Consider the following 105,000-nt stretch of genomic DNA (forward strand, 5'->3'; position numbering starts at 1 on the left):
CCTTAGAGCTTGCTAACTCTGTACAGGGGCCATACTCGCCCATGTATGGAGTGTGCCTCACGTGCATGCCTCCCCTCTCCAGCGGCCTCGCTACACAACACCTTCTTTCTCTCACCACTGATCTGTCCACCTCTCTATTGCAAGAGTTAACCAGTATTGTCAGTCATTCACCCCTTTCTCTGGTAAACTCTGGAACTCCCTGCCAGCTTCTGTACTTCCACCTTCCTGTGACTTTAACTCCTTCACAAGGGAAGCTTCAACACACTTACCCTTCAGTTTTTGACCACCGCCTCGGACCCTATTGGGGGACTGGTATTTTTTTTTTCTTATTATTTGTTTGTTTCCCTTGGCCGGTGTTCCTCCTACAGAAAAAAAATAAAAATAAATAAAACTCCACGTGGCTGGCCAGTCAGCAGTGTGGTGGTCTTGAAGAGGCAGTCTGTCTCAATGTAACTTGCCAGAAATTGTGCTGAAAAATTGTGCTACAGGGAGGGAGGGAGGGAGGGAGGGAGCGGAAAGGAGATGGTCATTTGTTTGTCTGCCTCTCTCTCTCTCTCTCTCTCTCTCTCTCTCTCTCTCTCTCTCTCTCTCTCTCTCTCTCTCTCTCTCTCTCTCTCTCTCTCTCTCTCTCTCTCTCTCTCTCTCTCTCTCTCTCTCTCTCTCTCTCTCTCTCTCTCTCTCTCTCTCTCTCTCTCTCTCTCTCTCTCTCTGTCTGTCTCCTCTTCCTAACCTAACTACTACTACTACTACTACTACTACTACTACTATCTACTACTGCTACAACAACAACTACTACTACTACTACTAGTGCTACTACTACTACTACCACTACCACTACTACTACTACTACTACTACTACCACTACTACTACTACTACTACAACTTTTAACCTAACCCTTTACTCTCCATCAGATTTGCATCAACCAGCAGCAGCAGCAGCAGCAGCATGTCAGTAGTAGCAGGAGTAGTGAATGGTCACTCGTATGTGGTGACTACTTGGACTATTAGGCCGCCCTTGTAGTGTGCTGGACTATTGGTCAACAAGGAGCCCTGAAAGTTACGTGGTACAACTATTTCGGCGATAGTAATGGCTGTAAGTAGTAGTAGTAGTTGTAGTAATAGTAGTAGTAATAGTAGTTATGCGTGTAATGTCAATATGGTCCATTTTGTAACTGTAATTGGAAAAATTCTCGACTTTGTGTTTCTTAAAGGCGTGACGTAATTAGAGAAAACGTATGTATTTTAAGGGACACTAGCCTGTACTTCATTATTTCTGTTTATTGCTATTATAGGAGTTTCTTGATAGTTTTACTTGTATATACTATTTAAATCTACTATTCTATTTATTATGTGTAAGTGGGAGATGTCAGAGAAAGAGCCATATTTATAATTTGCATTTGTAAGGTCAATAAGGTCTATTTTATTAAGTAAATTTATAAGATGCTCGACCTTATGTTTCTTAAATGAGTGACGTAATATAGAGAAAACGTGTCTTTTAAGGAACACTAACCTATACTTCATTAATGTGGTTATTGTTGTTATACGAGTTTTCCGGTGTATATACTATTTAAATCTACTATTTTGTGTTGTATAATACTATGTTTGAATGGTAGAACTAAGAGAAAGAGTCATATTTGTAATGTTTACATGTAAGGTCAATATGGTCTAGTCTGTAACTGTAATTTGAAGGATTTTCAACCTTTTGTTTCTTAGTAAATGACGTAACTAGAAAAAACGAATCTTCTTTAAGGGGGAAACTAAACAACAATGAATTATTCCTCTTTATTCTTAATACTGCAGATATCTGGGTAGTTTTAGGCGAATATTCTATTTAGACGTAGTGTTTTTGTAATGTGCGGCAGTACTAGATGCCACACTGAAGTGGTAGAAGTGAGAGAAGAAGCCTTATTTATGAAATGTGACAGAAAACCTAACAATGAATGGAGGGTGAACAAGGAGGAGCGACAGAGGGAAGAAAGGGGCAAACAACAGGAACAAAAGGAAACAACACGAATAGGAGAGAGAGAACAGGAGGAGGAGGAGGAGGAAGAGAAACTGAAAGATACGGAAGAGAAGGAGGAGCAGGAGGAAGAGGAGGAGGAAGAAGAGGAAAACAAAGAAAAACTTCGATAACAAAACTCTCTTTCTCTCTCTCTCTCTCTCTCTCTCTCTCTCTCTCTCTCTCTCTCTCTTCTCTCTCTCTCTCTCTCTCTCTCTCTCTCTCTCTCTCTCTCAGCCGCTGCAGTAATTTATCACACCAACATTCAAACACCTCGCTCATACCGAGATGAAAATATGAAAAATGGACAAATATAAAATAATGATCATGTCATAGTAAAATGAGAATTAAGAAAAGAATGATAAATAAATCATACAATAAATAAAACAAGTGGCAAGTGTCTTATGTTTACACATCCTGTGATCACGCCACTGCACTGCATCATACTGTAAGTCACGGATTACATTTCGCGCGGTGATCGTGTGCGATAGAGACCAGTCACCCCATACACCCCCATCTGAACCCTCTCAACCTCACCAGCCTTCCGTACCACCTCCCTCTCTATATCATCAACCTTTCTCACCTTTCCACCACTCCCACCCCCGCTCATCTTCACCTGTTCCTGCTATTTTTTCTTGCCAGCTTCCTTCTCTCCCATCATCACCCAGCGTTCCTTCCCCTCACCAGTCACCCTCACCACCCCCACCATCTTCTCCTTCACAGTCACCCCCTCCTCCATCTCACCCGCTCCCTCATCCCTCACCATCACCCTCACCACCACCCGCACCACCTTCTCCTTCACAATCACCTCCTCCTCCATCTCCCCCGCTCCCTCATCCTTCACCACCACCACCACCACCAGCACCATCACCGCCACCAGCTGCAGAAGACACATTTGACTCAGTCTTTCAACACTCGTATATTATATCAGTCTGAGGAAGAGGAGCACGTTTACACCACTCCACCATCACCATCCTCTCACGAAAACTAGTAGGTAAAATATAAACTGCAGTTTGTTTTAGACTGAATATTGGTGTGTAAGGCACAATGGAACCATTCCAGATATGCCCATACTTAGTATGTTATGATTATATTTAGTTTTGATGAATGTTGGTGGTAGAGTTCAAAGTTTGCCGCAGGCACGGAAATCCCGGATATGGCGCCGGCGCGCGTTTTGACTGGCCATGCCGAAGAGGTTAAGGGGCTTGTAGTAGTGGTGGTGGTGGTGGTTGTGGCTGTGGTTGTGGTGGTGGTTATAAGAACATAAGACTGCAAGAGGTCAAGTGATGGCCTACACAAGGCAGCTCCTCTATCCACACCATTGGAGCAATCCAACGCCTACCCATCCCATCTATCCTCCCTATCCATGCTCTCATCTAGCCCTTTTTTTAAACTATCTAATGTTTCACCACTAACCACATGTCTACTTAACCTGTTCCAGTTATTAACCACCCTATATATACATAACAACCTCTACCAGTTATATTAAACCTTCTGACACTATAACTAAAGACAGAGACAGAGACATTTAAGACAGACAGACAGACAGACAAAAAAGACAATTTTAAGAACAACCTCTACGAGTTATATTATTAATCACTACAACACTATAACAACAACGACAACATAGCGGTTGTACATATCTGATTAATTAATACCAGAACAAGAGGCAGTGGTATTGTATTTAGTGGTGTGTGTGTGTGTGTGTGTGTGTGTGTGTGTGTGTGTGTGTGTGTGTGAAGTCATGAGGAGATTTGAGACAATAATAAGAATGTCATATATATATATATATATATATATATATATATATATATATATATATATATATATATATATATATATATATATATATATATATATATATATATATATATATATATATATATATATATAAGAATAATATAATAATAGGAATAATAAGGATAATAATATTTTTTCACGGTCAACCGTTGGAAGCTCAAACCACCCCTACCCCATCCTCCCTTATCTCTCCCCAACCTCCTCCCCTCCCCTATCTCTCCCCTACCTCCTCCTCTCCCCTTTCCTCCCCTCACCCCCTCCTACCCTCCTTGCCTTCCCTTCGTTTTCACTGTCAAGGTCAAATCTGACAGTTTTACCCCCACCACCAAACCCCCCCTCCGTCCCTGTCTCACTCAATTCAAAACACACACACACACACACACTCACGTATCATTACGTAGATACCGTAGGAAAGATCGATACCATATTAGCTCTGAGCTAGGGACGTAGGGGAAAAGCTGGCTGTGTCGAGAGACCAGCAGGCGACCAGAAGGTGAATTACACACACACACACACACACACACACACACACACACACACACACACACACACACACACACGTAATTATGATTTTGAAAGTTTGATTAAATGTCCATTGACCAAATGTCCTTCGTTGAAATGTGCTTTAGCCATCGTTCCGGCCACGAATGAAACCAGGTATATAATTTATTTACAAAGACAGACCATTATGAGGAAGGCAGAATTGATGGTGCAATGCAAAAATGTGTAGGACTATACCAAAGTAAACTATTGAAATGTATTTATTTTCCAGTTGCAGAAAGGGATCTGATGATGTCCTCCAAAGCAATATAATACCACCATTGCTAGTCCTGTTTGGTTATCCCATTAACAAAAAAAAAAAAAAACTTATAAGAATAAAAAGTTTGCAAGGTCCTGTATTGCAGTAAGTGGTGGTGGACAACAGTGTGAAAGTTTGTGTTTTATCTCTTCATAATTTACTTATGCATACATTTTGTATTTAGCATTATGAAAGTTGATAGCAAGTTTTTTGCATGCAGGTCGTGGTGCTTTAAAACCAGAACATTTTTTTAATTTGTCAAATCATTACACAAATGTACACTCCTCAGAACCAAGATATAGAATTGGATGTGAAATTGATGGCTGTTCTAGATCATACAAATCTGTAAAGTATCTACTAAGACACATTCGTTCACATCACGCATTATTTTATAATTGCCATCTTAATAGAGTGAGGGGGAAATTTAAAGTTTGTGATGATTCCTTACCTGATCCAGAGATTAGGATTTGTATGCAGAGTGAAGCTGGTGTGGAAATGATAACTGACGAAGGAAACGAATGTGCTTCATCACATTTAAATATCAACTGGACCCATGAGATTGTTACAAGGCTTTTAGCACTGAGAGAGGAGAAGTTGCTTCCTTCTCTAGTTATTAAAGATTTCACTGAACATTTGCAAGACCTTTTGGCTTTGCAGCACACTCAAACTATGAATAAGGTAATAAGTAAACTTAAAGAGGATGAAATTGATCCCAAAACGTTAAATGATCTCATGAATTCCTCATCACCTGCAGGCTTTATGTGTTTAATATTGAACACCCCAAAATTGTGAACATTTCCTCCGTTTCACAACATCCCATCTCTTACGTATCAAGTATGAAAAAGGTAACGCTTTCAAAAACAACATCTCTACTTGTAAAACTCAATGAAGTAAACACAGAATTGAGCTATAAAAATGCACAAATCTGCTTTCAAATATATTCAACTCCACACATAATGCCTCTCTCTCTCTCTCTCTCTCTCTCTCTCTCTCTCTCTCTCTCTCTCTCTCTCTCTCTCTCTCTCTCTCTCTCTCAAATACATGCATAAACACAACAGCTATAATGAGAGAGAGAGAGAGAGAGAGAGAGAGAGAGAGAGAGAGAGAGAGTAGTATCCTCGCCTGACCTGGTAACACTGCAAGAAAAATACACATCTGGCAATGCAGACCTGCCAGACGCCAGCCAGCCGGGGATCCCACGTCGATACTAGTGCTCTAACCTGTCTTAAGTTAACCTAACATAACTAGACTGCATAGACTCAGCTTGCTGTTACACTTGCTGTTGTGCTGTTGTGTGTGAACGGTGACAGATTAACAACATTTCTGCATTATTGACAGGAGAAACACGCTTTTAAAAGACTCTAGTTGAAGTGACGCAGGTTTTCAAGGGTGTATTTACAGTTGTAGTGACATATTAACAACATTTCTGCATTACTGACAGGAGAAACACGCTTTTAAAAAGCTCTAGTTGAAGTGATGCAGGCTTTCAAGGGTGTTTTTACAGTTGCAGTGATAGATTAACAACATTTCTGCATTACTGACAGGAGAAACACACTTTTAAAAGGCTCTAGTTGAACTGACGCAGGTTTTCAAGGGTGTTTTTACAGTTCCAGTGACAGATTAACAATAAGTTAAGTTAAGTGATGTCAGGTGTGGTTAGGTGTGGTTAGGAGAGGTTTGGTGTGGTTAGGTGAGACTAGAAGTTATTAGGTGATGCTTGGTGTGGTTTTGTTATGATTGGTGAAATTTCGTGAGGTTAGGTGAGTTTAGTTGTGGTTAGGTGAGGTCAGGTGAGCTTAACTTTGGTAACTTCAGGATGGGTGAGGTTATGTGAGGTTACATAAGGTTTCATGAGTTAAGATGATTTTAGGTAATGTTCAGTGGGATAATGTGAGGTTAGGTCATGTTAGCTGAGGTTAAGTGAGTTAAGATGAGGTTAGCTAATGTTGAATGGGGGAATATGAGGTTAGGTAATATTAGCTAAGGTTAGGTAAGGTTAAGAATGGTTAGGAGGGGTTACATTAGGTATGTCTGGTAAGTTGTAGCTAGGTAAGGTTAGGTTAGTTTAGGTGAGGTTAGATATTGCCAGGTATGATTAAGTGAGGTTAGGTGACTTAGGTGAGGTTATGTGAGTTTAAATGACATTAAGAGAGGTTAGGTGAGGTTATGTGTGGTTAAGTGAGGTTAATTGTTAGGTGATGTTTTGTTAGGTTAGGTGAGGTTAGTTGAGATTAGGTTAGGTTAGATTATGGGTGGTTAAGTGAGGATAGGTGAGATTAGGTGTGGTTACATAAGGTTAGGTGAGGTTAGGTGTGATTAATAGAAGTAATGTAAATTAGGTGATGTTAGGTGAGGCTAGGTGAGATTAGAAAAGGTAAGGTTAGATGAGGTTAGGTGTGGTTAGTGGTTGTTAAGAGAGGTTAGGTGAGGATAGGTGAGGTTAGTTGAGGTTAGGTTTTGTTAGGTATAGTTAGATGGTGTTAGGTGTGATTAGGTGTGGTTAGGAGAGGTTATGTGATGTTAGATGAGGTGTGGTTAGATGAGGTTAGGTGAGGTTAACTTAGGTTAGGTGTGGATAGGTTAGTTTACATGATGTTAGTTATGGTTAGGTAAGGTTAGGTGAGGTTAAGTGAGTTTAGGTGAGGCTAGGAGACATTAGGAGAGGTTAGGTGAGGTTAGATAAGGTTATGTGAGGTTAGGTGTTAATAGGTGTTATTCGGTCAAGCTATGTGTAGATAGGTTAGGTTAGGGTAGGTTAGGTTCGGTAAGGTTCGGTAAGATAAGTGAAGTTAGGTGAGGTTAGCTAAGATTAGGTGAAGGTAGGTGAGGTTAGGTGACATTACATAAGGTTAGCTGAGGTTAGGTGTGGTTAGGTATGGTTAGGTGTCATTAGGTGAGGTTAGATAAATTTATGATTTGTTAGATAAGATTAGGTGAGGTTAGCTGAGGTTAGGTGAGGTTAAGAGAGATTAGGTGTTTTTAAGTGAGGTTAGGTGAGATTAGATAAGTGTTAGTGTCATTAGGAGAGGTTAAGTGTGATTATGTGAGATTAGGTGATTTAGGTGAGGATATTTTACGTTAGGTGAGGTTAGACGTGGTTATGTAAGATTAGATTAGGTTAGGTGAGGTTAGGCATGGTTAGGTGAGGTTAGGTGAGGTTATGAGAGGTTATGTAATGTTTGGTCATATTATATGTTGTTAAGTGTGGTTAGAAGAGGTTACGTGAGGTTAGTTGTGTTTGATGTTGTTGGTTGGTGTTAAGTGTGATTAGGTATGGTTAGGAGAGTTCAGTTGAGGTTAGTTGATGTTAGGTGAGGTTAAGTGTAGTTAGGTGAAGCTATATGGGATTCGGTGAGGTTAGGTGAGGCTAGGTAAGGTTAGGAGATGTATAATAAAGCTAGTTGAGGTTTGATGATGATAGATGAGGTTAGATTTGGATAGATGTAGAAAGGTGAGGTTAGGTGAGGTTTGCTAAGGCTAGGTGAAGTTATGTGAGTTTAGGTGAGGTTAGCTGTGCTTAGGGGAGGTTTTATGAGGTTAGGTGTGTATTAGTGATGTTATGTAAGGGTAAGTGATGTTATGTGAAGTAAAGTGTGTTTAGGTGAGGTTAGGTGAGGTTATTTATGGTTAGCTTTACTTAGGTGATGTTAGGTGAGGTTAAGTGTGCTTAGATAAGGTTAGGTGAGGTTAAGTGAAGTTAGGTGTGGTTAGGTGAAATTATGGGAGGTTAGGTAACGTTAGTGAGGTAATGTAGGTGGGGTTAGGTGAGGTTAGGTATAGTTAAGTGAGGTTAGGTAATGTTTGGTGTGGTTATATGAGGTTGGGTGAGATTATTTAAGGTTAGGTGATGATAAATAAGGTTATGTGTGGTTATGTGAGTTTACATGTGGTTATGTGTGGCTAGTTGTGATTAGTTCAGGTTAGGTGAGATAAGATACATAATATTTTGTGAGGTTAGGTGACTTAGGATAGGTTAGTTAAGGTTACTTAATGTTAGGTGAAATTAGAAGAGGTTAGGTAATGTTATGTATGGTACAATGAATTTAAGTGAGGTTATGTTAAGATGAGGTTAGGTGAGGTTAAGAAGCGTTAGATGAATCTAGGTGAGATTATGTGAGCTTATTCGAGGTTGGGTGAGGTTAGGAGAGGTTAGGTGAGAATAGGTGATCAGGTGTGTTTATGAGAGGATATGTGAGATTAGGTGGGTATGTAAATTCAGCTGAGGTTATGAAAGTTTATGGGAGTTTATGGGAAGTATGGTGAAGATAGGTGAGGTTAGGTGAAATTTAGTGTGGTTAAGTGAGATTTGATTTGGTTAATATGGTTATATGGTTATGTGAGGTTAGGTGAGGTTTGGTGTGGTTAGGTAAGTTAGGTGAGGTTAGATGTGGTTAGGTTAGGTGATGTGAGGTTATATTGTTAAGTGTGGATAGGAGAGGATAGGTGAAATTAAATGAGGTTAAATTAGATTATATGAGGTTATATAAGGTTAGGTGTTGTTAGGTGAGGTTTGGTCAGGTTAGATATGGTTAGGTGAGGATAAATGAGGTTAAGTTAGGATAAGTAAGGTTAGGTTAGGTTAGGTGGGATTATGTGACCTTAGGTAAGGTTCAGTGAGGTTAGATGAGTTTAGTAGATGTTTGGTGAGGGTAAGTGAGGTTAGGTGATATTAGGTATGGTTAGGTGAGGTTAGGAATAATTAACTAAGAAGTTACTTGAAGTTAAGGGATATTAGGTGAAATTTGTTAAGGTTATGTGAGGTTATGTGAAGTTAGGTTAGGTTAGGTGAGGTTAGGAGATGCTGCATGATGTTAAGTGAGGTTTGGCATACTTATGTGAGATTAAGTGAGTTTACAGAGGTTAGGTGAGATCAGGTGATGTTAGATGCAGTTATATGAGGTTATATATGGTTAGGTGAAGTTAGGTGAGGTTAGGTGTGCTTTTTTTTTAATTAGTTGATGTTAGAAGAGTTTATGTTAGGATAGGTGAAGTTAGGTGTATTTAGCTTAGGTTATGTTAGGTTAGTTTAATTTAGGTGAGGTTACAAGAGATTAGGAAAGGTTTGATATTGTTAAATGAGGTTAATTGAGGTTATGTGTTTTTATGTGAGGGTAGGTGATGTTAGGTGAGGTTAGGTGTGCTTATTCGAATTTTGGTGAGTTTAGGAGAGGTTATGTTGGGATAGGTGAGGTTAGGTATGTTTAGAAGATGATTGGTGAGGTTAGTTGAGGTCAGTTGTGTTTAGGTGTGGGTAGGTGAAGTTAGATGAGGTTGTTTATGATTAGGTGTTGCTAAAAGAGGTTAGTTGGGGTAAATTGAGGTTAAGTGTGGTTAGATGAAGTGAAGTGAGGTAATGTGAGGATAGGCGAGGTTAGGTGTGCTTAGGTGAAGTTAAAGTAGGTTAGTCGAGGTAAATTGAGGTTAGGTGTGGTTAGATGAAGTGAAGTGAGGTAATATGAGGATAGATGAGGTTAGGTGTGATTAGGTAAGGTTATGTTAGGTTAGGTGTGCTTAGGTGTTGTTAGGTGAGGTTAGGTGAAGTTAGGTGCGATTATGAGAGGTTAGGTAAAGTTAGGTTAGAATAGGTGTTATTTGTTGAGGTTAGGTGTGTTTATGTGAGGTTAGGTGAGGTTATGTATGGTTAGGTGAGGTTAGGTGGTGTTAGGTGTGGTTAGGTGTGCTGAGGTGAGGTTAATTGAGGTTAGGTGATATAAGTTATGCTTAGAAGGATTAAGTGAGGTTAGGTGAGGTTATGTTTTCTTAGCTAAGGTTAGGTGATGTTAGGACAGGTTAGATTTTAATAAGTTTGGTTATGTGAAATTAGATGTCGTGAAGTATGGTTAGGTGAGGTTAGATGAGGTTAGGTGTAGTTAGGAAATTTTGTGAGGTTAGGAATGGTTAGTTAAGGTTAAATGAGGTTAGGTATAGTTAGATGAGATTAAGTGTAGTTAGTTACGTTAGGATACTTGAGGATAGATTACGGTAGGATACATGAGGTTAGATAAGGTTAAGTGAGGTTACATGAGGTTAGATGAAATTAGGTTTGTTAGGTGAGGTATGGTGAGGTTAGTTGAGGTTAGGTAAAATTAGGTGAGGTTTGGTGAGGTTAAATGACGTTAGGTAAGGTTCGGTGAGGTTTTGTAATATTAGTAGAGGTTAGTTGAGGATAAGTGAGTTAGTGACGTTATGTATGGCTAAATGAGGCTAGGTATGGTTAGGTGTGGTTAGGTGAGGTTAGAAACAGGTGTTTTGGTGAGTTTAGCTGAGTTTAGGTTAGGTTAAGTGAGATGATGTTTGTTTATGTGAGGTTAGGTAACATTAGGTATATATAGGTGTTATTATATGAGATTAGGTGAGATTAGAGTAAGTTAGGTGATTTAGGTAAGTTTAGGTTAGGTTTAGTTATGTTAAGAGAGGTTATGTGAGGTAAGGTGAGGTTAGGCATACTTTGTTAAACGTTAAAATCTACCAGGTTAAATGAGGTCAGCTGTGGTTAAATGAGGTCAGGTGATGTTAGGTGTGTTTATGTGAGATTAGGTAGGAATAGGTACTGTTAGGTGAGGTTAGGTGTGCTTAGGTAAGGTTAGGTGAGGATAGGAGAGGTTAAGTGAGGATAGGTGAGGTTAAGAGCGTTTAGATGATAGGTGAGGTTAGGTAAGTTTAGTTATATTTTAGATGTGGTTAGGTGAGGTTAGACGAAGTTAGGTGTGATTAAGAGAGTTTAAGAGAGGTTAAGTGAGGTTAGATGAGGTTAGGTGTTAAGTGAGGTTAGTTGAGGTTAGGTGAGGTTATGTAAGGTTAGATGTGGTTAGGTGTGATTAGTTAATGTTAGGTTTGATTGGGTTATGTTACATGAGGTTAGGTGACTTAGGTAAATTTAGGTTAAGTTAGGTAAGGTTAGTAGAGGTTAGTAGAGGTAAGTAAGGTTATGTTAGGTTAGGTGATTCTAGGTATGGCTATGTGAGGTTAGGTATGGTTATGTGTGGTTAAGTGAGGTTAGGTGAGATTAGGTGCGGTTAGGTGACTTAGGTAAATTTAGGTTAGGTTAGGTAAGGTTAGGAGAAGTTAGGTGAGGTTAGGTGTCGTTAGGTGTGGTTATGTGAGTTTAGGTGTGGTTATATGTGGTTAGATGTGGTTAAGAAAGGTTAGATGAGGTTAGGCGTGGTTAAGTGAGGTTAAGTGAGGTTACTTTAGTTTTTGTTTGGATAGGTGGAGTTAAGTGTGCTTAGAAGAGATTAGGGGAGTTAAGGTGTGGTTAGGTGAAGTTATGTGAGGTTTGGTGGTTAGGTAAGGGTGTGTGAGGTTAAGTGTCAGTTGGTATGGTAAGGTGATGTTAAGTGACGTTCGATGTAGTGAGTTGAAGTTTTGTGAGGTTAGGTGAGGTTAAGTGTGCTTAGGTGAAGTTGTATGAGTTTAGGTGTGCTTAAGTGATATTGGGAAAGGAGGTGATGTTCGGTGATGATAGGTAAAATTAGGTGAGATTAGGTAACGTTAGGTATAATTAGGTGAGGTTAAGTGAGGTTAGGTGTGGTTAGTTGAGAATAGGTGATCTTATGTGATTTTAGGTAAGATCAAGTGAGATAAGATGAGGTTAGGTAATGTTAAGGTGGGGTTAGGTAAGGTTAGAAGAGGTTGAGCAAGGTTAGGTAAGATTAGGTGAGGTTAGATGATATTTGCTGAGGTTAGGTGAGGTTAAGTTGTTTTATGCATATTCAGGTGATGTTAGATGGTGTGGTTACCTGTGATTATGTGACTTTAGGTAAGGGTAGCTAAGATTAGGTAAGTTTAGGTGAGGTAGGTGAGTTTAGGTGAGGTTGGGTGTAACTTGGTGTGGTTATTTGAGATATGTGATGTTAGATTTGATTAGGTGAGATTAGGTGACTTAGGGTAGTTTAGGTGAGGTTTGTTGTATTTAGGTGATGTTTGGTGAGAATATGTGTTGTTAGTGAGGATAGGTGAAGTTTAATGAGGTTAGGTGTGGTTATGTAAGGTTAGGTAATGTTATGTATAGTTAGGTGAGGTTAAGTGAGATTTGTTAAAGTTAGGTGAGGTTAGGTAAGGTTAAGTGAGGTTATTTTATGATAGATGAGGTTAGGTGACTTTAGGTATGGTTAGGTGAGGTTAGGTGAAGTTAGGAAAGGTTAAGTCACATTATGTGTGGTGAGGTGAAGTTACATTAGGTTGGGTAAGGTTAGGTAAGATTAGGTGAGGTTAGATGTTATTAGGTAAAGTTATGTGAGGTTAGATGTGGTTAGATGTGGTTAGTGAAGGATAGGTGAAGTTATGTGATTTTAGCTAAGATTATGTGAGCTTGTGATGTTTGTGAAATAATGTTAGGTGATGTTAAGTGATGTTAAGTGATAATAGCTGAAGTTAGGTTCAGTGAGGTTAGGCGAGGTTAATTGAGGTTAGGTGAGATTAGGTGCGGTTAGGTGTGATCAGGTGACTCTGAGTGAGGTTTGGTGATGTTAGGTGTGGTTAGGTGAGGTTATATGAGGTTAAGTTTGGTTGGGAGTGGTTATGTTACGTTAGCTGCGATTAGGTAAATTAGGTTTGGTTAGAAGTTATGTAAGGTTAGGAGAGTTTAGGTGAGGTTAGGTGCTGTTAGATGAGATTAGGTGTGGTAATATGAGGTTAGGTGGGGTCAGGTGAGGTTAGGGTAGGTTAGCTGAGGATAGGAGACGTTAGGAAAGGTTAGGTGAGGCTAGTGAGTTTTTTTAGAGGATAGGTGTGATTAGGTGAGGTTAGTTGAAGTTAGGTTAGGTTAGTTAGATTCGGTAAGGTTAACTGAGGTTAGGTGAGCTTATTTTAAGATTAGGTGAGGTTAGGCGAGGTTAGGTGACATTATATGTGGTTATATAAAGTTTAAGTGTGTTTAGGTATGGTTAGGTGAGGTTAGGGAAAGATAGGTGATGTTAGGTTAGGCTAGATGTGATTAGATGTGATTTGGTGATGTCAGTTGTGATTAGGAATGGTTAGGTGACTTAGGTGACGTTATGTTTGGTTATGTGAGGTTAGGAGAGGTTAAATGATGCTAGGTAAGGTAAGTTATATGAGGTTAGGCATGCTTAGGTAAGGTTATGTGAGGTTAGGAGAGGATAGGTAAGTTTAGGTGAAGTTAGATATGTATAGGTCTGGTTATTAGCTGTTTGTTGAGGTTAAGTGAGGTTAATTGTTGTTTGGTGTGGTTAGGTGAGGTTAGTTGTTGTAACTTGTGGTTAGTAGGGTTTATGTTATGTTAAATGAGGTCAGGTTTGGTTAAGAGAGGTTAAGAGAGGTTGTTAGCAGTGGATATGTGTGATTATGTGTGGTTAGGAGAGGTTTAGTTAGGTTAAGTGGGGGTAGGTCTGGTTAGGTGAAGTTTCATGAGATTAGGTGAGCTTAGGTCAGGCTAGGTAAAACTAGGTGAGGTTAGGTGTGGAATGCTGTTGTAATATGAGATTAGGTCAGGTTAGTTTAGGTTATGTGAGGTTAGGTGTGTTTAGGTGTGCTTAGGTAAGGCTAGTTTTCCTGCTAGGTGAGGTTTAGGTTTAATGAGGTTAGGCAAGTGTAGGTGATGTAAGGTAAGGTTAAGTGTTCATAGGTGAGTTTAGGCAAGTTTACTTTAAGTTATGTGTGCTTAGGTGAGGTTAGATGTACTTAGGTAAGGTTAGTTGTGGTTAGGTGAGATTAGGTATGTTTAGGTGAGGTTAGGTATGGTTAGGTGATATTAGGTATGTTTAGGTGAAGTTAGGTGAAGTTAGATGAATTTAGGTATGGTAAGGTGAGGTTAGAAAGGTTAGGTGTGCTTATGAGAGGTTCGGTGAGGTTAAGGAAGGTTAGGGTTGCTTAGGTGAGGTTAGGTGAGGTAAGGTGTGCTTAGGTAAGATTAGGTTAGGTGAAATTAGGACAGGTTAGGTGATGTTATGTGATGTTGGGTAATACTAGGTATGGTTAGGTGTGTTTAGGTAAGGTTAAGTAAAGTTAGGTTTGTTTAGTAGTGGTTAGGAGAGGTGAGGCGAGGTTAGGCGAGGCTAAATGTGGTTACATAAGGTTAAGTGAGGTTAGGTGAAGTTAGGTTAGGTGAGGTTAAGTAAGGTGAAGTTAGGTTAGGTGAGGTTAAGTAAGGTTAAGTGAGATTAGTTAAGGTTAGGTGAGCATAAGTTAGGTGTGCTTACGGTGATTAGGTAAGGTTAAGATTTTTTAGGGTTATTAGGTGAGTTTATGTATCCTTACATGAGGATAGATGAGGTTAGGACAGGTTAGGAGAGGTTAGGTGAAGTTAGGTAATTCTGGGTGTGATTACGTGTGGTATGGGATGAGGGTTATGAGAGGTTAGGTGATGTTAGGTGAAGTTAAATGAGGTTAGGTGAAGTTAAATGAGGTTAGATGTAGTTAGGTTAGTTTAATTAAGGTTAGGTGAGGTTAGCTGAAATTAGGTGAGGTTAGGTGAAGTTATGTTAAGTTACGTTATATTTGGTTAGGTTGAGGTAAGGTGAGGTTAGGTAAGATGAGCTGAGATTATGTGAGCTTGCATGAGGTTAGGTAACGCTACATATGGTTAGGTGAGGTTGTGTTATAATTATGATAAGGTGTGGTTAGGTGAGGTTAGATAATATTAGGTCAGGTTATGTGAGGCTAGATGAGGTTATGTAAGGTGAGCTGAGGCAAGATGAGTTTAACTGAGGATAGGTATGGTTACTTGAGGTGAGATTAGGTGTGGTTAGGTGTAATTAGTTGAGGTTAGGTGTGATTAGGTGAAGTTAGGTGAGGTTAAATCAGGTAAGGAATGCTTATATTAGGTTTTGCTAGGTTATGAGAGGTTTGGTGATGTCTAGTGAGGTTAGTTGTGGTTAGGTGTGGCTAGGAGAAGTTAGGTGAGGTTAGCTGAGGTTAGATGAGGTTAGGTACTGATGGGTGTGGTTAGGTGTGGTTAGGAGAGGTTATGTGAGGTTAAGAGGTTTAAATGAGGTGAGGTGAGGTTAAGTGAAGTTACTTGTGGTTATGTGAGGTTAGTTCATGTCTAGGTGAGGTTAGCAGAGGTTATGTAAGGTTAGGTGAGGCTAGGTGAGGTTATGCGTGGATAAGTGTTGTAAAGAGAGATAATGTGAGGTTCGGTAAGGTTTGTTTGGGTTATGTGAGATTAGGTAAGGATAGGTGTGATTAGGTGAGGTTTCTTGAGGGTGTGATTGCTTAAGTGAGGTTAGGTTTGGTAAGTTTAGATGAGGTTAGATGTTGTTAGGTGAGGTTAGGTGTGTTTAGCTGAGGTAAGTTGAGGTTAGGTAAGTTTTTAGGTGTGGTTAGGTGAGGTTAGGAGAGTTTAAGTTTGCTTAGGGAAGTTTACATGAGGTTATAACAGGTTATGTGACGTTAGTTGAGATTAAGTGTAATTATGTGTGGTTAGTAGATGTTAGGTCATATTAGGTGAGGATAGTTCTGGTTTGGTGTGATTATTTAAGGTTAGGTTTGGTTAAGTGTGGTTAGGAGAGCTTAGGTGAGTTTCATTAAGGTCAGCTTTGGTTAGAAGTTAGATTGTGTTATTTGTGGGTAGGGATGGTTAGGTGATATTAGGAGACCTTAGGTGAGGTTAAGTGAGGTTAGGTAAGGTTATGTGAGATTAGGTAATGTTAGCTGTGCTTAGATGAGGTTACAGGAGGTTATGTGTCCTTAAGTAAGATTATGTATCGGTATGTGAGGTTAGAGAGAATGGGTGTGTTTGGGTGAGGTTAGGTAAGGTTAGTTGAGGTTATGTGTGCTTAGGTGACATTAACTTGAGGTTAGGTGTGCTTAGGTGGGGATAGGTGAAGTTAGGTGAGGTTAGTCAGTGCTAGGAGTGGTTAGGTTTGGTTAGCTGAGGTTAGATGAGGTTAAGTGTGTTTTGGAGTGGTAATGAGAGGATAAGAGATGTTAGGTGAGGCTACAGGCTAGAAGAGGTTAGGTATGGTTAAGTGAAGTTGGGTGAGATTACTTGAAATTAGGTGAGATTAGGTGAAGCTAGGTTAATTTAGGTTAGGTTAGGTTCGGTTAGGTTAAGTGAGGTTAGGTGAGGTTAGCTGAGATAAGGTGAGGTTACATGAGGCTAGCTAGTTGATGTTACATATTGTTAGGTGAGGTTAGGTGAAATTAGTTGTAGTTTTCTGTGATTAGGTGAGGTTAGGTGTGACTAGGTGAGGTTAGGTAACTTAGGTGTGGCTAGGTTAGGTTATGTGAGATTTGGAGAGAGTAAGTGATGATAGGTGAGGGTAGGTGAGGTTAGGCATGCTTATATGACGTTACATGATGTTAGGAGAGATTTGGTGAGTTTTGGTGAGGTTAGGTGTGGTTTGGAGAGATTAGGAGATGTTTGGTGAGGATAGTTGCGGTTTGGTTTGGCTAGGTAAGGTTAGGTGTGGTTAGATATGGATAGGAGAGTTCAAGTGAGGTTAGGTGAGGTCAGGTTTGGTTAAGTGAGGTTAGGTGAAGATAGGTATGAATATATGTGGTTAGGTGTAGTTAGGAGAGGTTCGGTGAGGTTAGGTAGTTTAGGTGAGGTTAGTTGTAGTTAGGTAAAGTTACTTGAGATTTAGTGAGGTAAAGTTTTGAGATTTTAGGTGAGGGCTTGTAAGTTGAAGTGAGTCTAGGTGAGGTTATGAGTGGATATGTATGGTAACATGAGGTTAGGTAAGGTTTGGTGAGGTCAGGTGAGGTTATTTGAGGTTAGGTGAGGTTAGGTGTGCTTAAGAGTGAGGTTAAATTATGTTAGGTGTGCCTAGGTAAGGTTACGTTATGTGTACTTAGGTGAAGTTAGGTGAGTTTAGGACACCTTAGATGTGGTTAGGTGAGGTTAGGTAATTCTAGGTGTGGTTAGGTATGGTTATGTGAGGTTAGGTGAGGTTAAGTGTCGTTAGGTGAGGTTATATGTCGTTAGGAGAAGTTATCTGAGTACAGGAGAGGTTCGGTGTTGTTAATTGAGATTAGGTGAGCTTCGCTAAGTTTTAGGTAATGTTAGGTAAAGTTAGGTGAGGTTAAGTGAGGTTAAGTGAAGTTAGATAAGATTATGTTTTGTTAGGAGAGGTTAGGTGAGGTTAGGTGTGATTAGGTGTGGTTAAGTGTGGTAAAGTGAGGTTATGTGAGCTTAGGTGTGGTTAGGTGATTAGATGTTAGGTAAGGTAAGGTGTAGATTGAGGTTAAGTGAGTTTATGTGTGCTTAGGGGATGTTGGGTGAGGTTAGGTGAGGTCAGGTGTGATTAGGTAAGGTTAGTTGAGTTTAGCATAGGTTAGGTTATGTTAGGTGAGGATAAGGATGAGGTTAAGTGAGGTTAGGTGTGGTTAGGAGAAGTTAGGTGAGGTTCTGTGAGGTTTAGTAAGGTTAAGTTTTGTTACATAAAATCAGGTATAGCTAGGTGAGGTTAGGTGTGGTAAGGTGAGGTTAGTTGAGGTTAGCTAAGTTTAGGTGAGGTTAGGTGATGTTACTTAAGTTTAGATGAAGTTAGCTGATATTAGGTATGGCTAGGTAAGATTAGTTTTTATTAAGTGCGGTTAGGTGAAGTTAGATAAGGTTTGGTGAAGCTATATAAGGTTAGGTGCAGTTAAGTAAGGTTATATGAGGTTTGTTTAGGTTAAGTGAGATTACGTGTGTTAGGTGAGGTTATGTGACGTAAGGTGTGACTAGGTGTTGTTAGGAGAGGTTAGGTAAATTTTAGGTGCGATTAAGTGAGGTGAGATTAGGTGAGTTGAAGAGAGGTAAGATGAGGTTAGGTATGTTATATAAGGTTAGGTCCTGTTAGGTGATGTTAGGTGAGGTTATATGTGGTAAGGTGATATTAGGTTACATTATTTGTGCTCACATTAGGTTATGTAACGTGACGTAGGAAGAGGTTAGTTTAGGTTAAGTGAGGTTAAATGTGGTTATATGTTGTTAGGAGAGGTTAGGTGAGGATAGATGATACTATTGATGGTTAGGTGCGGTTAGTTGATTTAAGTTAAGGTTAGGTGTGGTTAGTTGAGGTTAAGTGAGGTTTGGTGAAATTAAGTGTGTTAGGTGTGGTTAAGTTATGTTTGATGAGGTTAGGAGTGGTTAGGTGAGGTTAGGTGAGGTTACCTATGGGTAGGTATGAATAAGTAATGTTAAATGAGGTTAGTTGAGTTTACCTTTGGTTAGTCGAGGTTACATGCGGTTGGGAGTGGTTATATGGTGAGGTTTGGTGAGGTAAGCTGTGTCTAGGTGAAGTCAAGAGAAGTTATGTAAGGTTACTTATAATTATGTAAGGTTAGGTGCTGTTAGCTAATGTTATGTGAGGTTAGGTGTGCTGAAGTTAGTTTACTAAAGGCTACCTGAGGTTAAGAGAAGGTAGGTGAGGTTAATGATTAGATGTGGTTAGGTGTGGTTAGGAGAGTTTAGGTGAGGTTAGGAGAGATTAAGTGTAGTTTGGTATCTTTAGGTGAGGTTAGGTCAGATTAGCTGTGGTTAGCTGAGATTAAGTGAGGTTGTGTGTTGTTTGGTGGGAATAGATGAGGTTAGGAAAGGTAATATGAGGTTAAGTAAGGTTAGATGAGGTTACCTGTGGTTAGGTGAGGTTATATGGTGTTAGGTGTGTTGTTAGATGAGGTTAGATGAGGTAAGGTGAGGTTAAGTGTAATTAATTGAGGTTATATGACTTAGGTGAGGTTAGATGAAATTAGGAGAGGTTAGGTGATATTTGGTGTGGTTAGGTGAGGTTATGTAAGGTTAAGTGAGGTTAGCTATGATTAGATGTGGTTAGGTGAGGATCAGTTAGGTTACGTGAGGTTAGGTGAGGCTATGTGTGATTACGTAAAGTTAGGTGAGATTAGCTAAGGTTACTAAAAGTTAGGTAGGATTTAGTGAGGTGTGTTAGAAGAGGTTAGGTAATATTAGGTGTTTTAGGAGAAGTTAGCTGAGGTTAGGTAAGGTTAGAAGATTAGGTGAGGGTTGGTGAGGTTTGATAAGGTCATGTGCGATTAAGTGAGATTAGTAGAAATTAAGGTAAGTTAGGTGAGGCTAAGTGGGAGAAATTAAGGTTAGGTGAAGTTTGGTCAGGTTACGAGATGGTAGGTGAGTTTATCTGAGGTTACATGAGCTTATGTGACGTTAGATGACATAAAGTGTGCTTAGGTGAGGCTAAGTGAGACTATATTTGCCTAGGTGAGGTTATTTGAGGTTAGGTGAGGTCAGGTGAACTTAGGTTAGGTGAGGTAAGGTTAGGTAAGATTATGTGTGGTTAGGTGAGGTTAGGTGAGGTTAGGTTAGGTTAGATTAGTTAGGTTAGGTGAATTTAGGTGTAATTAGATGATAATAGGTGTGCTTAAGTGAAATTAGGTGAGGTTAGGGCAAGTTTTGCTTGGTGAAGTTAGATGAGGTTAGGTATGGTTAATTATAGTTAGGTGAGGTTAGGTGTGGTTAGTTGTCGTTATGAGAGGTTACGTGAGGTTAGTTGAGATAATGTGAGGTTATGTGAGGTTAAGTACTGTTATGTAAAGATATGTGAGATTAGGTGAGGTTAGGTAATGTTAGGTGTGGTTCTGATTGATTAGTTAAGGATAGTTGAGTGTTAAGTGAGGTTACATAAGGTTAAGTGATGTTAGGTAAGGTTAGGTAAACTTACATGAGGTTAAGTATTTGATTGTAAGGTTAGGTGAAGTTAGATGATATTAGCTGAGATTAGAGGATGTTATATGATGTTATATGAGGTTACGTTATGAGTGATTAGTATGAGTGATTAGGATATTTGAAGTTAGGTGAAGTTAGTTAAAGTTAGGTGAGGTTAGGTGAGGTTAAGTGAGGTTAGGTGATATTAAGTGCGGTTAGTTGTCAGCAGGTGAGGTTAGGTGAGGTTAAATGTGGTTAGGAGATGTTAGGTATTAATAGGTGAGGTTATGTTAAGTTAGGTATTGTTAGGTGAGATTAGGTGAGGTTAGGTAAGATTGGGTGATGTTTGGTTACTTGGGTGAGGTTACATGAGGTTAGGTAAAGTTAAGAGAGGCTAGGTATGGTTAGGTGTGGTTAGATTATGTTACTTATTTAGGTGAGGTTAGTTGAGGTTAGATGTGCTTGGGTGAGGTTTGGTGAGGTTAGATGAGGATAACTGATGATAAGAGAGTTAAGGTAAGGTAAGTTTAGGTGAGGTTATGTAAGGTTAAGTGTGGTAAGGTGAGTTTAATTGAAGTTAGGTGAGATTATGCGAGTTTTAGTGAGGTTAGATATGGTTGTATGAGGTTAGGTTATGTTAGGTGTAGTTAGGTGTTGTTAGGTGAGGTTAGGTGAGGTTGAACATGAGGTGAGGTTAGGTGAGGATAATTGCTGATGATGGGTTGAATTAAGTTAAGGTTAGGTGAGAGTAAAAATAATAATAAGAAGAAGAAGTAGAAGAAAAAAAAAGAAGAAGAATTATAATAATAATAATAATATTAATAATAATAATAATAATAATAATAATAATAATAATAATAATAATAATAATAATAATAATAATAAAAATAATAATAATAATAAATGGTTTATTATTCAGGCAGTTTACAAACTAAAAATGTACACAGAGGGGTGGAGAAATACTTAACATTAATCCTAAAGCTAGGTCTAATCTAGAAGCGAATTACTATTGATTGATGGCTCGTACCATGGTGGGAATCGCACTGAGTCTGTACCGCTCCATGCGGGGCACCTATAGGGGCGTTATCTTATTGTGGTGTCTGGTGGCACGGACTAAGTATGGCGCGTCAAGCGGCACTATGTGTCTGAAACTTGGATGATGCAAAGCTCCCCTTCCAACTTTCACCAAAGCCTCTCGGTGCCTGGTGTATAATCTGAACAGACTCAGGGTGGTCAGGGCTTCATCATAGGTTGTGTACCATTGTATAATGAACTATAAAAAAACATTGTATAATGAAACTTTCTGTTGTGGAAGATCGGGAGTAAAGCTGATGAAAACTGCGTCATCATCATCATCATCATCATCATCATAAAATAAGAAAAGCTTCTAATATATATATATATATATATATATATATATATATATATATATATATATATATATATATATATATATATATATATATATATATATATATATATATATATATATATATATATATATATATATATATATATATATATTCTGTTCTGACCAAAACTCCTTTCTTATTATTTCAGTACATCACCAAATTTAGCAGGCGACTCAACAACAAGTAATTATAACATCCATTGCGACAAATCATTATAACTCTCGTGTCGCATTTGCCACATCCTATACTTGCAAAATTCTAAATTTTGCAATAACCGTATGATAATATCTCTCTCTGCAGTGTCAATCTATACAATGCTATCTTTGCAACATTATCCTTTGCAATATAAAATCCCAATGCTGCCACCAGTGTCGTGCTTATACATTGCACGATCTTGCTGCATCCCTGATCTATGAGACTGGCTTTTGTGTTTTCTCGGAAACGCTTTTTTTTTTTTTTTTTACTTAATTTGTATTATATACATATATTTTCACTCAGGTAATCACATACGATTTCTGACAACAACGATAAACTACAAAAAATTGTTTTGTCTCTCTTAAAAATAAAATTCCATTAAATATTTCAAACACTTCACATTACAGTTCCGATTCAAATCACTTCACATATTTAATTATCAATGACAAATCACACCCTACACAAACCTCGCAACTAACATTCAATGAGGAACACATCCTACACCTACTCAATCCGTCTTTGTCAATATATAACACAACCATTTTATTCTGACTGCATAACGACTGTCTGGCTCTCCTTATAGGTACTGTGACTGGAGGAGGCAGGAGGCACCTGCCGAAACGATAATTACTCCCAATATGGTCTAAAGTGCTGAATCAAGGGGTGCTGTGAACTTATCATTAAACCCCAGCTGTGACCTCACTGAACGTTTTCCTTTGTGTCTCACAACGCAAGGGGGCAGTCACAGTCTGCCCTCTAAAGACAACTATCTTCCTCCACATAAAACTACAAGCACCTAATAACACACACCCTTTACTCAAAATTTCAAAATTATCATGGCGACTCCTACACCAGCCTCAGAGTCCTCATCTAGGGAGGGAAACATAAATGTCTTCAGCTCAGACTGCCCTTCTGAGAACGACCCTAAGAGATTTGACAAACCCCCTCAACTTTTTTTTTCATTAACTTCTGCAACATTGGCGGTCTAAGATCTAATTGTCAATTTGTAGAGCATCACGTCTCCTCTTCTAGACCTCTTCTTGATTTACTCACTGAAACTCAGGTGTCTGAGGCAATGGACAATAGCCCCTCTTCTGTTCCTTCGTACATTCTCTATCTTCATTTTTAATCCATAGCTGAATATTGCGCTTATGTGCGCAACGACTTAACCTGCTCTCGTGCCCACGCTCCTGAATCTTCCGAGTTTTCCACCATCTGGCTATAACTACAGAGTCACTCTCAAACTAAATTTATCTGTACTGTACACCTCTCACCTAACTCCTTTGACTATAAGAGATTCTTTGACTACTTAACTTCCAAAGTGGAGAAAATTCTGACTCTCTTCCCTTTTGTAGAGATGTCCATTCTTTGAGACTTCAATGTTCACCACCAGCTTTGGCTTTCATCTCCCTTCACTGACCATCCTGGTGAACTAGCCTTGACTTTGCTATCCTCAACTACCTAGAGCAATTGGTGCTACAACCTACTCATATTCCTAACTGTCTTGGAGATAAGCCCAACATTCTTGACCTTTTCCTGACCTCTAATCCTTTTGTTTATGCTGTCATCCTCTCTTTTCCGTTAGGCTCCTCCTATCACAATCTCATTTATGTATCTTGTCCTACCTATCCAGTTACTCCTCAGGATCCCCTTAAACGAAGGACCTGAGGATGTATTTTGCTAATTTTCCTTGGAATGACTACTGCTTCCATGTCAGACACCGTTCTTTGTATGCCGAGAGCATAACAGAGGTGATAGTGTCTGGCATGGAGTCGTACATTCTACAGTCATTTTCTTGACCTAAACCTTCAAAACCTTGATTTAATACAGATTGTTCTCGTGCTATACATGATAGAGAGGTGGCTCACAAAAGGTACTTAAGCCTTCCATCACCAGAATCTCATGCACTTTATGTTTCTGGCCGTAGCCATACCAAGTCTGTTCTGCAACTAGCCAAAAACTCCTTCACTAACAGAAAGTGTCAAAATCTTTCAAGATCTAACTTCTCTCGTGACTTTTGGCATCTAGCCAAAAATATCTCCAATAACTTTACTTTTTCTTATTTTTCCTCCTTTATTTCAATCAGATGCCACCACTGCTATCACATCTATCTCTAAAGCTGAACTCTTCGCTCAAACCTTTCCTAAAAACTCTACCTTGGACGATTAAGTGGTTGTTCCTCCCTCTTCTCCACTCTTTGACGACTTCACGATACCTATTAAAATTCTTCACAATGATGTTCTCCATGTGAGGGTCCGAGGGTTTAGGCCGCTGGCCTAAATCCTCGGAAGGCTTATGGACCAGATGGGGTCCTCCCCTATTGTTCTCCGAAAATGTGCCTCTGTTCTTGCGCCTTGCCTAGTCAAACTCAACTCTGTCAACATATACCTTTCCTTCTTGCTGGAAGTTTGCCTATATTTAGCCTGTTCCTGAAAACCTTTCTAATTCCTGAAATTTCCTGCCTATGTTATTTTTTCTTTAATCTAACCCCAATGGGAAGATTCTTAAACATCTATCACTTCACAATCTTCTATCTGATCGCCAGTATGGGTTCCGTCATGGCCATTCTACTAGACGAGGTTGAAGCTGTTAAATTTACATTCTTTAGAGAGACGTAGGTTAAGAGGGGACCTGATAGAAGTCTTCAAGTGGTATAAGGGTTATAACAAGGAAGATGTAAGCAAAATTCTTAGGATCAGCAACCAGGGTAGAACAAGAAATAACAGGTTCAAGCTTGAAAAATTTAGGTTTAGGAAGGAGATAGGAAAAAATTGGTTCTCAAATAGAGTGGTAGATGAATGGAACGGACTCAGTAATCATGTAGTTAGTGCTAGGACACTAGAGAGCCTTAAGAGAAGATTAGACAAGTTTATGGATGGGGATACACTTTAAACACTTTAAACACTTTATTATGTTTGTCATTTTACAGTTGAGTTAAGAACTTAATATAATTTTATAAGAAACAAACAGCCCTTAGCAAGCAACTGCTTTATGGGCAGACAAAAAAAAAAAAAAATTTATATATATTTATATATTAGGACTAATTATAAAAGTAACTTAAAAAAAAAAAAAAGAAAGAAGAAGAAGAACATTTAATCCTATATATTAGAGTAATAAAACACTTGTCCATATAATGAAGAATTATCCTTGAGTTTTTACATTGTGCAATAACAGGAAATCTAAATTTGTACCTATAATAATAATAATATGGGTATATGAAAATATAAATAAGTTGCTAAGTCTAAAGGAACTCCTCATATGAAGCACAAATTACCTTTGTTAATACCTAATAATACTGATTTTGGAAGAAATTGCACAGAACAGAAGATAAAAATAATAAATACATAATAATAATAATAATAATAATAATAATAATAATAATAATAATAATAATAATAATAATAATAATAATAATAACAATAATAATAATAATGATAATAATAATAATAATAATAATAATAATAAAAAGAAGAAGAAGAAGAAGAAGAATAAAGATACTGACGCTAATAATACATTGTAAATGCATGAAGAAATTATCAATACTAGGAGAAAGTTGAATAAATAAGATACAAGAAAATATAGTATATTATTAGATATACTTTTCACTATTGCCATTTCACATGAATTATTGACTACTAGGATGATACTAGTACATGACGGTAATGTCTGATGAGCTAGCATATAACATATAACATATAACAAGCATATAACATGTGTATAACTAATAAGCGTATAACAAAAGACTCTATAATTTTGTTTTGAAGCAAGATAGACTCTTTGATTGTTTTATATCACCTGGTAAATAATTCCAAATCTTAGGTCCTATATACATGGTGGAGTGTTTGAACAGTGTTAAATTAGGTCTGGGAATGTAGAGTGAATACTGGTTTCGAGTTTGGTAATTGTGTAAAGGTTGTGTATTGTAGTTACTTAAATTTAATGTTTTGTACATGAATGATGCAATGGAGAGTTGATATAAATCAGCAAGGTTTAGGATATTGAGACTTTTAAATAATGGTTGAGTATGTTCATTAAAATCACTGTTTGTTAATATTCTAATAATTTTCTTATGAAGTATATTAACCTGGGATAGATGACAAGGGTAAGTTTGGGACCAGATAGGATTACAATAGGTAAGGTGTGGGTATATATGAGCATAGTACATTTATTCTGCCCACCTCTCTAACGCAAGAGTTAACCAGTATCCTCAATCATTCATCCCTTTCTCTGGTAAACTCTGGAACTCCCTGCCTGTTTCTGTATTTCCACCTTCCTATGACTTGAATTCCTTCAAGAGGGAGGTTTCAAGACACTTATTCATCAATTTTTGATTACTGCTTTGACCCTTTTATGGGACTGGCATTTCAGTGGGCATCTTTTTTTTTTATTAAATTTTCGTTGCCCTTGGCCAGTGTCCTTCTTGCATTAAAAAAAAAAAAAAAAAAATATATATATATATATATATATATATATATATATATATATATATATATATATATATATATATATATATATATATATATATATATATATATATATATACATATATATATATATAAAAGATGATTGCGGTAATAATTTTGACATTCTAAAAAAAAAAATGAAAATAACTAAAAATAAAGGAGGTTATGGATGAAAAATAGCATTACACAAGAAAGAAGCAGACGAAAACAACACAAAATATGAAAAATTATCAATGAAAACAACACAAGAAGAGGAGTAATGTGGAAAGAAATAGCAATAACAGGAGAGTTATCAATGAGAAGTGCACAAAATATGAAAGTTACTGATTAAATTAGTGCAAAAGGAGAAAATTTTTGAACGGAAATAACCCGCACAGTAAAGATATATAAAACAATATCACCAACCAACTATGGGAAAAAAAAAAAAAACGTCCAGAATACTTGGTCTTTGGAAGGAAAGTAGCCCAAAACAGTAAAATTATAGAAAAAAAAAATCGTCTAAAGCATTAACATCATGGATTAAACCCTGACAAAATGTTTAGTCTATTGAGAAATAATTGCGAAATCATGAAAAGAAACAGTCTAGAATAATGAGGTTCTGGAAAGTAACCCAAACCTGCTTCGTTAAAAGATACCTGTTAAATAATCTCAAAAAAAAAAAAAAACATGAAAATAAACTAAAAAAAATATTTTCTTTTCTTTTCATTTCGTGTACGTAGTACTGTAATATTTTCTTTCTTTTTTTTCATATTTCTCACTTTTTTTTCTTTTTTTTATTAACATTATTGGTTTCATGCATTTTTATGACGTGTGTGTGTGTGTGTGTGTGTGTGTGTGTGTGTGTGTGTGTGTGTATGTGTGTGTGTGTGTGTGTGTATGTGTGTGTGTGTGTGTGTGTGTGTGTGTGTGTGTGTGTGTGTGTGTGTGTGCATACAGAATAGCGTGTCCATTTCTTTTTTTTTTTTTCCTCATCCACACATTTTGCTACATACTCGTATTTCTACATACTTTTATTTATTTATTTATTTATTTATTTATTTATTTATTTTTTACAGCTGCTGGAAACATCTACGTACAATTATTTTATTGTTTAACACTACGAACATTAAATCTTTGCATTACCTTCCTTTGGATTCCTCTTAATACCAACAAACTATTTTTTTAAGCCTGAGAAACACCTGTTTCTACAGGTACTCTTCTCTTAACACATTTCAAAACACCTGCATACTTTTCGGCTTTCTTTTTCTTAGCTTTAACATCACTTCATTCACTCATAGCACGAACCAAACTCCTTTTCCACCTCAAACACGTTTATACCTATTATGTTTCGCTGATGTATTCACAACAGGCACTTTAAGCTTACTTGAAAGTACCTTCGAGACCTTTGGGAATATAGCTATTTCCATTTCCATTTACAGCGCTCAATATTACAAGGCATCTTTTTATTTTTTTCAGTATTTTTCTCTAATGTGTGCTTTCCCTTTCGGCCAGGGCAGTCTTGAGCCACTAATGATCTGTAAACTGTCACCAATCGTCCCTTGTGTGCTCTGCTGAGGCTCAAAGTACAAAGGGAGGCAAAGAAAGGGAAGGGAACGGTATCTTCATGCACTCACGATTCATCTCCTCTTGCCTTCTAGGAAGCATGCAGCTTTCATTTATTTTATTTGAGTCTGCGCGAATATATGACCGTTTTCTTACACACTCGTTTTTCTTTTATCGCTTTGGTTCTTTGCAAGAGCTCTGTTTGCTCGCTTTTATGAACTCCTACGTCAATATTCCTCAACTTTCCTCCATAATTCTGACTCCAAGAAGCAGTCTGGGGATGAATTAACTGATACTATACAGTAAATGAGTAATTTTAAAAGACATATCTGATCACGTTCCCCGAGAGAAAACGAGAACAGAGGAAGCATTGCGTCACGGAGTGGGGAAGAGAGCGGGAGCGCGCAACAAGTCTCCGTTTAAACCTTTTTCGTCACTCTTGTTGCCTTAAGGATACAGGAGAGGGATAACCAATACTTCATTACATAGACTCTTAATTAACACTGTCACCGTAACATGCCGTGAGGTATAAAGGGTTTTCCTCAGTAACACTTAGTAAAGCTGGTATCCTTCAATGACATTTTACGTGGGAAGAATTAATTACTTGAATATAATATTTTTGTAGTACTTTAATTAACTTCTCAAGGTACGAGAAGGTTGTCTGAAGGGTTAATTAACTACTGCTAATCATGTAGTTAATGATCTCACTGCCATCAACTACTTCTTTAGCTTTCACAAAACGACCATCAACTGCTTCGCTAGAGAGAGAGAGAGAGAGAGGGAGAGAGAGAGAGAGAGAGAGAGAGAGAGAGAGAGAGAGAGAGAGAGAGAGAGAGAGAGAGAGAGAGAGAGAGAGAGAGAGAGAGAGAGAGAGAATTATAAGAAGTAAAAAGGATTGTTTTGACGGAAAGTGAAGAAAAGTGAGGTGAGGAAGAAGACTTGATGAAGAAGATAATTGCTTTCTGCTACCTAGTGAAGAAGAGGAGGAGGAGGAGGAGGTAGAGGAGTAATAAAAGAGAGGAAAGATGAGGAATAAAGAGGAAGAGATGGGCGATGAAGTATAAATGAAGACGGGAAGAAATGAAGGCAGGAAGAGAACAGAAAAGAGGGAAAAGGGAAGGGAAGAAGAATTTTCAGGAAGAGGTGAAAAAAAAAAAAAAAATAAAATAGTGGCCGAAGGAAAAATGAAGATAGAGGAAATGAGGGGAGAAAGTATGGAAAGATGAGGAATAGAGATTAAAAGATGAAATAAAGAAATAGTAGGAAAAATATGGATGGAGGGAGAGGTGGAAAGAGTGTAGAGAATATAAGAAGAATGTGATGGGAGAGAATAAAAGAGAAATATGTGGGAGAGAAGAAGCAGGTCATTCCCTCACTTCTTACTTGTAGGATTAGTAATTGATAAAGGTAAACCACAAGTATAAAGTCATCAACGGGTGTACTGTAGCTGAGTTACCTCCCTCTTACCGGTAGAGGTGTTGGGATTAATCAACATGTCATGCATATAAGATAAGATAAGATAAGATAATTTATTCGTCAAGTTGTAATACAAAATGTAATACAAATGAAATTAATTTTGGCTTAAGAGCTCCCTAGTAGTTGCTTATACATAACATTAAAAAGTAAATAAAATCAGTAAAACAATAAAACAATAAAACATTAAGAAAGGAGTCATTACATGGGCTATCGTATACATGCAATATCGGGCTATTTCTGCCCTCATCATGAACCATCACATACAGTAACCATGAATACTTAAATCTAAAAATTATAGTGATGATAGATGATTGAAAAGGAGAATGCTTTTAGGGACAAATGACTTCCTATATCTGTCAGTACGCTGCATGGGCAGAGCCAACCTTCTACCAGATTTTAGATATGTGTAACAGTTATGTAGCGGATGAGTGATATCTCTCATTATCCTGTCCACTTGTTTCATTGTACCTGTCTGATAGAGCTTATCTAATGATATGGTCTGTGCACCTAATTTTCCTGCCTTCTTAACAATCCTTCCCAGCTTATTTTTTATCTTTACAGGTAAGCTTTCCATAACAGGCAGTGACCGAAAAGTTTAGGACTTGTTCCAACAATGATTTGTAGAATAGACTAATGATCACTTTATCTACATGTAAGTTGCGCAAAATACGTACAAAGTGTAGTCTTTGGTTACATTTCCTTGACACCATATCTGTACGAGTATTGACACTGCCCTTCAACTGGTCATCGATCATAAAGCCCAGATACTTATACTGGTTTACTCTTTCTACGTTTTCTTCTCTAATTGTTAATAGGTCTGGTACATGTTTATTTTTAGTTCTGAAATCAAATATCATCTGCTTAGTTTTCTTTACATTGAGCTCCAAAAAATTTTGTTTACTCCAATCAACAATTTTTTTTTTTTAACCTGAGTTAAATAGCCTTCATAATTATCATTTACAATTTTTCCTAAGATAACTGTATCATCAGCATATTTCAAAATAGTACAGTCATCAATTCCACTTCTTACAAGGTAAAAAGAACAGGGGACAACACACAACCTTGTGGGGCTCCTGTGTTAGTTAATATCACATCAGACTTAACATTGTTTATATTGGTATACTGGGTTCTCTGGGATAAAAAGCTAAAAATCCATTTTAAGATATTTCTATTTACACCCATTTCTAGCATTTTATTGAGCAGAATATGAGGTTTCATTGTATTAGGAGGAGGCAGTAGACACCTGCCGAAACGATAATTACTCCCAGTGAGGTGTGCAGCACTGTTCAGGGGGTGCTGTGAACTTATCATTAAACCCAGCTGTGACCTCACTGAACGTTTCCCTTTGTGTCTCACAACACAAGGGGGTAGTCACAGCCTGCCCTCTAAAGACAACTCTCTTCCTCCACACAAAACTACAAGCACCTAATAACACACACACCCTTCACTCAAAAAAATTTAAAATCATGGCGACTCCTACACCAGCCTCGGAGTCCCCATCTGGGGAGGGGACCATAAATGTCCCCAGGTCGGACTGCCTTTCCGTCGACGACCCTAAGTGTCTTGACACCCCCCTCAACTTTTTCTTCATTAACTTCTGCAACATTCGCGGTCTAAGATCTAATTTTCAATCTGTAGAACACCACCTCTCCTCTTCTAAACCTCATTTTCTTTTCCTCACTGAAACTCAGGTGTCTGAGACAACTGACAGTAGCCCCTTTTCTGTTCCTTCCTACTTTCTCTATCCTCATTTTCGATCCAAAGCTGGATGCTGCGTTTATGTGCGCAATGACTTAACCTGCTCTCGTGCCCACGCTCTTGAATCTTCCGAGTTTTCCACCATCTGGCTACGACTACAGAGTCATTCTCATACTAAATTTATCTGTGCTGTATACCTCTCTCCTAACTCCTCTGACTATAAGAAATTCTTTGACTACTTAACTTCCAAAGTGGAGCACATTCTGACCCTCTTCCCTTTTGCAGAGATCTCCATTCTTGAAGACTTCAATGTTCACCACCAGCTTTGGCTTTCCTCTCCCTTCACTGACCATCCTGGTGAACTAGCCTACAACTTTGCTATCCTCCATGACCTAGAGCAATTGGTGCAACACCCTACTCGTATTCCTGACCGTCTTGGAGATACGCCCAACATTCTTGACCTTTTCCTGACCTCTAATCCTTCTGCTTATGCTGTCACCCTTTCTTCTCCGTTGGGCTCCTCCGATCACAATCTCATATCTTTATCTTGTCCTATCACTCCAATCCCTCCTCAGGATCCCCCTAAGCGAAGGTGCCTCTGGCGTTTTGCCTCTGCTAGTTGGGGGGACCTGAGGCGGTATTTTGCTGATTTTCCTTGGAATGACTACTGCTTCCGTGTCAGAGACCCGTCTTTGTGTGCTGAGCGCATAACAGAGGTGATAGTGTCTGGCATGGAGGCGTACATTCTTCACTCTTTTTCTCGTCCTAAACCTTCTAAACCTTGGTTTAACACAGCTTGTTCTCGTGCTATACATGATAGAGAGGTGGCCCACAAAAGGTACTTAAGCCTTCCTTCACCAGAATCTCATGCACTTTATATTTCTGTCCGGAACCATGCCAAGTCTGTTCTCCAACTAGCCAAAAACTCCTTCATTAACAGAAAATGTCAAAACCTTTCAAGATCTAACTCCCCTCGTGATTTCTGGCATCTAGCCAAAAATATCTCCAATAACTTTGCTTCTTCTTCTTTCCCTCCTCTACTTCAACCAGATGGCACCACTGCTATCACATCTATTTCTAAAGCTGAACTCTTTGCTCAAACCTTTGCTAAAAACTCTACCTTGGACGATTCTGGGCTTGTTCCTCCCTCTCCTCCACCCTCTGACTACTTCATGCCTCGTATTAAAATTCTTCGTAATGATGTTTTCCATGCCCTCGCTGGCCTAAACCCTCAGAAGGCTTATGGACCTGATGGGGTTTCTCCTATTGTTCTCCGAAACTGTGCCTCCGTGCTTGCACCTTGCCTAGTCAAACTCTTTCAGCTCTGTCTGTCAACATCTACCTTTCCTTCTTGCTGGAAGTTTGCCTACATTCAACCTGTTCCTAAAAAGGGTGACCGCTCTAATCCCTCAAACTACCGTCCTATTGCTTTAATTTCCTGCTTATCTAAAGTTCTTGAATCTATCCTCAACAGGAAGATTCTTAAACATCTATCACTTCACAACCTTCTATCTGATCGCCAGTATGGGTTCCGTCAAGGCCGCTCTACTGGTGATCTTCTGGCTTTCCTTACTGAGTCTTGGTCATCCTCTTTTAGAGACTTTGGTGAAACTTTTGCTGTTGCCTTGGACATATCAAAAGCCTTTGATAGAGTCTGGCACAAAGCTTTGATTTCCAAACTACCCTCCTACGGTTTCTATCCTTATCTCTGTAACTTCATCTCAAGTTTCCTTTCTGACCGTTCTATTGCTGCTGTGGTAGACGGTCACTGTTCTTCTCCTAAATCTATTAACAGTGGTGTTCCTCAGGGTTCTGTCCTGTCACCCACTCTCTTCTTATTATTCATTAATGATCTTCTAAACCAAACTTCTTGTCCTATCCACTCCTATGCTGATGATACCACCCTACACTTTTCCACGTCTTTTCATAGACGTCCAACCCTTCAGGAAGTAAACATATCACGCAGGGAAGCCACAGAACGCCTGACTTCTGATCTTTCTAAAATTTCTGATTGGGGCAGAGCAAACTTGGTATTGTTCAATGCCTCAAAAACTCAATTCCTCCATCTATCAACTCGACACAATCTTCCAGACAACTATCCCCTCTTCTTCAATGACACTCAACTGTCCCCCTCTTCTACACTGAACATCCTCGGTCTGTCCTTTACTTATAATCTGAACTGGAAACTTCACATCTCATCTCTAGCTAAAACAGCTTCTATGAAGTTAGGTGTTCTGAGACGTCTCCGCCAGTTTTTCTCACCCCCCCAGCTGTTAACTCTGTACAAGGGCCTTATCCGTCCATGTATGGAGTATGCTTCACATGTCTGGGGGGGTTCCACTCATACTGCTGTTCTAGACAGGGTGGAATCAAAAGCTTTTCGTCTCATCAACTCCTCTCCTCTAACTGACTGTCTTCAGCCTCTCTCTCACAGCCGCGATGTTGCATCTCTAGCTGTCTTCTACCGCTATTTTCATGCTAACTGCTCTTCTGATCTTGCTAACTGCATGCCTCCCCTCCTTCCGCGGCCTCGCTGCACAAGACTTTCTTCTTTCTCTCACTCCTATTCTGTCCACCTCTCTAACGCAAGAGTTAACCAGTATTCTCAATCATTCATCCCTTTCTCTGGTAAACTCTGGAACTCCTTGCCTGCTTCTGTATTTCCACCTTCCTATGACTTGAATTCCTTCAAGAGGGAGGTTTCAAGACACTTATCCACCAATTTTTGACCACTGCTTTGACCCTTTTAGGGACTGGCATTTCAGTGGGCATTTTTTTTTATTAGATTTTTGTTGCCCTTGGCCAGTATCCTTCCTACATAAAAAAAAAAAAAAAATTAAATGCTGAACTAAAATCAATAAACAGTGCTCTAATTTGTGATTTGGGCTTATCTAAATGTTTGTTAACATCATTCAATAATGTAAGTGTCGCATCCTGTACACTCTTATTATTACAATAAGCAAACTGCATAGGGTCTTTTATATTATTAGTTTTTTTTTTTTTTTTCACAGATGTAATTTTTCAATACACTTTCTAAACATTTCATATTAGATGTTAATACTACAGGTCTAAAATCTTTTGGATCTTTTGGACAGTTAATTTTTGCAATAGGTTTTACTTCAGATTCCTTACATTTATAAGGTACCACTCCCTGATCTACTGAATCCTGAAATAATGTTGTCAGTACGGGTGTCAGTTGTTTTGCACAATGTTTAAGTACCATAGCAGGCATTCCATCTGGCCCTGTAGCTTTACCTGCCCGTATATTCTGCAGGGACTTCTGCACGTCTTCTTGCCTAATTATTATTCTTTCATCATTATGAGATTGAATTTCTGTCATTACCTCATTACACGCATCACTGAAATCATGGCTTTCAAATCTCGCAAAGAACGCGTTCATTTCGTTTACATATGTGTTGATATTTTCTGGTTGAGGCACACTCTGTTTCTTCTTGTGCCCACACAGGGTTTTAAGTCCCTTCCAAGCGTCTTTTACTCTATTTGTCTTAAACAAGCCTTCAACTTTTTTTTTGTATATTCTTTTAGAATCAGATGTTTTCTTATCTATGTTTCTTTGCAATATTCTTCTTTCAGCATCACTTCTATTACGCTCGAGTCTGTGTTTTTCATTTAGCATAGATTTTAGCTCTGTATTAATTCATGGTTTATTGTTTGGGTATATCTTTATTTTCTTGGTAGGTACGATCATATCAAAGCAGAAGTGGAAATAACCATCGAAAATATCTAAGTTGGTGTTGATGTCAATTCCGTTTTCTATCAGGGCAGACCAGTCTGTACACTCAAAACAAGCTTGTAGTTGTTGCCTGTTATTATCATCCCATTTTCTAATTTCTATTTTTTCTTTCGGTTTAACTCTTTTCAGTAGCTGTTTATATGTAGGAACACAATATAGCATGTTATGGTTTCCATTTCCAATGTTAGGTCGTTTAAAAACTTTGTATCCATCCTTAATGTTACAATACATCTTATCTAGTGTAACGTTGCCTCTTGTGAAACAATGCACTGTTTGGTAGTATGTAGGGACTTTTCCTTGAAAATCGCAATGATTAAAATCACCTAAAACAATTATTGCGCTGTTCGAGTTTTCGTTTTCACAGTTTGTAACACAGTTTTCTAGTGTATCAGCTGCTATAGATTCATCCGCATCCGGGGGTATATACACAAATACTACATTTATCTTGCTAAGTTCACGTGGTAGGTAAAAGGGTCGACAGGTAAACGCTAAATACTCGATGTTGTTGTCACAATAGCTTTCCTTAACTTTAATTTGTGAACACCATCTGTCATTTACATAAGCAGCAACGCCACCCCCTCGGTTCTTATCAACACCTCTCCTGTCAGACCGCACCAACACAAACCCATCAATAGTCACTGTGCTGTCCGCATCCCGATCTTGTAACCAGGTTTCCGTGAGGGCGATTACTGCACTGTCTCTATATTCTCGGATAAACTTACAGTTGGTGCACAACTCATCCATTTTATTTCTAATTGAGCGTATATTACCAAAGGTGATGGCTGGCAGTGGGGTTCTCATGCCACGTCTCCTCATTCTCACTCATACACCGCTGCGCCGCCCTCTTCTCCCCTTGCGGTGCTTTCTTGTCGTTGCATTTTCAGAGTATTTCTTCTCATTGTGACTTGCCTGTAGTTCTTGTAGTCTTCTTACGTCATTAATGAACTCAGCAGGTAGAGGTGAGTCCAGGGAGGGTCGCAAATCGAGCAGGGAAGCACTGTCCTACTGCATGTTTACATGCAGTAGGACAGTGAGGCTGCAGTCACCATCATAACACACAGAATTACACCACACAGCACGTGTATTTTCCGGTTTCACGGTTTCAGAGTTGCTCTAGAGGCATTCATGGTTACCGCAGAACAGTAGGACAGTGAGGCTGCAGTCACCATCATAACACACAGAATTACACCACACAGCACGTGTATTTTCCGGTTTCACGGTTTCAGAGTTGCTCTAGAGGCATTCATGGTTACCGCAGAACAGCCCCAAGAGTGCAGACTTGCCAAAAATGTTGAAAAAAAAAGAGGTAAAAAGTCGGGAGCTCCAGCGCCGGGGCAGCCATCGAGCAGCGACACCACACATAAAATTGCTTAAGTGTGGAATAATTCATTGATATACCTGAGGAACAGACACGTGTCAAATCATAGGAACAAAACACTCAAAAAAAAAAAAAAAACGAAAAAAAAGGAAAATTATGAAAACTCTTGCCAAAAAAAATAAATAAATAAAATAAATAAATAAATAAATAAATAAAATCCTTACCAGTAAAATAAGACAGCTTATTAAATACTAGTTATCATAAATGTAAATACAGGTAATCTCTCTGACCTGTAACCTTAGTGAGGTCATCTGTCACGTTGAGGTTCACCACCAGTATGAGGAGGTCACCTCAGGTCACCTGATCACCGCTTACTGTCATTATCATTATTATTATTATTATTATGGATCATCGTCATCGTTGTCGTTATCATGAAAGGTTTACACTATTGTTATTATTATAAATAGTAGTAGTAGTAGTAGTAGTAGTCGTAGTAGTAGTAGTAGTAGTAGTAGTAGTAGTAGTAGTAGTAGTAGTAGTAGTAGTAGTAGCATCAGTATTAGTAGTAGTAAAAGTATTAGTAACTTTGTTATCATTGTTATTAGTAATCATTGTCATCATTGTCAATATGATAAAAAAATACGTTATTATTATTATTATTATTATTATTATTATTATTATTATTATTATTATTATTATTATTATTATTATTATTATTATTATTATCATTATTATTATTATTATTATTATTATTATTATTTTTATTATTATTATTATTATTACCACCACTACTATTACTACCATCGCGAGAGGTGGCACGAGTAAATCCCTGATTGGCGACAGATCAAAGTGTCGGTGGTGGTGGCTGGGCGCGTGAGGAGCCACCATTAGCACCGATCGTCATTAAGCACCGAGTTGTTTGGTGGTGGAAATAAGCACAGTGGGTCCTTCTTCTCTTACCTCTTCCATGTCACCACTCAGAACAAGTTAATTTTAAACGAGGACGCCGAGAAGAAAAGAAAAAAAAACTTGATTCCAGCTTGTCGCACGCACCATTCTGGGGTATTTATCACTATTTTATCAGTGACCTGTCTGTCTGTCTGTCTGTCTGTATGTATGTATGTGTGTATGTATATATATATGTATGTATATACCGTATGTCTCTGTCTCTCTGTCTCAGCTTTATTGTTTGGTCGTACGTGTGTGTGTGTGTGTGTGTGTGTGTGTGTGTGTGTGTGTGTGTGTGTGTGTCTTACCCTCCCCCCTTCTCTCTCTCTCTCTCTCTCTCTCTCTCTCTCTCTCTCTCTCTCTCTCTCTCTCTCTCTCTCTCTCTCTCTCCCCATCATGGACCAAGCTGCCACGTGTGCTGCCTTGCAAAATATATCGGGAAGGAAGAAATTGGGACTAATACAGACGCGACGTAGGGAGAGAGAGAATTTAATCACGAATAGCAGGAATAACACAAGTTGGCTGAGCAGAGGAAAGTAATGGTTGGGTTGGTGGGGATCGTGAAGTCAGAGAAAGAAAATGAACTGAATGGAAATCTCTTAAAAGTGTTACGTGTATGAGGAATGATGGAATGGTGAAGGTTGTGAGTAATAGTGTAATGATGACATGATTTAGTTGGTGTGTAGGTAAAAAAAAATATTATCGAGGTAGTGATGGAATGATGGAGATGTTTATGATTGTGATGGCAGAGGAATAGTAGACTGATTGATGTTTGCAGGTTGTGAAAGGAACTGTGAAATGTTCATGTAATTTGCAGGATATGCAAGTAAAAGAATAGATGAGGTAGTGATGGAGTGATCGTGTTGATGATGATGATGATGAGGAGGAACATAAGCAAGAATTATTACTGTATTCTTCCACAGTGATGGTGGTGGTGGTTGTGGTGAGGAAGAGAGGTGAGAATTATTATTAATCTCCCTCTGTGACGGTGGTGGTGGTGGTGGTGGTGGTGGTGGTAGTGTTCGTGGGGAATATAGGCAAGAATCACTGCTATTTTTCCCTATGATGGTGATGATTGTGATGATCATGAGGAAGATCAATGAGTCACTATCATCCTCCCATACAACTCCACTAGGAGTCAAAGAAATATAAGAACATTTTCCGCTCTCCTCAGGCTACCTTTGTGTTTCAGTCTGGATAGATGATGGTAAGGAAGATCTTTTGTTACGTAAGAAGTACACTGGCCAAGGACAACAAAAACTGCGAGGGAAAAAAATAAATAAGTAAAAATCAGGAATCACTATTATTATCTTCTATTATTTCAGTAGAGGACGAAGGCATCTAAGAAAGTTCTCTACCTCCCTTCTTTGGTTTCCTATCTACTTCAGTCCACCGCAAGATGGACCGATGATAATAGGGAAGATAATTAAGAAACACTATCATTATCTTCTGTGATGCCACTAAAGGATAAACTGAATCGAAGGACATTTTCCTCTCCTGTTCATTGGTTATCGTCTACTTCAGTGCACACCGCCATTGAGAGATAACAGGAACATAAATAATAAGTGAAAAAAAAAAATAAAGATATCTAAGAACATCTATTATCTACTCATTTTTTTTTTATTTTTCTTATATTTATTTATTTTTGTTATTTACTTTAGTCCATACCAAACAACATCATAGATAACAAGAACATTAGTATTTAGTAAAAACAATGACTTCTTCTCCGGTGCACACTAAGCTACACTGCACATAACAAGAACACAAGAAACAATTAGAGAAAGAAAAACAACATTCTTGACAGAGAACAAGGACGAAAACAATGATTCACTAAGCCACAAAATTCATCGGATTTGAGCTTCAAAAACACGCTGATTAGAGGCAGAAGAAAACAAAATATATATATAACTTGAAGTGACTTATGATATCTCACTGAGCAAATTAAAGTGAATTGGAGTGAATAGAGAGAGAGAGAGAGAGGAAGAGTCAGAGAGAGAGAGAGAGAGAGAGAGAGAGAGAGAGAGAGAGAGAGAGAGAGAGAGAGAGAGAGAGAGAGAGAGAGAGAGAGAGAGAGAGAGAGAGAGAGAGAGAGAGAGAGAGAGAGAGAGAGAGAGAGAGAGAGAGAGAGAGAGAGAGAGAGAGAGAGAGAATGTCAGCGTGTAATTAATCTTTTGTCCATCTCTGTCACTTCCTTTGTCATTATGGTTTGTATCACTGTCACTTGCTGTTGATTTATGTGAGTGGCGATCGTTCTCAGAGCTCCGTGTCTTCCAGTGGCTCCCTATTATTCATAAGTCTTCATCTGGGAGGAGATGTGGAGTGTCGGTTTGATTGCTTGCTTGTCTCAGTGGTTGTTGGGGCTGGTGATGGTTGTGGTGGTGGTGGTAGCGGTAGTGGTCGTGCAGCCTCTGGTGTTTAGGGAGGTGCATCAGACCTGTGTCATCTTTGGGGCACAAGGGGAACAGACTGTTAAGCTCGTGCTCCGATAAGCGTCTCTTCAGGTGTTTGTGCTTCTGCTGGAGTAACTTACGCGTCAAGCTTTGATAAGTTTCATTCGCGACAGACGAGTATTTTCTCAACATGTTTTTGCACAAACAGGGCCGTGGCAGGGAAAGGGCGACTCCTGTCTTTGCATTGTAGCCACAGTCTGTAAAAACTGCAACACGGGAGTCATGTCTGAGTGACTTTGCCGCTCCCCTTTATTTTCCCGCTGTGCCTTTGCGAGGACGTGTTCATTCAGGTACTGGAGGCGGCGGATGGGGAGCTGGTCCAAGAACCTGACAATCTTGACTAAGAGTCGCCGTTTCTTACGTCGCCTGAGCTTGAAAGATTTCTTCACACGACACTTTGTGGTTCCGCGACAAACTGTAAAGAAGGGTGTCTTTCTCTGCCATGAGGAAGTCGTTAAGGGAGGTCTTCTGCCACGTGAAAGACTGCCACGCTGCAGTGTCCTGTGTTCCAAGGCGCAGGCCTGGGAACCGCTTGATGGCCTGGGCACGCCGCCACACCTTGAATATCGCGAAATTCCTTCGGCAAGCTGTTTTCATGAAATAGCGGCGAATGTTTCTGCTGACATTCTTTTCCATAAACTGTTCAAGAATTTCTTCCTTCTCTTGAATGGAATGTGTTGAAAGATTGACTTTGGGGAACAAAGGAGCTCATCAGCAGTGGAATTCTTGACTGTAAATTCTTTCTTTGAGTGGGCAGACAGAGACCATTTCTGCATCTACAGAGTGCGGCTCACATCCTGACATCGGCTCCACGCCGCCTTCTCGTCCCCCTCCTCTTCGCTACCGTCACTGAATTCGCCGGCCAGTCTGTTAAGCAGCCTGAAGTCCACCTCCTTCTCTGGTGATGTCTGGCTTTTCTTTGCTATATTCTCATCACTGGCACCACCGCACTCACCGTCTTCACTCTGACTGTACTCCTCGCCATCTGAGGGATACTCAGTGGGACTCAAGCGGGCCTCACTCTCAGCGTCACTGTCGTCCTTCTCATCCCAGGAAGCGCCATCCGTTTCACACTCATCATCCTCCACGTCTGAGAGGTGGCAGTGCATTCTCTCGTTGTCGGGAACTCAAGGCTGGCGAGTGATTTGTCGCCAGGGATGTAATACTCGTCATCGTCGTTTTCTTTTCTGCTTGAGTTACCGTCTTGACCCTCCACCCCAGGCACGCTTCCTTCCAAGCGGTCATTCTGGTGGTGAGAGTTTGTGGGAGTCTGAGCGCGTGCTCCACCGTCACCTTGCCGCTTTAAATCGCTTCCTTGGTGTTCAGCAGAGTCTGTGGGGCCTGTGCGTGAAGCGTGACAGCGCTGCTGAAAAACCTCTCCACCATCTTTATCTCTTGAATTGCCATCTTCCTTTTACTGTTTTCATGTTCATTATCTGACCGTTTCTCTTCGTTTTTATGAACTTCGTCAGATTCTTCGCCTTTGCTTTCATTAACGCTTCCTGCTTCCATCTTTTTTGTTGGTATTTCCCTTTCTATGTTTTTTTTTTTTTTTTTTTTTGTGTGTGGTAATTTGCTGTCTCAACCTGTCGTGTATTTTTTTTTTCGTTCGAGTTACTTAAGTTACTCTCTCTCCCTCTCTCTCTCTCTCTCTCTCTCTCTCTCTCTCTCTCTCTCTCTCTCTCTCTCTCTCTCTCTCTCTCAAACACTCTTTCCTGAATAATCTGTACTTTAACTTTCCTCTTTGTTATGAATAATATTGGCTTTTCTTTCCTCTCCTGAATAAACAGACAGAGATAGATAGATAGATAGATAGATAAATAGATAGATACATTAAGCTGACCTGACTTAACCAATGTCTAGGACGACCAAGATTCAAATTATGATAGTTTAGAAATAAAAAAAAATTAAGTAGACGTTGGAGAGAGAGAGAGAGAGAGAGAGAGAGAGAGAGAGAGAGAGAGAGAGAGAGAGAGAGAGAGAGAGAGAGAGAGCCCATAATTCATACCCTCTTTTTCTCCTTCACCACTTCTTCATCGCCTCCGCATCCTCCTTATTAACTCCACCTTTTCCCTCCTTTACCTCCTGCTCCTCCTTTCTCACATCCACATCTCAACCCTCCTTTTTCTTCTCCTCCCCCTCTCCTTCTCTCCTGCTCTCACTCTGTTCCTCTCCTAAGCTATTCCGTTTCACGTTCCCCTTTCACCACTCGCCAACATTCTCTTCCCTTTTGCTTCCGTACCTTCTCCATCCCATTGTTTCTCTCCAGATTTCCTTCCATTACTCCCATATCTCTTCCCTCTTTATTACTCTTCTCCTCCGCTGCTTCATATATATATATATATATATATATATATATATATATATATATATATATATATATATATATATATATATATATATATATATATATATATATATATATATATATATATATATATATATATATATTAACTCCACCTTCTCCCTCCTTTACCTCCTGCTCCTCCTTTCTCACATCCACATCTCATTCCTCCTTTTTCTTCTCAATGTGGATAATTCCCTAACGTGAACATTAGGCAACCAATTTGCACAATGTTTACAAATTGTCAACGTTAGGCAAAAAATGCCTGATGTTCACATTATGCAGTTCAATTTTCTCGATAAGGTTAGCTTAGATTACTTAAATGTAACTCGTGCAGATCATGCATAATTTTCTAGCTTTGTTTAGGCATGTTATATTCACATCGGGCAAAATTGAGCTGCATAATGTGAACATCAGGCATTTTTTTGTCTAATGTTGACAATTTGCAGGTTCCAGTTTGTTACACCAATATTTTCCTGTGTGGAAACCTGCCACCATGCATCTCAGCAGGGTTTAAGGGGTCTCTGAATACCCTTTCCTTTCTGTGGCCACTGTCATGTGCTAATGCCACTTATATTTCCTTATCTCAATCTCCTTCACTCCTCAGGTCACTGTCATATGGTAATGTCACTTGTATTTCCATATCTCACTCTCCTTCTTCCCTTCTCAAGCCACGGTCAAGTTTTAATACCACGTGTATTTCCATATATAGACCCCTTCTTACCTTCTCAGGCCACAATCATGTGCTAATGTTACCATTACTTTCACATTTCAGTGTACTACTTCTTGTGACCTCTGGCTTCGTTGGTGTTTATGTTGCAGGTTGTGTACTGGAGAAAAGGCGCTCATAGGTCCGGGTTGCGAAACATTATGGGGCTTAAAAAAGTTGTTAACATCTCAGCGACCTAAGAAGTTCATAAGTATTCAGTGAATCACTCTTATAATAGATACGAATTTCTTAGGGACTTAAGAAATTGGTAACTCTTTCTTGAATCCAGCCCCAGATGGAGTGGCTCAGTGTCGGCGCCATTCTGCATGCACAGTGGAATTAGCGAGGGATCCGTGCTGACCCCGCACCTGTTCAGCCTATGCGAGGACCAACTCAACGTAATGCTGAACGCTCTCGTGTGGGCTGTCATATTGCAAATGAGGCACCAAATAATTTTTCATGTGCGGATGACCTAACCTTGGTGTGCCCGAGTGCAGCGGCGCTAAATGGCTTGCTGCGAATCTGCGAGGAATTTGCTAGTAAGCACTACATTAAATTTAGCATGGCTAAATCCGCGTATATGTGTATTCCACTCAAGCGCGCGCCGCCGCTGGCACCTCCGGTCATGTGTCTGGGCGCACCAAGCTGGAATACGTGCGAGCGTTGTCATGCCTGGGCCACATCATCACTGCTGATTGCATGGTGATGAGGACATTAGGAAGGAAACAAGGAATCTTGGTGCACGTAGGAATGTCTTCGTGAGAAATTTCAAATTTCGAAATAACGATGTTAAACGCCAGTTGTTCAGCAGTTATTGTTATTATATTTTTTGTAATTCATTGTGGCAACATTTCAAAATGGCGACGATGCAACACTTGCGCATAACATGTAATAACACTCTACGAAGACTCACGGACCACCTGCCATTTATTTATTATTATTATTATTATTATTATTATTATTATTATCATCATCATCAATATTATTGAATCAAAAGACATTTAAAGGACAACAATTTTTCAACACCACCATCCACCTTCTGGTTAAAATCACGGTGAGGGAACACATCACCTTAAACCGCTATTACTTCACACCAGGGAACAATTATACAATATATATATATATATATATATATATATATATATATATATATATATATATATATATATATATATATATATATATATATATATATATATATATATATATATATATATATATATATATATATATATATATATATATAACGTTACAAAGGGAAGCGATTACATCACAAAAATTATTACATAATTCCAAAAACCTTTTACAGAACAGCTCAATTCCGTTTCCATTAACATTTTTCGTCTCTCTCTCTCTCTCTCTCTCTCTCTCTCTCTCTCTCCTCTCTCTCTCTCTCTCTCTCTCTCTCTCTCTCTCTCTCTCTCTCTCTCTCTCTCTCTCTCTCTTAACACTCCTAAAAATTAATCATAAAACCCTATTTGCCCTGTTTGTTGCCTCTATGCATTGTTTTCTTAGACGGAGTTCAGAGCTAACTACAACTCCTAAATCCTTTTCGTACTCTGAACCTACCAGAGTTTCGTTGCTTATAGTGTACCTACTGTGTGGGTTTCCTCTACCTACGCTAAGTACTTTGTATTTGTTAATATTGAACTGCATTTGCCATCTGCCCGTCCATTCGTTCATCCTATCTAAATCTGTCTGCAGGGCGATGGCATCCGATTCTGGCCTAATTAATCTCTCTATCTTTGTGTCATCCGTAAATTTACTAACATCACTACTAATTCCACTATCCGAGTCATTGATACATATTAAAAACAACAATGTCACTAATACTGATCCCTGTGGCACCCCACACGGATTTCGAGCCGTTTATTACCACTCTCTGTCGCCTGTCGCTAAGCCATGACCTTATCCAGCCCAACACCTTCCCATCCATCCCGTGTGCCCTAACCTTTCTCAGGAATTTTTGATGGGGTACCTTGTCAAATGCTTTACTAAAGTCCAGATATAAGATACGAGTATCATAGCTATCACCATTATTTACTGCCTCGTACACTTTACTGTAAAATCTTAACAAGTTTGTCAGGCAAGACTTCCCCTTCGTGAAGCCATGCTGTGACTGATTTATCTTAGTACTCTTTGTGGGTTCTCTTTGTGCGCCAAAGCAGGACGGTGCTGTGTCCTTGTCAGACTACCTCTGGATACTATTGTGATAACACCCTTGGCACCTTAGGAACTTCCACAAAACGTTGCCAAATGCCATCATAGCCTCGCACTGAATCCCGAGAAGCAAAGTGACGGTAGTTTAAAAAGTTACGCATGTAGAAAAAACAAATTTGATGATAGAAGGAATAAGGTGGCAGGTTCGTGAAGCGTGGCATACTGTTAGAGAGAGAGAGAGAGAGAGAGAGAGAGAGAGAGAGAGAGAGAGAGAGAGAGAGAGAGAGAGAGAGAGAGAGAGAGAGAGAGAGAGAGGAGTACAGCGTGGTATTTCAGATTGTTTTTAAGTCATAACCACCAGAAAAACGCCACCATAAATAATCAATGTATTATAGAAGCTCAAGTAATGATAACGAATTTGATGCTTTAAATAAATAAACAAATTAATAAATAAATAACGAAGATTACGATGCGGGTAACGAAGATAACGATGCGATTCCACGATTATGATACGAGTTTCCACGATAACGGTGCGATTCCACGAAATTTATATGAGTTTCCACAGTGACGATGTGATTCCACGATAGCGATACGATTCCAAGATAATGATACGATTCCACGATAATGATACGATTCCACGATAACGAAAAGATTCCACGATAATGAATCGATTCCACGATAATGATACGATTTCACGATAATGATACGATTCCACGATAACGAAAAGATTCCACGATAATGATACGAGTTTCCACGATAACGATGCGATTCCACGATAATGACACGAGTTTCCACGATACGATGCAAGTTTCCACGATAATGATGCGATTCCACGAAGACGATGCGAGTTTCCACGATAACAATGCGAGTTTCCACGATAACGATGCGATTCCACGATAACGATGCGACCCCACGATAACGATGCGATTCCACGATAACGATGCGATTCCACGATAACGATACGATTCCACGATAACGATGCGAGTTTCCACGATAACGATGCGATTCCACGATAACGATGCGATTCCACGATAACGATACGATTCCACGATAACGATGCGAGTTTCCACGATAACGATGCGGGCGCGGCGAAAGCTATAGGAAATTGTCTACCTACCTACATAGGTACCAGGACGAACCCTTCCTCCCCAAGGGTCCACTCCAGTCCCTGGGTGTGAGGGCAGTGACGATGCAACCTTGCCGCGCCTCACACAGGTCGCCATGAGCAATGACCCGCCACACACCACTCCCCAACCACTGTCATGACGTGAGCCTTTTCTCCCCTAAAGAACCCCTCGTGCTGCCAGTGTCTGGTGCATGGTGCACGGCGTGTCCTCGTTCATGGCGAGTTGTTCAGCTCGGCGTCATCATAATCAAAGGACCCGTACACACCCTCCACCAGACTATGGAAAGAGCCCTTACTCCCCATAAGGACTCCCCCCTCCGGGAAACATCTGGTGAATGGCAGACATTGATCTCTTGCTTATGGCGACCCCTTGCCTAGTGCGAGGCGTTGCAAGTGGACGACTACTATTGAAACTTGAGGCCGCAAAGGAAAAGAAGGACCTGCTGCTAGTTCTCTGCCTTGGGCTCCAGGCCGGACCCGACAGCCACCTTCTACCCCCCCCCCCCGTGCGGCGCTTAAGGCCGTCACATCCTTCAATGAATATTGGCCGAAAGTTCTCAAACGTCATTTAAATTTTGATCTGAATATAAAATCGTCGATGGTAAATGAAAAATAGTTTTGGCTTGACAGTGTGCAAGAGTGGGCTGATCAATGAAACAAGATGAGGCAGCTTTGCTCCAGAGTATTTGAGTGTACCTTGCATGTTTGCTGCCCGTGAATATGCGCATGTTCGTGTGTGACTAGACAGTAATCCAATGGTGTGCCTGCTTAATGGAGAACTTTACAAGATTAAATACATTTCTGGATGAGTGAACGTTTTGCATGCTTTGTACACGAACTGTCATCTGTAGACCTACTTTTTTTTTTTTGATAGCTGCTATTTATACTCTTTAAAAAATAAGGAATAGATCCTCAGAGTTTTTTTTTTCTTTCACTCATTTTTTTGTTTTTTTCGAAATGCAAACTTTTGAGTGTAGCCAGCTTGTTTCAGTTGTGTGAGTGTTTGGTGTAGTGTTTGGACCAACATAATGTCGCTGATGGTTAACAGTTAAATCATGGTGATTTAAACGCTTTAAATTATAATATGCCGGTCCTTCGTGACAATGAATTACATAATTTTCCGTAACTTCTCTTTGAATGATGAGTTGCAGTGTTCCAGTGTTTCACGATTTCTTGTGTGTGCGTCACAATAACGCCAATCTCCACTTTTCTTCACTCCCAATATCCAGGAACCATCAACTCGTCGTCCATGGTTTGGGTTGTTTTCCACCACAGCCTCGCTGTCGTTTGATTCTGGTACATGATTTTGCCGTATTTTACCTCTCTTGTATTTTCGGTTTCCTGCGAACCGCGCTTCGTCAATTTGCACAGACTCCTTTTTAATGCTTACCATTTTTCCACGATTGTTAACAAACAGCTTGTGAGCAAACCACACGACACTCGTCGAACCAATCACAGGTTGCTGCGTCACCTCTGTCTGTCAATTCATGCACCGAAACATGAGATAGCTTGAATAAAAAAATAAATAAATAAATAAATAAATAGATAAATAAGTAAAAAAAAATAAATTGCCACAGAAAGCTTGGAAACTACTGTTAAATGTAACCGCCTTCGTCTCGTCTGTGATCTCGTTGTAAAACTGTTTAGCTAACATCTGAAGGGTTCTTTATATATTCACATGTCACTAAGCAGGTAAAATCACGGCAGGGAGCGCAGGTCGGCTATGGAGACTGATGTCTGTGTCTGTGCCGGAATGAAGTGTGCTGTTGCTACATGTAGCACCTTGTTGAGTCGGGACCGGAGCTTCGACACTCAAACAGACATTCCACTCGTGCTTCAGGCTTCCTAACCAAACATTCCCTCCAAACCAAGACAAGTGTTTTCCTCGTCTCTTGATAATAAAAGGAAAAGTATATCTTTTCTTGTATATACATCACAATACAAAGTGTAGGTCGCATTCCAAAATAGCTTCATGACACGTATATCGCATACCAAAGTAGCACCGGTTTAGGTTGGGTTAGGTTTAGGTCATAACACGATTATAACTTTGCATGGGAGTCACACTGAGAGTAGGTGCACATCACTCTTAAACATGCTGTGGATCAGGCCAGGTGAGGTAAACTCAGATGAGGCCTAGGAGAGGTCAGTAACTGCATGGGAATCACAATGAGAGTTTTACCGAGAATATCCCGCGGCTAGTTTCGGAGCTACAGCCTGCCGTCATCACAGACGCACACACACACACACACACACACACACACACACACAGACACACACTCACACTAAACACACACACACACACACACAGACACACACTCAGACTAAACACACACACACACACACACACACACACACACACACACACACACACACTAAACACAAAGACACACACACACACACACACACACACACACACACACACACACACACACACACACACAGACACACACAACACACACACACACACAACAAACACACAGACACACACACACACACACACACACACACACACACACACACACACACACACACACACACACACACTGTAAGAATCCTAATTATCCGTGGCTGATAAAAATATAAATAAATATATTAATACTCGCAATCATCTATACTTCATCAAGTCGTTCCCTTATCAGTTAACGCAATGGGCACATCTCTCAGCGGCTCGTGTCTCGGAGACCAGCCACTCGCCCACCAAATACTCGTGGCTGTCCAGTCGTTACAAAAATTATGAGAACCCAGAACCAAAAGGATAGGGCAGTTTGTGGCTTGTGTTTCCTATCACCCCCAACTCAAGAAATTGACGATTTGTGTGTGTGTGTGTGTGTCTGTGTGTGTGTGTGTGTGTGTGTGTGTGTGTGTGTGTGTGTGTGTGTGTGTGTGTGTGTGTGTGTAAGAGCGAGTGAAGGCGATGATTTAGTGTTTTCAAGGTTCCCGTGCAGACCATTACCACGCAGGAAACAACTCCTGGTGAGGGTGTTGTCAGAGTCACTCAGCAGGTGCGGCGTGGTGTGCCGTCATGGGGAAGCCCGCCACTGAATAAAGAACTGGAAGGCACTCACACAACGCATGCCTCACCAGCCTCTCAGGGAAACTTCTGCTGGGGGAAAACTGGAGGGAAGCGAACCTCCAATAAGAAGTCCGGAAAGAGAGAGAAAGAAAAAAAAAATCTCACGTCCGTAAAAATAAAAATATTTAATGATTTGTTTGTTGGCGCGATGTGAGCCTTGAGATCCGTAGATAGTGGTTTGAGATTTCTTCCTGACACACAAAAAAACAGACACATACATATATACACACAGAGAGGCAAGCAAGCAGATAGACACTAGTGAGTGAATCAACAGAAGAATAAAAAAGTAGATGAAAAAGGTAAAATCAAAGGAATAAAAGCATTTCTCCTTCTGTTAGTTATATTTATATAATAACATACGTACATATTCAGTAATTCTGCACAACGATGTACTCCACAGTCTTAACATCTCTGAGTCCTCTGTTGTAATACTCGCAAGATAAGAATGCTGCTGTGAAAAAAAAAAAAAAATCAAACAGACAGAAGTTAACACTGAATATGATAATGAGGGAACGAGGGAGAGAGGTGGACGTTGAATCTGGGCCCGTCCTCCCCGCAGACTGTGGCCGAGCAAACAGTGTCAACGTGACGCACCGTGGAGGGAATGTGCACAAAATGAGACAGAGAGAGATTCCAAAATCCTGTAAATAAATGGTTCTCGTAGGAAAAGTTTTAGACCCACTCCAGGGATGCGGGCGAGGCGGGACCGGCGGCTCTGTGAAAGAACACGCATTATTTGCTTCGTTAAGGTGTGTCCAAACAATCGAGCATGCCCGACGGGCAAACAGTGATACCAGATCACAATGAGTAATGAGAATGAGGGTTGATGACGTCAGAAGCGGGAAAACCACAGGCAGGGATCTGGCAACAAACAGTACTACCAGATGTAGCTGAGCCCTGTACAATATCTACTCCTTCACCGGGAAAAGACTGGCGGGCAAAGTTGTAAACTGATGAGTGGTGTCAAATACGGGTTCATGGTTCAGTTTCACACTGACCCTGCTAAGGAGTCAGGTGCGGCACTTGTCTCACCATGCCGAACACAGTCGAGAGGAAGAAAATAGCCTTGTGTGGGATAATTCCTGGATTGTATATAAAAAAGAAAAAAACAAGCCAGAGCTCATAGGCGTGTGTGGTGCAAGGACTGGTTGAGGAAAAGAGGAGAGTTGGGAAGTCATGCAACTATATATCGCGAACTCCACGACAAGCCTGAAGATGGTTTTATCCAGTATATGAGAATGGATGTAAATAGTTTCCACACACTCCTAGGAAAAGTGGAACCATACATAACAAAACAAGATACCCACTTGAGGCAGAGCATATGTGCAGAGGCTCGTCTGGAAGCAACCCTCAGATTCTTAGCATCTGGATGTTCATACACAGCACTGCAATACTCCACCAGGATATCCAAGCAGAGTTTGTCTCTCATCATACCGGAAACATGCAAAGCAATATACACAGCTCTCAGAGATGATTACTTGAAGGTGAGCGCTTCTGTAACTTAAATTAACCAGAAAACATGTAAAGGGATTATCTTCAGTGTTAAAAACAAAACTCAAATAATGCAAACAACTTTATTGAGCTTAGTACATAGTGTATTGTCGTCCATTATGTATGCTTATGTTATGTGTAATAAAGGCCCAGCTGTGTTTATATGAAATAATAGTGCTATTTCTATCCATTACATATATACTTTAGCATATATGTATATGGATACATGTGTGTCTGCTCCCGCATATATATGTATACATACGTGTGTGTGTGTGTGTGTTCACACTTTACAATTTCCATTTATTTTTAGGGGGCTGGAACACAATCCAAACTCAAAATAAAAAAATGCACTATGTGTAAACCCATCTAGATTATGAATTACTGTCTAATCATTGAGGAAGTTGAAAGTTTACCAAGTTTAGCAAGAAATATAACGTCATATATTAATTTTTGTGCCACAATTTGGGTTTCACCCGTCAGTTGTCGCAAGTCATTTGCAATTACTTTTGCAAAATCAGTGAACTCATCGGCAGTGTCTTGTGTAGACGACAATTCCCTCATTTGCTGGAGGGCTTCCCTAATTACGTCATCTGCATCGTCATGTGTCCTTTTGGCTGATCGCTTGGAAGTACAGGGCGTAGAAGTATCACGTGGTGTCACATTTGTATCCGTAGAAGATGCACACTGGGACATTGCTGGTTTTCTTGGTGCAGTAGAGGTTGCAGCTTCGCCCACTAGCAGTGGATTGTTGAAAATCTATAATGATTATAAAAGAAAACTTTATTACATGTGTAATAATTATGTGTAGCTAGAAATACACACAAAAGATCACGAGAGAGAGAGAGAGAGAGAGAGAGAAAGAGAGAGAGAGAGAGAGAGAGAGAGAGAGAGAGAGAGAGAGAGAGAGAGAGAGGGGGTGGTTGAGACGGAGGGGTAGAGAGATGAGGGGTTAGAGGGAGATAAGAGAGGAAGGGGAGGGAGAAGGGAAGGGAGGGAGAAGGAAGGGAGGATGCGAAAGAGAGAGAACGATAGGGTGTTGAATATAAATTTGTAAATGAATAGTAGTATGTCTTTCATGAAAATTCGGTCGTCATGCCTTTATAATATTTACTTAAATTGACAGACACTTACAACACCAGAGGAGTGGATGACTGTGGCACATGGATTTCAGAGAAGATGGAATTTCCCAAACTGTTTGGGAGCTATTGACGGGAAGCATGTGTCGATAAGAGCTCCACGTGATAGTGGTTCATATTTTTACAACTACAAAGGCAACCACAGCATTGTACTTCTTGCCATATGTGACGCAAATTGTGAATTTATATATGCGGACATAGGCACAAATGATAGAGTATCAGATGGTGGTGTGTGGGACAAGTGTTCTGTCAGTAGTCTCATACAAAATAATACTGCTGGTTTGCCAGAAGATGCAATTCTTGGAAGTAGTAGTCTGCCATTTCCATATGTTTTTGTGGCAGATGATGCATTTCCATTGCAGCGACACATTATGAAACCTTTTTCATATAGGAGTCAGGATACAAGAGAGCGCATTTTCTCATACCGGCTCTCTAGGGCAAGGCGAACCGTGGAAAATGCATTTGGTATTTTGGCCAATAGATTTCGTGTGTTTCACTCACCAATTGATCTACCTCCATCAAAGATTGAATATATTGTTTTAGCATGCACCTCTTTGCATAACTTTCTCATAAGAGACCATGTGAGACACTACACGCCGGAAGGATCTTTAGATGTTGAAGATCTGTCAGTAGGACAAATTATTCCTGGAACATGGCGACAAACTCCTGAGTTACCAGGAACACAGAGAGTAATCTGTAATGACATGGCTGATGGTAAGAGTGTGCGTGAACAGTTTATGGATTACTTTAATGGTGTAGGGTCAGTATCATGGCAACACTTGTACATAGGTGAAGAGGGTTAATTGTGATAAATGTCTATATACCTAGGTGTATTTCATGTTGTGTATTGTCTCTGAATGTAATACTTATTGAACTTTGTATTCATGCACATATGTGCACATGTGAAACAAAAGACTTGGCTTTCTTTATGTTTAAACAGAAAATTATTATTATTTCTCATAATAAAATTATAACAGTGTCTACAATGTTTCATTTCCCTTTCCTTTCATCACCATCTTTATCAATTAATCACCACATCCTGCATGTCTCAGGTGAAATGCCTGTTGGAGAGAGAGAGAGAGAGAGAGAGAGAGAGAGAGAGAGAGAGAGAGAGAGAGAGAGAGAGAGAGAGAGAGAGAGAGAGAGAGAGATCGTTTATGAACTTACCTCATGATCATTATGTTCTTCCACAGCTTTGTTACTGTCAGGATCGATGTTTGACTGAGATGTCCTCGTTATGCCACCATCATTGAGAAAAGAAAGCTCATCAAAGCACCATAACTTGGGGCTGTACACGTCGTCTGTCCCAGCTCCTGACTTGCGAGAGTTTTCTATCTGTCGCATTTCACGCCTGTACTGATTTCGCAAACAATCTAGTTTCTTTTTTATATCCGCAATGGTAACGGATGCATACTTCTTTTCTATTTCTCTTGTTATTGCTGTAAGGGCTGTTACATGTTTATTTCTGTCCTTATAATCAGCACTCTTTATGTTCCACAAGCAAGGTTTTTGACGGTACATATCAATTATCCATGCTGTATCTTCCCTGGACCACTGAACGTTTCCTCCTTCAGGTACACTTGTAGAAGGACCGCCAGGCATGCTGATATGCACAGAACACTTTGAATGCGAGATAGATTCCTACTTAATTACGAGGACACATTTAGTGTTTCGCATCATACCACTCGAAACAGTTTCTGGGGTTTCCTACAAACTCACAGACATTTGCCCGCTAGTTTACCCCCAGTCTCCTCGCTTCTGACGTCACCTTCGTGCCTGCCACTCACCCTCCTTGCTATTGTATTGGAACGGGATCTGGTATCACTGTTTGCCCGTCGAGCATGCTCGATAGTGTGGACACACCTTAAATTAGTGAGCCAGGGAGGAACAAACAGTAACTCACCTGACGCCTGCTGGCGTGTGGCGCTGGCATGGAGGGAAGACGTGAGACTCTCCAGGGCCATGATACCAGAGGGGGAGACAGGCAGGCGAGGTGATTCTGATAATGAGAGGAGGGACGTGTGATGCATTTAGGTCTCAGAAGCACTTAAATGAAGAGAGATGAATTTAAAAGCCGTTAAATGAAGGGATGAGTGTAAGAGATAACGTGTCATGTACTGGGCAGTGATGACACTTAATTGGAAATAAGGAGCTTGACAAAGTGGTGATTATGAAGGTAACGTGTGATTTACTAAGTGACGCTAGATAGGACAAGCAGGTGCACTAAATGGTGGTGACTGTGGTGTTAACATGTGATGTGTTATGCTAGACAATACCCGGAAGCGAGCACATGATCATTATGTGACAGTGTATCATGTATTTTATTGGACAAAGATCCAGCAGATGGGAAAAAGGATCTAGACCAAGTATTAGTGATCGTAATGGTGTGATTGAGAGGAAGGAGAGGGTAAAGCCAGACTGAGAAGAGGAAGCCCATTAACTTCACCCACACGCCTTCAGTCTTACACTCATTTTAACAGTTTATTAACCCTTTTATTGGTATGGCTGGCCTTCGCTATCTTTTCTATCACTGTAAAAGTTGATTGCATGGAGACACACGAGAGAAAAGAAATAAAACAAAGTTATTTTTGTGTTTTTTCCCCTGAAGAAATATTAACGAGGGTCTAGCACAAAAATAGTATCTAAAAAGTACAGGTATTATAGTGTCTGGTCGCATGGCAGGGAAAGTAAGGAGAGCCGCACTGCCAGTACAGCCGTCAGGAAGCCAATCCCGTATATTTGCCTGTTAATCCTGTCATCAACTCTGGTTCGAACTAACCGAACATAATTCGAACAGACCGAACATAATTGAACCATACCACAAACAACCAAACACTACAGGTATTAAAGGGGAAAATTTTGTCCAGTAGTGAAAGGCTTAAAAAACGTTGATACAAAAAAGTGTGGCGGTTAACGATGCAAAGATTGGCAGGGCACATACTACACAATATATATATATATATATATATATATATATATATATATATATATATATATATATATATATATATATATATATATATATATATATATATATATATATATATATATATATTTTTTTTTTATTTTTTTTATTATTTTTTTTTTTTATGTAGGAAGGATACTGGCCAAGGGCAACAAAAATCTAATAAAAAAAATGCCCACTGAAATACCAGTCTTGAAGGAATTCAAGTCATAGGAAGGTGGAAATACAGAAGCAGGCAAGGAGTTCCAGAGTTTACCAGAGAAAGGAATGAATGATTGAGAATACTGGTTAACTCTTGCATTAGAGAGGTGGACAGAATAGGGGTGAGAGAAAGAAGAAAGTCTTGTGCAGCGAGGCCGTGGAAGGAGGGGGGGCATGCAGTTAGCAGGATCAGAAGAGCAGTTGGCATGAAAATAGTGGTAGAAGACAGCTAAATATGCAACATTGCGGCGGTGAGAGAGAGAGTGAAGACAGTCAGTTAGAGGGGAGGAATTGATGAGACGAAAAGCTTTTGATTCCGCCCTGTCTAGAAGAGCAGTATGAGTGGAACCCCCCCAGACATGTGAAGCATACTCCATGCATGGACGGATAAGACTCTTGTACAGAGTAAGCAGCTGAGGGGGTGAGAAAAACTGGCGGAGACGTCTCAGAACGCCTAACTTCATAGAAGCTGTTTTAGCTAGAGATGAGATGTGAAGTTTCCAGTTCAGATTATAAGTAAAGGACAGACCAAGGATGTTCAGTGTAGAAGAGGGGGACAGTTGAGTGTCATTGAAGAAGAGGGGATAGTTGTCTGGAAGGTTGTGTCGAGTTGATAGATGAAGGAATTGAGTTTTTGAGGCATTGAACAATACCAAGTTTGCTCTGCCCCAATCAGAAATTTTAGAAAGATCAGAAGTCAGGCGTTCTGTGGCTTCCCTGCGTGATATGTTTACCTCCTGAAGGGTTGGACGTCTATGAAAAGACGTGGAAAAGTGCAGGGTGGTATCATTAGCATAGGAGTGGATAGGACAAGAAGTTTGGTTTAGAAGATCATTAATGAATAATAAGAAGAGAGTGGGTGACAGGACAGAACCCTGAGAAACACCACTGTTAATAGATTTAGGAGAAGAACGGTGACCGTCTACCACAGCAGCAATAGAACGGTCAGAAAGGAAACTTGAGATGAAGTTACAGAGAGAAGGATAGAAACCGTAGGAGGGTAGTTTGGAAATCAAAGCTTTGTGCCAGACTCTATCAAAGGCTTTTGATATGTCCAAGGCAACAGCAAAAGTTTCACAAAAGTCTCTAAAAGAGGATGACCAAGACTAAGTAAGGAAAGCCAGAAGATCACCAGTAGAGTGGCCTTGACGGAACCCATACTGGCGATCAGATAGAAGGTTGTGAAGTGATAGATGTTTAAGAATCTTCCTGTTGAGGATAGATTCAAAAACTTTAGATAAGCAGGAAATTAAAGCAATAGGACGGTAGTTTGAGGGATTAGAGCGGTTACTCTTTTTAGGAACAGGTTGAATGTAAGCAAACTTCCAGCAAGAAGGAAAGGTAAATGTTGACAGACAGAGCTGAAAGAGTTTGACTAGGCAAGGTGCAAGCACGGAGACACAATTTCGGAGAACAATAGAAGGGATCCCATCAGGTCCATAAGCCTTCCGAGGGTTTAGGCCAGCGAGGGCATGGAAAACATCATTACGAAGAATTTTAATACGAGGCATGAAGTAGTCAGAGGGTGGAGGAGAGGGAGGAACTAGCCCAGAATCGTCCAAGGTAGAGTTTTTAGCAAAGGTTTGAGCAAAGACTTCAGCTTTAGAAATAGATGTGATAGCAGTGGTGCCATCTGGTTGAAGTAGAGGAGGGAAAGAAGAAGAAGCAAAGTTATTGGAGATATTTTGGGCTAGATGCCAGAAATCACGAGGGGAGTTAGATCTTGAAAGGTTTTGACATTTTCTGTTAATGAAGGAGTTTTCGTCTAGTTGGAGAACAGACTTGGCATGGTTCCGGGCAGAAATATAAAGTGCATGAGATTCTGGTGATGGAAGGCTTAAGTACCTTTTGTGGGCCACCTCTCTATCATGCATAGCACGAGAACAAGCTGTGTTCAACCAAGGTTTAGAAGGTTTAGGACGAGAAAAAGAGTGAGGAATGTACGCCTCCATGCCAGACACTATCACCTCTGTTATGCGCTCAGCACACAAAGACGGGTCTCTGACACGGAAGCAGTAGTCATTCCAAGGAGAATCAGCAAAATACCTCCTCAGGTCCCCCCAACTAGCAGAGGCAAAACGCCAGAGGCACCTTCGCCTAGGGGGATCCTGAGGAGGGATTGGAGTGATAGGACAAGATAAAGATATGAGATTGTGATCGGAGGAGCCCAACGGAGAAGAAAGGGTGATAGCATAAGCAGAAGGATTAGAGGTCAGGAAAAGGTCAAGAATGTTGGGCGTATCTCCAAGACGGTCAGGAATACGAGTAGGGTGTTGCACCAATTGCTCTAGGTCATGGAGGATAGCAAAGTTGTAGGCTAGTTCACCAGGAAGGTCAGTGAAGGGAGAGGAAAGCCAAAGCTGGTGGTGAACATTGAAGTCTCCAAGAATGGAGATCTCTGCAAAAGGGAAGAGGGTCAGAATGTGCTCCACTTTGGAAGTTAAGTAGTCAAAGAATTTCTTATAGTCAGAGGAGTTAGGAGAGAGGTATACAGCACAGATAAATTTAATATGAGAATGAATATATATATATATATATATATATATATATATATATATATATATATATATATATATATATATATATATATATATATATATATATATATATATATATATATATATATATATATATATATATATATATATATATATATATATATATATACGAGTATATACTCGTATATATATATATATATATATATATATATATATATATATATATATATATATATATATATATATATATATATATATATATATATATATATATATATATATATATATATATATATATATATATATATATATATATATAAAGAGTACTCAGCTCCCAGGCCATCCGGTACGCCTTTTTTTAATATATGTATTTATCATCGGGGATATTTAATGACACTCAGTCCACCCACCATCACCACCTCCACGGCAGCAGGTCTTAGTCAGCAGAGCTCCTCAGGCAATCACCTTCACTCGCGTGCCCTTCCTTGTCTTATTATCGAACATTCGTAACTGACCAGCAGCTTGACATGACCTTTTATAACTGGTCAACCGATGTTTCATTAGCGGCGACCTCATTTCTGCTGATTTCTTGATAGCCCATCACGAGCTCCGCCGCCAATCCCTCCAGCCCACACTTGCCGCCGCCACACACACACACACACACGCTGCTTTCATCGTGGTGAGTTGCGGCCTGACAGCTTCCTATAACCATCCTGAGCTTGGTGCCCGCATCCCGCAGTGTGTGTCTCACACACCCCGTGACCTCGGCGGCTCGGGAAAGGTCCAGGCAACGTCCTTTTGGGTGTTCGCGGGATTGTGAAATGTTGCTTGTGTAAAGTGTTAAGAATAAGACTTTGGCCGGGATGGTGTTTGTGAGGAATGTGTGATTCTGCTTTGTTGCTTAGTGTGCTGTTGAGTTAAGTGGTTTGGGAGGATGGTAGTGTTGTGGTTGTTAAAGGGTAGGTTGTATTGCATTGAATCGGATAGTAGTAGTAGTAGTAATAGAAACAGTAGTAGTAGTAGTAGTAATAGTAGTAGTAGTGGTAGTAGTAGTGGTGGTGATGGTGATAGCAAGGTTAAGGAGGAGGAGGAAAAGCGACAATGATGATGTCAATGATTATAACAACAGCAATATTAATGAGTGATAATGTTTGAGTCGCACAGAAGCATATACATTATAACATTAAAGAGAGAAAAAAATAATTGACGGAGAGATAACTATAATCATTATAAACATAGATACAAAAACAATTACAATTACAACAAATACCAATATGTAGACATCAAAGCATTTTACAGGTAGGCAGTGTTGATGATGAGCCGCTTCATTAAAACTTGCTCTGCTGTTGTTGATGATCCCCCTTCTTGACTAAACACACTGACACATTCCTTCTTGCTCCACAGCCACCTCCAAGCATTGCACTGCCTAGAAATTAGTACATATAATCTTTTAATTTCCCTTTTCTCTTTCTTGTCTATGTTTATAAAGATTTCATTGTTTTTATTCCTGGGAACTGAGTGATAAATAGAACAGAAACTGCTAAATCCAATCTCTTATTTCATTTTTTCTGCTTCTTGTTTATGTTTATAAAAAAATATACTTGTTCTTATTGCTGGGAATTGGTAAATCTCATCATTGTTTGAAATTACTAAATCTAATCTCATGACTACTAAATCTAATCATTGCTGGGAATTACTAAATCGAATCATTGTTACTGTTGGAAATTGCTAAATTAAATCTTTTCATTCACATTTTTCTTTCCTGTCTATCCTTATCAAGATTGCATTCCTCTTAGTGCTGGGAATTGTCGTATATCTCATTGGAAAAGGTAAACATTTCCAAACTGCTTCCCGAACCAGGATCCTCGAGCACCAAGAGCCTCATCCGCAACTCAAGCAGGCCCCGGGGACTTATCTGTCATGCATGAGTCACGAGTTCGGGTTTGTGAGTGTGCCGCCGGTAGGGTTGGCAGCCTTGACACGACACACGGCTTGCACACTCGTTACTTGGGTTTTATATTGATGAGCACGAAATAATACTGTCACAGTAGAGGCTCCAGAGAGAGAGAGAGAGAGAGAGAAGGGGGGTTTAATCTCTCTCTCTCTCTCTCTCTCTCTCTCTCTCTCCCTCTTGCTTTAGCTGACAACTGTAATGAAGTATCTCTATCTTATGGTGTCTGACGCTATTTGCGTAGTAAATTAATCAAATCAAATTAATCTCTCTCTCTCTCTCTCTCTCTCTCTCTCTCTCTCTCTCTCTCTCTCTCTCTCTCTCTCTCTCTCTCTCTCTCTCTCTCTCTCTCTCTCTCTCAACAGAGGAACTTTAAGGTAAATTAAAGAATTATAGCAAAAGGAGCGTACTAAGATTGTTGGAGGAGGAGGAGGAGGAGGAGGAGGAAGATGACGAGGAGCAGGAGGAGCAGAAAGAAGAAGAAGAGCAGGAGGAATAAAAAGACAAGGAGCAGCAGGAGGAGGAGAAGGAAGAAGAGTTGACAGGAAGCGGAGGTGAATCACCGTAAACTCTTTTATATACAATCTTTTGAAAGGAACGGGATCCTTATGAAAACCTTTGTAGTGCTTCTGTAGTTAGTGGCAGCTTTCATAATCACGTGACTCAAGTAAGGTAACAAGAGCCCTGCCATCACTAGTTGCCGGAAGTGTGATATAACATGCGGGATTATGTAACACTGATAATTTCTTTTTTTACATTTTTTTTTTTCTGTACGTAGATTAAACATTAAGTTTTCCAGATTTTTTTCCGTTTTTCGCAAAGTGCAGTGTTTTTTTTTTTTCTATAACTTCTTGATAGCCTGCTCTCTCTCTCTCTCTCTCTCTCTCTCTCTCTCTCTCTCTCTCTCTCTCTCTCTCTCTCTCTCTCTCTCTCTCTCTCTCTCTCTCTCTCTCTCTCCGTCTACAGTTATTATATGTTCTGTCCACGAACCTGAGGACATATCGCATCCTAAACAAAACAGACGTTCCCTTCCCGTCTTCACGTCTGAAAGTTGCAATATTTACTTTTTTGTCATCGAGCACAGCAGGCGATGTTTCTGGCGCTGGTGTGTTTGATAAAGCAACTGTTTGAGATTCCAGATTCTGCTTTTGAACGCGAAGGTTTAATGAACCGATCGAAATTTATTGCATGTTTTCTTACTTACATCTCTCCTGTGTGCCTTCATTGCGTAGCTTTTCAACAGGTCTGCTCCTTCAGTGTCCCTCTTGTCATCTAAAAAATTACTTAGCCCACAACATTACGTATGCTAAGATCACCACCTTGCCTCCGTTTTCTTCGTCCCTTCATTTTCATTCTTGTCCTTGTCACTGTCGTCCTCCTTGACCTCCTCCTCCTCCTCCTCCTCCTAGCTCTTGTTTTTGTTGTTGTTTTTGTTGTTATTGTTCTCCTTCTCTTCCTCCTCCCCCTTCACCACCACCACCACTACCACCACCACCACCATCACCACCCACATCCCCTTTACGGTGCCACCAATCCCCTGAACAAACATCACCATCCTTCACGTAAGCCCATAACTCAACGCTAACACCTGCCTCCCCATGGTTCCTGCAGCAGAGGGAGGTGTTCGACGCGCTCTTCTTCACCACCTGGTTCTGCACGGCCTGGACGGGGCCTCGCCTGTCATCCCTGCTTCGCGAGGGACAAGGACTCACTCAAGGTCTCCCTCAAAACCATCGCGCAGAATTTCAGGGACCGCGGCGTCACTTTCAGTAAGTTGAGAGAGAGAGAGAGAGAGAGAGAGAGAGAGAGAGAGAGAGAGAGAGAGAGAGAGAGAGAGACTTAAGTTGTTTTCATATCTGGATGTGCGTTGTAATCCCACGCTCAGGGCGGCACAACAGCAAGGAGAGGCATGGCCCGAGCCCCGTCTAAGGACAATGTCTCTCTGGGGGATTTTTAGGGATAAGCCGCTCGAGCTGACTGCCGCCTTGTTGTCCTGGGCACTGCTGAGACCGAGGGCAGGGAGGGAGGGAGAGAGGCAGGAAGAAAAGGGACTTAGCTTGGAGGAAGAGCTTGTCTGTGTTTTATCTCTTCGTAGGGATGATTGTTTCAGTAGGGGAATGAATTTTATTTATTTATTTGCTCCGAGAGATCCGAACGCGATACATACAGTTACATGTGTGTGTATGTGTGTGTGTGTGTGTGTGTGTGTGTGTGTGTGTGTGTGTGTGTGTGTGTGTGTGTGTGTGTGTGTGTGTGTGTGCGTGTGTGTGTGTTTGCGTGCGAGGCAGCATCACAACACACACAGAGGCTGAGTAGTGGTGCTACATCCCTGAGAGAGTGTCACGGGGACTAAGGCGGTTATGAGATGAAAGGTGGGAGAGAACTTCACACTCCAGAATAAATTCCAGCGCCTGATGTGAGACAATCGGGAAGGTGTGACGTCACCTTCAGAAATCGCAGCGATCGTGCCTCAGCCATGTAAGTGAAGCAAGAGTCGAGGGCAAAGTTGCCTTGATTTGGCTTGGCAGGTTGTCAGCACGGCACCACTTGGTATTATTCTAGCGACACATTATGAAATTCCATCCAAGTCAGCTGCCGTTGAAGGATAAATGACAAGAAAGAATATTTTCCTAGCAATAAAAAAAATCAATGTGTTAAATCAGAAGGATAGAAGGACACGATAGAAAATTTGTAATATATTAATGGTGAAGTATTACGAAAAGACTCAACTAAAATAGCTCTCTTAACAGATGCTAGCACTGCAGAGAGAGAGAGAGAGAGAGAGAGAGAGAGAGAGAGAGAGAGAGAGAGAGAGAGAGAGAGAGAGAGAGAGAGAGAGAGAGAGAGAGAGAGAGAGAGAGAGAGAGAGAGAGCAGCATGAAGCAGCGAGAGAGCATGAAGCAGCGAATATTGACAAGTGGCATTAATAAACACACACGTCTTGCTCTTCTTTCCCCTTCGCTTGATCTCGTTTGGCTCAACACTCGGGTCTTCCTTGGCTGTCTTCCTGTTGTTCCGTAGGTGTCTCTAATGATGAGGAAGGAAGTACACGCTACGACAAACAATGCTGGAAGTAGTAGTAGTAGTACTACTACTAGTAGTAGTAGTAGTAGTAGCAATGATAATAATAATAGTAATAGTCTGGCTATATTTAATTTATCTGACTATATACCAGGCCGCATCACACACTCTTACGCCCTGCTGTAAACGAACAGTCTCGTAAACATAATAATAAAAATAATTATAATAATAATAATGATAATAATAATAATAATAATAATAATAATAATAATAATAATAATAATAATAATAATAATAATATAATAATAATAATAATAAGAGTAAGATGATGAAAACAAAAGTAATGACGATAATATTGACTTTTTTTCATCCGGAGGCATATACATCTTATAAGAAACAATTGACACACACAATAATTACAAAATATATTAACAATGGTAAAAGAAATCAATGTTATAGTAAAGTACAACTCAATGAAAAAAATACTAATAATGTTCTATATTAATATGAAAACCAATACTTTCAGAAGCACAGGTGCATTCTTATCAACCATCCTCTGGAAATTGTTAGAGATCATTCCCTTGCATTATATAACTACTCCACGTCCTTAATATATATATATATATATATATATATATATATATATATATATATATATATATATATATATATATATATATATATATATATATATATATATATATATATATATATATATATATATATAAAGTCAACCAATTATGAACCTCTCTCTCTCTCTCTCTCTCTCTCTCTCTCTCTCTCTCATGGCGGAGGCTAAAGATAGTCAGGTTTACTGCACAGACATACTAGATTCGCATTTATAATCGTTGTGATGTTTTATTTCTGCTTATTTTAACAGTCTCTAGTGAAGTTATTGGAGTTTAAAATGGTATTGTCATCATTCTGGTGATAGCTTTATCAAGGAGTGAGAAAATACGTACACGAGCCTAACTAGCCATCTTAGTGAGAGATCGAAGCCTTTAACCCTTTAACTGCTATCTGGTACACCTTTCCTCAATTACTAATCACTCTGAGACATTTCTACTTGTTCTGCAGCCATCTGCAATCTTTAAACTGTGTACAAATTGCAAAATCTATTCTTTTTAATCCCCTTCTTGTAGATGCTTATAAAGATTTCAGGCACTACTTTTGGTGGTGGTAATTGCTTTGTGTCGCAGTGGAAGGGTTAAGAGTCCTGATGAGATGACGAAGCCTTTAATTTAAGAGTACAGGATTCAGACATACATTCATTCATACCTACGTCATGAGTTCCCCCAGGCTAAATTTCACCACTAAGACTCCGCGTTTAAGATGTCGTCCAAAAATAATTTCGCTCTACTTTTCTTTTATATTTGTATTTTATTCTACTTAATTATTCGTTCATTCATTTCTTTCTTTATTTTTTTGCATGGGTGAGATATTCGTGGGGAATCATTTACTCGCATGGAATTTTGTAAGCAGCCGTGCAGTCGCCAGCCAGCCTTACCTATCGTGGCCATGTGAAGGCTGCGTGCGTCCACCCACAAATACCACCAGTGATAAGATGATCCTGAGAGGAGCTGAAATTAGACCTCGCAAGATAAACCAACAGACAATGGAACTTTCCCTCTCTCCCCTCACTCCTGTGCTCCCCGTCAGCCTTTCCTGCCTCGGGAAATGAAGCACGGTACATCCTTCAAGAACCATATTCATAAACCCTCTTCTCTTTCACCACCATCATTTTTAAAGGCCACAGAGATGATTAGCTCCCAAGCCCATGGTCGCGAGGCTGTTTCTGGGAATCGATGGACCACCTCAGAAATCACTAATCGATTGTAATTATATTCGATATAATTATGATTTTAACCTAGATTATATAATCTGTATTGTTAATTATGATTAGTTAGTGTAATATGTAAAAAATAGGCGTTAATTAACACACGTACACACACCTAGAAACGCCAGGTCAGGCCAGGATTGCTATTAGGGCTGCAGCCAAAGGAGTGATGAGAGTGCTGCTGGCCAGTGTTGGTGTCTTCACTCCACGCAGCGGCTCATTTGAGAGTTTGGCGTGTAACAAGAGTGACGGTTAGTATTGTAAACATGCGTGTGACAAGTCGGTAGAATAAACATGCATGTGGAAAAAAAAAAAAAAAACTTGTATAAAATAAAGGTGCATTAGAGTGAAACGTTTCCCATCCCGCCACAAGTTCACTTCAGGCTGCAAAAATCGAAAATCTCACGGCTCTGGCTATCGTTTTGTTGCAGCTCCGTGAAAACTCGATAGCGGCCAATACCTGCCGGGGAATCATCCCCTTGTTGCGCCGCCGCCCGTGACGTCACCACGAAAAGATACACAGTGCGACAGACAATACTCGTCTAAACCTGGAATGAGGCGGAGGGTGCGGCGAAGTGGTCAGCTGTGGCTGTGGCCGCCTTCAGCCCACCCGCCTGACTGCTCCTCTTTGTCACCGAGTCATGGGAAAGTCGAGGTGTTATATATAGTAAACGCCTCGCACCTGCGCCTCCTAAATGCTTAATCCTTTCACTGTCGGATCATTTTTCTTTTTATCATCTGCTACTTTATAGGCGCTCATTTGTGTACAGTGACTCCTCCCCTACAGTTCTTTATTTACTTTATTCTTTTTAGTAATAGCTGCTGATTGCATAGAGCTCGGAAACTGTTAGTAGAAGTGAATAGATTGACAGTGAACACGTAACACACAGTGTGTGTGTGTGTGTGTGTGTAAAGACGGCACCCTAATTAATGAAGCAGATTCCCTGCCTGTATTTCTAACAAAAGTGCCAAAAGAAATGTTTCACGATACACCGTATCTTGAAACATTTCTGCCCGCACCCTGACTACTTTCAAGAGGCTGTAGTTGAAATTACACGAGTTTTAAGAGTGTTTCTGTGGTTCTAGTTACAGACTGGTAAGGTCTCTACAGCATCAACGGGAGAACCAGTCTTGAAAACCCGGGTAATTATTTCTGTGGCCTTTGAAAATAGTCTGGTGAAAGAGCAAGGCCTTTCAGAATACAAGCACATAACCTTGCTTCATGAAAAACAAGTGCATTCATGATACCTAAGACTGCCTTGCTACATTCCCCCAGTGACTAATGTATCTTTTTTTTTTCTTTATCTCGTAGCATTAGTCTGTCTGTCATTGATGAAAACACCCGCACTACATGTATTACGTTATTTCATTAGTCTCAAGTCGCTATTTCAAGTCTATATAAGCCTCAATAAATACGAGAGCTGTGGTGGTGGTCTGCTTCCCGTCTGTCAATCAGAGCGTTCTATTTTTCCGTTTTCTTTCGTATTCTTCGTAAAGCTCACGCATCCTTCACTTGTCGTTACTTCTTGCCTCACAGAGTATTGGTAAGTGTCTTCTACTGGTAATAATAACCGTGATTCTATTATTTTGTATCATTACAAGTAGTATTGCGAGAGTGGCTCCGTTCTTAGTGACAATTACCTCAGCACAGCCTTCACCAATCAGCGCCAAGTATTCAAGTCACGTGATACTCTCTCCTCGCCGTCTCTTCAGCCATTCGCCCTGCGCCCGCTGACGTGACGAGTCCCTGGTTGTGTTACGGCGGTGAAGCGGTGTTGCATCTGTCCCTGGCGGGCATGTTGTGGTGGACTGCGGTGTAGAGGGAGAGGTGGATGTGAGTATGGCCTGGTGGTGGATAGGGAGGAGTGGATAGTGGAAGAGAGATGTGGAGAGTAGGATGGTGGAAGGGGGAGGTGGAGGTGGCTATGGCGGACGTGACTGGGTTGAGGTGGTGGTTGTGGTGGTGTTTGGTATGGTTGGAATGGTTGTAGAGGTGTTGGTAGTGATGGTGAACGTGACTGGCTTATGTTAAAGGTGGTTGTGGTTGTTGGGGATGGTGGTGGTTGTGTGACAGTGGTGGGTGCAGCGGACGCAACGGTGTTGTGGTTGTTGGGTGTGGTTGAGGATTGCGATGGTGGTGGTGGTGGAGGTGGTAGGTGGCGGTGGTCGTAGTCGGAGCGGGCTAAGCGGTGGTGGTGGTGGTGTAAAAAAGGTGTTTATCGGACGGAGTGGAAGTGGTGGTGGTGGCGGTGATACGATTATCAGGGATGAGAGAGAGAGAGAGAGAGAGAGAGAGAGAGAGAGTGTGTGTGTGTGTGTGTGTGTACTCCTATAATCAGCAAATTGCAGTCACTCGTTCGCTTGTTTCACCTCCCTGTTTCAGGCCTTCTCTCCCCTTCCCTTCCCTCCTCGCTCCCTTCCTAGCCTGCCCGCCACCCTCTCCCCGCTTTTCCCTGCCTGTCCTCCCCTGCTCCTCGTGTCCCAGGTGAGTGTTGCCTTATTTGAGTCAATGTATAATGGTTTTTATTTGAGACTGAAGCTCCACACGTAATGAAAGGTAGTAATCTGTGGTTTTGATTACTATTATTGGACTATTTATGTAAACTTACAATAGAAAACTAATTCTATTAGGAAATGTGTATAAACAATTTCATCTATACAATGACCTGTGTGATGTGACGTTAGTGTGTGTGCGAGAGAGAGAGAGAGAGAGAGAGAGAGAGAGAGAGAGAGAGAGAGAGAGAGAGAGAGAGAGAGAGAGAGAGAGAGATTGACAGCAAATGAACCAATATTTTAACTTTCCTGACTCTGATGATGAAAGTTATATGACTGAGGCTGCAGTTAAGTAAGTTGAGAAGCTGAGCAGATAAATATGAGTACACCACCTGTCTGTCTGTCCGTCTTTCAGTCAGTCAGTCAGTCGGTTGATGGAGGAATGGTGGAGAGAGCAATGTGTCTGTCTGTCCATCTTTCAATCACACAGTCAGTCAGTCAGTCAGTCAGTTGATGGAGGACTGGTGGAGAGAGCAATCTGTGTCTGTCTGTCCGTCTTTCAGTCACACAGTCAGTCAGTCAGTCAGTCAGTCAGTTGATGGATGGCTGGTGGAGAGAGCAATCTGTGTCTGTCTGTCTACGTGATGCTTCCCTCCGCCGTTTCATTACGTAGACAAAATACATGAAAGGGAAATATTGGTTTTATGGACAGGTGTGGTGGTGGTGGTGGTGGTGGTGGTGGCGCCATTAGTAGTATTCAGGTGTCATATCTGTAACGTAATAAGGAATGAAGGCAGGACGTATGCGATGGCAGCTTGAAGGTAACAATTGGTGATGAAAGGTGGTGGTTGGTGGTGGTGGTGGCAGGGGCTGTGAGGGCTGCCTGTTACCACCACCTTCACTATCCCAAGCGCACATCTCTGGCTGACCCTTCGCTCCCCCCCGTTCTTTCCCTGCCCTCAATTCATCCCCCCCCCCCCTCTCTCTCTCTCTCTCTCTCTCTCTCTCTCTCTCTCTCTCTCTCTCTCTCTCTCTCTCTCTCTCTCTCTCTCTCTCTCTCTCTCTCTCTCCCTCTCTCTCTCTCTCTCTCTCTCTCTCTCTCTCTCTGGATTTAGCCGGCTATCCTCTCCGCCTCATCCTTCACGTACTGCTTCCCTCCCTCTCTCAACCATTCATCCTGACTCACTCCCATTGTTTCCTCAAGTCTCTCTCTCATCCCTCATTCATCCTTTTATTCTTATGCTTCCATCATTCACTCTTCCTCTCCTTCCTCACTCCTGTCCCTCTGATATTCACTCACCCTCAACCATCTCATCTACTTTCACCCCCATTCCTCCCTCATCCCTTCCCATATGGTTTTCTTCCCCTACATCCCCCCCTTCTCTTTCTCTCTCTCTCTCTCTCTCTCTCTCTCTCCTCTCTCCTCTCCTCTCTCTCTCTCTCTCCTCTCTCTCTCTCTGCAGACGAGTGCAGTTGTGTTCTGAGTCAGTTTTTCTAATGTTTGTGAAGTGGTTGGCGTGGGTGGCAGGGGCGTGGAGGGCGTCACGCTGGTAGTGTAGAAAAGAAAGCGAGAGAAAAGTGATGCATCACTGGTGTTTAATACTTGAGTGAAGTACTGGCGTCGTAAAGACCATTTCTGTCCATTGTGATTTCTGAGTTTAAGTAATGAGGCTTTGTAATGGGTCGTTTATCATTTATTTTATTTTTCACGTGGACAAAAATTGTGCTTACTATATATATATATATATATATATATATATATATATATATATATATATATATATATATATATATATATATATATATATATATATATATATATATATATATATATATATATAAGTAAACACAATTTTCCTTCACATCAAGTTGTCATCAAAACTTGCTCCATTCATTCCATTGCCAAACTGAGACCATGTACCCTGACACATTAACAAAAAAATAAATAAATAAAAAATCCCTTTACCTTTCTCTACTGAGAGAGAGAGAGAGAGAGAGAGAGAGAGAGAGAGAGAGAGAGAGAGAGAGAGAGAGAGAGAGAGAGAGAGAGAGAGAGAATGGTGGCCAGAGTAAGACGAAGGAGAAAGCAAGTTAAACAAAACAAATGGAAAGTGAGAGAAAAGCAAGAAAATACAGATGAAAAGAAAATCTGCGGTAAAAATGCACCGCTGAAACAAAAACGAATAAGAAAGTGTAATGAAACGATGAGATAATTTTGTGTTTTTGTGAGCTAGCAATTATGCTGCACCCACCCTCTACCACTACTACCACTACTGCTACTACTCCTACCACTGCAATTTATGAGCAGTAGGTGACAGAAACGAAGAAGCGCAAACACCTGGAGATAGGTGAGCTTGATAGGAAGTTACAAGTAGAATATGAAGTAAAACTCAAAGACTCATTACTATCATTTCTTGCACAAAGGAGAACTTTTCCTGTAACAAATGAAAGCCTGTGTCCTGTTTGCAGCTGCACAAAGAAAAGGCTTTATCCTTCAACATTCATATAAACAGCTTCTTCATTCCTTGTGTAGTGAAAACAGTGACTCAAGAAATGATTGCAGCAAATGTGTGAAGGTCGCTATTGATGGAGAGAGTGCTTTCTTTCAGAACATGGGAGGCATCCATGTACCTTCCCATCACACTGATCACATACACTCTTCACTCTCCTACCTTCTCAAGCTGCACTTGTCCGTCCTTCATTCACACTAAAGATTTGACAGCGCCCTCTGCATCTTTTTCCCGCTCTTCTAGAGTGACCTTGCAATCCAACAAGAAAATGGTGTTCTCTTACCTCCCAGAGAGAGAGAGAGAGAGAGAGAGAGAGAGAGAGAGAGAGAGAGAGAGAGGGAGGGGGGCTACAATAGCCCCCCTCCCTCCCCCTCTCTCTCTCGGTTTGTCTGTCGGTTTCTTTTTTTCTATTTTGTTTAATCTACTACTACTACTACTACTACTACTACTACTACTACTACTACTACTACTACTCGTACTACTACTACTAATCGTACTACTACTACTACTACTAATCGTACTACTACTAGTACTACTCGTACTACTACTACTACTTCTACTACTACTACTACTACTACAACAACTACTACTACTACTACTACTACTACTACTACTACTACTACTACTACTACTACTACTAACACATCTACTACCACCACCACCACCACCACCACCACCACCACCATCACCACCACTACTACTACTACTACTACTACTACTACTACTACTACTACTACTATCACCACCACCACCACCACCACCACCACTACTACTACTACTACTACTACCACCACCACCACCACCACGAATACCACCACCACCACTACTACCACCGCCACAACCACCACTACTACCACCGCCTCCACTACTACCACCGACACTACCACCACCACCACCACCACCACTACTACTACCACCGTCACCACTACTACCACCGCCACCACCACCACTACTACCACTACCACTGCTACTACCACCATCACCACTACCACTACTACTACCACCACCACAACCAACACCACCAACACCACCACAACCACCACCACCACCACCACCACCACAACAACAACAACCACCACCACCACCACCACCCACCACTACTACTACCACTACCGCTGCTACTACTACTTACTACCACCACTACCACCAGTACTACTACTACTTTTACTGCTACTACTACTACTACTACTACTACTACTACTACTATTGCAGGTGACCCATGAACTACCTCTAACAATGGTGATGAAGAACCAGAAGTGGGTTGTAGGTGACGAGATAACTATCCCAGGTCATCCCGGAAGTGGCGAGGTGACCCCATACAGCTCCACAAGGTCGTGGAGGACACCAGACATAGCCACGTGGTCGCCTACACTCAGCCATCCACCTCACCTGCCCCAGACTGCTACCCGGACACCATCCAGCCACAAGAACCCAGATAAGCACTTCCTGGGTCCTTGGTTGTGGTTAGCTAGCTAGTTTGTTTAGGGGTCACTTGCTGTACATAGGAACCCTCCTCGGTCTGATGCTATTTTTTTTATTTTTATTTTTGAGGTGTAACGCTGTGCTCTACGTGAGAGTGATAGTGTTTATCTTTATTTATTTATTTTTTTTCCTGAAGACCAGTTCTGATGTTATCTTGGAGGTTAACGGAGAAGAGTTCTTCACAACTGTGTTTGTTGTTTTATTTTATTTTTTTATTGGTCACTTTTTGTTTTTTGTTGTGATTGTTATTAATTTTATTTATTTGTATTGAAATATGTGAGTGTGAATGCAGCACAATATATAAAGGTGTGCATTCCAGAGTGAAAGGAAGGCGTGCACAGGGTAGAGTGCACAGGATGCAGTGCCTTGTTTTTATCACCAGACCTTGATTGACTGAAGCAAATGAAAACTTTGGTGTGAGTACCTTACAAAGACACTTGACAATACTAATGTCACCTCACCTCGTGGTTTCACCTTAAACCTACAAACATTGGCTGGACACAAGGTCATAGAAATAATTTATTCTCATTTATTCTCATCTTTACAAATTACAGTCTTTACACATCAAAGTAACTAATCACCTTTATTCATCCACTTGAGGGGGTTGAAGGATCGCTAATCCCATATTAAATTGCCTGTGTTCAACTCGCCTCTCCTCCCTCATTTATTGACCAATTCATTTAAAAAATATTTTGATCAGGAAGGTTGCAAGAAGGATGTCTGCTATCTTTTTTTTTTTTTGTACGATAAGTTTTTTTTTCAATGAAAAAGTAAAAAAAAAACTGTGTCAAATATTTACTTTCAAATATTTGTCAGAAATCAAAATCAGTTACAAACAAAAATGACGACAGCAGACTTTGTTCGCCTCTCACAGCTTGATAAGCCGCAATGGCCCATCTGTGTGTAACACCAATAACAACGGAGATCATTTTTATACGCCAAAATCCGCCATTTTAAGTTATGTCAAAGTTTAAGGGATGACTATAATACACCTATTGCAGCTAAGGACTTGAAATTCACATGATATATACATCACAATATGTTGAAAAACAGATATAGATTAATTTAGTTACTACGATCGGTTTTGTACATAGGCCTAAAGTAATTCATGATTTCACCCTTAATTACCCGGGGGGAGGGGGAAGGCGGGTGAAAACAATTTTTGTTATATTTCGACTTTTAGATCAAAACCAGTGTTTAACTGTTTGAAATAAATAAAATATTAATGCAAAAGATATCTAATGCAGACACATTGACTATTTCCTAGATTTACGGAAAAATATTTATCTCATTTTTCGTATATAAATTTGAAAAAAATAGTTAGACCTAAAATTACGTACTCTCTAATGTTGTACGCAGCAAAAGAACCATAGATATTCATAGGAGACTGAGGAAGAACGGGTACGCCAGAAAGAAAAAAAAAAAAAAAGTCATGTCTCGCAGCGGGCGAAACCGTGAAATTTCATAACAGAAGACCTCATTACATTAGGGGATATATATATATATATATATATATATATATATATATATATATATATATATATATATATCAAAACATTACATATATAAAAAATGGGAAAAAAAATGTAGAAAATAAAAAAATAAAAAAAAAATTCATATCCGGATCGTACAACGACACCCTTGATGCAAAACATGTTTGCGCGCCTGACAATGTTAAGACACACGACACACACTTCCCTTGAGAAAAGATGATAGCCTTCACGAGTGTCTTACTATTTCTTTGCAGAGCCCCTCTTCTTGATGACGACGCGTACACTGTCAGCTACACTTTGCAGTGTCTCACTTAAATTTTTCTCTATCTTTGTATCTCTCCATTTCAGATAAATTGTTATCTTTCCAAGGGTTGAGGAGAACATGGTCGTGGTTCAAGTGAAGCCACTACAGCCACTCCCTGACAAGCCTTCCACACCGGTGAGTGTTGTTCAAGCATGTATTAGTATTGCTAATTCCTTATTTCCTAGAACATCTACCACTATATAATGGCAATGTCTTTCCAACACAAATAACGTCAAGCAAAAATAAACTCTACACTAACTAAGTGATGAAAAACGTAGCATCATCCGCTGCACAAAACAATACAGCAGCGAAGTGACACTGCCAGGACTTGAACCAACACCTCCACTGACACCTGCCGTGGTGCCAGGGAGTGCCGAGGCCTGTGCTGCCCCCACGCTGAGAGAGGGAGAAAGAGAAGAGCATTAGAGAGGAATGACCGTGGCAGGAAGGATGGTGTGTTAGGTGACTGGTTCAGACAGTGACAGTGGACAGAAGAAATGCTGGAGAATGATTAAACCACAGGTGGTTCATGTTGTAGTTGTTCAAGATTTCGAAGAAAATTTATTTTTTTTTCCTAGACAGACAGTGGCAGCAGACACACAAGAGACGATGGTGTGGTGGACAAGAGGATGCAGGGAGACAGCAGACAGAATGGAAGTTACAGATGAAAGAAGAGCAGGTCAAGCCATGGCAGCAGACACATAGACAGACAGATTGGATAAGAAAGAAGTATTATTTAGTGAGGTAAGGAACTGTACAACCCTTCACAGTGCTGACTACTTGATAGCAGAGGTGGTTCATGTTGGTTCAGGATTTGGTTTGAAGCTGTTACGTGAAAAGAACATTCTGAGGAACGAGAGGTTGTATTGTCACTTGTCAACAAAGTGGCAGAGTATTGCTATAACACTTATAGCCAAAGCTGTACCAGCTGCCTGAGTGTGTCATGTCCATTGTGTACTTACAGTCACCTTTGTCATGTCTACGCTAGTGGAGGAGAGGGAAGAACAAACCTTGAATCGTCCAGGGTTAGAGTTTTTAGCAAAGGTTTGAGCGAAGAGTTCAGCTTTAGAGATAGATGTGATAGCAGTGGTGCCATCTGGTTGAAATAAAGAAGGGAAAGGAGAAGCAAAGTTATTATAGATGTTTTTGGGTAAGTGCCAGAAGTCACGAGGGAGAGTTAGATCTTGAAACGTTTTGACACTTTCTGTTAATGAAGGAGTTTTTTTTTGGCTAATTGGAGAACAGACTTGGCATGGCAGAAATGTAAAGTGCATTAGATTCCGGTGATGGAAGAAGGCTTAAGCACCTTTGGTGGGCCACCTCTCTATCATGTATAGCACGAGAACAAGCTATGTTAAACCAAGTTTAACTTTTGAAGGTTTAGGTCGAGAAAAAGAGTGAGGAATGTACGCCTCCATGCCAGACACTATCACCTCTGTTATGCGCTCAGCACACAAAGACGGGTCTCTGACACGGAAGCAGTAGTCATTTTCCAAGGAAAATCAGCAAAATACCTCCATGTTCCCCCAACTAGTACAGGCAAAACGCCAGTGGCACCTTCCTTTTGGGGGATCCTGAGGAGGGATTGGAGCGATAGGACAAGATACAGATATGAGACTGTGATCGGAGGAGCCCAACGGAGAAGAAAGGGTGACAGCATAAGCAGAAGGATTAGAGGTCAGGATAAGGTCAAGAATGTTGGGCCTATCTTCAAGACGGTCAGGAATACGAGTAAGGTGTTGCACCAATTGCTTTAGGTCGTGGAGAATAGCAAAGTCTAAGGCTAGTTCACCAGGATGGTCAGTGAAGGGAGAGGAAAGCCAAAGTTGGTGGTGAACATTGAAGTCAGTCTCCAAGAATTAAGATCTCTGCAAAAGGGAAGAGAGTCAATGTGCTCCACTTTGGAAGTTAAGTAGTCAAAGAATTTTTCATAGTCAGAAGAGTTATTTGAGAGGTATACAGCACAGATAAATTTAGTTTGAGAGTGACTCTGTTGTCGTACCCTGGTGGTGGAAAACTCGGAAGATTCAAGAGAGTGGAAAGCAGGTTAAGTCATTGCGCACATGAACACAGCATCCAGCTTTGGATCGAAAATGAGGATAGAGAAAGTAGGAGGGAACAGAAAAGGGGCTAATATCAGTTGCCTCAGACATCTGAGTTTTAGTGACGAAAGGATGATGAAGCTTAATAGAGGAGAGGCAGTGTTCTACAGATTGAACGCGAATGTTGCAGAAGTTTATGAAGAAAAACTGAGAGGGGTATCAAGACATTTAGGGTCGTTACCAGAAGAGCAGTCTGACCCGGGGACAATTGTGGTCCGCTCACCAGATGGGGTCTCCGAGGCTGGTGTAGGAGTATGTGTGTAATAATTAGGTGCTGGTAGTTGTTTTGTGTGCAGGAAGAGAGATATCTCCATGACTATAACGTTGGGTACGATTGAAAACATCCTTTGGTTTCCACAGATATGTACACACTAGTAGTAACAGTTTTCACCTGTAGCACCAGAAACAGTCTTCCTCACACGAACCGTTTTACTGCCGGGACTTAAAGGCTGATGAAGCAGTGCGGCGGAGGTCACGCCTCTCAGAGTGTTTATACTTGTTGTCAACACCGCCATAACTAATACAAACTCTTTAGTGCAGGTAGTTAAATAACTGCAATCATTGTTCCAGATTCCTAAATTCACAAAGTGCATAACTCATTCCAAGTTTTTATTGCAGATAATTAAAGTTTTAGTGAAATAATTATTCCTATTCCTAATGTTGTGTGGTGCATTATCTCAGACAGGACCACTGGAAGCTGTCAGAGTGCTGTGGCACGTGGCAAGAACCAAGTGTTCAGGAGCACACACTGTCCCTTTACCAGTCAGCAGGTTACGAAAAACAATGCAGAATTTTGTTGAGTAATCAAAGTAATAAAACGTAAATGATAAAATGTCAGTACTGATTTAGAGTGTCACACTCCACCATGGCAAAGACTGCCGGCTGAGTAATATTCAAGTTGTATTAGTGAGACTCTACTCAATGTTAATTATAAGGCAGGTGTAAAAAAAATAGTTAAAAATGTATCATAGTACAAGAAAATGACAGTTCAAAATGTAAACATATCTTTAACAAGTAGACTTGAATGGTCATTAAGCAGTACAGCAGACCCTTCCTACAGTAAATTCACTATTATTTGTAGACTGGCCTTATTTGTCTCTCATCATTTTACTTTTCTCATTATTCTGTCTTGTTTTATCATTAATACTTGAGTGCCTTCATGTTATCTCTATCATTGTGACTGTTTCTCTCATTATGTTGCTGATGTTGTCTACTCTCATCATCTGACTGACTGCTCGCCTTCACAGGTCTGGGCGGCTTGGAAGCCTCACTACAAACTGAAGACCCGTTCACTTGAAGGACACAGTTGGAGTCGGACACAAGATCCAAGAGGGAGTTATTTTTAAACGAGAGCTTCAGGCAGAAAATTCGAGTGGATTTTCAACTCTAAAAATAACTTTTTTGGGGGGATATTTTGAACCTTCTTTATCTTGAAAAATAACTCCAGATATTATGACTCTAGCTGGAAGTTGACCTGAGCAATGTAGGGTTTGCTGCAGTGAGATTACCAAGGCACGAGTGTCTGGGATTTAAAAATGATGGATATGTGTCCTGTGTGCTGCTGTGCTGGGAGGAGAGGAGCAGCAGCAGTCGTGGGGCTCTGTTGCTGCTGTCATTGGTGCAGCCGTTCACTCCTGCAGCTACCTTCCCTCAACATACTGTGTCTTCCCTCACCTGCAATGAACAACTATGAACAATACTTCTCCTGCGATGAGGAACAGTGAATAACACCTCTCTCTCTCTCTCTCTCTCTCTCTCTCTCTCCTCTCTCTCTCTCTCTCTCTCTCTCTCTCTCTCTCTCTCTCTCTCTCTCTCTCTCTCTCTCTCTCTCTCTCTCTCTCCACAGTATGTCCCCCACAGTATGTTTACAAACCCACAGTGACTCTCCACAGCCCCTCACCAACAATTGTCTCCTTCACACACACACACACAAATGTTAGAATCTTGTAGTGTCTACAACAAGGAATGGAACCGAAATCGACAAGCCAAATTTTCTTCCAGCCTGCGTGAGTGTAGTGAGGCTCAATGTGTGTGTACAAGTGAAGAATATATATTAGATGCTTGACTCAAAAATATGAGGCTTACACAAAAATACAGGACACAACTTGAGTGTGGTGAGTCAAAGGTGAGTCAAAATGCTCAACTTTGAATTAACTTACAACAAAAACTAACTAAATAAAACACACTATAAAGAAATAATCTCATCAATTAACACTGAAAAAAAATATATATACACCAACACAAAATAAATAAATAAATAAATAAATGAAGACTAAATAAAGCAAATTAATCTGAACGCTAACAAACAAACCAACATAGTCGTATATTTTTTAACACTACGGTGAAGAAAGATAATGAAGCTTTAACATTGAGTGTGAGAGAGAGAGAGAGAGAATTTTGTGGTCTTCCTAAATCTCTCTCTCTCTCTCTCTCTCTCTCTCTCTCTCTCTCTCTCTCTCTCTCTCTCTCTCTCTCTCTCTTACACAAACAATAAAAAAAACAAAAAAGTAAATAAACAAAATACAAGCAAATAATAATAGCCGTCCACACCAATCCACATACACCAAGCCATCCCAATCCAGCCAATCACGAGCCAGCAGCAGACACACCGAGAGGATTGGGAGAAAGAGGAAAAAGAAAAAAATGAAAAATAATGGATACCGGGAGAATAAGAAAAGAATAAGAAAAAAAATGGCGAATCAAGAGAAAAATGAGAAAAATAAAGGAAAAAAAATACGAATAAAATCAAAAGGAACAAATGAGGGAAGAGAAAAAATGGGGTGAGGAGGGGAACACTTACGAAAATAAACCAAACAATAGGGCATTACATTGTGATTACGTATAGCAGGGATGGATTATGAGAGAGAGAGAGAGAGAGAAGAGATCTGCTCAGGAATTTAATTTTGTGTTGGTGGTTTACGCTCTCTCTCTCTCTCTCTCTCTCTCTCTCTCTCTCTCTCTCTCCTTACAACAGTTTTGTTTTTTCTGTTTTCTCTCGCTCTTATCTTTCATTGAGAGAGAGAGAGAAAGAAACATTATTATTACACACACACACACAAACACTCTTTTCATAGATAAGTTAACGCTTTTAATAAAATATATATATATATATATATATATATATATATATATATATATATATATATATATATATATATATATATATATATATATATATATATATATATATATAACCCTTTCTTTTTACCTTATCTATCACAATAACCCTTTTCTACCTCCTATTCCTTCCCTTCCAAATGAAACCGAACCATTAAGAAGTATCACTTGCTTCTCTCCTGTAACTTAATGAAACGCTCGAATTAATTCATAAGGTGCGCAAAGGAGCTTAATTAATAAACAGGAAAGATTAAAAATGCATTGTGGGGAAAAAAAAGGTGAAATATGAATGAGTTTGAGGAAAGGTGTGTGTGTGTGTGTGTGTGTGTGTGTGTGTGTGTGTGTAAGGTAATGAGTTTTTTAACTGAAGAATGTAAGGTATTGGATCCGAAAGCATAAGAGATTGAACGCCCTGAGTGAAGCGGTTACAGGTGTCTATTGTTCCCGTGGTTGATATACTGAGACAACTTGTTCGCCACCTTGCAATTAGAGACGTGGCAGTGAGGCTGGTAGATACCTATCAGCGCCAGCATTTTTAATTGTCTGCGATTTCCTGGGGCAAAGGGGTGTCTTAGCTAAATTTGAAATCGATGTGCAGGAAAAGTACAGCATGAATTGCTGCACAAGTGTATCTAAAATTAAAAACATAACCCTTAATATTAATATTCATACTTACTGGTGTATGATAAGGCTTTGTTAATTGAATTATAAGATAAAACTAAAAATAGGTAATGATTTTTTTTTAAGTAAGTATGAACAGTAAAAATAAAAGGATGTTGATTTCGGCTTGTGCATTTTATCTGGGAATGTTGAAAAATATCAGATATCACTGACACGTCCTGTATATGAAAGTAATCAGTGAAATAAAAAAAGAACAGCACCGCTGGCGGACGTACGACGTACTTATCTTGATCATGATTCTTCAGTTAAAAAAAGCGCCGCACGCCGTTAGGAAGGAGTGTAAAGTGTAAACAATAGCCTCTCAGTTCTGCCGATACAAAGGCCTTTACTTTGCTTTACTATATCCAGAATAGGGTATAGCTCGTTCTTTCGGGAATTTTCTTAATTCCGCTGTAGTCCATGATTGTGGCGGTGATGTATCCATTGTGCAGGGTAGTCGAGTAAGCGTGGTCCTGTGTTTTGGTTTGCTCGCTGCCCAAGTACCCGAGGATAGTGATCGTACCGCAAAAATAAAGTCTCTGATACAAAATTATATTTTCTTTACATTAAATGGATTTGCCTGTTGTTTAGTACATGAAAATGCAAGTATATATTAGTATACTTCCATTGAGGTCAGTAGAAAATTACAGATTGCCTGCCTTGATACACTTATAGGCTCTTTTAAGAATATCATCTGAAATTATGAATAGAGGCTCAAACAATGTCATGTGCTGTCAGTTATCACGAAATTAATTGACTTAAAATTCAGACGCATTACTGTGCAACGATACACCTTTGTAAGCTTGTAAAACCTTGCCCCAAAAGATATTTATTTTCCGGCGAGAATTAAAAATTCTGGCGCTATCTGGTATCAAAACGCTCACTGCGACGTCTCTAATTTCCTATACAGGGTGTAACGCGAGTTTCTGCAAATACTGAAAGAGGTGAAAGAACGTTTAATTCTAAGTAGAAAATGTTCTATGCACATATGCATTTTAAGGCTTTGTTTACCCATCAGAGGATTTGAAAATGTACGGGACTCGCGGGTGTGCTCTGTGAAATGACGGACACACGGTTGTATTGTCGCAGCCTCGGAGGTGCCACTTAGTCATATTACGAATGGTTTAATATTACATTATCTTATAACAAGACAAATGGGATTACAAAGCATGTAATTTACCGATAAGCGTTACAGGACAACATTATTGCGGTGATTAAAAGTACTTCTGTAAAATGCTACGCGGCATCATCAAAGCGAGGGAGGAGGGCGGGTGGGTAGCCTGCCCTTGCGACCTTGAAAACAGCTGAGAGACGATGCCACGTAGCATTTTACAGGAGTACATTTTATCACCGCAATAATGTTGTTGTGTAATGCTTATCGGTAAATTACATGCTTTTTTATATCATTTGTCTTGTTATAAGATACTGCAATATTCCACAGCCTGCAAAAAATAACATTAAACCATTCGTAATTTGAACAAGTGGCACCTCCGAGGCTGAGACAATGCAGCCGTCTGCACTTCACCTCACAGCTACACGCAGGGCACAGCAGCGAGTCCCCTACATTTTCAACTCCTCTGACGCACGTCGCCCACCACCAGGGTCAGCGGGCGGACATGATGCAGAAGAAGGCGCGGGAGCCAAAGTATTCATCCGCCGTCCACCGCTCCCCGTCGCTGAGAAAGCTGCTCCTTGCGTCACAGCTGAGGAAGAGAGAGGCGAGGGATAGGTCACTCCTGCAGGAACACGAAGTAAGAACGAACGCCAATAGACATGGCCACTCGGAGGGATACAAAGGAAAAAACAAGAAGTAAAAGATAAGGACCGGAGGTTGAAATCGCTCACACATGAACAAACAGTAATAGATAAGAGCACGGAGTTTATTTAGATCACTCACAAAGAAATACAAATGAAGAACAAACATATCTAACTTGCATTTTGGTTCTTCCGAGGCTGTCTGTGATAAAGTACACTGAGCAATCTTGTAAAGTGGATGTAGGCTGGAAAATGCAAGGATGCAGGCACGGTGAGAGAGGGAGGGAAAGTGAGAGGGAGGGAGGAAGAGAGGCAGAAAGGAGGGAAGGAAGGAACGTAGGAGAAAAGAAAGGAATAAATAAAAGCAAAGCCTTCCCCACCAAAAAAATAATTAATTAATAAAATGAAATAAATAAATAAATAAAAGTAAAACGGAGAAAAAAAAGAAAAAAGGAAGGTATGAACAAAAGGAGAGGGAAAGGAAGAAACGGATAAGAAAAGGAGAGAAATCAAATGAAAGAAAGGAAGGCAGGAAGGATAAAAAAAAATGAAATAACGGAAAGGTAGAAAACGAAGAAAGGAAATCAAATAAATACAAAAAGGAAGGAAGAAAGAAAGAGGAAGGAAAACGATGCCATAAGTAATGAGAGAGTTAAACCAAAAAAAAAAAAAAAAACAGACAAGACTTGAATAGAAAAGAGAGAGAGAGAGAGAGAGAGAGAGAGAGAGAGAGAGAGAGAGAGAGAGAGAGAGAGAGAGAGAGAGAGAGAGAGAGAGAGAGAGAGAGAGACTAGATAAACAACATCCGAGAGTGGCGAGGATGGGGGAGGCTGGAGGGTGGTGAAGGAAGGGGACAGGGGAATGGATGAGCAGGGCAAGGCAGGGAAGGAAGGAAGAGCAGTGAAGGGAAGGAGGAATAATGATGGAAGAAAGGCAAGTGAGGGAAGAGGGACGGTGAAGGAGGAGCAGTGAAGGAAGGAGAGCCAGGGGAAGTAGAGGCAGTGAAGGAAAGTGAGGGGCCGTGGAGGAAGAATAGGGACGTTGTTGTAACCCAGCAAACAACAAGAAATGAAACATGTAACAAGAAACAAGAATGAAACAAAAGTGAAGAAATGAAAAAGGGAAACGAGAAGTAGAAAGAATAAATGAGGGAAGAAGATGATAAAAACGACAGCAGGTATCAAGAAGCTATCACCACCCTGACAGATAAGAGACGAGACGTGACCACCGTGGAGAACAACAAGATGCGGTGAGTCATCACAACACTAACAGAGCCGGAGATTAGCACAACATTACAAGAAGAGGTACTCAGGTGGCCATCACTGAATTAGTATACGAGGGAAGCAGAGGTCACCGGAAACAGGTGACATGGACAACACGGACAGCCGGCACACCACAGGAACCGCCGCCTCCTTGTTCCTGATTAGAAGATGCGATTACCAAAGTAACTCGAGAATGAATCTTATTGAAAGTTAAGGAAAAATAAACTGTGTGATCGAAGTACGGGGAAGATAAATATAGTTACTTGAAAATGGATCTTGCGGAAAGTATATGAAATTGAACCATATGACCAAAGTATGAGAAAATAAATATATTTACTCGAAAATGAACCTTATTGAAAGTTACAGGAAAATGCCGCGAATGATCGAAGTAGTGGAAAATAAATGTTATAGCAACGGAAGCCTTGTTGGGGCAAAAGGTCGCTCTAACATCACGCGTATATTACAAGGTGTAGGAGACGGGAATAGACAGAAACAGAGAGAGGGACAAGCTAGACACAGCTGTCAGACCAGAGAGGGTCAGGATGGGCAAGCCGCCTGTCGCAGTACCAGTAAGTAGAGCCACACAGTTGTAATGCAGTCACAGTAAAATGTGGGTGTTATATATTGACAGAGAGGGATTGGGTGGTGTAGGATGTGTTCCTCAATGAATATTACCTGCGAAGTTTCTTTATCGGTGCTTGACAGTGGCATGTTATTCATTACATATCTCGCCTGAACATTGTTCAGGCGAGATATGTATTGTACACTTTTCTATATTGAATCTCATCCGCCATTTTCTGCCAAGCTTGTTAGTCTATTTAGGTCACACTGGAGTTCCTGCCATTGTGACACAGACGTTATTCTACTTGTTATCTTGGTGTCGTCTGCAAATTTACTTATTTTGCAATTTATCCCTTCATGAATATCATTAATGTACATTATAAAGAGTACTGGTCCTAATACAGAGCCTTGAGGAACACCACTGTTTACCTTTTGCCACTCTGACTCTTTTCCATTTATCACAACACGCTGTTTTCTGTCAGAGAGCCAGTCTCTCAGCCATTTCAGGGTGTTTCCGGCAATGCCGTGAGCTTTTACTTCACTGGTGAGTCTCTTAAGGAGAACAGTGTCGAAAGCTTTCTGGAAATCAAGGTAGATAATATCAACAGCTTTTGTCTCGTCATGCGAGTTAAATAGTAAGTTCATTAAGCAGGAACGCTTGGTTCTGAAACCGTGTTGCGAATCATTTATGATTTTGTTTTCTTTTAAATATTTAACAATTCTATCTCTGATTATTGTTTCCATTAGCTTGCACACTACTGAAGTGAGACTGATCGGCCTGTAAATGGCTGGGAGAAATTTATTTATTTTACTTTATTTTTTTTAAGACTGGCGTGACATTTGCTAGTTTCCATTCGTGGGGAACTTTACCCGCTAGTAAAGTTTTATTGAATAAAATTGTAAGCGTTTCACGAGCTCATTTCTTTCTTCTTTAAGAAGCCTGGGTGATATCTTGTCTGGCCCGGCTGTTTTGTTTACGTTCATGCTCTTCGTGACTCAGAGGATTTCACTTTCTGTGATGGTGAAGTCCGGCAGCGTGGTGCCTCTTGACTGAGTCGAGGGGGTCGGCAGACTGCCCTGAACATCCTCAGTCGTGAAGACTGTTGAAAAGTACTCGTTCAGGGTGTTCGCCATGTCTGTTTCGTTTTCTATTTTTGTGCCATTTTCTGTTATTAGTGGACCAATCGTTGATGTTAAAACCCTTTTTGTTTTCACATAGGAGGAGGAGCAGCAGGAAGCGAAAAGGAAATACAACAAAAACAACAACAAAACAAGCATCAGGGAGATGAAGAAGCAAACAAAGAGAAGGAGGAGGAGGAGGAGGAGGAGGAGATTATACGTCGTTGGCTTTCAGAAAGGAGCGTAAAAAGAAGCCAGCGTGTCAGTCTTACTCCCTTCCTACTTTCCTTCCCTCAATCCCTCCCTCCTTTCCTCCTTCCCTCCCCTTTCTCTTCTCCTCTTCCCTCCTTCCCTCCCCTTTCCCTTTTCCTTCACAGCCTCTCTGGTATGAAAGAGAAGTAATTCTTACTTTTTCCTTCAATCGCTTCCTCTCTTTTGTCCTCTTTCTTACACGCACTTGAGAGAGAGAGAGAGAGAGAGAGAGAGAGAGAGAGAGAGAGAGAGAGAGAGAGAGAGAGAGAGAGAGAGAGAGTTACAAGTTACAAGGAGTTACAAGGAAGAGAAGTACTCCAGAAGGCCTTATGACCCATACAGGCAGTATTGAAAGAGACTCAAGCTAAGTTAGAAACACATGTCCAGGTGACATCGAGTCTACGCCCTGGCCTGTACTCTCTCCAGTCTTGTGATGTTTTTACGGTAAGAAGGACTCCAAAACTGAACTACGTACTCCAAATGTGGACAGACGAGAGAGTTGTACAGTGATAATACTATTTTTTTTTTTTTTACAATATCCAAACTGTCTCTTTATGTAGCACAAAAGTTTCTGAGCCTTCTTCTCTACAGCTATACACTGCTTCGAGAACTTGAGGTCATTGGTAATAACTACACCCAAGCCTTTCTCCGAGTCAGTGCTCTTCAGAGGCTTTCCCTTAAGAACGTACTCATATTGGGGGGTTGCGGTACCCAATGTGCATGACCTTGCACTTGGCTGCATTAAATGGCATCTGCCATTTGTCTGACAACTCTCCCAGCTTATGGAGATCAAGCTGAAGTTGTTCTACTTTCTCCGGAGTCGAAACGTCTGATCCTAACTTCGTGTCGTCGGCAAACTCAGAGATTCTGGAGACAATTCCTTTATCTATATCATTAATGTATAGGATGAGAGACAGAGAGAGAGAGAGAGAGAGAGAGAGAGAGAGAGAGAGAGAGAGAGAGAGAGAGAGAGAGAGAGAGAGAGAGAGAGAGAGAGAGAGAGAGAAAAGAGACACGTGGAATGACTCACACACAGGTAAGATTACTTGACAACTTGCGCCAGGTTAATCAGCTTCGTGAGTACAACCTGTATCATCATAAGGGGGAAAGACACCTGTAACAAATTATTATTTATTTATTTATTTATTTTTATATAGAAAGGATACTGGCCAAGGGCAACAAAAATCTAACAAAAAAAATGCCCACTGAAATGGCAGTCCCATAAAAGGGTCAAAGCAGTGGTCAAAAATTGGTGGATAAGTGTCTTGAAACCTCCCTCTTGAAGGAATTCAAGTCATAGGAAGGTGGAAATACAGAAGAAGGCAGGGAGTTCCAGAGTTTACCAGAGAAAGGGATGAATGATTGAGAATACTGGTTAACTCTTGCGTTAGAGAGGTGGACAGAATAGGGGTGAGAGAAAGAAGAAAGTCTTGTGCAGCGAGGCCGCGGAAGGAGGGGAGGCATGCAGTTAGCAAGATCAGAAGAGCAGTTGGCATGAAAATAGCGGTAGAAGACAGCTAGATATGCAACATTGCGGCGGTGAGAAAGGGGCTGAAGACAGTCAGTTAGAGGAGAGGAGTTGATGAGACGAAAAGCTTTTGATTCCACCCTGTCTAGAAGAGCAGTATGAGTGGAACTCCCCCAGACATATGAAGCATACTCCATACATGGACGGATAAGGCCCTTGTACAGAGTTAGCAGCTGGGGGGGTGAGAAAAACTGGTGGAGACGTCTCAGAACACCTAACTTCATAGAAGCTGTTTTAGCTAGAGATGAGATGTGAAGTTTCCAGTTCAGATTATAAGTAAAGGACAGACCGAGGATGTTCAGTGTAGAAGAGGGGGACAGTTGAGTGTCATTGAAGAAGAGGGGATAGTTGTCTGGAAGATTGTGTCGAGTTGATAGATGGAGGAATTGAGTTTTTGAGGCATTGAACAATACCAAGTTTGCTCTGCCCCAATCAGAAATTTTAGAAAGATCAGAAGTCAGGCGTTCTGTGGCTTCCCTGCGTGATATGTTTACCTCCTGAAGGGCTGGACGTCTATGAAAAGACGTGGAAAAGTGCAGGGTGGTATCATCAGCATAGGAGTGGATAGGGCAAGAAGTTTGGTTTAGAAGATCATTAATGAATAATAAGAAGAGAGTGGGTGACAGGACAGAACCCTGAGGAACACCACTGTTAATAGATTTAGGAGAAGAACAGTGACCGTCTACCACAGCAGCAATAGAACGGTCAGAAAGGAAACTTGAGATGAAGTTACAGAGAGAAGGATAGAAGCCGTAGGAGGGTAGTTTGGAAATCAAAGCTTTGTGCCAGACTCTATCAAAGGCTTTTGATATGCCCAAGGCAACAGCAAAAGTTTTACCAAAGTCTCTAAAAGAGGATGACCAAGACTCAGTAAGGAAAGCCAGAAGATCACCAGTAGAGCGGCCTTGACGGAACCCATACTGGCGATCAGATAGAAGGTTGTGAAGTGATAGATGTTTAAGAATCTTCCTGTTGAAGATAGATTCAAAAACTTTAGATAAGCAGGAAATTAAAGAAATAGGACGGTAGTTTGAGGAATTAGAGCGGTCACCCTTTTTAGGAACAGGTTGAATGTAGGCAAACTTCCAGCAAGAAGGAAAGGTAGATGTTGACAGACAGAGCTAAAAGAGTTTGACTAGGCAAGGAGCAAGCACGGAGGCACAGTTTCGGAGAACAATAGGAGGGACCCCATCAGGTCCATAAGCCTTCCGAGGGTTTAGACCAACGAGGGCATGGAAAACATCATTACGAAGAATTTTAATACGTGGCATGAAGTAGTCAGAGGGTGGAGGAGAGGGAGGAACAAGCCCAGAATCGTCCAATGTAGAGTTTTTAGCAAAGGTTTGAGCAAAGGGTTCAGCTTTAGAAATAGATGTGATAGCAGTGGTGCCATCTGGTTGAAGTAGAGGAGGGAAAGAAGAAGAAGCAAAGTTATTGGAGATATTTTTGGCTAGATGCCAGAAATCACGAGGGGAGTTAGATCTTGAAAGGTTTTGACATTTTCTGTTAATGAAGGAGTTTTTGGCTAGTTGGAGAACAGACTTGGCATGGTTCCGGGCAGAAATATAAAGTGCATGAGATTCTGGTGATGGAAGGCTTAAGTACCTTTTGTGGGCCACCTCTCTATCATGTATAGCACGAGAACAAGCTGTGTTAAACCAAGGTTTAGAAGGTTTAGAACGAGAAAAAGAGTGAGGAATATACGCCTCCATGCCAGACACTATCACCTCTGTTATGCGCTCAGCAAACAAAGACGGGTCTCTGACACGGAAGCAGTAGTCATTCCAAGAAAAATCAGCAAAATACCTCCTCAGGTCCCCCCAACTAGCAGAGGCAAAACGTCAGAGGCACCTTCGCTTAGGGGGATCCTGAGGAGGGATTGGAGTGATAGGACAAGATAAAGATATGAGATTGTGATCGGAGGAGCCCAACGGAGAAGAAAGGGTGACAGCATAAGCAGAAGGATCAGGGGTCAGGAAAAGGTCCAGAATGTTGGGCGTATCTCCAAGACGGTCAGGAATACGAGTAGGGTGTTGCACCAATTGCTCTAGGTCATGGAGGATAGCAAAGTTGTAGGCTAGTTCACCAGGATGGTCAGTGAAGGGAGAAGAAAGCCAAAGCTTTTGGTGAACATTGAAGTCTCCAAGAATGGAGATCTCTGCAAAAGGGAAGAGGGTCAGAATGTGCTCCACTTTGGAAGTTAAGTAGTCAAAGAATTTCTTATAGTCAGAGGAGTTAGGAGAGAAGTATACAGCACAGATAAATTTAGTATAAGAATGACTCTGTAGTCTTAGCCAGATGGTGGAAAACTCGGAAGATTCAAGAGCGTGGGCACGAGAGCAGGTTAGGTCATTGCGCACATAAACGCAGCATCCAGCTTTGGATCGAAAATGAGGATAGAGAAAGTAGGAGGGAACAGAAAAAGGGGCTACTGTCAGTTGCCTCAGACACCTGAGTTTCAGTGAGGAAAAGAAGATGAGGTTTAGAAGAGGAGATGTGGTGTTCTACAGATTGAAAATTAGATCTTAGACCGCGAATGTTGCAGAAGTTAATGAAGAAAAAGTTGAGGGGGGTGTCAAGACACTTAGGGTCGTCGACGGAAAGGCAGTCCGACCTGGGGACATTTATGGTCCCCTCCCCAGATGGGGACTCCGAGGCTGGTGTAGGAATCGCCAAGATTTTAAAATTTTAGAGTGAAGGGTGTGTGTGTTATTAGGTGCTTGTAGTTTTGTGTGGAGGAAGAGAGTTGTCTTTATAGGGCAGGCTGTGACTACCTCCTTGTGTTGTGAGACACAAGGGGAAACGTTCAGTGAGGTCACAGCTGGGTTTAATGATAAGTTCACAGCACCCCCTGAACAGTGCTGCACACCTCACTGGGAGTAATTATCGTTTCGGCAGGTGTCTACTGCCTCCTCCTCTATTCTCCTCCTTCCTGACTCTAATTAGGGCAAATCCTGCATGGGAGACCAAGAGTGAGGAGAGCAGGGTGAAATGGATTAGTAGATAAGATAAGATAATGAGGTAGCAGGAGTAGGTGATGGTGGTGGTGGTGGTGTAGGAGGTAAGAAGTTATAACTATCATGGAAACTGTGTGTGTGTGTGTGTGTGTGTGTGTGTGTGTGTGTGTGTGTGTGTGTGTGTGTGTGTGTGTGTGTGTCAGTGTGTGTGTGTGTGTGTGTGTGTGTGTGTGTCAGTGTGTGTGTGTGTGTGTCAGTGTGTGTGTGTGTGTCAGTGTGTGTGTGTCAGTGTGTGTGTGTGTGTGTGTGTCAGTGTGTGTGTGTGTATCAGTGTGTGTGTGTGTGTCAGTGTGTGTGTGTGTCAGTGTGTGTGTGTGTCAGTGTGTGTGTGTGTGTGTCAGTGTGTGTGTGTGTGTGTATGTTTGTGTCAATGTGTGTGTGTGTGTGTGTCAGTGTGTGTGTGTGTGTCAGTGTGTGTGTGTGTGTGTGTGTGTGTGTGTGTCAGTGTGTGTGTGTGTGTGTGTGTGTGTGTGTGTGTGTGTGTGTCAGTGTGTGTCAGTGTGTGTGTGTGTGTGTGTGTGTGTGTGTGTGTGTGTGTGTGTGTGTGTGTGTGTGTGTGTGTCAGTGTGCGTGTGTGTGTGTGTGTGTGTGTCAGTGTGTGTGTGTGTGTGTGTGTGTGTGTCAGAGTGTGTGTGTGTGTGTGTGTGTGTGTGTGTGTGTGTGTGTGTGTGTGTGTGTGTGTGTGTAATATCTTTGCAATCTCTATGTTATTTTACTTTACATACTTTGCAAATATTTCACTCATATTTTTCATGATTCTTACTGTTACATAATCTCTCTCTCTCTCTCTCTCTCTCTCTCTCTCTCTCTCTCTCTCTCTCTCTCTCTCTCTCTCTCTCTCTCTCTCTCTCTCTCTCTCTCTCTCTAGCCATATCGATCTTCTTCACATTCCTTCTTCAAGTTCACTCGCCGACTCGCTGACTCATTGACTCACTCGTTCACTCTTACAATGCCATGACCGCTGCTTCACGACCTCTCTCCCCTGCCAGCTAGCAAGTGTGAAAAACTACGGTATTGGCGCGCTCTCTTTCACTTTCATTTGCTGCGCCTCCATCTGTAGCCACATGAATAGCGCAGGATCAATTTCATCACCTTTCAACATTTTTATTCATCTCATTGTGGGACTGATTAATATGAAGGTAGTGGAAAAATGGGAAGGTGCAGGAAGATTACTGATGAAGATTATGACAAGTAGAGACGTAAGGAAACATGAGGAAATGAACATTTGAAGAGTAGAAGGAAAGGATGTGAGAAGGAAGAAGAAGAAAGACAGTAGATAGGACAGGGGAGGAGGAAAAGAAAGACTGAAAAGGAATAAAGAAAAGAAAAAAATAGATGGGAATAAGAAGAGTAGGAGGAATGAGTAGGAAAGGAGTAAAGAGACTGCAGGAAGAAGTTAGGAATGCAGAACGCGTAAAAGAAAAGCAACCAGTAAGAGGAAGAAAGAGGAAGAGAAAGATGAGGAGGAGAAGAATGAGGAGAGGTTAAGTAAAAGAGGAAACCAGGAAGTGTGGGAGAAGAACATCTGGAAGAACAGGAAGAAAGAGAAGAAGGAAGAAAAAAAGGTAAAGAGGAGGAAGGAAGGGAAGAAGGGAGAGAGAAAGAGGATGTGAGGGCCTTGTTAAGACTGTCAGCTGAGGTCAAGCGTCTAGATAGAATTACAACGCTCCCTGCCTTGTATGTATGAGTATTTTCACACTACAACGATGTCACGGGAACCATATCGAAAAGAAAGAAGTAATTTTTCTATTCAAATTTTCCCTCACCGTTTTTTTTTTTCATCTTGTCATTTTTTTTTCTCTCGTTATTTTCTCCTGTACATAATTTTTCCACTGAACAGTTTTCCTTTTCATTTTCTTCTTTGTGATAATTTTCTTAGTTGTCATTTTCCTTTTAGTAATTATTTTCCTCTCGTCATTTTCCTCTTTAGATATTTTCCTTTGTAAACATGATTCACTCAATTAATTTTCCTAATATTTTCCTTTTCTACACATTTTTCCCTCTATTCATTCTTCCCTCTGATCATTTTCCCCTTTAAACATCCTCCCCTCTGGACACATTCCCCTCAAGTCATTTTTTTCAACATTTTTTACTCTGAAGTTCACAGTACGATGAAAAACTGACAAAATCATTACTTTTCATCCTGACCATCCACTGTGAACCATCCAAGTCCAGACATCATTCATCCTAGTCCATCCTAGTCTTCTATCCTTCCATCCTAGTCTTTCCATCCTTCCATCAACCATCCACGCCACCCACTAACAACCATCCGATCCACCATTCTAGTCCATCCATCCTTCCATCTATCCACTCCCTCCTTTCCACCCTTGCCAGCCTCCTTCTCCGCCCCTCGCCGTCCGCTAATCACTAATTTCAAGGCATTCACTCTCCCTCAAGCAGGATATCAGGCAAGCAGGGGCTGAGGTGAGCACTGGTCAGCGAAAACCAAAGGTGTGCACGAATTTCATAAAGTCAGTCAAGTGAACACCGAGTGAAGGTAATGAACTTGTGATACTGTTGATGTTATCCTTTTCTTCTTCTTTTTTTTTTTTTTCGTGTTCCTCTGTTTTTCATCTTCCCTTACTCCGTCTTACTGATTTTTTTTCTCTCTTTCTCTTTTCTTCTCTTTCTGTTTCTTGTCCTCCTCGTCTTCCTCCTCCTCTCTCTTCATTGTAATTTTCCCCTTCCTCCTCTTCTTCCTTCTCTTCGACCTTCTATTCTTAATCCTCCTCCTCCTCTTTCTCCATTTCCTTCTCCTCTTCATCTCATCCTTTCTCTTCATTTTCATGTTCTCTTATTCATCCCTCTGGTTCACCTCTTCATTTTCTTTGTTCTTCCAGAGTCTCGTAACCTTCATTCTTATCATTAGCAACTTTCTCTTCATTTCCCTTTTTATTTTCCTCTTCAGGTTTTCACTCCCACTTGTCTCCGCTGTACTTAGCTTTCTTTTATTCCGCCAAGTACTCCTTCTCCTCCTCCTCCTCCTCCTCCTCCCTCTCTTCTTTCTCCTCCTCCTCTTCCTCCTTTATCGGTTTATGTCTTCCCAGGTCGTGTTCGCTCCACGTAAGGCAGCAAAGCGTGAGAGAGCAAGGTCGAGAGTAGAGGCGCCCCCCCCCCCCAGTAAAGCTGCCACCCCCTCCCTACGCAATGATCATTATTGTAGCAGCAGGTGATCGAGGATTCTACCTAACCAGTGGGAGAAACACGCGTGACAACTTCAGAAAGCATCTCTGTAGCCTCTGAAAATAGCCCTGGTGAGACAGAAAAAGCTCAAGAACACGAGGCTATAAGAACATTACAAAGGAAACAAGGGAAGCTGCAAGAAGCCATCAGGCCTACACGTGGCAGTCTTTACAAAACACATCAATTTCCACTAATCATTCATAAATTTGTCCAATCTTTTAAAACTCCCATATAACTCTGCACTAATGACCTGATTCCTTACTCTATTCCATTCATCCACCATTCTATTTATGAACCACTCCCTTCTTGTCTCTTTAAGTCAATCTTGAACCTGTCAGGGAAAAAACACAGACGACCCGAGTGGAGAATAATGAAGGTGTTTATATCCAGGTAAATAGTGACAACACCTGAGCCTCTGCAACGTGTTTATTGTCCTGTAATGAGTCTCCTGTAACACCCGGGAGTGACGTGCACCCTAACTGCCGCCACTAGGTGAGGAATGAGTGCCGCTGTATACTAGGGATCGAGTGAGGAGAGACTGACAATGTGATCAATGTGGAGGGAACTTGTGGTGGTGGTGGTGGTGAATGAAAATAAAGAGGAGGAAGAAGAAAAAAAAATAGTTGTGGTGGTGGTGGTGGTGGTGGAGGAAGAGGAAGATGAAAAGTAAGAGAAGAAAAAGGAAAAAAAGGAAAAGGACGGGGAGAGGAGGTGAAGGAGAAAAGGAGCCAAAAAAAGGAGTAACAGGAAGACAAGAACAACACCAGAAAACAAACAATATAAAACAAAGAAACGAGGAACGAAAGGCAGGTCAAACAAGAACAAACAAACAAACAAACAAACAAACAAAAATGCTCCTTCACAATCGCAATTCTCACCTATAAAAATAAGTAAATAAATAAATGAAATAAATAAATAAATAAATAGATAAACAGAACATGATAACACAGCAATCATCTCTTCCTTAACTTTCCTCTTTTCTTCAACCCTTTCCTTCCTCCCTTCCCTCCCTCTCTCCCCCTTCGCTCCCCTTCCCATCCTCCCTCTCACCTCTCCCTTCCCCCTTCCTCCCGTCTCCCTTCTTCCATATTCCCTCAGGTAAGGTTTAATAGATTTTCAAGATTTTTTTTATTAATGTAGACACGTAAAACTCTCTCTCTCTCTCTCTCTCTCTCTCTCTCTCTCTCTCTCTCTCTCTCTCTCTCTCTCTCTCTCTCTCTCTCTCTCTCTCTCTCTCTCTCTCTCTCTCTCTCTCTCTCTCTCTGTACATGTGACGTAGAAATATAACCATAACTATATTTGCACTTTAGTTTTGGAAATAATTTGAAAATGTTTGTTGCGTCAGACACTTGTGTTTCAGTGACGAAAAGAAGATGAGGTTTACAAGAGGAGAGGTGGTGTTCTACAGATTGGAAATTAGATCTTAGACCGCGAATGTTGCACAAGTTTATGGAAAAAAGTTGTGGGGGGTTGTCAAGACACTTAGTCGATATCTGAAGAGCAGTCCAACCTGGGGACATTTTTGGTCTCCTTCCCAGATGAGGACTCCGAGGTGAAGGAGTATATATATATATATATATATATATATATATATATATATATATATATATATATATATATATATATATATATATATATATATATATATATATATAAATTTCGATGAGCGGTGAAGGAATGAGGGCAAGATAATGGTTCACAAAGTCATTCTTTCCCGCAAAAAAAAAAAAAGGTAGATCCGAAAGAAAGGCAATGTAGTTTTCATTGAGGACACTTGTGTGTGGAAACAGCTCCAGTCACAGACAGCAGGAAATACAGACCATGTCGGAGAACGAAGCAGCAAGTTATTAAGTACGTAACTGTATTGACACCAAGCAAATGTATACACCAAAGAGCACCGCAGCTGTTTATGTGCCACACCCATTATATCAAACTGCCTCGTGCCCCGCCAATGTAATCCTGAGTTAATGGATTAACAGCAACTCTACCAACGTGTGATGTCCTTGTGTGTATGTGTGTGTGTGTGTGTGTGTGTGTGTGTGTGTGTGTGTGTGTGTGTGTGTGTGTGTGTGTGTGTGTGTGTGTGTGTGTGTGTGTGTTTTCTATCATTTTCATCACTAGTAAATAGAGAAACTGTTTTAATACTTGTCTGCTTCCTAGTGCTGAATGAATAAAACACATACATTCACACAGACACACAGACACACGGACACACAGACACACACACACACACATTTTTTGTTAAGTGACCAGCAATGAAACAAGCACAAAAGGTGTGAAGTATCCTGTCATCCTTTACGCTGCCAGCAGTGTCTTTGACAGCCACACTTTATATCATTCCACAAAGGTTGATGAAAAGTCACGTAAGTCAAGGGGTTCGAACAGTACCAGCTGTCTTTCTCCCCATTGTTTCATCCCGTATTCACCCAAATTTCTCTTTCTCTTTATTGTTCTTTTTTTATTTCCCCCACTCTTTTCTTCCGCTCCGTTCCGAACAGTACCGAATTTCACTGACCATCGATAAAATAAACAGTAAAAAGGCTGAAGTACTCGGGCCACCCTGTCCTTCGTGGCCTGCTAGTGGTGCCTCGCAAATCCACACTTCACACCAACACGTTTCACAAAGACTCAGAAGTCGCGTCACTCAAAAGGCTCGGGCAGTACCTGAATTGCACGACATGGAAGGGACGCACACCGCTGCCGATGCAATACACCTGCCAGTACTCAAAACTGCACCACCTCCCAGCCCAGCAGCTCGAAGAGACCTTACACGCAGGTTTACATACACCAAGACCCAGCGAGGGGTTGCCAAGGTCTGCCTGCCGCTCTCCTCACTCGTTACAAGGTATAATTCCCTTCCAGCTGCAGATTTCCATGTAGGCTTTCAGTACACGAGTTCCAGGCGACGCGTGGACAGACAGACAAACATGAGCAGCTTCTAGACCCAGTGTTGTTCTGCCTAACCTACACACCACAAGAAATCGCTGGGATGGAATGGATGTTACAGATGAGGAACTTAACTACAGTGACTTGTGGAAGGAAATGTTATTCTTTAAGGCTTGCATGTGGAGTTTATTGCTACGACCATCTAACCTAAAATGTAATGCTGGAAGTGACAAACACGACTCTAATAAATCTGTTGGAAGGAAAGGAGCCTCTTTTTGCCATACTTGAGAAATTTCCGTCGTGGTAAATGTATAAAATAAAATATGCACTTAAGAGTAGCTTGCTTACACGCACAAAACAAGTGCCTCATGGTTCAGTCAGTTAACGCTAGCCTTTTCAATCTGCTCAGCTCAAACTCTGGTCACGTCCACCTCCCTCATCAAAAAAGTAATACATAAAAATAAAACATATACTTACGTACCAAAAATGAGCCCTGGAAATAAAACTAACGCAATAAATAAAGAAAACACAAACTTCTTCTCACTTTGCCAGGAATGTGGCTCAGATTTCTATCCAGAGGAATTGAAGAAGAAAAGAAAATGTTTGCCTAAGACTCCCTAGCTTGTAAAGACACGCTCTGGGATGAATCTGCCGCTATACATTAACAAAACACACCCTTTTCTATTCCATGAAACGAAGCCTTCACCTTGAACGTGGCTCAGATTAGTGTCCTCCAAAGTTTGGCGAGAGAAAAATGAAATATTTCCTTAAATACTGATAAAACTTTTCCTAATGAACATGGTTTGCAATCTGCCCACAACAATTCCGATAATCAAAGAAAAAAAAAACGTAAAATCTACATCAGAGAAGGATTTGCATTGCCACATTACAAGACAGAGATAAGGAATTCTAACCCTTCCTTAGTTTTCTGGAACGTGGTTGAAAATAGTCAAGAAGAATTAAGAAAACGAGAATACATCACTTAAACTCACTAACTTACACAACAAAAGGAATCACATTAGTATAAGAAACCCACAATTAAGTCATGTATTCGTTGGTCCTCACTTTTCAGGGAAGTGGCCGAGATTCTGTCGAGATGAAATAAAAAGAACAAAAGGCCAACGATAAAGAACTGACTCTTCCCGCCTCACACTCCAGGCACGTGGTGAAATTCTGTCTTAAAGACCTTACAAAAACAATACTTAAGTCACACACCACAAGGAATCGTATTACCAAAACAAAAGCTTCAGGTAAAGAGTACTCCTCTCCTTCACTTTTCTGTACCATGCTACAAATTCCCTCGAAAGAAAGAAAGAAAGAAAGAAAGAAATATCATATATATATATATATATATATATATATATATATATATATATATATATATATATATATATATATATATATATATATATATATATATATATATGTATATATATCAGCTTAAGACACACATACCAGATGGAATGGTATTATTAAAGCAAAGTAGAAGATGTGTACTGAAGACTATTAACGTTACATCGCAGAACAAATCACATCACCAGAGCAAAGTTTAAAGGTAAACAAGACACAGGACTCCCCGCTCTGAAGGACGTGCTTGAAATTTCTCCCCTGAGGAATTACGAAAACGAGAAAATGTCAGTTTGAGATTACCGAACCAAGGAAACAGAAGGAATCGTAGGAGTAAAACAAAGGACAGAGAGAAGTAATCCTGTTTTCTCACTTTTCAAGAACATGTTTGAGATTTATGTCGTAAAGAACTTTCAAAGTGAGAAAAAATATTTCGTGGAAACTACTGAAGTTACGGCAGAAGGAATGGTATCAGTACAACAAAGGCTAGGGATACAGACTATTCATCCCTCCTCACTGTGAAGGAACGTGGCTAAGATTATGTGCTGAACAATATAAAAAGTCACGGCATAAGGAATGGTATCAGTACAACAAAGGCTAGGGATACAGACTATTCATCCCTCCTCACTGTGAAGGAACGTGGCTAAGATTATGTGCTGAACAATATAAAAAGCCCCTCCAAAAATATCTGTTAAACATTACTATATTTACATAGCGCAGGGATTCGTATTAATGAAACAAAAACTGAAGGTATAGAATTGACTCGTTTTTCATCACTTTACAGAAAAAATGTTTTTAGAATTGTGTAGAATTAAGACACGAGAATATATCAATTTAACACTTCCTGACCCACGAAGCAGAATGAATATTAATAGTAGAACAAAGGCTATAGAAAAAAAAGACTCTGGCCTCAGTTTCCTGCAACCTGCGTTTAAGACCTGCCGTGGAGACCTTAGAAAACGAGGACTGCAAGTTGGAGGGAAATCTTTACTTTTTATATATATATATATATATATATATATATATATATATATATATATATATATATATATATATATATATATATATATATATATATATATATATATATATATATATATATATATATATATATATATACAAAGTGGATGGATGAAAGACAATGATACAGCAAGGTGGTCCGAAGGATTACGCTTTGTACAATTTATGAAGAACAGAGCCCATCATTCTGGTATAAATCGAAGCCCATACAAAGCAATGTTTGGTGTAGAACCAAGGGTTGGCCTTGCAACAACATGCATTCCACGAGATGTTACAGTCAGAACCCGAAATCAACCAAAACTAGTTTCAACTAGTCAGAACTAGTAATATAATTTATTGTTTGTAAAAACTAGTATTACCTAGGCAAAACTAGTTTCTTAACATAAAGGCTCGGTAAAACACGAAATGTATTTTACACCTAGTTTTACCTACACACTTCAGTCAAAACTAGTTTTAACAATTGTTAAGTTTGGGAAAACTAGGTTAGACTAAAAGTGAAACTGGTGTAGTGCCAGGGAAAACATTTCTATGTATAAGTAGCATTAGGGAGTGGAGTGAACCATGTGGGGACCATAAGGGTGGGACTCGCTTGACAAACACCGGAAGTGAGGACGCTGGCTTGTCAGTTTTTGTATGTTTCAGTCCGCTGTCCTCCTGCATTGACACAGGTTAGTACGTGTGTTGTCCTCTGATATCAGATTATTGCATTGCCGTTTACCTTAATTGTTATTTCTTTGTTAGATGTTACTGAGTCATAGTTTGTAGGGTGGGGGAAGGGGGGGGAGGATTCATTCTCATTTAGCTGGTTCACTGATTTACTTCACCTTTTAGTTGTTCGTGAGCCACCAATACAACAAGATGGCAGCTTGGAGCTCACCTGACCATCCTGAACACCCTCTTGACCGCCCTCCTAACCAGGCAGCTGACACTGAATGGGAGACTATGTTTTTACAGACCATACTGAAGTGGGACGTGCAACAAGAACCACACTACAACATACTTACTGCAGAAAAATACGGTTCACTGTTGCAGGAGGTAAAAAAGGCTAAAACTGCTAAGAAGAAAACGTCTCTACAGTACAGAAGACTGAAGCGGTTTGATGTCATTGAAATTGGTGGTGTTCAAAAACTGATTGCAAGTAGCAAAAATGACCAAGTTCGTTATTACGTTCCTGCTCCCGAGATTTTTGAAGTCATTAAGACATCTCATGTAGCAATCGGTCATGGTGGTCGAGATAGACTGAAATGTGAAATTAAAAGGAAATATGCAAATGTGACAGCCGATATGATAAAGCTCTTCTTGACCATGTGTGAAGTGTGCCAAAGTAAGAAAAATAAAAGAGGACTTGTTTTCAAACCAATCTTACACTCAGAGCTAAATAGTCGGTGTCAAGTGGACTTAATTGATATGCAGACACAAGCAGATGGAAAATATAAATTCATAATGGTTTATCAAGATCATTTAACTAAATTTGTGATACTACGTGCATTGCAATGTAAACGTGCTGAAGAAGTTGCTTATCACCTTGTTGATATTTTTTTAACCCTGCATTTTACAGAGTGATAACGGAAGAGAATTTGTAAATAGTGTTATAACGTCCTTAGCTTCTTTGTGGCCAGAGTTGAAAATTGTGCATGGAAAACCAAGGCAGAGTCAAAGTCAAGGGTCTGTGGAACGGGCAAATCAAGATATTGAAAATATGTTAAGTGGATGGATGAAAGACAATGATACAGCAAGGTGGTCCGAAGGATTACGCTTTGTACAATTTATGAAGAACAGAGCCCATCATTCTGGTATAAATCGAAGCCCATACAAAGCAATGTTTGGTGTAGAACCAAGGGTTGGCCTTGCAACAACATGCATTCCACGAGAATTGATTAAAGTTGTAAATAATGAGGAGGATTTGGAGAAGATAATTGCACATGTAAACAAGGACACTGTTGGGGAATCTAATGTTGCTTTGCAGATGACAAATCAAGATGACATAAATTCACGATCTAGTAATAGAAGTGAAGTGTTTTCGAGTTGTGTGTGTGAAATGGAAATAAGTGAAGGTCACTACTGCTCGAAGTGTGGCTCACATATTCACGAATCTTGTGGAATAAACGTTGAGAGCGGCAAGGATATCTTTGGATCTAATGTTATATGTTTAAACTGTAATTCTGAAGCACAAACATCACATGATAGGCAAGTAGCTAGTACTAGTTTGAAAAAGCGGGCAAAAAGAATGAAGACAGTATCTGATGCGTCTCACCCTCCAGCAAGTGTGGGACAAAATGTCACTGTACCAATTCCAGATGTTGACAAGGGAAAAGGAGATTTGCGGAATATCATTGCAGTTGTTTTAAACAGAAGTGAGGATGAATTGTATAAGTTAGGTACTAGAGACGGCATTCTTAAGAAATTGTATAGTCGGTCTGAATTTGATGTGTGTAAACAGTTATTCCTAGATGTGAAAGATATACCTACCGACAAAAAAATATCTTTAAGAAGTGCAGCAACTAGTTCAAGTGTGGGAACAGGCCAAGGATTCTTTAGATGTCATTGTACAAAACATTGTGCAACCAACATTAGCAAATGTAAAAAAAAATAAAGTCCTTTGTAATTCAAAGTGTCACAATAGTATGTCATGTAAAAACAAATAATGAATATCTTTGTAACTTCAATTACTAGCACTTTGTCTTGGGTCTGACACAGTTTGTTTTATTGAAGAGTATGAAATGCGTTTCATTATTATTGTGTTTTATTTTAATCAAGTTGGAATTATAAATTGATAATTGTTTTAATGAATTTTAATACATTTCGTTAAAAATAAATTGTGACAATTTGGCAGAGATTTTTTTTCCTATGTGTTATCAAAGGTACCGCTACATAATTTTGATAGGAATAAAAGCATGTTTATCATTGCATGTCCGATTAAACATTTGTTACTACACTTAGTGTGGGAAATATATTCCCACATATGTTAATAGACCAATAAACGTTTCAGCCACCTAAAAAGATACTAAAATGAGCTACAAACACAAACAAATTATGTTTGAGTTCCCCAAAAATGGTACTCAAATGAGCAATGGTACTCAAACGAGTGGTCATATCCCTCACCTACTTTTGACATTCAGTACCGTTGTTGAATCTAGTTTTACCTTACACGATCAGATAAAACTAGATTTAACTAGTTAAACTTTAATATTTCTAGTTATATCAAACACATTAAGGTATAACTAGTTTTGCCTAGGTAATACTAGTTGTTCACCAACACATTGAAAATACCTAGTTAAAACTAGTTTTGACTGATTCCGGGTTTTGATTGTAAAATATATATATATATATATATATATATATATATATATATATATATATATATATATATATATATATATATATATATATATATATATATATATATATATATATATATATATATATATATATATATATATATATATATATATATATATATTTTTTTTTTTTTTTTTTTATGTATATATATATATATATATATATATATATATATATATATATATATATATATATATATATATATATATATATATATTTTTTTTTATGTAGGGAGGACACTGGCCAAGGGCAACAAAAATCTTGATTGAGTCATGCTTTGTTCGACCGCCGTTTACCCGCGCTTGGTGACCAAGCAGCCGATAGCAGGCGGCCAGGACAACCCCTTTGGAGGGGACGACAGGGTAGTGGGCTAAAGCCAGCACTACTCACACCTACCGTCTTCAACGGCACAGATGATGCGAAACCTACCTGCCGAAGTCGCCCCCGACAGGATTCCGGTTCTGAGGACGCCACCCTCAGCCAGGCGATTGGCTATCTGCTTTACTAGACCCGCCGCAGCACGAAACACCAATTCACAGACTGCGAGCTCTGCTAGGACGCCCTTGATCCGAAGGACGGACACAGAGGCTCTATGCCCGCCCCTCGGACCCGGGGGGGACTGGTACCGCATCCGCACCGTGTACCCCATTATCAAAGCCATGAACCCGCTGGTATTTGAAGGCAGGAAGAGCGCTACCCCCCCCACCAGCGGGCCGTCATCCCGGAAACGCCAGAGTGACTACCGCTGTCGAGGGTAAGTGGGTTTGACCCACCGACTCGGCAAATCACCCTGACGGCCCCCACCCCAACGAGATAGAGAACTCCAAGGAGCAGAAGGACTCCGGATCAGTGAAGCTGTTCTAGGCTCCGAAGCCTGGCGGAACCCTATTACTCTATGAACGTTCATTGAGAAGGGAGGATGGAATATTTTGTCCAACTCCCCGCCTCACATTCATCTCGCGGGGAAGCACTTTAGCCGTAGGCCCAATCCTTTAGGCTTGTTCCTACGTTTCCAGCGGGCGCCACTAGGAGGCAGACTTCCCCAGTAACTAAGTCTCAAGGAGGGTTTTCACGTCACTCGGGAAGTCACGGCATGACACCATCCCGGGACCTCCAGGAGTCATACTTAATATATATATATATATATATATATATATATATATATATATATATATATATATATATATATATATATATATATATATATATATATATATATATATATATATATATATATATATTATTGTTCTTTTTTTATTAATATTATTATTTAAGAGCTCGTGACGAGGACAACAAACACTACAATGTTCCTTGAAGACTGTGAGTGAGAGGGAAGAGGTTGAATTTATTTTTGTATTTATGCAGTGAAACCTCGTGAAAGAAAAAAAAAACTCTCAAGACGCCAGAGTGTGGGAGTCTATAGGCAAGTCCAACAATTTAATCCAAATGTGAAGCAAAAGGTTTTATTCTCGTGAGGTTCTCTGGTCTATTCCAGTTCGTTTGGTCTCCTTATGAAGGGCGTTGGCAAACATTTCTTCCTCTCACTTTCTTAACACTAGGTGGACACTTTACTGGAAGTTACCAATTTTCCCGCACGATAGTATTCATGATCGAAGCGCCCCCGCGGTGCAGTGACCAGCGCCTCACTGCATCAATGATTCTAAGTGAGTTATGACGCCGCAACATCCACGTGAAGGTGACGAAAAAGGTTTCCATGATCGAACGCGTAACCTTCAGACTGCAACACGAACGACGTACCACAGAGCCTACCAGAGAGAGAGAGAGAGAGAGAGAGAGAGAGAGAGAGAGAGAGAGAGAGAGAGAGAGAGAGAGCAATGAGAAGTTATATAGGTAGATAACAGACATATAAATAGATTGATGAAATTAGACCAGCAGATGCATATAGATAGATAGAGAGATACATAGATATATGCAGAGAAAGAAAAACACAGATAGATACAGAACAAAACTGAGGTAAATAGAAAAAAAAATACATTGATGTATCGGCACAAAGACTAATGAACAGGTAGACAGACAGACAGACAGACAACCAGCTAACATCCGCTAACCTAATCCCACCTCTAGCATAACTGAGATGCTTCATATTCACGTTATCCAAATTAGTCAATGTAAATACCTAAAGGCCAATTCTGCTGCTGCTTCCTTACCTCCTCGTGGACACACACACACACACACACACACAGACAAGGTAATGACTCGTGCAATTACGTGGCCTGCGGGGGTCGTTACTACTAAAGCTGGGGAGTGGAGAAACTGGGGGTCGGGTGGCAAGGTAAGCAGGAGAGAGGAGGCGAGGCTAGAAAGACAGGGTTGTGGAGGTTAGACTGAGGAGGTGAGGCTAGGGAAGGCTGGGAAGGTGAGGCTGGGGAGGCGAAACTAGGAACAGGAAGCTGGAAAGATGGGGCTGGGGAGGTGAGACTAGGGGAGGTAAGGCTGGGGGGAGGCTGGGTTGGGGTGGGGCTGGTGGGGGTAAAGATAAACCCATAGCAACAAGTCACTCTCAATTTAATGAGATGAACAATCATTCTACTAAAGAGTGTTGATTCACCTCAGCTCTCTCACTCTTGGCTCCACACATGATTCCTCCTGTGAATGAGTTGATGAAGTGGAGTGAGTTGATGTGGTGCAGGTGAAGGATGTGGTGACGAGGGAAAGGCAGTGGATGATGGTTATGAAAGTGATGGAGGATCAAACAGCGACAAGGAAGTGGAAGATAACATCGGAGTGGTAGAAGGTGGAACGGCAGAGGATGTGCTGGTGGTCAGAAAGACAACAATGGTTAATGTTTACGATGATTCCTGATTGCAGACATTACGGTAAACATTCCAGAAACAAGTGTAATATACCGGGGAATGCTGTGACAGCGGCGGGATGCGTGGTGACTGGTGAGGGGCAGAGACGCCTAAACAGTAGGCGCACCGCCCACTCTCGCCAACACTCAAGCCTATTTTCGTGTCCCTCAGCCTTACAAGCTCCCATTTCGAGCACCATTCCTTTAGATTCATGGCACTGGAAACACTTACATCCTAGATAGTCATATGAAATACAAAAACTAGTAAATATGCAAAATTAAGAAAATGTTAGTTATTAATGGTCTGGCAACTGATTCTTCAACCGTTTGCTTCCTACCAGCCAAGCGAGGCATGACACACCAGTTTCACTAGCAGTGTATGTCCAAATACACTCATTACCAGGTTAACATACCTGGTGACCACTGTGGACAGGCTTTGGGAGAGTTTTGGTTCACCTAAAGCCCAAAAAAGCGTTCAAGAAAACACAAGACTCACGCGTACACCACAACAAAGCTGACGCCACTGACCACTGACTGACTGGCTCAAGTGAGTCGCGGAGCTTCTCTTCCTTGTCTCGAAGCCGCTCGGGACTTCGGCGGCACTGTCAAATATAAAACAACATGGTAAGATGTGCAGAATGCTTTAAAAGCTTCAAAATATGTATGAATAATGCATTTCGGTACAATATTAGTAACATTCTACACTACAACTGCATTTCTTCATAATCTGGCACCTTTTTTATATCCTTTTCATATTGCAATGGACTCACTTTCTGCTTGTAAGAAGGAAGAGCGAGAGTACAGAGCAAGGTTAGGGAAGTGAGCCTGGAGGACCCGAAAACCCTTTGCAGCATCATATAACTGAACACTGGCCAGTAACACAAAATACCGGGGCCACAGTTCGGATTTGGTGTTCTATAAGTACTTTCCCTACGCATTTCACACAGAGAGGACAATAATGGGGGTCTTGAAGAGTGTGTCCATAATGGTGATGCTGCAGCTCACGTCATGCATTACCATTAACAAAAAATAAGTAAATAATAAAATACAAAAAATAAAGAAAGAGACCAAATTAATCATCATTGCGCTCTTATGAGAGAACCATTTTCTTTCAGTAACCCGCGGTGGTTTTACTAAGTAAACATTAAACTACCTACACTTGGGAAGCTTTACTAAACGTTGTCCCCACTCTGGTGAACATTGCTTGAACAACGATAGTGTAAATCTTTGGGGAGCTTTACTAAACATTCAGTGCCCATTTATGTGAGTATTGCTTCAAAGATTATAGTGTAAATCTGAGAAAGAAGACAAGCAGACCCAACACCTTAGAGACACAAACCCACACCAGACAAATAAGTAAATAAATAAAATAAATAAATAAACAAACAGATAAATGAATGAATAAATAAATCAATCAATAAAAAGACAAAGAATCTTCATACTCATCCTTCATAACTCTCCAGTCGCTTCATTCCAGTCTCCCGCACTTTCCTCCTCGCGTCGTCTGGCTGAAATGAATGGAGGTGAAGACGAGAGCTTGTGTAATGTGGAGCGTGTCTGGTGTGCTCAATTTCCCTGACCTTTAAGCAAGTATTGGATTATCTGACACACACCGGATGCTCACCTATTTACGTCCCCCGGACTATCACCTTACGACCCAGAAAGGTTCCGCTGCGTCTGATGGCCTCGGGTCCTCTACTGACCAGCGCGATGGGGTCACTGAGTGCTGGATGGTTTTGACTCTCTACTGTTGAGACTTGCGTTTGTACTGCATTCCCTTGTATCATGGAGCCTAAAGAGGACAAAATTAGCCTCTTATTCTCTCTTCCTTTGTTTCAAGGCAGGAAAAGTCCCTACAATGCTGCACAGTTTTTACAACATATTTATTTAGCTATGCGTTTGTACTGCAGTCCCTTTTATAATGTAGCCTAAAGAGGACAGAATTAGCCTCTTATTCTCTCTCTTCCTTTGTTTCAAGGCAGGAAAAGTCCCTACAGTGCTGCACAATTTTTACAATATATTTTTTTTTAGACTTGCAGTCCCTTTAATATCTCTGTAGCCTAAAGAGAAACAAAATTAACATCCTATTTATTTTTTTTATCCCTTTAATTGCAGACACTTTTCTTATGACTGCCTACTTTTCATATAGATGCGTTTGTGCTCCAGTCTCCTGAATAATTTAGCAGCCTGAAAAGGACAAAGGCAATCTATTCTCTCCTTCCGTGTGTGACGAGAAGTCCTTTTTTTAACCAGTAAAGATTACTCACTTCAATTGTACACATTTTTATTTTTTTTTTCCCATGACTCTCTATTTGTAGATTTTTTTGGTATTGCAGTCTTTTGGGAAGTGTAGCACACACACACACACACACAGAGAGAGAGAGAGAGAGAGAGAGAGAGAGAGAGAGAGAGAGAGAGAGAGAGAGAGAGAGAGAGAGAGAGAGTTACGTCTAATACCTGGACACTGCTATGAGGTACAGACTGAGTCAAGGCCCGGCGCAGCAGCAAGGTCAGGTGGAGCGGACGCATTATGACAGAAACTAACTTCACAGCAGAGAAACTACCGTGAGGAGGGATCGAAGTCAGCCTTTAGACCACCAGCCCACCACTGCATTATTTACAGGCAGAGGAGAACGAGTAGCGTCGGGACTGTCACTCTAACTCTCAGGGAGGTTATGCAGACACACGCATGGACTTTGAAAGACTAAAACAATGGAATATTTGAGTTTTCGTCAGCGATTTAAAGATTTGGCGCTACAACATCTCGGTCATGTGGCGCCGCTACAAAATTATGAAAAGGCATAACAATTGTGGTTGAGTAAAAAAG

At 40.5% G+C, this 105,000-nt stretch overlaps 1 protein-coding gene and 5 long non-coding RNA genes across 10 annotated transcripts in view; 4 read left to right on the forward strand and 2 right to left on the reverse strand.

Moving 5' to 3' along the window:
* Positions 1-1,745, forward strand: part of LOC135095257 (uncharacterized) — a 14,868-nt gene extending 13,123 nt beyond the window's left edge. Inside the window, exon 3 of the long non-coding RNA XR_010264174.1 lies at positions 913-1,745. This is a non-coding gene — a long non-coding RNA (uncharacterized LOC135095257). The remainder of the gene's footprint in view (positions 1-912) is intronic.
* Positions 1,746-49,359: 47,614 nt separating this feature from the next.
* On the forward strand, positions 49,360-52,450 carry LOC135095216 (putative nuclease HARBI1). The gene is made up of 2 exons (XM_063996002.1): positions 49,360-50,315; positions 51,446-52,450. The coding sequence occupies exons 1-2, from the start codon at positions 50,064-50,066 to the stop codon at positions 52,259-52,261; spliced, it is 1,068 nt and encodes a 355-aa protein (XP_063852072.1). The 5' UTR covers positions 49,360-50,063; the 3' UTR covers positions 52,262-52,450.
* LOC135095217 (uncharacterized) lies at positions 50,396-64,784 on the reverse strand. Of its 3 annotated transcripts, none has more exons than XR_010264143.1 (4): positions 64,480-64,784; positions 58,384-58,548; positions 53,362-53,457; positions 50,396-51,078 (listed from the first exon to the last, which is right to left on the reverse strand). It is a non-coding gene; the product is annotated as an uncharacterized LOC135095217 (long non-coding RNA). The 3 variants fall into 3 exon arrangements; XR_010264144.1 differs by having other exon boundaries at positions 58,420-58,548; positions 64,480-64,780; XR_010264142.1 differs by having other exon boundaries at positions 58,393-58,548; positions 64,480-64,777.
* An 839-nt stretch (positions 64,785-65,623) lies between these two features.
* LOC135095320 (uncharacterized) lies at positions 65,624-76,045 on the forward strand. 3 transcript variants are annotated; one of them, XR_010264279.1, is made up of 5 exons: positions 65,624-65,765; positions 70,147-72,348; positions 72,792-72,957; positions 74,997-75,085; positions 75,563-76,045. It is a non-coding gene; the product is annotated as an uncharacterized LOC135095320 (long non-coding RNA). The 3 variants fall into 3 exon arrangements; XR_010264278.1 differs by lacking the exon at positions 74,997-75,085 and adding an exon at positions 66,356-66,416 and having other exon boundaries at positions 65,676-65,765; XR_010264276.1 differs by lacking the exon at positions 74,997-75,085 and having other exon boundaries at positions 75,563-76,044.
* Positions 76,046-78,319: 2,274 nt separating this feature from the next.
* On the reverse strand, positions 78,320-104,093 carry LOC135095321 (uncharacterized). Its single transcript, XR_010264280.1, has 4 exons — positions 103,798-104,093; positions 103,616-103,681; positions 102,702-102,775; positions 78,320-79,795 (listed from the first exon to the last, which is right to left on the reverse strand). It is a non-coding gene; the product is annotated as an uncharacterized LOC135095321 (long non-coding RNA).
* Positions 96,394-97,516, forward strand: LOC135095256 (uncharacterized). The gene is made up of 2 exons (XR_010264173.1): positions 96,394-96,690; positions 96,854-97,516. It is a non-coding gene; the product is annotated as an uncharacterized LOC135095256 (long non-coding RNA).
* Positions 104,094-105,000: the final 907 nt, after the last annotated feature.

Source organism: Scylla paramamosain, chromosome 48 (assembly GCF_035594125.1).
Source record: "Scylla paramamosain isolate STU-SP2022 chromosome 48, ASM3559412v1, whole genome shotgun sequence".
NCBI classification, from domain to species: domain Eukaryota; kingdom Metazoa; phylum Arthropoda; class Malacostraca; order Decapoda; family Portunidae; genus Scylla; species Scylla paramamosain.

Coding starts and splice junctions, on each gene's coding strand:
- LOC135095216 (XM_063996002.1), top strand. CDS start 50,064: ATGAGAATGGATGTAAATAGTTTCCACACACTCCTAGGAAAAGTGGAA. Junction 50,316..51,445: donor TCAGAGATGATTACTTGAAG/GTGAGCGCTTCT, acceptor TTAAATTGACAG/ACACTTACAACACCAGAGGA.